The following is a 115,474-nucleotide window of genomic DNA, read 5'->3' as shown; positions in this document are numbered from 1 at the left end:
CTCTTTTAGTCTAATCCTCAGGTCACCCTGGCTGGATGTCTCCTCAGGAATCCATCCTGCACTTTTGACTCTTCCTCAGTGAGGGGAGAGCAGGCAGATGGAGTTCAAGTGCAACCACTGTGCTGCTGCCTAGCACTCTCCTGCTTAAAGAGGCTGGGCCTGAAACAGCTTCAAAATATAAATCAAAATATATGAAGAAATAGGGTCCTGTATGCTACCTATCAAACTAAGTACTCATCCTCAACAGATCTGAATATGAGGATTCTGGTTTTGTCTGAAGAAAAAGTATCGCAAGTGAATGGTTCGAAAACCTAAGAGCCTTTAAAAAGTCCTAAGTTACTTTAGAAGGAGGCAAGAGCAAATAGCACCTGCATATGTGGCAAACAGAATAAAAAACTCAGTCTCAGAGTTAGAAAAAATAAAAATACCATAGAACTAGTGGCGCTGTGTGGTGGGTAAAGGGCTATTACTAGTTAGCATCTGAACAAAAAGATCTTTAAAGAGAGAAATAAATGGAAGCAGCAGCAAAATTCCACACAAAATTATGAGGCATCAGTCTGACACGTGTTTGGCACTCACCTAACTTTGTCTGCACATTTTTTTCCTTTCCCTGTTTAAATTCTATTTTGAATATAGGGTTCCTGCCAAGGAACTTGTTAAAAATGTTTATAATGAGCACAGCGTGGTTTTTGGGTTCTGTAAACAAATACCTCTTTAAAGTTGTACATCACTTCAGAGACTTAAGATTCACTCGTCAAGGAAACCCAGTGTTTTCTTCACTGAAACTTTGCTAGTTAGACTTTTCTAAAGAGGGCATACCAACTTTGATCTATAAGCTGTAAAAAGCTGAATTTAAGAGTAGGAAGATGATAAAACACTTTCCAGAATTTGAGTGTCAAAAATATTCTTGAGGGGGATGTATGTGTTTTTGTGCGTTTTTGTGCGTGATAAGTAATTTTCTAGTTATATTGAATAATCTTAGTCCACAAACATGGTTCTAGGGCAGATGTCTTAACATTTTGATGCTGCCTTGCCCAGGGGCCACTGCTAAGAGGCTTGTTGCAGCCTAACGAGGTGCTGCAACATTCTTTCAGCCATGGGTCCCAACATCGCTGCAACATATTGTCAAATAGGGAGATTGTGGCGCACCACGTTGACGGTACCCAAGCTACGCCAAAGCTACCCGTGGCCCAGCAAGGAGCTGGGTGCTGCCGCTGACCCCCATCTCAAGGCGTAGGAAGGACAACTCAGTACCACGCGGTTCTTGCAAGTCTTCACAGCCCAGACCTACTTTCAAGGCGCACGTAGCCGCGGGTGCAGCAGGTGCCAGCACAGCAGGAATGACACAGGAAAACACCACACCTGCTCACCAGCTACACACCCGAGACACCACGGGGAGCCGCAACCCCGGGCGGCGGCCACGCACCCACAGCCCACAGGGCCGTGCACGAAGCACCGCACACCCTGCTCAGTCAGGGGCCCCCGGGGCGACACGTGTTGGACCAGAACCGGCCCAAGGGAGCAGCACTCCCCGCACGGCGACAGGCGGGACCGAGGGTACTGCCGCCCACCACCCTGGTGTAGCAAAGCCGGCGGGCGGCAGTCCCCGACCTCGCCAGGTACCGGCACCCCCGCGACAGCGACCCCCACCACGGCGACCCCCGCACATCCGGGGCAGCGGCGGGGCGGAGCGGGGCCGAGCGGGGCGGTCACCGCCCCTTCCCTGGTCCCGCCTCCCCGCGCCGCCGCCGCCGCTGCCGCCGGTGATGGAGACGCGGCGCTGAGCGGGTCGGGCGGCAGCGGTGGTGCGCGGGAGAGCGGGCGGGGGCGCCGCCGTCGGCGGCAGCAGCGGGAGCGGCGGAGCGCGGGGCATGCGGGGCGGGCGCCGCCGGGGGGCTGCAGCTGCGGGCTCCGAGGCGCCGAGGGAGGCGGCGGCAGCGGCTCCTCCGCGGGGCTCCGTGTGACCGCGCCGCTGCGCCCGGAGCGCGGCTCCCGGCAGCCGCAGGAAGAGGGGGGCCGAGGCGGCGGCGGTGCGGCGCTGCTTCCCCGGCCGAGGGGCGAGGCGGCGAGCGGAGGCGCCGGCTCCCCGTGGCCGTAGCGGCCGCCGCCGGCAGCGCAGCGGCAGCGGCGGCCGCGCCTCAACTTGGTGCGAGGCAGCGGCCGCCGCGACGAGCGGGCGGAGCGCGGCTGGTCCCCGTCCCCGCCGCCGCCCGAAGGATTTACCCCGCTGGACTCTGTTCCTCGGGCGCCCGGTGACAGGCGGGGTCGGCGGAGCCCTTCGCCTCTCCCCGACGCCCGCCCTGCAGCGACGGAGAGGAGGGCCGAGGTGAGTGTGGGCTCCGGGCGCCTCGGGTTCCGCTTCCCCCCGCGCTGGGGCTCGGGGGAAGGGAAGCGCCAAGTTTAGGCAGCGCCGGGCTTCTTCCCTCTCGGTGAGTCCGCGGGGGAGCCGCCGCCTGGGCCGATCGCGGTTCCTCCGAGCGGAGTGGCCCCGCCGGTGCTGCCCCGGGGGCAGCCGCCGGGGAGGACGGGCACACACAGCCCGCGGCTGCCTTCCGGCGGCTCCCCGAGGTGCTCCATGGTCGGGGGAGCTGGGGACGTCCTGTTGCTGCGTCCAGGGGTCGGGAGCTGCTGTGTGTCAGCAGCCTCCGGCAGCGTGCCTCTGTGTGTGTGTGTGTGTGTGTGTGTACGTGTGTTTGTGCAGGGGGGGACTACCAGGGCAGCATCCCCGACTCTACCTCTGCACCGCTGTCATATCAAGTTCGTTCAGTTAATGTTTATTATGTAACATGTGACTAATATTTTAGACTTTCTCTTATCTGCTGGAATCCGGATCAGCCTTATTTTATTTCCTTTTAATTCATAAAGCTGAAGAAGGTCGGGGAAGCTAAGACTCTAATTCCGAGTGGTTGCCTACAGGAACTTAGTTTTCATGTGACTTTCCCCGTGTTAACAGAGGGTTACTACCTCCTTCCACTTCAAGAAAGCAGAAGTGTGTGTCATCTGCCTTCTCCACCTCCACTCCCCTTTTATTATTAAGTCCGGGCAAGTTTCTTTAGGTCCTACTTGGTTTCAGCAAACTCTAGGACCTGCTACTTTGTAAACTTACTGGGTGAGATACTGAAATAGAAACTGATTTTTGTGCAGCAGCTGCTCAGAGAAATAACTTTTACAGCTATGAACAGGAGTGAAACAGTCTCTTCTGTTTATATAAATGATGTTGGCACTACATGAACTGTAAATGAACATAGCCAACAGCTGTGCAAACCAAAACTATGTAGCTAACCATGTATTATTATACACTGCTGATCTCAACTTCGCTTCTTTGCAAAGGCATTCAAGATCATGCTACTCTGAACACTTGGAACACCACAGAAGTTGTTTTTCTTGTAAATACAAAGGATTGCTTATATTGGGAGAGCACTTTACTTTCTAGTGCCAGCTTCATCATTTTCTGTGACTTGGAATTTTGTCTCTGTCCTCCTGTGATACTAGCCTGTTTTTTGAGTGGTATTACTAGCACTCTGAGTTTGATTTTGTTGCATTTTATTAGCCTTACCTGTGAAACATGAATGCACATCAGAGGCAAATATTGTCAAATAGGGAGATTGTGGCAGCATGGTCATCTTAAGAAAAATGATACAAATGGTACCTGGCAAGGACACCACTCACAAGCCACCCTTGAGATCAAGGTGATAATGACAACACATGGACTATTACTGGATGCTGTCTGTCTGTTCAGAACTGTAAGCTGCATGAATGAGTATACCTTATTCCTCATATACCTTGTTCCTTTAGGAATAGGGCTATTCAAAGACACTAATTAAAGTCATGGAAATGCTTTAAAAATACCATGTGACAGTCATTGCATAGCCTAGTGGTGAGGTGGTACTGTTACACTTTTATACAAAGATTTATTCCTCCCCCCTCATCATCTCATATTGGATTTTTTCAAATAAGTTCAGGAATAAGCTATACAGAAAAAGAATGGAGGTAGTTTAGAATAAATTTCATTGCCAAAATGCTGCTTTAGTGAATAGTACCCTGCTGTCTTTGTTGCACGTGTCGATAACCTATATGTTAGCTATAAACTTGTTAAATATTTTTCTTTTTTTCTCTCACAGAAAGAGCATAATATTTGGGCTGAGAAGAAAATGTAGCTCAAGGGACACTCATCCCAATATAGGGTACTTCCAAATACTTAAATTCTTTGAATGCAATTGACATTATGTTTAGTTCAAGAGGCAAGAGATTATTGACAGATTTTGCCTTTTATATTTGTACTGATTTTTTTAATTTTTATTTTAGGGCACATAAGTGTCAGATTATCCACCTAGCAGAGAAGTTTGATTCACAGGACCAAAATGGTATGGTCTTTGGCTCTGCAGTCTTACCCAGCCTGTGTCTTTAAGTGGCTTCTATGTGGAAGTGCAGGAAACACCTCTAGATGCAAGTTGACCTGTATTGGGAACTGTCAATACTTGTAAGGAAAAGGAATAGCCTACAAATTTAAATAGAAATATTTGTTTTGTGTGTGTGTGTGTAAGATGCATTAAAATACCTTTTAGCAGTTATTGTGGTGCTGTTTCATACCTAATCAATCACTTTATCAAGAATTTTGGAGTTCTTTTATCCATCTTAAATTATAATCAAAATCTGGAAGTATGTAGTGCTGTCCTTCGGGCCATGTTATAGTGCATGTTTTTTCATTCCAGCGTTACTCTTCAGGATCTTGATTTTTAAAGTTTGTTTGGAAGGTAGTGTTTTTGGTGCCCCCCTCCTCCCTTGCATGGTCAGCATGGTGCTTTTAGTATTGCAATTGTGGCACTGGGGTTTATCTGGAATTCATCTGGATGAATAGCTCATGACAGATAGAAGTGTTAAAGGAGGCAAATGTTGAATGTTTCTTTTATGGTATGGGTCTTGCACCAGAGCTTAATAAAACTAGGCTTGGATCCTTAAATGGGATGTTCCTCATCTCAGTCCATTTTTTTGTCTTCCTTTGAATATTGACTGATTGTTTATAATAAAGATGCACTAGAGATAACTTTGAATATTTAATTATGCATTGTATCAAAATAGCATACCTTTGAACTCTATACTTCCCCCTTTCACTGAGCAGCATCCTTATTTCTGAGGATTAAGCTATTTCCCTTTTGCTTACATTGTTTAGTCTTTTTGTAACTGTGGTTTTTCATATTTTGCTTTGTGAATCTTTGATTTCTAATTCTTCACCTGATCTTACACTGCAGCAGCCTTTTTCAGGTAACAATAAAGAATGAAGCATTAGTTTTATTAGAAGATACCACAGTTTTGCTAATGCTTGCCACTGCTGCTTTTGAATCTTGATATTCTTAATTTTCTACTGCAATGTTCTCATGTTGAGCAGAGATCTTTCCTGAGTTCCACAGGGATGCTTGTAATCCTCTTGTTTATACTAGGCCTACTTAATTTGGTAGGTTGCTGACTATACTAATAATTATTTAAGTTGCAGTGACACTTCTGCATTTATTAACATGGAATTTTGTCTGCCACTGTATTATCTGTACATCATGGTTGATTAGCTTCCAATTGATTACAGTTTTGGTCTTATATACTTGACTAACCTATACAAGTATTAAGTTTTCTACTTTCTTTTTCAGCTCATTAATTAATACCTTTAAATGTTGCTTGCTTTATGGATCCTTGAAGCATCCTGTTGTTAACCTTTTGCCGTGTTGACGTTTGATTACGTATTCATAGTCCAAGCTTCCTGTTTCTTAGGTAGGAATAAAATATTTAAAGCAAAATGTAACTGGAATCTGCAAAATATATCTGCAGTGTTGAAATCATGGCTTTTACTCAGCTGTTAGCATCAGGTCTATTCTTGACAGAGGTATTCTAAATTTAGCATTCCAAAATAAAATGTTTTAACTGTATGCTTGTCACAAAAGCACTTTGACACCATCTTCCACTGACTCTGGCAAAGCATTTTTTCCCATTTATGGCCTTTCTAGCGAGCTTAATCCATTATGTGAAATCAGCCCATTGTAAAAATCAATGGAATTGATATACTTTTAGCTAATGTATTAAAGAGCTGGCTAACTGCACTATTATTCACTTTCTGATTGCTTAAATACGGTTTTGCACTATGAAATATGAAGGTTCTTAAGCGGCATTTACTTTCGGCTAAATTGGAATCTTGTGACTTTGAGCACTGCATAAATATCTCACGCATGTGCTGTTGTAGTAACTCCCAACTCATTGAGGCATTCTTACCATTGGGTTCACATAAAGGTCTTTTTATAATCCACGAGAGAGAATTAACTTGAATTCTGAAGACCTGGACTATTCACATTACTGGATAATGGTTTGTAGTTTCTTGTAGGAGATAAGATTTTGATTCCTTGTGTCTTTGTTTGAAGGGCCAATGGAACTGTGCAGTCAACGTTGAAAGATGTGTCTAGTTGATAACCTCAGTTGTCACTGAAAGCAAATGTACTTGGAGACCTGGTTAGTTAATAAAAGGTACCCTTGGCAAGATAGTCTCCCAAGATTGTCCCTTGACAGAATTTACCACCCTCGCTTTTGTGATCGAGTGTTTTATTTTCAATTATTAAAAAAACCCCACATAACTTTTTTTTTCCTTTCACTTCTTCTGCCTTTAAGTAGTAGGTAATTGTGGTATGGAACTTGATTTGGAAATAGCTTCAAAACTTTTTTTTTTTGCCAAGGTATTTGGTTTTGACACTAGAGTAGTCAGTTTTGTTTCTTTGGAATTAAAAAGTTTTCCTCAACAATCAGAGCTTTGTAATGGTGCCTTTTCACTGGAATCTGTGTTTAATGACCACAGCAACTCTCATTGATAGTTTCAGCTCATGTGTTTTTCCTTTTTTATCAGATGTTTTCCAGCATTTAAAAGAAATATACAGGTAGGGATATTGAACAGTGGGTTGTGTTGCTATTCTGTGTAATCTCATGGTGCTCAAGACATTTCTTCTTGTTTTCCTATGAGAAGTTACTGCTAGTGAAGAACAGTATAAAGCAGCAGCAATTTGCTGCTGTGGAAGTTCAGCTCTGGGACCAGCTGATGTACAGCTGCTGTGAAATTCATTCCTAATTAAGGAGGGAAGTGTTTTCATAATTTTTTTTTTCCTGGTGCCATGCTGGTATCAACTTTCAGAAACTTATACTCTGTTAGAAAACTTATCCAAAAGATAAGCCAGTTCAGTGTTTTGTTGTCTAGCTGAAAGAGCATTAGCATCCTTTGTAGGCAGAATGTATGAACTGCTCTTTTATTCTATAATTCTCATATTACTTTGTAAGACTTTGTCCTGTAAATTGTAAGCCAGTGTAATATCGTAAATGTTTTGGTAAGTCTACTTTGTTTTCAGTAGTACTAGTATTGGTTAAGCTGTACAAGTGTTAGAATCTCTAGGAATTATACTTTCGGTGGAATTTCTTACGGTAGGCAAACTCTTAGCATTTTTTGTAGAAATAGTATTTCTTTGAAATGGGATGCAGTACCATTTTCATGCTGAATACCAATATATCTTCATATAAGGGAGTTCCTGTTGTGTAAATGAAGTCATACAACAAACTTTGTCATCCTGGTTAAGTGGAACAATTGAGTCAGGATGATATTCAACATCCAAGTTGCTTGTGAAAACTTGTTAAAGGCAAGCAAGAGGGTATGACATGTTCCTTGACTTTTTATTTTTATAGTGCATTAGAATAGACTCCAGAGTTTCAGCTGGTGCTTCCTGTCAGCAACAGGAATGATGATAATAACACAGTGCATAAATATCTCACAGTAAGTAGTTCTACAGAAGGCAGGAATACTAGCCTCATTTTGTAGGCACAACATGACAACATTTATAGGTTGGACTTGATGATCTCAGAGGTCTTTTCCAACCTAGCTGATCCTGTGATTCTATGACAAAGGCCAACAGAACCTGAAGAACTTGAATCCCAATCTGTTTTCTTTTCCGTAGCCACAGGTCATTGTTATCTTACCTTTTTTCATACCTTTTAAGCTTGTGCTCTGTATACTAGCAATACTTTAGTGCAAATTGTGGATGATAATTAGAATTATGCTGAAAATTAAAAGGAAATTGATAATGCCAGATTATTCCAGGGAGAGGGAAACAAATTTTGGGGTTTGGGGCTTGTTTTTTTTTTTTTTTTTTTTGTCATTTGTGAGGAACAAACCAGGGGATGTAAGGAAAAAACCAGGGGATGTAAGGAACAAACCAGGGGATGGGAATACTGGTAACAGGTCGGAATCACTTGTCAGTATGTCGAGAGAGATTTGGGAGTGCTCATTACATATCTGAATTAAGTAGCGGACTGAAAAGCAGAATGAGAAATTGAAAAAATGACCATGGACGTCTGTAAAGAGAAAAAGATATTTAGTGCTGGTCTTAATCAGATGTCTCCACTACAGTGTTTTAAAATGGGTTTAACTACTGTGGCCAGGATGAGCAAGGACTAAGATCAAGCATAAAGATGTCTCTCACCTCAATCAAAAGTGGATAACAAACAGATGTAATTTCATGTGATCAGTTCTTAACTTTGCTAGGTGATAAATTTTTTTAAAACAAAAAACCTAAACCAAATGTACATCTGAATCTTCAGATGGTCCAAATGCATATTAGTTGTAGGGGAAAAAATAGGACTGATCAGAGTTGTGTTTTCACTCGGTGACATTTATCAGTTTGATTACCATCATGAATAATTTAGCATTAAGAACAGCCCAGGCTCTTATGTGCATATCCTGTTCATTATGTTTCTGCATTAAATACATTCAAGAGAACATTCACTGGTGGGGCATTTTTAAAGTATCTTTAAGGACTCATTTAAGTTAAAATTAAACTAATGGATTTATTTAATTTTCAGTTCATTATGTACTCAAGGTAATTGGGATTGATACACTTTTCAAACACAGAAGCTGAATCATAATTCTAGATGCAAAAATCAGCCATAACTATTATTTCCAGACAATACTTCTGTAAGGAATTACTTCAGTTTCTGCTGATTAGAGTACTACCTTGAAGGTGCAGTTGGTGAGTTTGCCATAAGGAAGTTAAGGATGCATTTTCACAGAACTTTTTTTTTTTTAAGACAAGTTTGTGGTTTTAAACTCTATTGTCTATACTGTCATGTGAATGAAATAAATGTCTGCTGTCTTTATCTTTGAAAAATGGTTAAAGACAGCATACCAGAGCAGTCCTGTTTCAAAGAGATAACAGGTCTATTTAGAATAGCTAAGAAAACCCCTACCCCTGCTAGCAGCGTGTAACTTCGTTCATCCCTTTTCCAACATACTCTTGCAATTTTTTCTTCAGTACTCTCTGTTCAGAAGTTTAAGAAATATAGGTACTTAAATTAGTAACAGTTTAGTAAACCTGTTTTGTTTTCAGTCTTCGAATTCTGGAGCTAGTGCGGACATGTACACACAGCACACAACAAATCCTAAGCTTCCTAAAGCACACCAGAGGTACTATGATTTAAATACATTTATTTTAAATTTATATTTCAAGAAAAATAAAACTTGCCTCATAAGGCTCTCTGCCTGCAAGAATGGTTATAAAATTGAAGTATTTTTTTATGCTAACATTCCTAAATATTTGATTTTGTGGTTTATTTTTGTGAAATGAAAGTCTCAGAAGTGGCTCGAAAAATACAAAGTTGTTCAGTAACTTTAGGGAGTACAAAAGGACAGTACCACTTCCAGGAGCCTTAATATATGTCAAAAAATATACATTCTTTGTACCTTCTTACAATCTTTGAAAGGCATTCAGGTTCTTACCATGATCTGCTCCTTGCTCCAGTGCTGTTTGTGTATAGAAAGGGTTACAGATAGGATAGGAAAGTCCAGTAAGTTAAACTTGGGTTTGCTTGAGACTTAACTTTAATGTAATTATCTGTCCTCTTTAAAGAACAGCCTGGTAACCATTTAGAAATGTGGTCTGAGATAGCTGTGGGGAAAAAACTCCAAGCTACTCAGTGGTCCCTTTGCTTCAACTTCTGCTGTGGTTTATTTGGGTGCTGAAGTGAATAGGGAGAATAATGTGACAGGAAGGATGCCCACGAATTTTTCATTCTTTATAAAAGCTCAAGTTCCCTGCTAAAGCAGAACAGTGGGGCAGCTGCTGCTATGTTAGATGGCATACTCATCAGAAGTGTTTTAGTTTGGGGCTTTTTTTCAGCTTCAAATTCATTTTAACATATGGTATCACAGGTTTTATGAACATTGGACTAAAGTAGTTTCAAACTGTATAGATGACCATCATCTTTAAGGACAGCTTAGGCTGCACAGAATTAAATGGTTGATAATCTAGCCTTCAAAATAACCAATGTACTGAGAGCTTAAAAGTATTGTTAGTATAGCTTTAGAAAAAATAGTGTTCATTATAGGTTTTTTGTGCTCTAAAATCCGTGTTTGATGTTTGGCTGTGAATAAATTCATTGAATTGCTGGGAGCTGCATTAATATTTTATCAAGTCTAAAATAAGTTGTATGTTGGTAGTTAAAATACTACTTGGTTGTACAAAATGTTAAAGAATGAGAAAAAAATTGGTACCATAATTGTCCAATAACACTAACAGACTCATGCAGAAAATATTAAACAATTCATCAAGTCTTGTGAAAGTGTAGTTGGAAGATAGATACCTAAATATAGTACATCAGAATCAGAGTTACTGTGACAAGAGCATCTGAAAAAAGTCTTAACTTGGATGCTTACATATTCAAAAGGCATATTGTACAGTTTTAATTTTTTTCCCTTTTTTTTTTGTATTACAAATTCAAGTGCTTTTTATTCACAGAAATCTGCTATAGTGTCATCTCATCAAATGAAAAAGGGTGTTTAAAAACATGAACAATTCTAGGAGTCTAGTGAGAAACTAGATCTGGTTAAAATATTTTAATACAATGAGCAGATTGTGTATGCAGAATCAGCACAAAACTTTTTTTCTCTAGCAAAATATACTTGTCAGGCTCTATATCTAATTTTGCACTGCACTTCTAAATCATAAAATCTTTATATCTGCAGCAGTTAATTTAAAAAAAATTAAGGTAACCAATTCCCCAAAAGAAACAAAGTAACCTTGTATATTGAATTTGTTAAATCTTTAAAAAACTAACTCTGTAAAACCCAGAAAACCAAGCCCCTTGTTTACTAGGCATTATTTTCATTCTTTCCTTCCTCATGTTTCTCTTTTAGTTGCTTTTGGATATTGCAGAGTTCTCAAATCATATATTTTTATTTTGTCTTTCCATGTCCAGGAAAACTAATCACTTTTCTGCAAGCAGCTAATGCTTGAAATCTGCTGCGCGTAAAAAACCAATTGACCCAATCTCAGCTGTGATCTGATTCACAGAAGTACAACAATATGTAATTTGCTTCCTTTGGATCATATCAAAGCTTTCTTATGCAGTTTTAGACTATCGTGACTATTCATTTTTTCCCCCCAAAATTGTGCTTTCTCAAACACAGCAAGAACTTCTAAGAGCTGAAACAATAGTTCCTCTTTATTTCACGAGTGTTATGTATATTTGAAAGGCATCTAACAACTCCTTTTCTAACCACATTTTCCTTTTTGTTGAAAACTTCATAAAACATCTTGGCTTCTGCCAGAAAAACAATGCCTTTTATTTTATTTTTTTTTATGGAATACCTCATGTTGCAGTAGAGTTCAATAGCAATGAGTTGCAGTCACTAATTTCCACTAGCCCAATAGTTTGGATCACTAGCACTTTTAAACAAAGAATCCACAATGGAATGGTTTTTAAGATGAACAGGCTTTCTTTATTATCACTTCTATGCAGAAGAGTTAAATAGCATGCAAGTCAGGCACTGATTTCCAAGTCAGTTTCCAAGACCTTGCAATCTTCATAGCTAAATTTTCAACTCCACAACTGTAAAAATATTTGATACCAACTTTCTTGTAATAAAATCATCTTTTATTGCAGATGCTAATGAAATTATGATTCATTACTGCTTCCATCTGCAGGGATGAGCGGTACAGTATATTTCTATGGAGCAAACCCAAGAAGAATTTCCCATTATTCTAAGAGACTGCTTCTTTATCTATCACTTGTAAAATGTTTGCTAATTGTTAGTTTGAAACAGTTCGTATCAATTACTGTTGTAGCTTACCATCTTAAGTTTTCCATAATTTGTGATTTCTCCATTTCTGCCATTTGTTTGGGTGTAACATTAATTTTTATTCAGAAGGATGTGGTAATGATTCAAGAATGAGAGTGGAGAAATGTATATGAAAGAAATCAAAATAATAGAAATTGCTAATAATTTGGGTTCTTTGATACATAGTTTCACATGTCTTAGAGACCTGGGTTCTGAAAATGAAGTTCAGTGTTTTTAGAACATCATCACTTTTAGTGTAACTCAAGTATTTCCAAAAAAAAAAAAAAAAGGAAGGAAATTACCTCAAAGTTAGCTGTTAGTTAGTGTTTTTCTTTGCATGCCAGTTTTTGTTTGCATGCCAATTATTTAACATAATTTAATTTACTAGAGATATTTCAATGTATTTTGAATAATGTAGAGTTTCTTTGTGTTTTAACAATGTATCAAACTGTTACATAAAAAGGTAAACTAGAATATGCCAGGGGAGAGAGACAAGACTTCTTTAAGAGAAAAGTAATGACTCATTTTTGAAGTAAATTGAAATCTATTTATGGTCAGACATATTGAAGAGGAAATGATCACAATGGCCCAAGTGACAAACTCTAAGTTTAAAATTTCCATATCCAAGTCTTAGGTTTGGAGGAAAAGGAGATTAGTTTCGCTCTTTGGTGGTGTCTGGAACTGCTAATACTCTTGACATCATGAAATTTGTAATGCGCTAAGCAGTCACTTTCAGACACAAAAAGGAGAAATTTAGACAGTCTTATGCAAACTTGTTGAAGAATTATTTTCCTTTTCCAAAAGGGATTTATTTCAGATGGAGGGGTAAAAATTATAAAGTATTTGTAAAATCTTGAGTGTTTATGGAGGAACATAACTGGAAAACTAGGGAAATTTTAAGACACTTCTATCTTAAAACTGTGTATATATCTGAAAATCTTTGTATCCACTGTAAATGAAGGTTTACTGTTTTCTGTTTAGCTTCAAAAAGAATGTTTAAGATTTTTATTTTTTTTTCCATGCATACTTCAGGAGAGAGGAAAGTTAAAGACAAAACTTTAATACACAAAAAGTGAATACACAGAACTTGAAAGCATTTGGCTTTGATTGCATCTGTATGGATCAAATGTCCAGTCTTCAAGTGATGGGAGGGGCATTTCCCTGACTGTACCAGCACTGGCTTGGGTTCTGTTCTCTGCCTGCAGTTTGTCTGTTTTCTAGTCGTATGTCAAATATGATGACGACATGCCCTGTGGTCGTCGTTCTTGTAAAACCTAATAGTGTTAGTAGTTGAATGCTTGCCCCAGTCAAGGCAACAGAAATTGCTTTGGCTGGAGAGAAAAAGTTGCCTTTTTGAGACAGTTTGATCTCCTGCTCTGTTTATCCTCAGCCCTCCATCATGCTTACTTTGTGCTACCCTTCTCCTCCAATTTTTAGACTGCTTGTAGTAATACTTAATGGGCAAAAATCCCTAAAATATTAAATTGGCACAGGTTTGGAGAAAATTGATCCTAAGGAAGAAAGGCAACTCAACATTTACCAATTCTTTTCTATCCTGCCAGTTCACCGGTGAGCCGAGCTTTTCTCTGAGCAGATGGCAAACCTAAACCTTGGAACAAACCCTGGCTTGTGATGCCTCTTACTGATTTAGTAATTAAGAGACACAGGGAAGAGATCATAGTACTGTGTGGGGAATGGACATTTTAGAGGTGGAGGAATAAAGGAGAGCTCATAAGGGGCAGCAGCAGGGTGCTGGGGTTATGGCTGTCTGTGGGAGATCAACCCCAAAGTTCCACTTTCCACAAGGAAGCATAACTTGTTTTAACAAGGGCTGTTTGCAGATAGACTGTAATTTATTTCTAAGGATCAACATAACACAGACATTTTTTTTCAGTGTGCTGCAGCTCCTACTGCAGTTGGTTCTTTTAAATTATATAAAGGTAGCCAGCTGCTGCTACAGAGTAGTTTTTTAGAAGAACATAGTGGTAAAAGTTAATCCACTTTCCTTGCATTAATGAGTAGTTTGTCAGTTCAGTATGATTTTACCGAATGTGTTATTTTCTTATTTTTTTATTTTTAATGGGAGTAGTTGAAAGCTGCTCATAGAAAATTAGCTTTTAAAGTGGCTATTTTGTAAGTGTAACATCTCTTCCTCCTCTCTTGGAAAACCAAAGAGGAGAACAGGAGAACAGACTACAGACAATTCATACATGTAAAGTATGAACAACTCTGTTGTTCGTACATGTAAAGTATGTAAGCTGATGTAATTAGGGAGAGTGATAACCTAGGTTATTTCCTTTCTGAATTGCATGAGGAAAAGGAAAGAAAGAATTGCAATTTACTGCAATTTTCAAATTGAGTTGTTGGATACTTAATTATGACCTTGTATCTTTGGTGGACGTGTTCTACGCGTTCTGGGTAGCATCACAGAAACTATTAGGAAAGACTTCTTACGTTGCAAATAATAGTATAAACATGATATTCTCTCACTTTTCTGAATGAATGCTACTAGATGATATGAGGTGATATGATTTTAAACTTGACTGTTGCTAAAGTGAAGTGTTAATGTAAGAATGGACATACTTTTAACATCATTGTCACCTACCCTGCCTCTGCTTTAAGAAGTAAACCAAAATCTGATAATGAGACATTGCTTTGAAAACTATTACAGAAGTAAATTGCCTCAAAGAGCAAATGTTTAAGAAAAATTGGGACTGGATAGCATAAGTGGTGTTACCAAGCATCTTTTAGTGAATAAAAGTAGTTGAGGGTGGGTCACAATTAGAGGCTTCAGTAGCATCTGAACAGGTTTTAAATAGGAACTCTTGTACACAATCCTTTTGATGAGATTAAAGCTGTGATCTCCAGCCTTCCCTGGACAACTGCACTGATCAATGTGATGGAAGTAATGACATCCACCTTTTCAATTTTTTAATTTATTGCAGCTGCAAACAGTATTGAAGAGTCTCCTGGTCAGTGCTTTGTCTAAAGGCGTTGGGGGGCTCAAAATGAAGGCAAACAGGAACTGGGCAACATAAAAGCTGTAGGAGAAGAGAACAGAAGAATTGGCAAGAGAGAATAAAATGTAAAAATTTTGCCATATTTAAATCGCTAAATAGTATCTCCCTATTTCTTTTGTCAAACAGTGACAGTTGTGGAGGTGTAGCAAGCAGGTTAAAGTTTTGACTAGCATGATTTGCCTGTCTAGCCAATCTCACAGATGATAAAATCAGTTTGACCTTCTTCCTTCCTGCCCCTCTTGACCCTGACAAGGGTAAAATTTTCTCTTGACATAGGATTTAGTTTCCAGGAAAATACCAGTGAGATCTTTACAAGAAATAGGATGAGTTTATATACCCCACTAAAATGTAGAATAGACACACTATCTGCTTTCATTTACAGCGTAGGGCATACCACTATAGGCCTGAGATGTGTTGGAGTAATTGTTTGGGAGGTAGATGTCGTTGATGTATTTGGATGTGATGTCCTTTGAACAAGAAGTTATGTGGTAGTCCAAACCATGGACCATATATAAAAAGTTAGGTGTACATGTCCTGTAAATACTTGTGATTTTCTTTTTTGTACATATAGTGAAGATAGCTCTGAACTATAGTCTTTTACGAACCTTTTTTGCCATATTCATTCTTGATGAGTAAGCAGAATGTTGTTGTTATGGTGTGGAAAACAAAATTGAATTTTCCATTCTGTATGTAATTTTTCCATGAATATGGAATGTTGATAAGGCTTTTGCTGAAAGGATCATATATAAGTCATCATATTTTTATTTACTTACTTTCTGGAAGTGTGTAACACTTTTGGGTGCAAATCTAAGAGCAATACTGACAAATCAGTGGTTTGAGCACACTTGGTTTGTATAACACTTCAGCTTGCAAAGCAAATAACCATTTGGTTCTCTTTTGAAGCTGATGAAACACTTGAGCTGCTACTTATAAGTTGGTTCTACTTATTTTCTTTCAACTTAATTTGAAGCTAAATGTTCATATGTCATATCATAGAAATCCAGCTCACGTATTTTGACAAATGGATCGTCTTCTCTTTTGGTGGGAGCTTCACAGGGAGGTATTTGCAAGCCCCAAGTTTTCAGTTGCTGAGGAAGGTCTTAGAAATGCTGTTTCAGCTGGTACTGCTTCTTTAGTTTGATGAATTGAATTTGAGTCTTTAAAAAACATACTACATTTCCTAACGTATACAAAAAAGTTAGTTGATACTTTCCACCTGAGGAAACGTTAAGAAGTTGTTTGCTAAGCATATGACTTTGTCAAACAGTTGAGCTGAGAGCTGAATGAGTTGAGAGGCTTTGTTTTGGCCTGTCACGAGGTGTGCAAAAGTGTTGAAAGCTCCCTGCTTGCTTTTCTGGATGACAAGTTAAGCATTTTGGATAAGTTGTTTAAGACAGTGTAGTACTTCCAAAGATTTTTCCCATAAGGAATAAAAGTAATTCAGTGTTGATTGAATAAAAGTAGTGAATTCATTTTTTTTATTCCTTCTAACTGTATTTTTAAAAGGTGCCTTCTTTCATTTTGATGCTTGCTGAGGTGTCCTCTAGTATAGTATACCTGCTATCAAATAAAATGTTCATATTTTCTTCTTCTGTAAGTCGTAGTTCTCTGTATCCTGACCTTCTTTTCAGTATAGCAAGTACCTAGCCCTCTTGTTACATTATTTTGTCTTTAGTAATTTTGGTTTTAGGGGCTGATTAGAAACCAAAACATTCTGCATGTTTTCATATTGCTGCCTAGCTTTTGATGTACGCTAGGATGAGCTTCTATATGGAAGATTACTGTTTCATCCCATTTTGGAATATTCAAATGAGAATTATTCCTCAATCCTGAATCAGTCAGGTGTTTTAGGGAAGCAAGGGTTCATATAACTGGTGTCTTTCCAGTTACTGAAAATGCTACATGGTCGAATTCATATCTGAATAACTGATAGAGATTTCCAGTAATGCAAGTTTCTCAGACCCTGAAGCATTCTGCCAGGTATCAGATTAATAATCCTTCCCACATGATGTTATGATTTAATTCACAATGTTTTCGGGCCAGCTGCTAAAGAGATGTTTAAATTGAGATGAAAAATTGATACAGAATAACTGAAAAAAACCAAAGAATTGGAGAAAATAGAAGACATAATTACCACATAGTAGTGGTAATTATGTGATTTAGTGAGATTTAGTGTAAGAACAGTGGCAACTCTCAAAGTTTAGGAATTAAGTTGTTAGCTTAGTGAGCATGCCAGTCTGCCACTGTTGCTGAAGTAAACAGTCTTTTCCTGGCCATTCTTTCCCTTCCTTAGGCATGTACTGTGAAATAGATGGCAAAATTTTCTGGAGTGCAGTATATATCTGTGCTGAATTAGCTCTAACCTGTACCCAAATGAGATGTCAGAAAGGAGCGTGGAGATAGATGCTTAGGGACTAGGGGACATTGCCATGCATTCCTTGAGCTGCAGTGCTGATTTTCAGTATTCTTGACTATTTTTTTCCTCTTATTTTAGGCATGATGTATATGTAAACTGCATACCTTGTTTCCTGCATACCAAAGTATCTTCTGGGTTCATGCTTTTAGAAAGAAAGACACTGCAAACAGCTGGCTGACTCAGCAGTTAGTAAACCAAGTGAAACAGGATATTCCTAGGAAGAAACCTTAAGGTTTGCAGCATGAATTGGGAAACTGTATGCCAGATTGCTGCTTTGCCAAAGGCTGCATTAAAACAGCAGTGCTTTTTTTAGAAAAGCTAATTCATTGGCTTATTGTCGCAGTTTCCTCATCCTTGTTATTACAGTGTTAATAGCTCTCAGTATTCTGTTTCAACTACCTGTTACTGATTTTACAGAAAGGGATAAGAAAGAAATTAGGATCCATATTACTAACTGAATCCATTGTTTTGGAAACTTGGTAACGTAACGTTTCCTGTGTTCCTTTGTGGTAAACAAAACTTCCTGAATTAAGGTCCATTATCTCACCTGAATCCAGAAGGAATTTGTCTGCTTTATTCTACTTAGAAGAATGGATTTTTTTTTTTGTTTGTTTAAAGTGATCTTCCTACTCTTGCAAGTGAGAAATGATAGTCATTTGTCAGTTCAGCCAAATTTCAGATACTGTTGCAAGTAGCAGAGCTTTGCCTGGAGGCAGATGCATGTATCCAAAACTAGAATTTCTGTGGGAGGGTTAGTATTTGTGTATGAAGACATATGTTCCGTCAAGCAGTTTGTTGGTTTGGGTACGTTTTCTCCTGGTGACACTGACAGACAGTCTTACTGAAATGCTTTAAATCTGGCAGAAGGCCGAAACCCATTCCCTCTTCATTTCCATTTATTTCCCTCACCACAAAATTTTGGTTTTAAATAGAACATTAATATTTTTAAAGGACTGAGTCCCCAGGCTAGACTTTTTCCTACGGGAGGTTCTATGTATTACTTCTGTGCCCTAGGCTAACTTCTTTCTAAAGATTTACTTTTATGTACTGTAAACTTAACTGCTCCCGTAGTTAAAGTCCTCCTAATAAACAGTGTGTTATTTTGGACTTTGGAGTTATGATATGCTTGCTCACTTTTTAAACAGCTGTGTCTAATATTTCCACTATTTACAGGGGGACTAATGTTGTAATGTGTGATAATATTGGACTTTGTAACAGCTTGTGGACAAGAATACAATTTTCTCATTTTCCTCTTTGATTAACAAGTGCTAATTACATATTGCAGGAGACTACTTCCTTTTTGATTTGTGAGCGTTTTTTATGGTTTCATTTGGTTCCTAAGTCATTAAATATATAAACAGCCTTTTTTAACTCTGTATACACCCACTAATGATTTGGTTTGGAACTCTAATATTTGTATTTCTTTTGCAATGAAGCTATAGAGCTGAATGGAAAATATTCTGTCTCTTATGCCAGAGTACTGGAAGAAATGATTTCTCAGTGTCTAAAGAGACATAATTGGATGTGTGGAGCAGTAGTTTTACCTAGGGGACTTTCTATCACTTTGCACTTTGTTTATTATCTTTGTGTGAAAATATTAATATCATTGAGGTCCTTTGTAAATGTTGAGAAGCACTGTGTAAATTTGACATTTGCTTTTACAAATTTACCAGTTGATTTATTTCAAGTACTACCTCTTGTGAATGTCAGTTCTTAGGATCTTGCTTGGGTACCTCCCCCTCCCACTTTTTTACACTTTAAGTAATGTGCTGCTTAATACTCTAGCAGTGCCTGCTATAATAATCTCTGTGTATGTGTGAACTCAAAAAATCTAAGCCTCTTATTAGAAGTAGAACATTCTGTAGTTCCCTTTCTCTGCATATAGGAGGATTGCTGTAACTTTATTATCCCACAGTGGCTTGTTACCACTTGCAAACTGAGTTCTTGGCCCATGAAAGGCAGAGGTTGTAGTCTTTTAAGCACCATTAAAGCAGCATATTTGAATGTTTGTAATTTCGAATCCCTCTGATCATATCTGAGGTAATGGGAAATATTTGTAGGTATTTCACTGTCTGTAGTTCCATTAGTAATTATCAGTGGAAATGGAGAACCTGGGTATGGCAATAAATCATGTACATTTTTTTCCCTAAACTCTGTTCTCCTGCACCATCCACCTGTAAGCTTTCCTGCTTTCTGGAGTGTTTGCATCACATCAGAGAAAGGGATGTTACAGAATATTCATTTGAGTATTAGACCTGAGAATATAGCAGACAGCTTTTCTGAAGCCTTCTGCTTGCTGTTGGAAGAAAGCATTGATCATAGGGCATGCAATTTTACAGAATGTAAAATTTATGAGGGCAGCTGTCATTGATTTTAATGTAATTATGTATTTAACTATTTTGTATTCATAATTTAATAGGATGTTTTTCCTCAGTGGGTCTGGAAACTTTTACTCTTTTCTGATGACTCAGGGAAGAGTAGAAAAGGTGAAACAGAAGGCACTATCTTCCTCAGTTGAAGGCATCCTCTGTTTGTTTGCCAGTGTTAGTGTTATGTACAATTTTTCTAGCAAAGAACAGTATTCAGAAAACAGAAAATAAACAACATTTATAAAAACTAGATGAAGAAATCCACTTTGTGTACAAAGCTGTGGACATGCACACACCTATATAGGTAGCTGGGGTTGATGCTGGTTGGCATGCAGGAGGTGCTGATACTTCTGCCTAGTTGCTACTGCTTGGTTTAAGGCTGTTGCCAATACTTGCACTTGCTGAGGAAGATGACTACATGAGCTGTTAAAGTGATAATGATCTGATTTCTCCTGAGCTTCATGTGATTTCTGGTAAAGAGTTGTCAGTGAGGTCCAAAGTCTGTGCTTTTTACACAAGAAATTTGTTGTCTGTAATGTCAGGGATATGCATCGGCTGCTGGTCCCACCTCAGTTCACATGAGCAGGGGGCAAGAGAACAAGACTGAAATTATTGCAGTATAGGAAGGTGGAAGTTTTGAGAGCGAAGTACAGCTCAGACTCTGTTTTCATAGCCTATTACAATAGAAATATTACTGAAAAACTAAACTACCCACTCTTTGTAAACAAACAATGCAAAAAAAAACTTTGGTTGACACTAAATCTTGATTTTTTGACTTCTGCGTTCCTTCATAGTAAATGTTTTGTAAACTGAAGGAGCTGAGAAGTGTCTGATGCATTTTGCACTGTGGCTCACATCCTCCATATGCACCCTTGCTGGTTGCTTTGCATACTTGTGAAACAATGAGGGTAGTGTTTCCTGGTGGCTGAAGAGAAGGTGCAGAGGGTGTCTGCCAGCTCACAGCAGTCAACACACAACTCTTTGTTGATAGTCCCACTGAAGGCAAGCGTGTCTGGATTGATGCTCCATGCTCCTACTTAAAGCTGATGTAAGTTAATGCTATCAAAATAAACTGCCTTTGCTGATTGCCTTACTAATGTTTTGCATCACAATAGTTTAAAGAATGGCAGCGGTGCTACTCGTGATTTGCAAATAATTTGGTTTTATGTCTTTCTGGAGAGCAGTTGTGAGGTTATGAAAGATAGCTTTTTTCTTTTTCGTGTTGAGCGATTCACCGTGTAGGTACGGTTTGAATTATGAAAAAGCTGTTTCTTGCAGTCCAAAGAGATTTAGTAATGATGCTGAATATGACAGTAGACACTTCACTGGTAAAAGCAGTAGACTGTCTTGTGTTTTTATTTTTTTCTCGTGCTTTCCAGCAGTGTAGTACTCTCAAGCAATGTGAAAATGAGTTTTGCAATGGTCTTGATTTGGGGGTGGGGGTTGGGGTGCATTTTACAGTTGATCTCTAAAAATCATGTTTACTTTAAAATACCTCTGTGGGTTCAGTCACTCTTGGTCCCTTTCATACACTTCTTGTGTTGCTTTGAGTCAGTGTCCCCAGAAGACAGGAGGAGCGGGAGGCCTGTGAGAAGAAGGTGCTGCTGTGTTGTTTGCATGGCTGTACTTGCCAGAATCATTGCTTGTTTGGTGAACAAGCTATTGGTCAAGGCCGAGAAAAGTAATGGCATACACTTTAGCTGTCAGTCTGATCAAAGTAAGTGTTAGCTCGTCAACTTTTTTCTGAGTTTTGGGAGATAGTATCATAGCAGTGTGTACTTTACACCTGTTAAACACATACCTGTCTTTATGGTTTTGCTGATTCTATTATAAAGGATATCTATGAATCTTTTTTCCTGACAAATTGCATGCAGGGAAAAAAACTTTGGATTGTCTCCATTAAGAATTGAATTCATTTTTTTCCTCTTGCTGTCTTTCTGTATAAGATAAAACCACGGAGACCTATGGAATAAAACTGTAGTGATTTTGTGCTGGTTTTTTTTAAATATTGTTGCTCACCTCAAGAACAACAGGTAGAAGATGTGGTTTTCTCAGTGTTATAAATCTGTTTTCTCTGGAGTTTAATGGCAGCTACTAACTTTTTTTCTCCTTTTCATGTTTTGCTGTTCACTTTCTTGCACTGATGTTTCCGACCACGTCCAGGGTCATACCACTGTACTGATGTGGTAGAAAAATAAGTTGAATCAGTGGAGTTGGCTCCATACTTTATGGCAGCTGCATGGTTTTTTGTGTGTGTGTAGGAGTGTCAGTGAATAAACAGCAGTTGATTAAAAAAGCTGGAAAGATAATGTATGAATGAAAAATCATACAGTCAATCCATATTATATTTAGGAAGAGGTGAAAGTGGTAAGTGGGGTGTTACAATTAGGAAAAGATACTGTGCAAAGATAGCTCTGCATGATTGCTGCTGTTATTAAATGTGTCAGAAGAAAGTTCTCTATATAATAGGAATGGAAATATTGAGGCTATTCAGTATAAACACTTGCTTGAATATGAGACAATTATATTTGCATTTTACAAATACTGTGACTGTGAATCTGGTCAGCATATTAGAATGACTGGCTAAAATTTGTTTAGGTTTAAATAAAAGCTCAGAATATTGGATTCTCCTGAAAAATCAAAAGCTTTTTTTTTTCAAAAAAGTTTTATTTCATTTTTAGGTTTTAGCTGGGATAGAATTAATTTTCTTTTTAGTAGCTAGTACAGAGTTGTATTTTGGATTCAGTATGAGAATAATATTGATAACACACTGTTGTTGTAGTTGTTGCTAAGTAGTGCTTACTCCAAGTCAAGGACTTTTTAGTGCCTCATGCTCTTGACAGTGAGGGGGTGCATGGCCAGGACAGCTGACCTGAACTGGCCAAAGGGATATTGCATATCATAGAATGCCATGCCCTGTATATAAACCGAGGGTGAGGAATCAGCCTGGAGTACAAATACAGGTTGGGTGGAGTATGGTTTTGTTGGTTGACAAGAAGCTCAATGTGAGCTGCAATGTGCCCTTGCAGCCCAGAAAGCCAACCATGTCCTGGACTGCAGCAAAAGTAATAGCAGGTCCAGGGAGGTGATTCTCCCCTTCTACTCTCCTCTTATGAGGCCCCACCTGGCATGCTGCAAACAGCTCTGGAGCCCCCAACATAAGAAGCATGTGCATCTGCTGCAGTGAGTCCAGAGGAGAACCACGAAGATGATCAGAGGGCTGGAACACCTCTCCTATGGAAGACAGGCTGAGGCAGTTGGGGCTTTTTTACAGGGGCATAGAGTGATAGGACAAGGGGCAGATACAGATTAGATATAAGAAAGAAATTCTTTACTGAGTGGATGGTGAGGCACTGAAACACGCTGCCCAGAGAAGTTGTGGATGCCTCTTCCTGGAAGTGTTTGAGGCCAGGTTGAATGGGGCTTTGAGCAACCTGTTCTAGTGGAATGTGTCCCTGCCCATGGCAGGGGAATTAGAACAGACCTTATAGATCATCTAGTTCCAATTCCAAACCATTCAGTGATTCTGTGAAGATTAGAAATGCATCATCAAGCCAGTATAACATCCTCTGCAACAGGAAGCTTGTGGACTGGAGAAAGCCACATGTGATACTCTTACAGAGTAAGAGGAAACATGGCCCAGATAAAAAAAGCTATTTTAGGATGTGTGTAAAATCATTAGGTTAACAGTAGCCAGAGGTTTTTTCAGTGGTTCAGTTACAGCAAGGAAAGCATATTGCATGGGGTTTTGTGTAGTTGTTTCAGCTTACTGTTCTTCTTCATGAACTGGGTAATTAGCATATGGTTATGAAATCTGAAGACAAGATGTATTTGGGAATAAATGCAGTTACACAAAGCTGGGATGGCAATTCAGGAAAGTCTTAAATTTTGGAAAGATAGCCTAAAAGAATGGGATGTGATTTACACGAATAAGTAAAATACTTTATGTTGAGGTCAAAATAAAATAAAATATGGAGAACAACTGTTTAGTTGTTCCTGCCATCCCATTCCTCACCACAGATTATAAAAGGAGAGTTAACAATGCAGAATTGTTCACAAAGAAGAGGTGTGTGTATGTATTGGTGTGACTAAATAATATAATGTGGAGGATGTGAAGTTGAACCTGTTACTCCATTCTGTATTGTGGAATTCAAGTACTTTTATCAGTTTTGGCCACTGTACTTCAAGAAAGCTGTAGGCACAGTTAATTTGCCTCAGGAGTGTAATGGTAATGACAGATGATTTAGAAAAGATGGCATGTGCAGAAGGAATGATTGAATTGGCATTTTTGTAACCCAAAGAAGAGATCAAGGGAGATCACAAGCTTTTAAGTGTGTGGAAGCTCACTACAAATAAGCAAACATCTCCCCTTGGTAGATGTGTCTTGCTTACTAACAGCAATATGGACCATTCACTGTGTGTCCTGCTCTCACTGTTTGCTTTTTAGTTTTGTGTTTTATGAGGGCTGTTTCTATTCAGTGTCTGGACAGCACTGAACAAAGAACCTGCCATCTTAGGCTCCTTTGAAAAGCTGTATGAGTTAGCAAAATTACTAAATAAGCATCTTCATCGAACCTGATAAGATGTATAGATAGATATATCAGTTAAAACTCTTGAGAAGATAGAAGAAAATTTGCTCCCAGATGCCAACCACTTAGCCAGTAACAGACTAGTTTTCCCATCTGTAAAAATGAATCATGTTGTCTGCCTCTGTACAGCACTTGAGCTTTACTGAAGAAAAGTAATACACAAAAAGCTAATTTAACATAAGCAACACTGACTTTTTTGGTGTGTGTATTGCATGTTACAGTGCAATGTGAAGAGTCTAGTCAGATATATCATGGAAGCCTGTGTTTAACCTTCATGAAGGCACCAACAAATTTGCTGTGATGAAGGTTGCTGTGATGATGTCATGATCTCTTATACTAACATATTCAGAAAGGAAACAAACATGATTTATGTTAGCTGCCCTGCTAGGTGTGTCTTGGATCATATTTTTCTGGCCATTGAAAGTTCCTTATTTTTATATGGTAAAAACTGGTATTGTTTCTGGGAGATCCTTAGCCAGTTCTTTTAAAAATCAGACTGTAAGCCACTTCTGCTTAGTATTCCTATTCTATCAGTATACTTTACCAGTATTTTGGTAATCTGTCCTCCAATGGAAATCAAAATTAGGAGTTGAGACATTTTCCCTTTCTACTTTGGTATGCAAATAAATGGGAAACTGCCAAGTACTATACTTACTTCACCTGCTTCAGTACTGGCATAATAATTTGTTTCAGAATAAGCAGTTGACAAACACCTTTTCTATCACTGCCAATCTTAGCTTTCCTTATCATGTACTTCCCCCATACTGTCATGTTGTCATAGTGTCAGCATCTTATTTTTTTTCTCCCTTGTACATAATTTTTCATCTGGACAGGTACATACAGCTAACAGTTTAAACAGGTAGAGCAATAAACTTGAATAACTAAGTAGGCTCATATATAATATGGCAAATACAAGATATAAACTCATATAATATATGGCAAATATTACCTAAGTGCTGACAAATTACAATTGCGTTAAAAATTGAACAAACCTCCTGTCTTGTCTGTTATGATATAATCTTTACTTTTCAGCTGCTTAGAATTTCCTTCAGACATTGCTGTATTAACTGGATAAAGGAAGGAATTCATTCAATATTGCTAAACAGATAAGACTTGGAAAGGCTCAGGCATCATTTTTAAGATGTCACTTTTTTTTTAGAAATGAAAAAACATTACTTCTTAAGCATCAGGTCTATGTTAGTATAATATCACAGGGTTTTTTTACAAAAGCTGTCATTATAAATGCTAATGTTTAACTTGTGGGCGAGAGATGAAAGAATGTAAAACCCCCTACATCTATAAACTTGAATATGTATGGCAAAATTTAGTCCAAAAGAATGATCGTCTGGAGAGCTGCTCATGTGAATGTGTGCTGTTGAGGAGGCTGTTTTCTAGCCTTATTGAGAACAATTCATAGTTTGTTGTGCTAAGTGTTCATGATTGGATAGAGGATGACATATATAGAACTCAAAAATAGATAACTGCTTATTTGGGAGGACAGGCAGTCCTCCCACTTAAATCATATCATCTGAAAGGCTAAAAAATGTTGATGACTTGTTCCACCTCTCCACTCTACCCTGCATATGTTGTTTTCCTCACAAGCTCAGTTCACTGCCTCTTTTTAGAAACAATCTTTGACTCCTTCTCCCTTGCGCAGGAATTTGGATTTTGAAATCTTTAATGTGAAACATTCTTCCCCTTCCACCTCAAGCTCTACCAGAGCTGAGCTAGGAACTTACATAAATTTCTGTTTTTCTTCTAGGACAGCCTTAAGACCTTGTGGTTGGAAGACCTCTTTTGCTTCTGTGTTTATGTCGGAATGTCCTAGGCCAGTCTGTTGCTCTATGGTTCCTGCCACAGGTGCTCTACAGCAATGGATTGGGATTTTGCCACCAGTGCTAGTGGACCATCCAGATGGCTGTAAACCTGCAGAGGAGGTTTGTAAAGAATGTATTGCAGGTATTTTTGATGCTTTGGTCAGATCTGTATGCTTTGTGCCTTAGAGCAAAGGGAACACTTAATGACTGCATATATACTACTGCTTTGTGATTGGATTATATTGGGTTTGTGTGGCAAGGTTTTGGTAGCAAGTTAGTTACAGAGGTGAATTCTGTGAGAAGCTGCTAAAACGAGCCCTGTGTCCAATGGAGGGACATCTCCAAGAGGGACCTGCCACTGGCAAGGCTGAGCCTATCAGTTACGGTGGTAGCATCTCTGGGATACGTGTCTAAGAAGGGAAGGAAAAACACCCTGCAGCTGAAGAGAGGAGTGAGAATATGTGAGAGAAACAGCCCCGCAGACATCGCTGTCAGTGAAGAAGGGGGAGGAGGTGCTTCAGACACAGAAGCAGAGATTCCCCTGCAGCCTGTGGTGCAGACCAGGGTGTAGGGTAGGCTGTCCCCCTGCATGCTACAGAGGCCCATGGTGGAGCAGATGTCCACCTGCAGCCCAGATGTCCCCATACTGCAGCAGGTAGATGCCCCAAGGAGGCTGTGACCCCATGGGAAGCCTACTCTGGAGCAGGCTCCTGTCAGGACCTGTGACTCCATGGAGAGACAGAAATGCAGGCTTGAACAGGTTTGCTGGCAGAACTTGTGACCTCATCGGAAGCCCACACTGGAGCAGTCTGTTCCTGAAGGACTGTACCCCCCATGGAAGGGACCCATGTTTGAGCAGTTTGTGAAGAACTGCAGCCTGTGGGAAGGACTCATGTTGCAGAAATTTATGGAGGACTGTTTCCCATGGGAACAGGGGTGAAGTGTGAGAAATCCTTTCCTTGTGGAGGAAGAAGAGGCAGAGCCAGAGTGTGATGAACTGGCTGTAAACCCCATTCCCTGTCCACCTGTGCTATTGGAGGGAGGAGGAGGTAGAGAAAATAGGGAGTGAAGGTGAACCTGAGAAGAAGAGAGAGGTGAGGGGAAGGTGTTTTTAAGATTTAGTTTTATTTCTCATTGTACCCTGATTTGATTGGTAATAAATGGAACCAATTTGCCCTCATTGAGTCTGTTTCACCTGTGATGGTACCTGGTGAGTGACCTCTCCCTGCCTTTATCTCAACCCAGGAGCCTTTTGTTATATTTTCTCTCCCCTGTCCAGCTGAGGAGGGGAGTGATACAGCACCTTTGGGCACCTGGCATTCAGCCTAGATCAATCCACCACATGCATATTCCGTACTGTACTGTTCCTTCAGGGTCCTGTTGGACCAGTTCAGTTGTCTGCAGCTATTAAACAATCCATAAGAATTCCTTTAGATCTTAGTGCACACCTAAAGTACAATATCCAAGTAGGTAAAGCACCCCATTTTTAGTTCTCCTAAATTTACCCTATCAGTATATCTTGAAAAGAATGATCTAGGCCAATGAGCTGGAATTCAGATCAACTTTCCATCCAGATGAACTAACAAAGCCTGAGTTTTATTTTCTCTCTTTCTACAGTAAACACAGTTCTCTGAAAGCATCCTTGTCAGATAAGAGATGATTTATTAAACTACCGCTGTGTAATCACTGGCTGCCCAGTGAGGTGTTTAACAACCGAATCCTTCTGAAGTCTTCTCTCTGTGTGCATCTTCCACTTTTTTTAAGCTTGATTGATACAAGATGGAGAACCAAAGTTTAATGGGACAAACAGGCAAAGATGTAGTATGACCAGTCTGTTTCCTTTGGCAGAAAAGATTAACCAATGCAGTTGTATTTAGTGCATCAGCTGGTGTCCTGCACTTGGTATCATTGGTATTGACATTTTGTGCTTATTTTTCATCTTGATTTTTTTCTTTCCTGAAACCTGTTAGCAGTTTTCGTAGATTAGTTTCCACAGACTGAGATCTGAAGAACTCTTTGGGTCCAATTCTGAAGTTCAGGTTCAGCAGGGTAAAATGGGAAAAATCTGTTTTGGGTTTGCATGGGTCCTTTTCCAGTCGACTTCAAAAGATCTAACATGTACTCTTAAATTCAGTGCTTAAAAGGTATAGTTTGAACAAGCATCAGTTTAGCAGAGAGGGAAAAATATACTCCAAATTACTACCTAATACTGTTTATTAGTAGTAGAAGCTACTAAGAAAAAAAAAAAAACTAGGGTAAAAAAAAAATAGAACAAATTTTTTACTTCTGGATTTACTGCTCAAGCTGTAGCTTCAGTGATACTGCTTTCTTGGTAGCCCAGTCACCTCTTCTGTGGTTGTTGACTCTAATGGTGAGTTTAATGAGATAACAGATTTGAGTAGAAATAACTGCTGTTGAGGGGAATACCTGATTGGTCTGGATCTGCACTGAGAGACTGATGTGGCTGACCAGACACAATTGTTCTCGGTTATTTTGCAGTTGTGTCAGTTCTCTAGTTAAGTTTCTTCACTGCTGTGTAGATTTTTGTTGGCAAAGCATAAGGCTAGCATGTTGGATTAGCAGCTACTTACACAGTAATAGTGTGTTGATGAATCCTTAACTGTGGTCTGATCATGTTGGCCTAGCTTCTCAGGCCTGTCTACTCTCTCTTCTTGTCAAGATTCTAGTATTTTCAGAGAAGTTGAAAATCTTTCAGAAAAGGTACTGAAAAGTAATTTTAAATGTTTTAGAGCACAGAATTTTAAAAGAGTCTTTAAAAAGAATCTGATCTCTGATCTGATTTAATTTAAATTTTTGAAGTGATTGTATTACACAAGTTCTGCGGTTTTCAATTAATGTATAGCTAAAACTGCAAAACAGTTCTGTCATATTCCCTTTTTTAATGTTTTCTGACAGATTAACCTTTTTATGGTGACCTGTTTCTCTCTTGGCTTCTAGTCAAGAATTAATTTTGAATTGTAAAAAAGCTTAAGTTGCTACAAGCTTTGTACCCTCAAAAGTCGTGTCAAATTAAATGCACTAGCTGTTTTTCACAAAGTGCCTGACAGTTTCTGCAAAACAATTGGTGAAGTAATAAGCACCTAAGTATTTGAAGAAACTTAAGTAATTTAGTGAAGCCTGATACATTCCTGCCATACCTAGTGTTCTGCTGATTGTTTTCTCTATGCAACTATGCAGAAAATTGTTACCATCTCTTATAGGTAACTGGGGAAACAAGTGAACTCTTCCATGAAATAATCTTTCTGCCTCAAATTACATATCACGCTCTTCGTATTTCTCTGGACTGATGCACAGCACAACAAATAACAAATTCTAAATTTTATTTACTTTTTTACCTTACTGATGCATTTCCTATATCTTGATATGGCTGTTTTATTTAGATTTTTCAAGCTTTTTTCATACTAGGATGAAAACTTACAAGTTAGGCCAGATGGAAAACCTTTTTTGGAATCACTAGCTGAAGAGTATAGTCTTGAAATTTAACATGTGAGTGAATCTATTTTCTTCTGCAATATTAAGAAATAAAACCCAGCAACATTTGAAAAGCATTTCTTACAGAAGAATGAAAATGCAATACTTTCTTTTGAGAAGGACTTTGGTTTAATAATTTCTATGATCAAAGTGAAAACTAATATTTTGCAGTTTTACTGATTTTTGTTTTTCTAGCATTTTTTTTCAAAAACAAACTCAAAACATGGTAGATTTGTTCTTATTTTTAAGAAGTGAAGATTTTTGAAACTGTTAACAAAAGATAATTGCTGTTTTCTGTAGAACTCATCTTTTCCATATTGCTGCTTTTGATAAAATGTGAAATTGAATGTCAATTCTGGTATTTTTCAATGAAGTTGAAAGTTGGGAAAAGTGTTCAGTGGTTTTGTTTAACCTTTGGAAAACCAAAAATGTACATCCAATCCTGCACAAATGCTGTGGTAACAATGACTTGATAAAGCTACCCAAGAGCTTATTTAAATTTGTATCCTCCTTTCTACAGACCTTTTTCTTTCTTGTTACATTTTGTCTCATTAATAATGGTATATTTTTTATATTGTTGTGTCCAGAGTGCAGAAGAAAGTTCATTCTGAAAAACTACAAACCCAAGATGTTTTGTCACACTGTTAAATTTAAATGTTCTTGGTCTCAATATTCATACCTTTTTTTTTTTTTTTTTTTTTTTTTTTTAGATTCAGCAAACCAAGTTTAACTAGTGGATTTTTTAAATTGTTTGGAAGTACTACTCCAGTGAATATGGAGTTGCTTAAAATATTTGCTGTAGTATTGCAGATGAGTCTAAGAGAAGCCATCAATGTAGCCAGCATTTAGTTTTTCTGGAAATACTGGCAAATGAAGTTCTGGTTTCTAAATTTTTATTTTCTTTTTTGGAGGCTATCTAATATATCTGGTTTGGGGCAGGGTGAAAGAGGACAAAGTGTAAAGTGTTTACAATGAAATTAATAGACTGGATTTCTGTAATTTTTAATCTTTGTGGGTTTTTTTCCTATATAGTCTCAGTATTGTGCAATTAAACGTGATTTAATTCTACTGGCTGGCCTTATATTGTCTTTTGGTTTTGCTTGCCATTGAACTGCCAATTTTTCATAAACTACTTGGTTGGTCATTTTGTTTTCCTTGTCTGCCAATCCACTTTGTCACTTACTCTTTTTTGTAGGGACTGCTAATGTAAAATGGTTTCATTTATTTGTATTAGGACTGGCATATGTGGATCAAACTAAGTTCTCTCCCCTCCACTTAATGGAATATTGAAGCTCCGCCAGTTAATACTTTATAGTGCTAGGCGTGTGTCCATGGTCCATTAAAATTTCTGTGATCTGGTTCATCATTTATAATTGTCTACTTTTGCACTTACAGGAAGGTATTTCATGGATAGGTGAATACTGTGTGCACCAGCTTTTTGAAACACGTGGGCTGCTTTATGTTTCTCAGATAGGTGGGTTCTTAACTTCTGCTTCTTTCTCCTTGTTTTGTTTTATGGTCTTGAGTCCACCAGCAACAGAAGATCACTTTGCCATCCTGTATCTACTTTACCTGTTATCTTTGTTTTTGTTTATATGGCAGCAAGCTAGGAGATGTACATGTAAGAGCAACGGGGAGGGAGAGTGCATCTGCTTGCATGGAACTGAATTGGTTATAGCTGCAGCCTGTCTGAGAGTTAAGGATGGTTTGCTTGTTTGAATAATAAAGGGGAAAATGCAGTGAAAAGGAAAGGAAGAGTAGACCTCTGTGTTGAGAATCTCCCAAAATGTGAATCAAGCCTTTGTTCAAAATGGACAGTACCGATACCTCTGTAAAAATTCTCTTATACTGTCAGGCATCACAGGTGCTTCAACATATAAACTCTGTAGCTCACCTGAAGTCGGAATTCTGCAGTTTAAGGTCTGTTCCTGTGGAAATACCAGTACCAGTGCTGAAGAACAAGGTGCCATAGGGAGAAAGAAAGTATCCAGGACGCTAGTGCTGAAGAAGAGCCATTGCTATATTGGTTTGTTTGCAAACTATTCTAGCAACTTCTCCCTTTCAGTTTCTTCTTTCTTTGTCCAGTCTTGCAAAATGATCCCAAGTTATAAAGGATTTACAGAACTCTGCTTTTATTATTCTGCCTTTTTTAGCTTTTTATCTGACAGTTCTTTTCTTCTTGTTCACCTATTCAAAGTAGAACCTAAAATATAGATATTGCTTACTTTAGAAAGAAAGACTTTACATGGACAAGTTTATGGGTCCTTGAAGAAAATCTTGTGGTTGTTCTTTTTATACCATCTGTACATTTGCATGGATTAGCAATTGAAACAAAGAACTTAGAATTATGATATTTCCCAAGCTTGTGCTGTCAGTGATCTCTGGGAAGACAGGATTAAGAAAAACTACATCTAAAACAAGTGAATCTAAAAACGAAAGGGAAGGATGGATGTGAAGAATCTTATCCTTAGTGAAATAGGATGTGAAGAATCTTATCCTTAGTGAAATACTGTGCGTGTTAATTAAGTACAAAACAGTCGTTAGCAGCAGAAGTTACCTGCTGAGCTTTATGATGTGAGAACCAACTTATGTGTGAATGTAGGCTTAAAAGCTTAAAAGCTGTATGGCTTTTCTGTATAAATGCTGCCTTTTGCTTTCTAGGTAGACTTTATATTTGCATATGGATATAGCAAAGGAGCACAAGTCTTTGTGAAAAACATTGCAAAAATATTATGAATGTATCACAAAATGGGATGATGCTAGCTTTCCTTTTTTTCTCCATATCTATCTGATCAGTCTCTTCTTTCTAGAGAAAGAGCAACAGGCATATGTTCTGATTTTTTTTTTTTGATGCTAGGTTTTTTTGGAAGGAGATCTGATGTTTTCTCTCTATTTCAAAAAGTGGTTAGCCCTGCAAAGCTGCTGAGTTACTTTTGATTAGAATTATGGTGTCTCCCCAGACATGGGATGGGAAGTAAAACTTGCCAACAAAACCTTTGAATTCTTTACCATTCTTCATTTTACTTGCAGTTAAATAACCCACTGTATTTTTATAATGGCCAGTCTTCGCGAGCGAAGATTTGGGAAAGGTCATTAACCCTTCGAGCCTGCACAGTGGATTTTTTTTGGTGAGACACAGTGTGCGCTGAACTGAGCCCACCCTTTAATCCTGAGGTTCATCTGCCGGGGCCGAGCAAGCTTGGACAGTGGCAGTGAGGGTCTCAGGACGTAGGTTTGTTTAGAGTGACCTTCTCTTAGATGGATTGCCTTACAGGGCTGACGAGCTCCATCTGCCCGGGGGGCTGGGAATCGAACCCGGGTCGCAGCGGTGAAAGTGCTGCACCCTAACCGTTTTAAATAATTGTCGCCCTTATTTTTTAAAATTATATTTCCTAATTCTTTAAGTCTTCACAATTAGTCACATGCATTATCCTGTCAGCAGTTTTTAACTCAATATCTGCCTGTATTTGTCAGCAAGTTCTGACTCTAGGCAGAATTAAGTCAGCTTCTCTAGGATAAGCACCCTATGGCCCCAGCATGTAACTTAAATTTTTCTTTACCTGTGGTTTTTTTTAAAGGTTTTCTTCTGAATCACAGTATTTTGAGTATTCTCTAAATATACTGAAGGCAGAGAACATGTGTTCTTCAAAGTTATTTGTATTTCTTCAAATTTCCCTTTGGATTTTTTAATTTATAGTAGAAAGTTTTCAGGATTGAAGGTTTCTACAGTTAATCACATAAGCATGATTCAATCTTTTGACTGCAATGTTTCCAGAAGTCTCCTTTGTAATAATTTTTTTCTAATTAACTGACTCTGCTTTACTTTAATTCAAATTCTTGCCCATTAGTGATTCATCCTTAATGCTGACTATTGGCCTATGTAATTTTCTGCCATCTCTAAAAGTGTTTGAAGAATTAATGAACAATTTTATTCCACTCTAGCTTTTTGCTTTGATACATACCTAAAAAATAATCAGAAGCTTTATGGAGGTTGGTTATTTTAGAACATTTGAGACTTAGCATGAAAGATTTTACAATTTCTCACAACATATGAGGAAGTTGTCAAGAATGTCTTGTATAAAGATTTATTCACTTGATTGTTCAGAGCCTGCTTAGGTCTTGGTCTCTGAAAACTGTGTAACTAGCTTAGCGATGATGAATTTTCCTGACCTTTAAGTTGTCAAAGATTTCTCCCTGAAATTTGTAATTCTTTAATGCTGATACCAGAGTTTCTAGTTTTCTTCTCTTCTAGCTTCTACCTTAATAGCAGAATAGACAGTAAATTTGAAACCCTTTTGTCTGTGTTCATCAGTGTTTTTAAGAAGAATTTGCTTATTCTCTCAAAATACTTCAAAAGCAAATGCTACCTGACATTTGTGAATGTTGACATAAGCAAACTGAAGAAAGTATCCTCTGTAGAAAATTCTGTTATTTGACATGTCTGTATGGAAAGTGACCTATTGATAAGGATAGTATTCATTTTAGTTTAACCTTAGCTAGTAAATTCTGAGTTTGCAGTTGGACATTTTAATGTACAACTTTTAAAATATTTTGGAAGTCAATTTGATTTTTTGGACCATGCAGAAACATTATAAAGGAAGATGGAAAGTATGAGCACTGAGAATATGAAACAGCTTGCTATGGTTTTACTTCCACATGGTCTAATCTAGTGCATATGATTTCTTCAAGAAGATTGCTCACAATACTAAATTTAATTTTTTTCAGAAGGAATTTTAACTTTAAAAGAAGTCCTATTATCAGCTAGCCTGTTCTACTTACAACTCATCTGGCACCTGCCAAGGTATTTAAAATAGTCTATGGAATATAAGACTTCTTGATTATTAGAAATTAGAATATGCCTTGTAAGGCCAAGTGATGCTGCTTTTGGCCAGAAGCCTTTGTGCTGCATTACATCATGTCACAAGCCTGAACATTTAAGACATGTGGAGGTGTTTACAGCTTTTTCTTGCAGACAGCAAACAGTATACTAATAGCCTAATCTCTACTCCTGTGACACCATTCCATTGCAATATAAATTCTGGGTAGTTCAGCTTTTTATTTCTTAAAGGACCATTTAGATCTGATAGGGAAGCTAAAATTACTTAGTTTTAAACTGTTTCTTCTGAGTAATGGTGAATTTGAACTGTCTGTAGCTCACATGACAAAATTGTTTTTCTTGAGGAAATGGAGGTCCTCACCTAGAACACCTGTGTTGATGTGACCTCGATTTTCCTCTAAAAGTCCTGTAGTGTTGGGGTTGAAAGACCAGCTAGCACAGCTCTTCAGGGATTTATTAAAGATTGGAGTCAGTTTATAGCTCTGGGATGCTGATCGGCAGGAGTGTTGCTGTGCTGAAAAAGCTAAGTGCTGGGTCACCATCTGTGAATCTTCAAAAAAGAAAAAAGCAAAAAAATTCCCTCTCAGCCTTCTAGGCTGCTGTGAAGGGTAGCAGAAGGCTTTAATAGGTCTTACTGATGCATCTTCAGCCATTAATTATTGCATGTCAAGGGTTTATGAGCTTGGTGTTTAGATCATCTCATTCTGCTGTTAATAACGAACGGTTTTCACTCATGAATTGCTCATTGTCTTCATGCTGCCTGTGATACTCTCTGATGAAAATACCACCTGTATTCTCTAGCTGGCTGTTACTCCTAGTTAAGCACACTCAGTAGCCCTCCCAGAGTGTACATGTGAAGTAGGTATGACTTTGAAGAGGGATGTTAGCTCTCTGTCAGCATCTGAGGTGTCAGTAGCCCATTTTAAGACTACAGTTGTTTCAGGAAAAGAAATAACTGTCTATTGGCTTATAAATCTGCTTTTCTAAAAGTATTGCCTATTTTGCAGCTGTCAGGAGAGGCAATATCTGCCATTTGGTATGAGAAGGAAAAGATTTGAATAGCAGGGTTTTGAACTTCCCTGCCAGTACTGTAATACCCAATAACTTAATGCCTGTGCAAACACTTACTGCTCTTTGCTTCAAGGTTCTATATACTGTGTATTCATTTTGTTATGTATTGCAGTTAACTTGGACTAATGATGTACTCCAAATATTTGAAGCAGTACTGTTAAAAGATGTATAGTTGTTTTTTTGTTATAGGATTTGCAATATTAAGTAATGTATACTGATTGTTCACTGGACATAATAGAAGTATATTTTAAATTTTAGAGCAGTTGAGAGAGTGGAAATGTATGAAGGATCCCTGAAGGAGATGTCTATTTTTAGATAATTTTCATTCAACCTGGAGAGCAGACAGAGAAATAAAATTATTGCCTCAGACATTTGAAAGCTACTTTAAAGTTATAGAATACACATCCAGTGACTCTCAGCTGTTTATATGACAGCAGTATTCTTTGTACTTTTATTGTATTCTTAATTTCCAAATTCTAGCTATTCTCTTGAGCTCTTGGAATATTTACAGTGATATTCTGATAGGGAACAATTCGTCTCCCTCCTGGATCAATTTATTCTTTTTCTTGTATAGCAAAAATTGTTGTAAAAAGAATGTAAATCCAAAATCTATGGATTGAATTTGACTAAAATATAGTTCATCTGGTTCTTTGAAACCTAGCCCATTCTTCCTGCAAGCAAGATAGGGCTTTCTTCGAGTCAGTCTAAAAACTATTGACTTTAAGTATGGCTGGGGAAAAACGTAATTTAAGTGATTTCAAAGGTTTTCATTTGAGGAGTTGTGGAAATAATCTTTTATTTCATTCTCAAAAATGATATTTTGAGGGATTTTGGCACACCTACAAACTCATTTGAGAAACCATTATCACTGATTTGACAAATGATATACTGTTTTCAGAAGTTCAATGATTATAGTAAAGATGTTTCTGAAAACTATAGGTACCAAAATACCAATGTATTTTCAATTAACTTCTTGCATTAACTGAAATAACTTGGTTTTAAAAGCCTGTTAACTCAGTTTAGAAATGTTATTTCCTTACTATGTATCTGTAAAAGTAATTAGAACTAATCTTAAAAGTTTAGAGTTTAAGTACAGACTATTTAGGTAAGAAGGTCCCTTCCAACTCAAAATGTTCTATGAGTCTCCAATTCTAAATAGGGAGAATCAGAAGTTTAAGTACACAGTGACTTAGTTCCATACAGTTGTAAATAGTTGGAAAAAATTGTGGAAGGAGTGCATACCTGTTGTTCTCTTTTTGGTATTACTTTCCTGTGTGATGAGATAGATTTTAATCTCACGAGAGCTTCTGCTTTTATAAGCCTAAAATACGCTCTGTTTATTTGTAGGAAAGCGCGCATGAACCAATAGGTTCTGCCTTTGGGTATGAAGTTCATCCTTGGTTTTCAACTGTAGTCAGCTACTCCTATGTTTGTTCTTCCTTCATTCCAAGGCCTGCAAGTTTTAGAAACATAATTGATATTTTTCTCAAATGTCAATTAAAACCTTGATTTATTAATTGAAAAATCTCTTCTGATTAATTAAAAATACAGTCTTCCTGCACAGAGCAAGAAGAATAGAAATTGATTTTACTGACCAACATTTCTCAGATTTTTCTAAGAATAAGATTTAATGAATTGTTTTCATACTGCTCAGACTAGTATGGTGTTTTCTTTCATCACCTCTTCAGAACTTACTTGCTGAACTGTACTGAACTAAAACCTTTCAAAATCCATCAAACGAGCATAGCCTGATGAAAAATATTTCTTTTTTATTAACTTCTGAGCAGTAGAGTAGTGGCATCCTTGAACTCATGAGTGTTATTTTTGCCTGCTGAAATTTACTGGATGCATTTGTGTTTCTGTGAAGAAGATGCAGAATACGCACATTTTCCACAGGTGATGGGTTGACCTTCTGGTTTGAATGGGGTTTTTTTACATTTGCTTTTATAGCATTGAAAGGTGGTTCTTTATTTATTGTCAAACTGACCTGTTTACTGATGATCTGATAGTAATGAGCCCTCTGCAAACAAGCACTGAAATCAATTGAACAGAGCATGGGCCAATAAAAAAGAAAAAAACCCCAAACAACACATCAGCACAGTAGCAAAAGTAGTTCTAAAACCTGATTGTAGTGTTGGCATCGCTTCTGTTTTCAAATATGGGTGTAATCAACTGGATTGGTCCATTAATAGTTCAGAGATAGGGAGTTGTAGACACTGCTCATGACAATTTACATTGCCTTCGTTTTTTAGAATTTTGCTCAAAAATCCATACATATGCCTAATATGTTACCTTAGAGTATGCCAGTCTTTTCTCCCTCATTACTAAGTAGACTGAGAAGCTGAAAATTCAATTTCATGTAGACCATCAATCTTTCCTTAGATGCTGTTCGGTTAATCATTTTCCATTTGGTTTAAATTGATATTAATAGCTTAGACATAGCAAATGTTGTGTCAGGATTTTGATGAGCCCTTACTTTGTGCCAGCTTCTGTTTATTCATATCTGAAAGTCTAGAAAACAAACTTTACATCAGCTTTGTCTGGTTACGTGACACATCCAGTGTAGAATCCTGATTTAGCTGTATAATGGCAATGAAATCCTTTGTAAAGTCTGTTACAAAGTCATATTGAAGACTGATCACTAGTATAAACAAAGATGAAGTTGATCCAAAGATAAAAATGACTGAATAGTTATGTATCATACTGAAAAAAGAGTAGGCTTTCTTTCTTGTGCCAACTGTGTTTGTAAAAGAGGTCATAAAGTGAAACAATGCTCTTTATATGAGCAGTAATTTTAAAGATGACCTTTTTCTATAGTGTCAAATGTATCACGGATTTTGTCACAGAGGAAAAAAAAAATGCACTTGACCTTCAGAAGTAACAAGACTTGAACGTACCCATTTTTCCTCTTTTCACTTTATTCTTGATAAATTACAGCCTTTGTTTTTACCCTTTCGAGGGTGTTTTTAACACTCCTTTTTCTTCCGTGGCGTAAGAGTTTTGTCATCTACTATCCAGTATTTCAAAGGAATGAAAAATACTTGGTTTTGCAAAAAAATTTCAATTTTATTACATTGCTCAGTAGGTAAATAGAATTGTTAAACCTATGTATTTGGGGATTATTTCTGTGGTTACTGGACTTGTTTATAAATTCAGTTGACTTTCTTTGCCATAAGACCACGCTGCTGATTCATGTTAAAGTTGCTATCAGGCTCCAAAGGTTTCTTTCTGCAGAGCAGCTTTCTAGCATGCTAATAGCCAGCTTCAGTACTGTGTCCAGTTCTGGGCCCCTCAGTTCAGGAAGGACACTGATGTGTTGGAGAGCATCCAAAGAAGGGCAACAAAGCTGGTGAAGGAGCTGGAGCACAGGGCCTATGAGGAGTAACGAGGGAGCTTGGGTTATTTAGCCTGGAGAAGAGGAGGTTCAGGGGAGACCTCATCACCCTCTACAACTCCCTGAAAGGAGGTTGTAGCCAGGTGTGTGTCGGTCTCTTCTCCCAGGCAACCAGAGGTAGGACAAGAGGGCACAGTCTTAAACTCTGCCAGGGGAGGTCTAGGTTAGACGTTAGAAAGAAATTCTTTACAGAGAGAGTGATCAGACATTAGAATGGGCTGTCTGGGGAGGTGGTGGTTTCACCATCCCTGGAGGAATTTAAGAAGAGGCTGGATGTGGCACTTAGTGCCGTGGTCTAGTTGACAGGATGGTGTTGGGTCATGGGTTGGACTCAATGATCTCAGAGGTCTTTTCCAACCTGGTTGATTCTGTGATATGTGGATAATAATCATAGAATCACAGAATGGTTTGGGTTGGAAGGGAAGTCAAAGATCATCTAGTTCCAATCCCCTTGCCACAGGCAGGGATGCCACCAGCTAGATCAGGTTGCTCAAGCCCCATCCAGCTTGATCTTGCATGGAATAAGGTTATTCTATGCTGCATACAGGACTTTGTACTTGCATTTATTGAACTTTTTGAGGTTTCAACCTACCTGTTTTTCTAACTCTTGGATGTCTCTTGGATCAGCCACCCTGGGCCATTCCTGCATACTGTTTAGTGGTATTGTCTGCATGCTCCACCCCAGCTAGGTGTCACCACCAACCTTGCTGAGCATGCATTCAGTCCCATCTGCCAGGTGCTCAGTAAAGACATTAAGCAGTATCAGCTCTAGTTTGGCCTCAGGCAATTATCACTGGAGATTGTCTGTCAGCTGGACTTTGTACTGTTGGTCAGAACCCATAAAGCCTGGTGGGCTAGCTAGCTGTCCACCCTGCCAGTAGGCTACTTCTTCAGGTTAAATTTCATTAAGTTCTGAAAAAATACTCTGGAAGACTGTCACAGTCCCTGTTGAAGTCAATGTAAACAGCATTCACTACTGTTCCCCTCTTTACCAAAGCACTTCTCTTCTTAAAGCAAGCTGCCAAGTTGTTCAAGTATGGTATAGTTTTTGTGTTGTGGTGATTTGTTTGGGGTTGGGTTTGTTTTGTTTTGTTGTTTGGGTTTTTTGTGGGTTTGTATGTACAATTTCTTCCATAATCTTTGCAGGGACTGGAGTGAGACTGACTAGCAGATGGTTCTCCAGATTCTCCTTCTCCTTCCTGATGATAGTTTTTTTTTTCTAATCTTGAAGCAACTCGAGATCACCATGACCTTTCAGAGATGATAGAGAATGACCGTGCAGTAAGATCAGCCTGCTCCTTCAGCAGCCTCAGATGCCGCCTATCTGGTACCATGGAATTGCACATGTCCAGGTGGCTTATGAGATCCCTGACTCAGTCTGTCTGTACTGTGTGTGAAGTTTAACTCCCTCAGGCTCTGCCATGGACTCTGATCTAGGCAAAAAAGAAACTGAATATCTCGACCTTTTTTATGCTGAGCGCTGGACCTGCATTATTCTCAGTCTTTTTTTTTTTTTTTTTTTTTTTGCCAGTGTCCTTAAGGTGCCTTTCTTGTTGCTGCTCTTGTTTCTTTTGAACTTATAGTCCAGGATTATCTGAAAACCTCTCCGTGTGCTCAGGAAATGTTTCTGTATTCCTCCAAAGTAGCTGTGCTACCACTTTCTATGTGTTTTGCAGAAGTAGAGCAAGAGTTTTCCATGATGCTGCGTGCCTCACATTGCGGTTCCTGGCCAGCAGCCGTCATTCCTCAAAGCAGGTCCTGTGGTCTTAGAAGCCTGCCTTTGAGATAACCCATGCAGCCAGGTTGTGTGCACGCTTGCCAGTATTTTGCCATCCCACTGGAGCAATTGAGGGGAGCAGTATCTGGATCCCATGCCTGCTACATTCTACTGTCACACCCTGAGCTCTGCTGTCCCTGCTCACGTGCTCAGGTTCATGTGGCACTTGGCAGTGTCATTGATTCATATCTGAATGAATAGCCAAGGGGTGCTTGTCTAAAAGCTAAACTCAGGTAGATTCATCAGTCTTTCAACAGCATCCCAGGAAGTATAACTGTTCTGGAAAGGCTCATCCACAGGCTTTCCTTCTGTTGCCACAAGTCACTAATTTCCCGTATTTGTCTCTCACTCACTCCCCATCTTAGGAGTCTCCATCCACTTATCCACTGAGTGCAATGCCTAGCTGTCTCTTCTTTCTTGCATCGTGGGGCTCAGACTTGCGGCGCTGCAAGGTCTCTTTGAAGATGCATCTACCTACTGTTCATCATTGCTTACTTTGTCCCATAGACCCTTCCACTGAAGAAGCAACACCTCAGGCAAAGCATCCATCCCATGGGTGAGGCCACCACCACTGCTTCAGCACTAGGGAGAAGAACCAGGCATATAGCCCAAGCCCTGGATGGTGGAGTCCTCTTCCCAGACCTCTGGGTCAGATTTCTAGTATGCTAAGAACACTTGCTTCATCTGAGTTTCTGGGCCCCTCTGCTTCACTGCTGTGCTGTCTGAATTCTGCTGGTAAGCAGACAGGGGGATTGCTGTCATAAAATCAGTGGTAAAATAATCATGAGATGGAAAACTGCCCAAGAGAGTGAAAGGCTTCCTCTAAAGGTACAGGGAAGGGCCTTATCAATGATAAACAGTGTGTTGAATTTCTGCATAACCATCTCTTCATGACTTTTCTGAATCCTCAAAGGATTCAAAGGGTTCACAAAGTGTCTCTTTGACATTTCACTGAACTGTCAAAGGAATTTTCTTGTGTTAGAGGCAGATATACCAGCCTATGCATTCTAAAACAACTTGATATTTTTAGTATTTTTATGGACAGAAAGTCTAGATTATTATTATGATTTTCCTGGTGTCTTGCTAATTTGAGAATCCCTAAGCACTGTGTTCCTGTGTGTTTTACACTTTCTTTTATAGCCTAATATCTCACAAGTCTGAACTTCAAGAAGTCTGAGATTATAAGAATTGATACAGTTTTCTTTCAAAACATGTGATGTTTAATTAACATTTATGTTCTTTAAGTACAAGCAGGATGATGGTATGACTTGATTCTTTACCAAGTCATTTCTACAGTGTCCTGATTTGGAGTAAAAGAAAACTATTGTATGGAGAGTTGAAGTGCAGTCATATTATGTCAGAGAAATCTTGTCAGTATACAGTATTGGTTTCTGCTAGTGGTTGATAGACATATCTAGGGAAGAGAATAGGGGAAATTGTAAGGATACTTCCTCACTGCACTCTCCTAGCATGCAGTGACTTGAGGTTCACAGTCAGGGACTGCCTGAAGTAGGGGTGAGCACTTGGTATTTAATAGCTGATGAATAGACTTGTAGCACTGGCAGTGTATTGTGACAGGCAGTTCCCCTGTGTGACTACACATTGTAGGGAATACATTCCTTTTTGTTTTTTAACCTCTTGCTGCTAAATTCACTTGATTTCTGCCAATACAAGACGGAAGAGTAAAAGGCAACAGTTGATCTCAATTTACCATCTCCATACAGCTTTTGATTTTACAGACCTGCCACTTGATTTAGGTTACATCTTTTCAGCCGGGAAAAATGCTACTTTCATCTTATAATGAAGCTGTTCTTTGTTGAATTCATCCTTTTGCACTTCTCACTTGTTCCTTCTAATCCTTCTATATCCTTTTTGAAATTACAAGACTGGATGTTCACACAGCACTCAAGATGAGAAAGCAGATACTATTTAATGGCAGAAGGTTGGTTTGGTTTCTGCTTTCTACTTAGTAGTCTGTAACAAATTATTTTTCTTTTACTGCTGCCAGTGGTTTTACAGAACTTTATAGTGTAGCTCCCAAGATCCAGAATTCAGGTCTATCCTCGTGTCTATTTAAAAAAAATAAAAAGATACCAAAAAACCCAAACAAACAAGCCCTAGGATTTTTTCTTAACATACCTCACTTAATGTTTTGTTGTGGTAATTTCATCCATTTTATCCTCAAATTGTTAATTACAGATACTTTTGCAGTTCTTAATTTGATACAGCCATCCCTGTACACTGAAACTATATAGCTGCAAACTGGGATCCCAAACAAAATTCATTCTTGGCATTTGATGTTCCCTTACGCAGGAAGCAGAGGGATATATACCCTTCTAGCACTGTACAACTGAAAGGCTTCTATGTTGCTCTGCCATCCAAACCTGTGCCAGTTCATTGTATATGGATGCATGAATGTGTCTGCTGCCAATAAGAAGAAATAAGCTGTATTTAGAAGAGGGTTGTCATCTTATTTTGCCTTCAGAAGGCCAAGGGGAAATAGGGGTCAAGTTATGACAATGAAATGCTAAAGGAAGGGCTGTCTTAAATAATACAGGCTTTTTTGTGAGGTTTTTTGCTTAGTCATGGCTGATGTGGTTTAACCCCAACTGGCAAACAAGCCCCTCACAGCCACTCACTCACTGTCTCCCCACCCTGGTAGGAAGGGGGAAAGAATTGGAAGAATAAAAATGAGAAAATTCATGGATTGAGATAAAGCAAAAGCTACACAAACAAGAAAAATAGAACAAGGAATCCATTCACTACCTCCCATGGATAGGCAGCTGTTCAGGCATTCCCAGGAAAGCAGAGCTCCATCACGTGTATCAATGACTAGGGAAGACAAGTGCCATCACTCCAAACATCCTCCACTTCTTTTTTTCTTCGCCCAGCTTTATATGCTGAGTGTGATTCCATATGGTATGAAATATCGCTTGGACCAGTCAGGGTTAGCTGTCCCAGCTGTGGCCCCTACCAGCTCCTTGTGCATCCCCAGCCTCCTCGCTGATGGGGTTGGGTGAGAGGCAGAAAGGCCTCGACTCTATGTAAGAGCTGCTCAGTGGTGACAAAAACATCCCTGTGTTATCAATGCTGTTTCCAGCACTAAGCCAAAACATGACCCCAACTAGCTGCTGTGAAGAAAATTAACTCTACCCCAGCCAAAACCAACACAATGGCTTGTGATTAAAGTTCTCCTTTTCAATAAATTCTTCAGTTTACACTGAAAGCATGTAAGGAAAACTGTGTGCATGTACCTTTTAAAATTCTAGTGTGCGTTTGAAGAGTCTTACTTTCCCTTTATTTTATAAGTTGAGAGTATCTGCAATTCTAATTTTAACTGGTAAGCTGTCCCCACTGGGAAACATTTCGGGAGCACCTTGAATTGAAATATGTCTGCAATGTCAGGAAACCTGTTAGTGTAAAAAAAAAAAAAAATTAAAAACCTCTATATTTTAGTGTAAGTCACCAGGCTCAAAGCTGTTCTTGATTCTGCACTACCAGTCGTGGAAATAGGCAGTCTTTGTAACAAAGTTCGTTTGTAATTTGAGTAAGGCAAAAGAGAATTTCAAAGGTTGGCATTCTAAAATTCTAATGTATACATGTTGAAAAATGTATAAAGGTTTGCTCTATAATCAAGTGTTGAGCTATTAAAGTCCCTGTAAGTGTCAGAATTACTAGTTGATACCTTTAGCTTTGAATACCTAGTAAGTAATCATGGTGGCTTATGGGTACTTTGTTAACCTTCCCTACTGTTTAACTTTGCCAAAGGGGATGTTTATTTTTGGTTTGCTGAAAGCAAAGCATTTGTGTTTGTGACAAATGTGTAATGTGCCATTAGACCCTATGTAAAACACAGGCATTTGTAGGCTAGTATTCCTAGTATGGGCCCAGAAAGTCAGTGTGTACTACATGGGAGGAGCATGAGAAATATAAGCCATGGGCTTCACACAGTACACATTGATACCTTGCTTCCTAGGATGTTCCTGTTTTTCATTCATTTAGGTTGTTCCGATTTCCAGAGGATCCAGAGAGTTCCAATTTCATTTGATGTGCCTACCTTCTTCTTCAGTGGCACAGGAGAGGACTCTTTTGATCACTCATTTTAACATTTCGGATAATGAATGTTGACATAGTAAAGGACTGGAGTCATGCTGCTTTAATTGACCCTGTTCCCTTAATCTCACTGGAATGCATAGAGCATTCGTTTTCTTACATACAGCATTTGGTGATTAAGTTGCTACCTTTAAAATGGAGTTAAAATTTCTGCTTTTAGCATCTATTCTCAGGTAAATTTGGTGACTTTCTTTTTCTTTTTTGTTTTTTTCCAGATATAGAACGTGGTCTCTCAAACTGGATTAAATCAACCTGTTGATATTTTTATTTATACTTTTTTATTTTTTGTATTTGACTTAAAGTGCCATGAAAAAATTTGCATATTGCAAGGTGGTCCTTGCCACCTCTTTGGTTTGGGTCCTTCTGGACATGTTTCTATTGCTGTACTTCAGTGAATGCAACAAATGTGATGAGAAAAAAGAACGAGGCCTGCCTGCTGGAGATGGTAAGTTTTCTGCCTGAGTGTTCTTTAAATTATGGTCATTTAAAATTGCACTCTTTTTAAACATTTGGGATTGTTTTTCAGCAACAATATAGCATTGTGTCAGCATTTAGGTGTTGTAGAATGTTCCATGTTTCTTTGAATGACTAGGGAATAACCACATTGCCTGAAATGTATGATGCAGGCTTAAATGCTTAAGCTGTAGCATTTTAAGCACTAATGTAAATGAAAAAAATAATAAAGCTATGCAACAAGAAGTTCAAGAATGTAAGCTATGTTAATATAATCTAAAGTATATTTTAAATTTACACCGGTGAGGAAGCAAAGGCGCTTTTATCTTCACTAGACTTGGTAGTAAAACAAACTAAACCAACAACCAAGCTTACCTGGCTGCCTGCCCCTGCAAAAAAGACCTCAACCAACTAACCAAACCAAAAAACACCCCCTGCCCCCAACCCCACCTAAGCAAAAGTTTGGACAGTGACTATAGCAACAAGGGACAATGAATATTGTAATGCAAATAAGTTTATGAAAATAAATATTATTAACTTGGTTGGAGAAGTGACAAATGAGCACATGCTTACATATGCAGCTTTTTTTAAGTGACACCTGTATTATTGCATGCTAAAGGTCTTTAGATAAGCTTTCAGTTTTGTTATTGCCATCTTTGTTTCTGAGTACCAGTTAGATGAGCTGAGTGTGGGGTTTTTCGGGTTGTTTTTTTTTTTTTTTTTGAAAGCACTACTTTTTATGTTGCTGACTTTGTTTTAAGGAGGTCAACATAGTTGATCACGTGGAAGAAAGGATTGGTGCGGGGAGATTTCTCATCCCTGAAATGTCTCAGCATATGCATTTAGAACTGCAGGCGGCTGCCGCCTCCAGTTCGTTTGTGAAACATCTACTTTTGTAGTGTGGTGTCTCTCCCACCTGAAAGGCTGTGTCTGTGTTTCACTGCTGGTATAAGAAACTTACGCAGTGATACTAGTTATTAAGTCTAATCAGCCAATTGTACTCAAGATTAATGCTTTCCATCACAAAAAACTTTTTCAACTGTTAACATCTGGTATGGACAACCTTGTCCTTCCTGGGAAATTTTCTGTAGTATTTTAAGAATAATGTTGCTCTGTTGCAGAATAACACTGGAGAGATATTTAGGAAATGTCAGGTTTGGTTTAGTTGAGTTTTTTCCCCATGATGAAAACAGGCTAATACAGAGAACAACAATGTGTAAGAATGCAGAATTTCTGTGTGCAGTGTCTCTGAACTGTTTTTTCCACAACTGCATGCAAACATTTTAGAGAGGTTCTAATTCACCTGAATTTTTGCAGAAGGAACTTAAATTTTCAGTTGCCTGCATTTAATCTTTTGGGTTTCTTTTTCAATAAGCACACGGGAAAGTGATGAGAAAATTAATTAGGCTTATGTAGAAAGTATATCTTTTATAGAAACTCAGTCTTTTTTTTGTTCTCTTTTTATTTTTTTTTCAGAAGTTGGGAAATTTTTTTGATGGTAAGATGACTGACATATTATTGTATAGGAATGGATCCACTTTTTGGATTCCCATAAAGTTTTTACCCCATGCTAAGAAGAGAATTTATGCCAGGCTTCTTTAGTGCTGTTGATTTTATTTTTTTTTTCTGTTGACAAACAACAATTAAAGTCAATATTTATCAAACTTAGTTTGATATTTTGATGATGTTGAAATTTTAGGTGACTTTTTGTATAATGTCAGTGGGGGGAACTTTCAGGTGAGGGAAAGTCTGCAGTTTTGACAGATTAGTGTTATGACGTTCCCTATGCAACACTAGCTTTACTTAGGTGAGTACAGTCTTCATTCTGACCTTTCACTAATCTGTGTGTGTTAAAATCCTTGATATCTTTTTAATATCTTATAGTTGACTGGTAAACAAACAAAAAAAAGCAAACAAAAACCCACACAAACCAAGCAAACAAAATCTTGTGTATAGTTTTGTATGGTTTTTTGGGTTCTTTTAAACAGCTGATTTGTAATAAGGTATGTGCAGAAATAGGTCTGCTAGAAACCATGGTTGTAGTTGACCCTGTGACTTCCTTTTAACCAAGTTGCATGCTTGATCATAAATATTTTTACTTGTTCCAGTAGTTTACCAGCTTGGAATCTGTAGTAGATCGATTCCTGCTAAGAATGTCTAGAATCTTCAGATAACATTGAGGATATTTTTTCTGTGAAGCTTTTATCAAAATCTGCTTTTTCACTTCACTTTCTTCACTCCTATTAATTTCCATAATTGAATTAGTTTTCTTGATTCAGCATAAATTATATAAGAGTTCTGAATTTAATAACCTCTTGTCCTTGTCACTCTGGTATATAACTTCACTTTGCAATTCATGGAAGAATTCCATAGCCTGTAATGAATCTACTTGGCATATAAGTAAGTTTTTCTGAAGAGTTTTTGTTTATTTTAGGTTGTGCTTGTCTAGTTGGAAAAATTAGTCTTTAGCTATTTCAGCAGGAGCACAGGATTTTGGGGATAATTTCGGACAGTTTGGGCTTTCATGAAGTTAGGATGTTTTCCATAGGAAATGAATCCTTCTTTACCCCTACTTAAAAGTTTCTTAAAGGTATGATTGCAAATCAACTTCCAGCTTTGGCACTTGATATGGTTTCTAAATAAACTTTCAAACTCATCCTTTTTCCCTTTTTTTTTCCTCAAGGTGCATTCCCCTTGTTTAATTATTAGAAGCGCAGGATGGTGGGGAATCTTCCAGATTTAGGATTGATATTGCAAGAGTCTTGTAGTCTCAGCTCCTTGCTATTTATGCTCTTTTCTTGGACAATGACAAAATATGGCCAGTCATTTTTGTCAAGTACCAATCAAGTCTTATGTTTTGAATTTTGAGCTCTGGTAAAGATAGAATCTCTAAATTGTGTCTTGGTTCTGAGAAATCTCACCTGCATGAAAAAAGTCCTAAGAAAAGCGCGCAATTTCAGGATATAAAACACAGGTTGAATTTTTGAAAACACAAACTGTACATCATAATTCAGTTTTGTTTTGTTAAGCCTGAGATGTGCGCAAGAGACAGAACTTCTCTGAACTTTTACCTGTCCAAACAGCTTTCTTGTAATTATGGTGATGCCTCCAAAGGTGATGATTTTGGACTGGTCGGTTTACATTGTTGTAGCCGCTAAAGACATCTCACCAGAAAAATCTACCCCTTTTTCCTGGCTTTAGGTGGTCTTAGATTTTGAAGTATCTGGCTTTCATCAGGCATATTGCCTGGTAAAAAGAAATTTGTAGTCCACAGACATAAGCAGTTCCTTATTTTTTAATGAAGATCTGGAAGAGATCAAGCCCCCTTTGAAACCAATGGTTTATCGATAAAATTAAGAGATGTCTCGGAAAACATTACTAGATTTCCCATTGGATTGGGTGATGATTAATGACTTAATTCATTTAGTTCTGAAACTTGTAGCTGTAAATTAAATTTCTGTTTTTTAGAAGTATGTCATCAGTACATGCCTACAGTCCTTCAAAGGAAATATTTTTTTTTGTATTTAGCTGACAAAAGAGCACTGTGGTTTGAATGCTTAACAATGTGTATTAGTCATTTTGGGAGAACATTGTTGGTTTGTGTTTATGTGAAATCTACATGCTTTTATGGGAAAACAGAAAACCATAAAAAAAGGCATGGTTCTCAGAAACTTCAGATGGTTAACTTTTCTTGGAAAGTCATCACCCTGTCTGTGCACCAAGTTTGACTGTCTTTGCATTTAATGAGTTGCACAAAACATCTGGATCTGGTTTGTCGTTGCTGAATTTTTCTGCAAAAGAATGGAGTACATTACTGAGGTAAAATGTGTGATGAAGTAATGTGTATTTACTAATGAAATTTAAAAATTCAACTTACGAATTTGTGGAATTTGTACACCAGGATCCAAGTCACTGGTATGCTAAACTCTCATCTAATAGCAAGGTCTGCAAATGTGAGAGATGAGTTTTCAGTTAATTTAGCTATTCAATTTGACTGGTTTAGTAAACGTTAAGGAACAACTGGAAGTGTAAATGAAACAGGAAATGATTTTTTCTTCTAAATAGGTAATTTGGTAGGATAAGACATTCACTCTTCAGAGTTCTGAAAAACATGTGAATATACCTATATTCTGATTGTTTTGGTTTAATTGTTTTAAGTATGTGGAACACTCATTGTCTAATCATTTTATGTCTAAGTTAGTTATATACTCATTGCTACACAGTTAATAAAAATTATTATGATAGTCCACGTAATAATACCAAGCTGACTATATAAAATTAAGCCCAAATAATTACCTTATCGTATACCATAATTTTGTTAATTACACCCAGAAAGGCACAAATTCTAATTTAAAAGGTTATGCAATTGCAAATCAGAAAGTTTTGATGCAGGTTCAACCATACCTTCTTAAGAGGCAGTGATGCAAAGCAAGCTGTTTGTTCAGTTTAGCCCATGGCCACAACAAACACCTAGGCCAATCTGTTCAGGATCTGCTTGAACATACTTATTCTATCAATTTTCAGCGTGTGAGTAGCTGGCTTACAACTTCTAGAATTTTATAGCTCAACTGGCAGTCGTGGGGATTTTAGTAAAAAGAAAGCATCCTTACAGTGGGAGGATTTTCTCTGCTAAATGTTACTGTGTGAATGCAACTAGTGCAATTTCTTCAGGTACTTGAAAATGAAAGTTTCTCAAGGAGCATGTTGTGTTTGTTATTGATTAGTGCTAAATGCACGCTAGCAAAAAGTCTTATTTATTAGTAATATATATTTTAAGCCTCAGTGTTTCATCAAGGATGGAAGGCTTGGGCTTTTTTTTTTTTAATTTTACTTTTATGCCTTGTGTGGCTATTTGCTCTTTAATCACACTTTGGTATCCTAAGGTACAAATTAAAGGTAATTTGAACCTAGGCTTATTTCTAAAGGAACTTGGTGCCTTTATTTTAAAATACTTCCTATTCCTCTGTTTAGATCTTAAATTACTATTTTTTTTTAATTAATATTTTTGCTGAATTTTTAAAGGGGTAATATACCTCAAATTCACTATTTTGGCATTTCTTTTCAGAAGAAAAGTGAATGGTACTTGTAAAGAGAAGTGTAACTTTTTAAAAGACATTTGTTTTCCACTTATTTTGTTTAAACCCCCAAATAATTCAGGAGTCTGGATTCCTTTTTTCCTCCCTCGCTCCCTCTTCAATTTTATCAGATAGTTGATATTTAAGATTTTGTTTGTTTAAAGATGTATAGTGTTACTGGTTTGAGTACTAACATTAAACTCCAAATGTAATTTTGTTGACTAAAAATAATGTTAGTGCAAACAGGAGAAATTATTTCTAAACTCTAAATGCCAATGTCATTCTGTCAAAATAAAAATGTGGAAATAAATATAAAGCTACACTTTAATAGAACCTTTACTGGTCTGGAACATCAGACATTTATCACAGAATCACAGGATATTTGCAGTTGGAAGGGACCCACAAGGATCACTGAAGTCCAATTCCTGGCCCTGCACAGGAAAGCCCCAAGAACCACACCATGTGCCTGAGAGCACTGTCTAAACAGTTCTTGAACTATTTCAGGCTCAGTGCTGTGACCACTTCCGTGGGGAGCCTGTTCCAGTGCCCAACCACCCTCTGAGTGAAGAACCTTTTACTAATATCCAACCTAAACCTCCTCTGATGCAACTTCAGGCCATTCCCTTGGATTCTGTCACTGGTCACCAGAGAGAAGAGATCAGTGCCTGCCCCCTCCACTTCACTTCTTGAGAAAGTTGAAGAGTACTGTGTAATCTCCCCTCATTTATATTCCACATTTTTCTTGCACATACAGACTTTCCTGGAAAAGTTGGATTTTCCTTTACAGAAACTTTAGTAAAGTCAATTATGACATAATGATGGGTAGAAATAAATTGGTATTGGGGTTTTTTTACATGAATTGTAGTGTCTAAGAATAGCACTTAACTATTTCTGTTAAACTCCCAAATGTGAAGATTTGTTTTCACTTTCAAAACCTGGTGGGGTTTAGGACTATCTTAAATATGAATGCTCCTACAGTGTAAAATAATGTATAAACAAACAAAAACAAGCCTAAAAGTAGTTAGTAATGTTTTATTTATTATTAGTTCCAGAACCCATACAAAAACCACATGAAGGACCTGGAGAGATGGGGAAGCCTGTGGTCATTCCTAAAGAGGAGCAAGAAAAAATGAAAGAAATGTTTAAAATAAATCAATTTAATTTAATGGCAAGTGAAATGATTGCACTCAACAGATCTTTACCTGATGTCAGGTTAGAAGGGTAAGTACTTTATGTTGTATCAAGAAGGTACTTTTGTTTAAATGAAGACTGTGCAAAGAGTAATCCAAAACAACAATTCAGTTCTGTAAGATATAACTTTCAAGCAAACAGTTGGATAATTTCCTATATATAAGATACTTACTGGTAAAATAAGATGGAACAGCAGAAAAACAGTTTTCTTCAGTGTTATTTAATTTTGAATCTGATTACAAGTATGAAGCCCGTTCAGAGAATAGAAATTAATTTGGTTGAAGGAAAACAAAGTTAGTTAAGACTTGACATTTCAGGAAAAAATTACTTATTTGAAAAATTCATGCACTGCTTCTAAGGAGGCAGTCTAAAATTTTGCATTATATAAAATAGAAAAGATTGGATGATGAGGAAAAGCCTTTAAAATGTTGTTACCTAATGAAATGTGCAAAGCTTCATTTAGATTGCATTATAATGTTTTCTAATATCCATCTGGTTTAATTTTGATCTTGCCTCTGAAATATTGATACTTTCAGAGCTATTTGAGTCATAAGTAATTAAAAAGAAAATTGTAACCTTGTTTTAAAGAAAACTGAGCTTCCATTACTCTCCTGGGACTCCTCTGACAGAGTAGCTGAGGACTCCCCCTTCCCCAACCTCTCTTGTTTATGAACGGGGCATTCAAGTTGAATATAGCTCATGAAACAAAATTTTCCCAATTATCTGCATTCTCATGCAAGAATCAGGTGCTATAGAAACCCTATTTCTTTAGAAGCTCTGCTTTGCTTCTATATACACAAGGCCTAGCTTCTGGATGAATTTGTTTTCATCTCCTACCTCAGAAGATTAATATTAAGAGAATGAGATGAAGCTCTCTGTGCTTTTCTTTTTTAATGGGTGTTAAAGAGCTGGTTTGTAGGTACCTTCATCTGTTGTGATGAAAGTGATTTTATGTAGTGTGTGAGTTTCTGGTAGTGCTGGTGTTCTTAATAATTGAGGCATATTTTTCAAAATACAATTTCACAATCTTGAATTAGTGTAACTTTTCAATCAATTTTCAGATATATTTTTAGTCAGATTTTTTGGTCACTGCTTGTCTGTTACTCACTGTAGTGGAAGAATGCAAATCATGAACCTGCAGGTTTTCTTTCCAATCTGACAGATGTTGTTTGGTGGGGAGAGGTATATCCTTCTCTCTTGTGTTATTGCTCTGGTCATTGTTGTAACTTGGCAATGGGATCTCTTGGATTTGTGCAAATTCATATGTAATGTCTGCCCCCTTTTTCACAATCTATAGGGTAAGAAATTGCCTCCCTGATAAGTGGTGACTTCCACTGGCAAAGAACTTGTAGTTAGGATTCTCAACTTGCTTAGCTGCAAGGAAAATCATCTGCTTCATTGGAGAATTTTGTCAAAGCTGAGATACTAATATGGGATGATTTCTGCATGTTTTTCTGGAAGAGCATAATGGAAGGAATTAACAGAAGTTTGGGGAAGCAATAGTTACAATTTTTGGTTATTTGGATGGTAAATAGAAGTAAAGTCTTCATTATGACCCTGAAGTATGAAGAAATTAAGTATCATCTTTTTTCAGCATTCATATTTGAAAACTTGCATGTATGTATTCTACCATTTCCATAATGTAAGTGAAAAGATAAGAAAATAAATTTGTGGATCTAAAAAGTTGACATAATCAACTTCAAAATTAAGCTTTGTGAGGTCTAGACTTTGAATTAGCCAAAAATGGAAAGAGAAATTGTTACAAAGTATTAAAAAAATATTGCCTAAGCATCACTCAAGCTTGCAGAAAAATGAAATTACAATTCTATAATGAAGTGTAGCTATAGGAAATTTTTGTCTTTCACACTTGGTTATGCTCTAGAATTATTGTGTTTTGCAGTAAGACATGCACTGTAAGTTTTGTAATGTTGCATTTGCTTCTCTTTTCCATTTGTCTGGATACAATACTGTCACTGTACTCTGTGTGTGAAAGCGGAATCTTAGCATAAAATTTTAGGTAAAGTCTCAGGGCACAGTTGGATTTTCTGTTCTTGTAAGTTCCTGCCAAATTTTTTAACATTTACTTTCTGTGTGCATTTTTTAGTAGATTTTGAGAGAAAAATTATTCCCAAAAATCTCCTTTGTCTTTTTTCAACGTGTACTTTATAAGGTCATTCTAATTAAGAAGCTGGGGAGTGTGTTAGCATTTCCCCAGCAAATTTGAGAACAATACTGTCTTTACAATGAAAGGATATCTTAATCTGTATGGATGGATTAGTATTACTTTTCAAGAACGCTGTAGCCATTTTCAGAATTGTTAAAACTATAAATATCCTCTGGTGTTATGTGTATGTCTTATGAAACTATCTGATTAGTCAAAATACTCAAAGGTCAGAAATGCTTTGTGCTGCATTAGTGGAATTACTTCTATTTTAGCTTGTTCTATGTCCCTGGCTATATGTAAATAGTTTATGGAGAAGGAGAATGGGTAGTTGTTAATCATTCCTTACCACATTTATGTGCCTACGGAACAGCTGCCAGTAGCACTTTCAATCAAGATTTTGAAAAAGCAGGATATGTTCAAAGGCACACTTAGCTGTTCAACCATGTAATTATTTTCTTCACAGGTTTTGTGGGTTGCTTCCTTTAATGTGATGTAGAGGGAAGATGTGATTATTTCAAGTCCTCTAATTCTCCAGCATGTCAGTTTTCCTGAAGTACAGTAGCCTGTAAAAGTTTTGCCTTACAGTTAATCACGGGAAAGCTGGTGGAATTAAGAGTGACAGGACCAATTTGCCACATGTATTTAATGGGGATGGCACGACCTGTCAGCTGGAGAGCAACTTCTGAAGTAGTCTACATTATCCTTTAATTAATTTCTAGTTCTGCCGAGCCCCCTGCCATCTGTGTGAAGACAAGGTCATTGGTGTACGTGCTTGGTCCTAGAGTTCTTGTAGGTTCATCTCTACAGATGACTCACTGTGAGCATTCTGTTTATGTTTTGGCCAAGAAATTTTGTTCCCTTACTAGAAGAATAAAAAGATGAGCTGTTTTAATAACTTCTAGGCACTTCTCCAGCTGAGGGAACTCCTCAGTACAGGGCAGGTATGGACATTGACACCTCTATTCTGCTGAGCTGTGCCCTAGTGGTATTAACAGCTTTATATTTATTTTTATTATTTGGCACAAAATTACTGATGCACATAAATGCCTTTAAAATCATTGACGTATGCCTGAATTGCTAGTCACTTTGTATCTGAAACCAGAAACATTGTTCTACTTGTTCTTCTCATTATCCCAGCTGAATGTGTGTTGTTCAACAGAAAAAGCCAAACCAGAAGTAATTTTTTTTAGCCTGGATATTTCCCTGAATCTGCACTCTGGGGCATGTTACTGTAACAAACTAATATGACAGACAGGGCTACAACCTCTGGAGGAAAGTTGTTGCTGGGGAATAAGCAGCTGGGCATACCAGATTGGTTTTAAATTGTTAATAGAATAATTCTTGTAAGCATGTCTTATTCTAGTCCATGAATCAGTCATCAAAGTGAGAGTTGATTCACAGTTGCCAGGAAAATATGCAGCTGTGGGTTTGACATGACAGCAGAGACTAAAAGATGGATGATTAGGAACACTAGAGTCTTGCCTTGATTTTGCTGAAGATGAGGGAGGCAACAAATAAAATAGGTGTCAATGACTAAAGTGCATGTTCAGTTGTGCCTGTATGTCTTAGACTGGTATTCAGGCTGGAAAGTAGGGTGGTTGAAAGCATGAAAATTGCACACGTCGTATGACTTGGTTTGGCTCTCAATACTTGTTGGAGGTGACTTTAGAAGCTGGTTTGCAAAATGAAGAATGAGTATAGTGTTCTAAGGCTGAGCTTTCCAGCCTGAATTCATTACAGAATAATTTGTGTAATATCTAAAACGTTTAAGTTGACATTTGTGTTCCCGTTGTGAGAGTTTAAACCAAATTCTGAGGTTTTTACATGTGAAAATGTGAGGGTTTAAATCAAATTCTGAGGTTTTTACATGTGCAAAGATCTTCTTAAAACACTTTTCTTTTTCAGGCACAAGCAATCAAGGCTGGAAACATCAGTGGAGACATAGCTGGAACAGAGTGATGTTGTTCATGTAAGCTCTGGTCCCCACTGGAGCTTATGATGCAGCTCTAGGAGGGTGTCATATTTTGCAGGTTGAGATTTCTTGTAAGGGGGATGGGCTTCCCTAAGCAGACCTGAAGCAAGGAGAAGTATCCACACTCCTTCCTGACACCTCAGCAACTCTTTCTCTAAGGCTGCAGATTCTATAAAATTTGGCATAAAAGATCTTCCTTGCCATTTTTCCTTAGTTGGTATAATTTTGCCAGAATCAGACATCTTATTATACCTCAGTTAGTTCTACATAACGTTTGGGATCTTTTAACTGACCTTTTCTCAAACTGTCTGTATTCAGGAAGGTAGGTGTGGTGGTGTTTTGAGTGTTGTAAGTCATGTTAGGGTATAATCAGAGTTTTTAGCCAGATGGCCCTACATATTTGAGTGAACTGGGTCTAAATCCATACAAACTATGACTTCAGCCACTTAATGGAAAAAGCAAAGTGCTTTTTCTCTGAGACCTTCAAGTGTAACTGGTACGTTAATGTTGTCAGTTTGTTATTATCGAAGGCTTTTTTTCTGAATCAAACTACCCTGCTCAGTTCCTGCTGCCAAGCTTACTTTCACAACCGGGAGGAAGTAGGCAGTTTTCTGGGTTAAAAGCCATTCTTCTGAGTTACATGTATGTTGTGGAGTTTATAGCAATTATGCTGGGCTTCTCTCTGATTAAGTCTAGTAGAATAGTAATTCTAACTAATTCTGTCATCTCTTTGATTAGAAAGAAGAGAATTTAGATTTAGGCACTGTTAATTGGATGATACAATATGATGCTTTTCTGTTATGAGACCACAATCAGGTTTTCATATCTGTGCTTTAAAAATGTAATGTTGATTTTAAGTATGAAATATGCACGTGAGAGTACACGGGAATTTGGATTTCTCAAAACAAATTTATTTACTGTATACTTTAGGATACTACAGTTGAATCATAATATAACACGTTCATAAAATTAACACAATTCCTGTGTGAAGAAAATATTTTGAGTAGATCTATTCATAGTAAAACTAGTAAAGGCACACAGGCAAGACTGTGCTTTTCGAACTCAAATGTGACATTTCACGGATTTTTTAAAATAACAGCTCTCGAGGTATTTGCTTCTATATGAGGCTTATGGAGGTGTGCTCGCTTTGCTTTTAGTTATTTTAATTCAGGAGAATAGCTAAGAGAGTAGTTTTATATTACATATAATCTGGTATAAATGTGGACTGCAGACAAAACAAGTTTCTCACTGCTTCTGTTGATAGTAATCTAATGATTATGTGACCTTTACATTCACTGACACCAAAAAGGGGAAAAAAGTATATTTTGTTGATTCAGCAAACTGAAGCAACACACACAGCAGCTGTATGACTACCAGATCTGGTGCAAAGAAGGGGATGGGACAAAACTGCAGTGGTGAAACATGGGTTTGTTGCTTTTGGCAGCAGCCCACAGTCACACCAGATTAGGTGCAATATGGTGGAAAAAAAGCTTTCCTACAGAACCTGTGTATTAAAACCCTGTAAGGCCATGGGGATTTAAAAACCCCATAAATTGTGATATGCTTTTTGAACTTTTGGTATTCATTTAGCTCAGGTAATAGTGATGTAAAGATAATAAAAAAAGGGCAAAGTTGTCAGCATAGGTGGTGGAAGACTTTAGGAGTTCATTTAACATTTTGATACATGCTAGAAATCCAGGCTCTTAATTAATGTGTCATCTATAAAGAAAATCTGCTGACCTGATTGCCAGGAATGTAACTTTCAGCAATGTCATGGAAGTCTGAAAGCATGTGAGGTATTAAAGACTTTGCTGTCCTTTCAAGCAGGAATGTTTCTTTCATCTGGCTTTTGTGGTCCATATAGCTTGTTACTGACCCCCTGTAGAATCAACGTTTGGAATTGTTCTTGGTCACGTTGATTTAGTGAATTAGCTGGAAGAAATTGCCTGTAACTCTTTTTCCTGGAGAAAGCTTAGAGGGAGAAAAAAGTCACTCTAAAAATCAGCTTGCTTCCTGTAAACTGTTTTTTTTTCTTTTTTTCTTTTTTTTTTTAATGCTGCATACACACACATGTATATATGCACAAACACTTGGCAATCTCATTCTTAGTTGCAATCTTCTTAGTTGTGCTCTGCCATATCCTGAACTTTATTCAAATTGATGGGTCAGGTATGGAAAATATTTTGTGTAGAGATCTTAAGGTTCAGTTTCAGTCTCTGAGGACAGAACTGGTTTTGCTTCTGTCAAGAGATGCTTTCCTGTGATTGCTTTCAGGATAAGGAAATAGTCAATTGCAGTTATTATTATTTTTGTGAAGTTCTGCTTGAATTCTGTAACCACAATGGTTTTAAGAACCATTTTGGATTTTGTTTTCAGGGTTTAAAGAAGATTTCTACTTGATTCATGAGATAATGCGACCTTTCTTGAGATCAGAAGAAAGGAAAGTTTCATACTCTTGATGTCAGGTAAATTATGTAATACTATTGAAGGCAGAAATGAGGCAGGCTTCACTGAAATGTTTAAATAAGAATAAGGGATTTGACTGCATTCAAGGCACCTGTTCAGAAAGATTAATTGGAGTTGTGATATGAATTGTAGAAATGAAGACCTCTTTCTAAACTGAATTATTCTGATTTAATTGGAAGAAGCAGCTTCAGGGTAGTGTGAAGTTTTGTTGCAACCTTATCTGCAGTGCTTTCTCTTTGTGCCACTGCAAGTTAAAGCTGTGGTTGTATGCAAAGTCTGTAGTGAAACGTGGTTTGACGTGTAACGACAGCCAGTGATTCCATCTTTCTCAGAAGTACTACTTTTAATCCTTTTAGCTGTTTTGCTTCTGTATGAAAATCAGATCTTTATCCAACTTGATTGTCTTCAATTTGGGAGCTTGGAGCATTCTTAAAATTTACACAGGAAGCAGATTTATTAACACCCTTGTTTAAATGATATTAGGAGGCTGCTGCTTATATCCAGGAAAGACTGAGTTAGTGTTTACCAGAAACACACCCCTTGACTTGAGTCCTGGTGATTTGTGCTGTAGTGTTTTGACACTTTTTCTGCCACCCTACTACAGGGCGTTCTCCTCTGATGGAAATGTAGGTCAGTCTCGGCAGCTTCAGGGTGACTCTCAGAGTCTTATTTCAAAACTGGTTTCACCCATGATTTAAGTAGAGAGGAGGTTGTTTGTTGGGCATAGCTGTGCCTCAGCTTTGTTACATTAACTTTATTGCGGGCTATAACTTCAGGCATATGAACAGGTAAGCAATGAAATACTGACATTTTATGGCACTGCAGTGATATTCATCAGATATCAGTAATTAAACCTGCGGTTTCATGAGAGGAGTTCAGATTTTCTGATTTTGTTTTCTATCGATCAGGAATTAACTTTAATAACCTCAAAGGACAATAAATGTGTATTTTCAAGTCAAAGGATGCTTACTTTCCAGAGACTCTCAATATATTTTAATACTGAAGTGTACGCTGCTTGTACTGCCTCTGTAATATTAAATAGATTTATTACAGGGGCTGTGCTGTGTAGTATTTCCTCAAAACTTCAGCTCTAACCTGATTTTCAGGAAGACTTGGATTATTCCTATGTGTCATTGTCAAATTTAAGATGCAGTTTATTTATAACTGCAGGTTTTATTTATAACTGTTGTTTGTAGTATTCAGGATAATTCAGCAATTAAAAGATTGTATTTGTAAGATAACTAAAGATGCTCCCCTTCCTGCCTCAATCTGTTGGTAGTACAGCTTTCAAAAACGCATTGGCACTGTGTTGTCATGATCCGTGTACAAGCACCAATCTGAGCCCCACTGGGATTTCCTAACTGAGCTACTTGGTGCACAGGAGACACTTTTACTTTCGTCACATCTCCATCCTTTATCAGAGTGCTCTGGACTGCATGCATTGGGCTAGAAAACAAGGATTGCATACGTGTTTTACTGCTGTTAATGTTTTTGAGCCACTGTAAATTAGTGCTCATGGCTTGTTTCTTTGAAAGGCTGGTGGAATCTGGGAATAAAATTGCTATCAGTTATAGCAAATCATGGCTCAGGTAGTGTCTGAGTCTATTAATTTTCATGATTAGTTAGGCATGAGTGGCCTTGTTTTGAAAAACCCATATTAAAAAAAAAAATGTTCCTATGTTAACTTGTTCTCTGATTTCTCCTCTGTGGAGAATAACATGTTGGCAGTATCAGAAGGGATAGAGATTTGTCCTGTAGTATTTAGAAATTCAGCATTTATTTCTAATGCAGGATATAATTACGGCCTCATCTTTCTAGAAAATTACCTACAATTTATTTCATGTTCTGTCTCAGTGAATGAGATTTTCCTCATTGTGTTCACTGCATAAACATTATGGTAGCATATAACTGATTTCCTACAAGACCTCTATGCTGTTTGTAGCTTTGTTAGGGGTGTGATTTTTTTTAGCTGATGAAACAAAAGTATTTAAGAGTTATGTGAATATTAAATCCTGTTTTTTTTTTTTACTTTCAGAAATGATTTAGCATGACTGAAGGGTGTGCAAACAGATCATTGCTAAGAATGTAAATATTTGTCTTTTAAGGTTTGACAATATTAAACATGTAGCACTCAATCTTGAGTTTTAGGGATAGTTTCTAAGTAAATTGATCCGTGAATACAATTTCATAATAGTGATAAAATGCCAAGTGATATTCTGTAATAAGATGGCTGCATTTTTTTAAGGTAACATTTGGGGCATTTGTCAAAGAACCAACAGTAAAGAAAGAGATGGCATGAGGATAGTGAAGGGTGATGTCCCGAGTTCCTGGCGTGTCTGCATCTTGTGTGTGCCGATGGCTAGAGTGGGTAAGCTTTATTGACCTCCAGGTTGGTCACTGAACAGAGCAGATAGGTATTAGAAGAATTTCACCTTCTGATGGGTTCAATTGAAGGATCTTGTGTGATCACCTAGATTTCTTCTGTCCCTCCAGTGGTGAAGTATGTCTTTTTTTCTCATTCCTTCACTGGCATGAGGGAAGAGAGGCTTCCAATTCTGCCAGAGTGGAAGAGGATTGAGTGTGTATGGTTGTCGTCTTGTAGAAAGTGCAAAATGAAAAGTTGTCTTCCTTCTATGCAAGATAGTGCTGAAATAGCAATTAAACTCTGAGATTTAATGACTTAATTTTATTTGGACAGAATTGCCTTACTTGTTGTCTCTTCTGGTTATTTTTGTAATGTCTCCTGTGGACTATTTGTACTCTGGGCTGAAAGAGAAAGTAGGAAAGCAGTTTATTCAGAGGCTCTTCAGGTGCATTTGAAGTAGCATCAGATAGTTTTCAAGTGGCTATACTTAATCCACTGAATAAAATTCTCTGAGGTTTTTTTTTTCTGAATGTCATCATGTAAAGCATGCAGAGCTTATATGTAAGACTCAACTAACACCTTCACAAAGAGTCACAATAATGGAGAAGCATAACAGAACTCACAGTTGTTTTTAGCCTTTCATTTTAAAAACTTATTTAATGGGTTTAAAATTTTGAAATCTGGATACAGGGTGTTAGGGACAACAACATGTATTTGTTTTGCCGTCACTTCTCTTTCAGCAGTGTTATACAGATATGTGTTAGGATCTGTCTACTTTTTTTGCTTTTAATCCATTACACTTGACTTCAATTTTTGAAGGATTCCGACCTTTTACACTGCCATGTGGTCCTGGGGAGATATGGACGTAGGAATAACTATGTAGTTATAATGAACTGGGCCAAGCTATTCTCATAGAATCATAGAATGGTTTGGGTTGGAAGGGACCTTAAAGATCTTCTAGTTCCAACCTCCCTGCCACAGGCAGGGACACCTTCCACTAGACCAGGTTGCTCAAAGCCCCATCCAATCTGGCCTTGAACACTTCCAGTGAGGGCATATCCACAACTTCTCTGGACAACCTGTTCCACTGCCTTACCACCCTCACTGTAAAGAATTTCTTCCTAATATCCAGTCTAAGCCTACTCTCTCAATTTAAAGCTGTTCTCCCTTGTTCTATCACTGCAGCACTTTTTACAAAGTCCCTCTCCAGATTTCTTGTACCCCCTTTAGGTACTGGGAGTTGCTATAAGGTCTTTCCAGACACTTCTCCAGACTGAACAATCCCAGCTCTCTCTGACTTTCTTCGTAGGAGAAGTGCTCCAGCCTTCTGATCCTATTAGTGGCCCTCCTCTGGACTCTCTCTAACAAGAGCATGTCCTTCTTACGTTGGAGGCCCCAGAGCAGAATGCAGTACTCAATATTCTAAATATATGATGCAAAATTGTAAAACGATGAAATTCTGTGAAGAATGTATAGGAGCACCTTACAGAGGTCAGAGAGGGTCATGTCTTTATAGTCCTGTGGCTTCTTCATAAAACAACTTTGAGAAGTCTAGCTTCTACACTTAATTATTTTTTCTCAGATCTAATTTTGGTGGAACATTAAAAATCTTTGACAATTTAAATTTTATTTCCTATGTAATTTTCCACTTTATTTCTGCTGTGGTTTGACCCCAGCCAGCAACTAAGCCTCATGCAGCCACTTGCTCACTCCCCCCTCAGTGGGTTGGGGAGAGAATTGGAAGGGTAAAAGTGAAAATTTGTATATTGAGATAGACAGTTTAATCAGGAAAGCAAAAGCCATGCACACAAGCAAAGCAAAACAAGGAATTCATTCAGTGCTTCCTGTGGGCAGGCAGGTGTTCAGCCATCCCCAGGAAAGCAGGGCTCTATCACATGTCACAATGACTTTGGAAGGTAAATGCCATCACTCTGAATATCTCCCTGCTTTCCTTCTTCTCCCCCCATCTTTATATACTGAGTATGACAGCATATGGTATGGGATGTCCTTCGGGTCATGTGGGGTCACCTGTCCCAGCTGTGTCCCTTCCTAGCTTCTTGTGCACCCTCAGCCTCCTGGCTGGTGGGGTAAGGTGAGTAACAGAAAAGTTCTTGACTCTGTGTAAGCACTGCTCAGCAGGGATGGAGACATCCCTGAATTATCAATGTTGCTTTCATCACAAATTCAAAACATGGCCCCTTATTATCTACTGTGGAGAAATTAACTCTACTCCAGCCAAAACCAGCACAATTTCCTAATTACATGAAAGCAAGAAATCAAATATTAGGGAATAATATAAGGCTAATGCAGCTTGAAAAGGGGGATTTCAGTGCATGAGATAGAGACGTGCTATGAAATTAAGAACATAATTGTTTTGAGCATGGTAATGTGTACATCAAGAAATGTAGACTAATTAGGATTTTTGTCTTGATCGTATTTTAACAATCTGGTCTATTCTTTTTCTGTGTCTTTAGGTAATAGGACAGTAAGTCTCTGCTTGTATTTAAAATGTCTGACATTTTGGGGGAGTTTCCACAATCTAAATAATAAATGGAGTCACATTAGCTGAGAGTTTTCATGGTGAATGCTGTAGATTAAGGAAAGGATGATGCATTCCATGCGGAGTAGATATTCTCATCTGCTGTTTGGAGTCTTCATTAAATTACCAGAGATGGTATGCCTTCCTAATATTATGCACTCAATTTTAAAACTGTTTGAGGCGTGATTCAACAAAAGGAACATAATATATTAGTAGGTCATTAAAATTCAAATTGTCCTTAATTCATAGCCTATGTGTCATACCCTTCATGGTTATATTCTGCTTCTAACGTTGCATAACTGTTGGTTGAAGCTAATGCTTTATTTTAAATTCTATAGTACTCCCTTTCTGGGGTAATTTGTTTACAAATGAAAGAGAAAAGGGATTCTTAATTTAAATGTTTGTTAATAAGAATAAAACATGAGGTTTACATGGAATGCTAATGTCTAATCACAGGCATCAAGTGTTCTATTTTATTTGTCTTATGTTCTGCAGCAATATATTCCAGAGCGGAAGGAGTTATCAGTGCTTTCAAAATTAAAAATGAGGTTTTATTTGTGTGTATTCACAACAATTTGTACAAATATAGCTAAAAGGTATATGCAGAGAGACAAGTAAAAGGAGTATTAAAACCCAGATCTCATACTCTTAATTCTTTCATTTATCCTGCCTGCATCAATGAATCTTTCCAGAATAATTTCATACCAAACACTTTAAGAAGAGCATTCGAAAATGTCAAGACAGTTTTGTTATGAAACATCCTTGTGTTATGCATGGCAGCCTTTTACATCTTGGTAAACAAGTGTCATGGTTTAAACCCAGCCAGCACCCAAGTACCAGACCGTGGTCACTCTTAGATTCTTACCCCAGAAAGCATTGATCTCTGGGGGTGAGAATGGGCAAGGAGGATGTTCACCTTCTGTAGGAAGGGCAGTAGGAATGCCTTGGAGGAGGCCAGGGTTGTCTCCAAAAAATTTTGGAAGCCTTCCTCTTGGTGCTAAAAAGTTCCCCTTCAAAGACAGATCTCAAGTGTTGTACTATATTTATACTTCAGAAAGTGTAATGGTGTATAAACGTTGTAGTCCCTGATCATGTGGCTGACATTTTTAACAGTTCATTAATTTGAGCTCGGTGAAATAAAATCTTCTGTAAAACCATGATAAAAGGCAAGGCTGGAGATGAGAGATTTCATACTTCAGTAGTGGATCCTGTGGCTACCCCAGCATGATATTCCTGGTGAATGACACATTGTTACTGCTTTTTATAGAGAACTGCTAACAGGCTTCTCTTGACTTTTTTACAACTATTCTTCCAAAAAGCAGAGGAGCAATTGGTGGATTTGTATTACTATTGTAGCTAGAGGTCTACAATCAGACACACTTATTTTCTGGTCTAGGGAGCAGTGCAGTAGAAGGAATAAACCATCTTGTTTTTAAAATAGCAAAATAGACTGAACAAGTGGCAAACATGGGGATAAAATTATTTGGCTTGTGATCGAATTTTTCATCTGAAATTGATAGCATTTTTTTGAAAAGCTATTCTATTTTTCAAGGGATACCAAAGAAATAACTTTTTCAGTTGGCATGCTTTGCTATTTTTTTTTATACGCAAAATAAATTGGGATAACACAGAGATATATGCAGATTTTCATAAAGATTTTATAATGTTCGGTTCAGTGTGATAAATAATTAAATGTGACCATAGTTGTATAATAAGTAAGTATAATATTGAAGACAGATAGTGCCTGATCCTACTGCTTCAATTGTTAGAAATGAAAAATGATTCCACAGAAGCTCTTGCAGATATTCTTTGTTTGTACCCGGGCTTACTGATCTCTTCTGAGATATCTGTGCACACTGGGCTTTTGTCACCACCTCAGAGCTGAAATGCCAATGTGCTGTGAGAGCTGCTCTCTCTGAGAAGAGCTCTGGCTAGCCAAGTTATCCAGCAAATGAAATATTCATGTTGGGAGCCTAGTTCTGGCTGACATTCACTGGTTGGCATGGTATTGGATGCTGACACCACGATCCTGTATCAGCAGGCTGATCCTTCAGTATTGTTTTTGTATGTCTAGGGTAGAGGATATGCACCGTGTACTGCTCAAGCGCTAGGACTGTGCTTGATGTTAGGATGATAGTCATGAATACTTGTTAATGTATTTTAGTAGCATTTGGATCAGGTTACATTACAGTGACCTGACTAAAAAATTTGAGATCTAATAAAAGCTTTTTTGTTGGAATGCAGCTCCACTGAATATATTTCTTCTTCTGCTTCAGTGTTTTTCCTTGTGTTTGAGATATGCATATATATCTCTTTAGCTTTGATTCTTGAAAGATTTAATACTATCAAATAATGTAAGTAATTGTGTGTGATTTTGAATGTGCAGGAGGAATAGATCTGTGCAAGGAACACTTAAATTTGTGTGGTTATCTTTTTAGAACAATTGCCTTTTTTCAGAACTGTGATCAGTACTTTGTGTACAGTGTATTGATTTTTGTAGAAGATACTGAAAATATCTCTTGTTTTAAAAAATATCATTGCAGAATGTAAAAATGTTGGCTGAATGTGGAATTACTTGGAGTGTATGTCATAGATTGTATCAATACCTTGTATATACTGTTAGCAGAGCTAGGCCTATGGTCTTCCATGCTAACTTTGGCATGTGAGCATAATTCTCTTTTAATCTGATGAATCTTTATAGCACTTAAACATTTATACAATGAAGTGGGAAAACTCTGGTTTTTATGTAATATAATCACATTAAATTATGAAATATACTTAACTCACTGGTACTGTAGGTAGTATGTGTTTAGTCTCAGCTTTTTCCAAATATCAGCTGTATCCAGAATTCTTTACCTCTTTTAGTTATTTAGTTTTGTTCATTATTTGTTCATTATTTGTTCATACCTTTATTACATTTACTTCCTAGTTTAAATTTGCCATTTTTTATCTTGTGTCTCTCTCTCCATTCCCCTTCTGTCCCAGTTACAGTTACTAGAGTTTCCCCTTTGCCCTCTGAGGAAATGCAGGCCTAAAGGAGGGGCTTGGATTAGTGTATCTGAACATACTACACAAAACGGGTAGCAGAAATAAATCATCTGTTACCATACTCTGTTAGTAGTATGGATTTCTGTTTGATCTCTAGAATTGGTTATTGAATTTTATGTTCTTCTTTTGGAGTGGTAGGTTGGAATACATAGATGTACGCATGGAAGTCATGGTGGTTGATAGGTAAAGATATGAATCTGTGCACTGTTAGCTCCTTTGCCATACTTTGCATACAGTTGATGCATAGAGGAATGCTAATATTGATACTCAGAGATAAACCTCAGACTTGCAGCTCTAACTAAAGGCTTGACCTTCACAAATGCATGCTTTATTTTTATTTATAGGTGTAAAACGAAGGTGTATGCAGACAACCTTCCCACAACAAGCGTTGTCATTGTTTTTCACAATGAAGCTTGGAGCACACTTCTACGAACCGTTCACAGTGTGATAAACCGGTCACCACGACACATGCTGGAAGAAATCGTCCTTGTCGATGATGCCAGTGAAAGAGGTAAAGATGATGTTGGTTCTTTAGCTTGCTGCTCTTTCTATTTCAAAAATCAACGCTGACTTTATATAGGCTTAGCCCTCCTCAGCAAAACACATTTGCTGGGGCAGGGGAAGGCAAAGGGAGCAACACCCATTTTTGAAATACAGATGGATCATTCTGCACTGAAAGCCAGTGTAAGTTTATCTCTCTGTTTACTTTTCTGTTGACAGTGTAGAGCTTGTGTTTGCTAGCAGGTTTATCCTATTATAGCTTTCATGTTTTGTGTTTGGAATTTTAGCACATTTATAAAGCTTGAGGGCATTTAATAGTAGAATCACCTGGTGAATAATAGCAAAGGCAACTGTTTGTTACACATATCTGAATTTACTATCACTACCACCATTAGGCTTGGCATTCAGAGGAATTAATTTTGATTATTCAGTTCATGGGAAGTGAAAATTGAGTTTCAATGCTGTTAGAGGTTCCATTTCTTAATAATAGTGCTCCAGATGAAAGCTTCATGCTACAGAATGGAACTTGCCATGTGTAATAGGCAAAACTTGAGCTGATTTTTCTTCTTAAAATGTAATATTATTTAGATTTTACTCTTCATAGTATTTTTAAATTACAGTATATTAGAAATAAAAATAATATTCTAGACAACACTACAAATTTCATTTTGTTTGATATTTGGCTTGTTCTTTGCTTAATCTTTCTTGATGTTATGGGTTATAAAGTATAACTTGGATTTTTTTTTCTTGTTTTGTAAATGAACATGAGAGGGTATTACAGTTTTTTTCGTCTAAAACATTTCTGTATTTTTATATTGAATCACCCCTTTTTCTGTATTTCTATTTTGAAAGTTTTCTACTAGGACTAATGGCTAGTAGGACACTAGTAAAAAGTCTTGATAGTCACCCATTGTAGGTTATTATCTGTATCAGAAGGAATTCCCATCTTTTAGACATGAAAGTGGTTTGCACTCAGCATGCTGACACTTCTGCCTGATGGTTCTGATTCCAGTGATACAAAATTCATATTTTGCTGCTTATGGTAATTCCAACTTCACAGTAAGATGTCTGACTGTTGTCCAAAGAGCAAGATATGCCCGAGATCTGCACGCATGAAGAGAGACACTGGATTTCAGATCATATGGTCTAAGCAGCACAATGGTACATGGATTACAGTGGCTAACAGGAGGTTTTAGGATAGTTAGGAACCATTAGAATGAATAACAGAAGGTTTTCTAGCTGAAGAGCATTAGAAGTGGATTTTTGCACTTCATCTCTAACCTGATAGAAGGTATAATGATTTACTTCTTCAGGTTACGTGTGTGTATGATGCCTTCCATGTTAACTGACCTGTTCCATACTATGTGGATCTAGAGTACAGCCACTTGTGGAGCAGCTGAGTGGACTAAAGAAAGATCATAGCAGCTCACTCTGATCAGCCTCTGACCAGTCTGTTTTCCTAAGGAAGCGCAGCTCATGCACTCAGGTTGTGTTTGCGCTTGACTGTATTCCTTTCCTCTCTTGGGCACTCTCACGTGCTTTTGCTTTTCCTTTTTTACTGATACTGACTTTAACTGCTTCAGCCAATTTCGGTGTAATTTGGAAGAAAAGACAGAGACCTTAAATACAATTACATTCAGGCAGCAGAAGAGAAAAGCCCATGCAAAGTGCAGGGCTGCAACGTAAATATGTTCAGGATTAGATGAGACGTGTGATCAACTTTTGCTTTTAGAAAGGCACAGCATCACATTTTTTGTTTTTTTGTTTTTTTTTTACTTGTGGGTAATTTATAATTATACCCCTCGATTTTGTTGTAGTTTTTCAACCTTTATATAAAAATTCCATATTTCATTTATCAAAACAGTCCTTGGCACTACTTAAAATCAGTGTTAATTATTATTTGTGACAGGTCAGCTTTCTGTATGACCTAGAAATAAAGACCAAGCTAATATTAGAGTAATGAATAATATTGCTTATGTTTTGCCTCTTCAATTTCTGTTTTAGAAAAAAATCAATTTTAGCATAGCAATAGACGTCCTCACTATGAATCGTAAAATTATAGTCCATTTGAAAAAGCATGTGGCTTTGTCTAGATAAATTTTCTGTTTCTGGGTTAGGTAATAAAAACAAAGAAACTTAGTTCTAGGCTGAAAGATAGAGTATTTCATAGGTTTTGGTGGTTATTGAACCTGTTCCAATACTTCATTTTGAAGCCTGTGATCTTCATTTCAGATCACTTAGGCATCTTTTATTTGTCATTATTTTCAACAATTACTGAAAAGGGGGTTTTTTTGTTTTGTTTTCCAAAAACTTGTTATGGTTCCATCAAGCATGGTTTTAGATTAAACAAAACAGACGGGTATGATGCCTGAAAATTTGAAGGGTTTACATATGCTACTTAAGCATTCTGTTTGTGTTGAATTAAAACAGCATACTTTTCCAGAAAAAGACAGTGTTCAGCCTGAGTGTGTATATTGAATTCTAGCATCAGAGTAATTTTAATTGGAATAAAGTAAGCATTCAGTCTGCCTGAAGCACACTTTGTACCTGTTAGTGTCATGCTCTTAGAAGAATGAATTTGCATAATATCACACATTTATTTACACTGAAAAGCTTTGGAGAAACAAGACATATCTGTATCATTGTTCTCTAGTTACTGATCAGGATTGCAACTTTAGTTTTTAATATTGATCTTTGGTAACTATTTAAAAAAAGTTGAGAGGAGAAATCAGGATTAGCCAGTACTTAAAACTAGGTCAGCACTGAATAACCAAGTGTGGTAGGCAGATTGCATTAGGATAGACTACATCCACAGAAGTTGGTGATACAGATACAGATCAAAGCAATGTAACCAAAGCTAAATTCCTGCCAATAACATCTTATAAAAATATTTACTCTTCTTAAAAAACTGTGTTGACAAGCTTGTATGTGATAAATCCTTTTTTTATTGTAGTTTAATAAAAAAAAGTTTGAAACTAAATTTTTCATTTATATTCATATCAAGGTGACACGGTAATAGAATTGGCAAGGTATTTTTCAACTAACACGCTTACTTGACTTGAACTGAATATATTTGCTTTTTTGACATTCTTTCTACTACTGCTCTTTGAACTATCCGTAGTCCTAGGTAAAATTATGCACCCTTTTGATAGAGAAAAAGGTTGAAAAAAATATCTACCACAAAGAGTTACAGTTATACCTCTGAAAATACATGAATTATTATTGTTTCCACATAGAAGTATCATGTGTATGTTTATATGTGTGGGGTTTTTAATATTATCAAACCTCACTCTGTTGGAAGTGTATGAAGCAATGCTAAAAAATACTCAGTTGTCATCCTGGGTCACTCATAGGCAACTGCCTATGTAAAGCATAGAACTTCTCATTTCAGTGTTTAATATAGAATTTAGTATAAATTAATATAGAATTTAGTATAAATAAAACCATTACAGTAAGCTTGCATAGAAAATAATTCTGCAGCTTGATCGTGATGTTTCTTTTCTTCTAGGCCAAAATGTATTACATGCACTAAAAGACTAGTCAAATACTTACTTTTTTCTTTAAGAGGAAAAAAGGTCTTACCTTACAAGATACTGTTACTGGTTTCTGGATGTATGATTAATCCAAAAAGCTAGACTTCTACTACTGGAAGAAAAGGGAGAAATTTGTGAGGGTTGTTTATTGCTTTTAGAGAGGATGTTCTGGAGGGAAAATAGCTGTTTAGATTTGAGCGTTTAACCTTAATTGCTGGTAGCAGAGGAACTTCAGAAATCTTGATGCCTGAGTTTTATTTATCATGCTTTTGTAGGGATGAGACATCAAGCTTTATCTTTTTGCTTATTTTGCTGAAATTATAGTAATATTTTAAGGGCATGGTTACTGAAGGTCTGTCATGTTGCTTTGTTTCTGGGAATAGTCCCTTCTGAAGTTTTGAACAAAGTGGTAGTCCATATGGACATGGTTAAACATGGGAGACAGGCTGTTCTTAACCTTATTCCCTCCATAGCAAAACCACTGCACACATCTGTGATTGTTTCTGAGAGCAGAGAAAGTTGAAAAGTACTTGATAAATTGACATTTTAAATACTTTACAGGGAAGATGAAGGTAGGACTTAAGATTTTTGTATGCAATATTGACCATGACTTTCTGTAATGTTAATTTGTGTTTTATATTAGTTCTTGACTGGCTGCCGTTGTATTATTGAAATCTTTCTCTCTTCCTCCTTTCAGAATTTTACCATTATGTTAATGTAACTACATTCAAGAAGCATTGTCACAGCCCAAATTCATTCATTCAGCTTTGACGTGGTTAGAACTACTTTAAAGGCTTATCAGTACTACACCTGAAATCTGCAGAGAAACATGTTGGTTTGTGTGACTTGCTCATCATATGGTTAGCACAGAGACAAATGCTGCACGCTCCTTTGTGTATATCATGGAAGCCCTATACAATATTACCATGATACTAGTTCTTTTAAATTAGTGACTTTGGAAAGCTACAATGTAAAGAGATGCTACAGACTCAGTCAGCTAAATGATCTCTGTGCTCAACCCCATAAGCCCTGCAAAATGTTCAGACATGTACACTTGGTTTGTACTAATAAACATTTTTACATTTGAGTCTCTGTTAATATGCAAAATAAGAACTAACTTGCTTTGCGTTTCTCTGGAAACAAATATTTAAGATGTATCAACCTCTTATGCACTTTTAGCACAGTTCAGCTTTCAAGATGTGTCAGAACTTATTTCTGTGGGTTTTAGTGACAGTCCAACAATGCACAGAAAAAAAATTAGGAGGCAATTGGGACTCATTCATCCGAAGCAGTGGTAAGGAGTGGTAATCACCCTCAGGTCAGCCCTGCCTCTTGAGATTTACAAAACAGCCGCTAAGAGTTCATACTGTGCTTTTTTCCCCTCCTCCAGTGTCACACTTATTCTTGTATGAGGTACTTAAAAGTACCTTATGCTTTGCACTGTTGTAGTACAACTCCTGTGTGCTTTGAGTGTATAACCTAATATATTCCGTAGCTGTTGTATAAGACGACTTTACCTTTTATACAGATTTGAAATCTGCAAAGTATTGCAGAAGTCTGTTTCTGTGACTGTCAATTGCATTCTCCCTCAACTGTTTATTCTTCCTTTGACGTTCATCATAGCACAATAGGTCTTTGCAATGCAAGTAATTTTGAGTCTCTAGGCGTATGGCAGTCAGTTATGACTGTTCTATTCTGAATAATTTGTTCCTCAGCTAAATTGAGATTTGTTGGTGTTACAGATATTGATTTATGTATACCTGATTCTAGGAGCGTTTTTTAGATGTTATAGTGATAATTTCGTAGAAAAAATGTGAACCAGAAAACCCTAGAGAAAACTTAGTTCAAAAATTATTTTGATCATGTTTTAAACTCCTGATAAAGAAATTATCTGTAAGTTACATTACTGTAACTTAGGAAGCAATTAATTATGTTCAGCTAGTCAAATCATTTCTGTATTTTCTTGGTAGAGAAGCGTTATGTCCAAGAGCACTTATGCATGTGTTTTTGAATATGAGTCACATCTTTTCGCACTGTAAAAACTTGCCTATCCCATCTGGATTTTTTATAAGCATTCTACCTTCTCTTCATTGTTGTGTTTTACATAATGAAGAAATAAAGAGGAGAAAGAACTTTCTGTGCTATCAAGTGAAGCACTTGGAAATGTGGAAGGGCATATTGGGAAGTGTAGAATAAGCACCAGAGGAAACTAGCTGAGAAAGCAGGAAAACAGTAGAAAAGAAATGAGGAAATGTCTCTTAATTCAAGTCTCTTTGTGATAAAAAAAAATTACATAACTGACAGTTTTCATGGTTTTGATCATTCTTTGCAGACTTCTTGAAAAGACCTCTGGAGAGTTATGTGAAAAAATTAAAAGTACCTGTTCATGTGATTCGAATGGAACAGCGTTCTGGATTGATTAGAGCAAGATTAAAGGGGGCTGCTGCTTCTAAAGGCCAGGTCATCACCTTCTTAGATGCTCATTGTGAATGTACAGTAGGCTGGCTTGAACCTCTGCTGGCAAGGATCAAAGCTGACAGGTAATTATCTATCTATTCACCCATGTTGGGTTTTTTCGGTTGTTAAGAAATCTTCCAAGTGTTACAAAATAGTCTACAAACAGTCTACTTTCTGAAGGGCTGAATAAATTCTCATTGGTGTAAGGAAAAAAGGCTAATACAGGTAAACTTCTTCAAAAGTAAAACTCTGTTTCAAGTGAAGTCTATATTGGAATGCATGGAATAATGTGTTAAATAGCAGGAATCCTGAGCATGAATGGAGTTGAGAAAGCAAGGGGATTTGAGGTCAGTCTGCAGCCTGGCCCATTCTTTCATGAATTTGGGTAGATATTTTTGAAGAAGAAATGGAGCCCTGATCTCATTTAACACCAACAGTGTGAGCAAGAACTGTCAGGTTTACTGTTTTCAGGTTCTCGTTGCAATTTCTTTATTTCATAATGGTTTTGATTGTGGAAATATGTGCTGTGTCTTGGTCTTCTGGGATGTATTTTTTACAGATAGAATAATTACTGAAATCATGTTCATCTACTCCCATGATTGTGTGACAGAAATTGTATTGAGGGGAACAGTGAGAGAATGGTCTGCTTTATAAAACAATCTTATATCCGAGCAGTAGCTGTAGTTGCACACTAGTCTGTTAGAAGACAGCATATTAAATAGAATAGCTATTAAGTATGGTGTTCAGATCTCTATTTAGTCCCTATGGTTATAGGTAAAAATCACTTAAAATTTGATGTTACAAAATATAGTGTTACATGATGAATAAGCTACAAGTAATGAAGAATTTTTGTTCAGCACTGTGCTAAGACAAAGTACTAACTTTAAATTATCATTAATACACTTTCTGTGAGACTAAAATATATATATGTTGTTACACTTTGTGCAAATGTCTCAAACTTAACTCCTTTAAATTCAGTTGCAACCAACCCCAGAATTTTTTTACAGAGCTTCCCATGAGAGGCCACTTTCTGTCAACTTTGATGCAGTAGTTATACTTTGTTAGCAATGACTATCATTTCTTAGTCCTGAGGGTGCATAAGAATACTTCCCCAGAGTTAATGTCCAAGTTTTAATTTCAAAACATGCAAGTTACTGTGACCACGCAACTAGAAACAAGAACCTCTTTGTTTTCTGCCCAATCACTATGGAGCAATGAGAAAGCTGGGATCAGTAATTCCATCTGAAGAAGAATGAATATTTATTGCTGATAATGATGCAAATGCAATTAAAAAAAGATCTGTCATTGCCAAAATTGTATCAGAAAAACACATTTTCCTGTATATGAATTAACTCTAATTAGCAAGACAGAATGTGAGAATGTTTCCTGGTAATAATTTATTGAGTACTGTTGTTAAGAGATGGCAAATGAAAATTTAAACCATATGCGTTAAAAACAATATTTAATAAAAAAACGAAAACCAAACCAACAACAAAACAACAAACCATCTTTTTTGACACTTTAATTAATAGGATGTGGTTCTTCCCTTTTCCTAGGAGGACAGTAGTGTGTCCCATCATTGATGTAATCAGTGATGACACCTTCGAATATATGGCAGGTTCTGACATGACCTATGGTGGGTTCAACTGGAAGTTGAATTTTCGTTGGTACCCTGTTCCTCAGAGAGAGATGGATCGACGGAAAGGGGATCGAACCCTTCCTGTTAGGTAACAAGAAATTATTCAATTGGTTAAGATTTTCATATCCTTTCTAGATTAAACTTGTAACTAAGTACTTGAGGTTATTGTACTTAGTTAAGCATTGTAGCATCTTTTTTGTCTGGCTGAAGGAACAATATAAAAGTTTTTACATGGATTGATTGTCGCTAGTTTTTGGTAGCAATAAAAGAAGCAATCAACCTGTCACTTTGAAAATATTTCTAAGTTGTATGTTAATTACTGCAGAATTACTAGCTTTAGCTAGATTTTATAATTATGCACAGGTTTTAACAAAGCTTATTTTTATTTTTTAATTGAACCTTTTATTCTAACAAAGTAAATAGTATTTTGAAAAGATACATTAATTTTTGGCATGTATGTGTTTATATTTCTGTATATGCATTCATTTATACTTGCATGTCATGTAGGTTTATGACAAAGGTAAAGAGAAAGATAACCTGTGTGTAATGTGTACCTTTTAACAGTTGCAAACATACATTTTTCTACCCTTGCTGTTTTGAAAAGTGGGCCATATTTACTTCCCATAAAGCTGAAGATATCGCCTTTACTGGTTTGTTTGTCTTTAAACCAAGAAATTGAGAGGTCTTCTCAGGATATGGCTAATTGTACTACTCCCCTCCCCCAGTTTCCTTTTTAGGAGGGGGAAAAGGCATATAAATTTTTAGTTAGATTGTGACCTATCTTTTATATTATGTATCTTTCAGAAAAAAACAAAAATGTTACAGGAAAATAGCTAGTATTATAAAATCATTTAAGCTAAAAGTGTAAATAATTGAACTACAAAGTTATGTCATCAGCCTAACATGTAATTTACTTACTGTGTATTTGTTGTCTAAAAAAGATGAAATTTGAGAGATGTTTCTAAAGCTCTGAGAAACTACTAGCACTGTTTTATTTTTTTCTACCAGTAACAAATTTGAAAGGAAAATCTGGATGTAGCCCTGACTGTACAATTTTCTTGTATGAAGCAGTAATAGTGAAAACAAGCAGGCCACTTCATAGTCTCCCATAACTTTTTCAAGCACAGTAGCCAGAATTATGATTTTCCTGTGTGAAACTGGTTTCCTTTGTGTGAGTTACCAGCAGTGGAGGCAGAAGTCTTTTTCAGGAATGACAGCAGCTTTCTAGGGGCTGTTTCTCTATCCGGACTCCAGTCTGAAGTGGGAATATAAGGACAACTGTCACTAGTTCCATCTCTGGAAAATTTTGAGCTAGCAAGTACCTCAATGATAACTGAGTTTGAATGGAAGCTTACAGAGAAGTAATATGTTAGGAACTCGGGAAATAAACATGTATTTTGTAAGTGTAAATGTGAAATGTATTTAAGTATATGTTTTCATAGTGACTGGTGCACTTTTTTTTTCCCTCCCCTAGGACACCTACAATGGCAGGAGGTCTTTTTTCAATAGACAGAGATTACTTTCAGGAAATTGGAACATATGATGCTGGAATGGATATTTGGGGTGGAGAAAACTTAGAAATTTCCTTCAGGGTAGGTAAAACTCTGCAGTGTTTTGTTACTCAGGACAGTGCATGTTGAGTTCTGTAAAATACAGATCTGCTGCCTGCATCAGTGTCCTCTTCTGCTGCAGTTAGCACTTCCCTTCCCTCCAGTGGAGATAAGCAAAGATTTTATCTGTCAGTGAAAAATGCATGGTAGAGCTTTGTGATTAAAACATTGAGATGATCATTCTGAAGAATAAATGTGTGTGTGTGTTAAAAGGAGTTCAGTTAGAAAAGCTAGGGGGGGAGCTTCAGTTAATGGTGATTCATCAGTGCAGTTTAGTGTGTCAATGAAATGTGAGCGCCTCTGTTACAAACCTGCTCTTCTTGCTCCTTAATGACTTAATGACTGCATGTGTTCGTTGTAATGTGGACCTAATCACTGTTGTTTTCATTTTTGTTCCTGCCATATAGCAGCATTTCCCTTTCGCTTTACTTATCAGCTCAGAGTATATAGGGAGAAACTTCTGAAGTACTTCAGCTTTCTGAATCTGCCATTTTTCAAGGTCCAAAACAAAACTGAAAATATTTTCAGAAACTTTCCATGAGAAGTGTATGCGTTCTTTTGCATGGAGATTCTATTTTGTAATGTACTTTTTTGGACACCTGTTAGTTCCTGTGATTCATATGAGCCTTTTCCTTCCTTTGCGGTCAGCTCGCCCAGTTCTCTAAAGTAACCTCTTGCTGATGCGTCATTGCTGTGAGGGCTGAAATACTTACTTATGCTGCCTTGCTTAGGCTTGTGTGTATCTTTAGCTATTGAGCAGGAAAAAATGTGCAGTTCTCTTCCATGAAGTATGTATTTGTTCTAGACCACAACTAATGTTGTTTTCCCAACTTGAACAGAAGCACGTGCTTAATATTTTTAAACTTTTTTTTTGACAGTTTGTAACTATGGAATAATTGTTCTATCACTTCCAGATCTGGCAGTGTGGTGGCACTTTGGAAATTGTGACTTGTTCACATGTTGGGCATGTATTCAGAAAAGCAACACCGTACACTTTTCCAGGAGGTACAGGGCAGATAATCAACAAAAATAACAGGCGCCTTGCAGAAGTCTGGATGGATGAATTCAAAAACTTTTTTTATATCATTTCCCCAGGTAAGCAGGTCTTTGGTTATGAGAAATACTTATTAAGAATTAAAATGTTACTACTGGGAAATAACATGAGCTATTTATATAAAAATGTAATTACTTTGAAGTTCTTAAGACAGAACTCACATAAGATGTACAAAAAGGAAGATCTTAATTAAAAAATAGTTTTGTTAGGCAGAGATGTGCCCTGAAGGTTTGGTTTGTTTGTTTGGTTTTATTGTCTTTTTTTCTTTTTTTTTAAACATCATGATTTATGAATGAGCTTCCTGTGCAATAGAGTTAAAGTTCAGTGGAACGTCGAAAAGCTCAACTGGAGTGCTGAAAACTAGCCATCCAAATACATATAATATGCTGAAATTTTGCCTCTGGCTTCTGTGTTGTAGACATTCCAGGTTGAATAGATCAGATGTTATTTAAGTGAAACCCATTACCAGGAGTGGCAAAAGTTAACATCTGTCCTGGTAGAATTTGCACTTCACTATCAAGAGGATAGGGACAAGTAGCCAATATACTTGATGATATTTATTATGTTTCTTAAAGTCGATTTTAACAAAACAAGAGGATATAAAATATGAGAGCAAATTTCCCATGAACTTGAAACTTTCTGAAAAAAATATCAGGAAAAGAAAGAAAGCCTATGAAATATTGAATTATTACTTTCTACTACAGGATATTTTTGTCGTATAAAACGACAAACAAACTTTGGATGGCAACAGACAACCTTTCTAAATACTTAAGACATCAGAGACATTTGACTTTAAATACTAAGTGGTAGTTCTGTATGCCACATCTGCTTTTCCAAAGAGATTTCTTTAAAGCCAGTATTTCCTTGTGAGTTGTGTATTAAACTTGCATTAGTATTGAAATTTGAAAGCTGTAATACAATGTATTATGAGTCTGAGGAATGTCAAATTTGAGATTATGGGTTTTAAGAATGCTTGTGAGAGCAAATGACTGTGGATTTAGGGTGAGTTTTTGTCTTAAAAGAATGCATTACTCAAATGAGACTGTGTAAGATTTATAATTAAAAATATCTTGCTACGACTCAAAGCTTTTGAGGTGAAATCGCAAGGTAACATCTTATGGTTACTGCTCTGTTTTGTAATTTATGCAGCATTATGAATTCAAACATGACCTGTGTAGTTATTCAGGAAAGTTGTATGTGAATAGGTGCCATCATTTTTGTTTAAGATTGCTTTATGTATCCATGTCAAACTAGATTTTAAAATGTACAAACTAGCTGGAACAACTAACTCCAAAAATACCTAATTCTTAAAAAAATGTAAATTAGTGATAAGCCATGACACAGCTTTGTTACTTTATATATAATCTCTGTAGTCCTTCCATTTCATGTGGTAAGCATAATCTACAAGAGGAGTTATACTGTTTTAATTTTATAGGATTGATTTTTTTGATAGGACTTCCATAACTTTGCAGTATTGTAGAATACGCGTGCATTGTCTAAAGACAGTAAAAATTCTGAAATGGTGGAAGTAACTTAAGCCATTATCTGTAACTGCACTGTATATTTTCTTTCCTTTCAAGAGATACATGTCCGCATAGTTCGTATGCTAGCAGCCTAAATGATTGTTGGATAGGGATGTCTTCTTACCAGGCTTCTCTTAGAGCATCTGCACCTGCTGACTGTCACATGATCTCATTTGTGTACCCATATCCGTATTGACAGTGCACTGAAAGTTAATGCTAGAATTTCCAAGTGTTTCAAGAATAGGATCATATAGTATCTGAATAAGATGGGTTATTCTGAAAGTGGTTTGTTGCCTGGGGCTGTGAGGAGAATGGTTAGTACTGTGGGTCATTCTTTAGCTATGATGAATACCTATTGTTCAGAGAATGAACACACAAATGTACTCAGTGCCACTCGTGCCTCTCACCCCCCAAATCCATGTAAGTTGCGAGAGCCAGTATATATAAACTAACAAGAATTACTATTTTAGGAAGTTCACAAACACCTTATTCTTGTTATTCTGTTATCTCCAATCTTAGCTGGGTGTTGCACACCCTGATTTTACCCATTGACAACAAATAGCATCAGTAAAAGTTTCAGTAAGTCTCTGTGGCCATTAGTTGTTTAGGAAGTCAGTGAATCTCTGCTACCTTACCTCATTTAGCCATACTCTGCTTTTCCAAATATCCTTCTAACATAGAACTTTAGATGTATAGTTCTTGCAGAATGCTGGCTTAGTAATCCTCAGGCAGAGTACTGTGTGCAGCCTGTGAAACTGTTTGCTAGTACGACGTGTGCTTTCAATATTACTGTGACAGCGTCACATGTTCTTGCAAGGACCGAAGTGAGGATTCTTAAGCTGATGCTGGTTTGCAAGCCTGGGTGCAGATGAGCAACAAAAACAGGCAATCCTCTGAACACCCAGGTTTTTTCTCATTAGTTGATGTGGGTGAGAAAATTGGATTTTGAATGAGATAATATACTGACAAGCATCATTGAGCCTAGCTAACAAGACACTTGTTTCTTCCTTTATATACTTTCTCTTCTGTTCTCCTAAGATAGTGAATCACAGAGGGATTCATCCAGGAAAGCAAACCTAAGATTCTCAAGTAGCTTTCCCATTTCATGTAATCTGTGTTGTCTGGAATAAAAAGGCTTGCTGCTTGAATGATAGGAACTCAAGAAACCTAAGATTCTCAAGTAGCTTTCCCATTTCATGTAATCTGTGTTGTCTGGAATAAAAAGGCTTGCTGCTTGAATGATAGGAACTCAAGAGACTTTTTACTATTGATGTAATGTAGTTAAATGCAAAGCTACCCTCTTGAAAAGTAAGCCAGTAATCCTTTTCTTCATTTATAAGTGTAGCCTAGTAGAAACTGATACTTATCTGTTTTAAGCTTGCATGCATTTTAGAAGCCATCTCTCTGCTTAGGAGTGTCTAGGTACAGCTGGAGGTTGGGCAGGCACGTGTTGCTGCAGCTGTGCTCAGCCAAAATCAAGCCTGTCTCATTGCACCAACAGCTATTCTCCCTGGCAGTAATTGCTCTAGCTGCAGTCCTTTCTCATTAGCCGATAGTTTTACTTGCAATCATGTGTTACAGCAGGACCCTGTTTCCCAGACTATTTCCTCTTTGGCTTCCAGAAAACAAATCCAGCATGTGCAGGTGAATAGTCTGATTCCTAGCTCCAGTCGTTCTGTTCTGTGGACTCTACCACTTCTTTATTTCTAGTGCTGGTCTTTCATCACTTTCTCCAGGCTAAAATATTAGGACTGGGTTGTCCAAGGTGAGGATTCACGAGATAGTGATGTCAATCTCACAGCTTGCTGCGGGGAGAGCGCCTTGCTTTCCACAGCAGGTGTCCTGGTTTGGCAGGCACTAGGGCTTCACCTGTCATTTTCTGATCGTTCATCTGCATCAACTGATTCTATGACTTGCTGAACTTGCTAGGATTATTTGTTCTGTGGGCTGGCTCCCCATGGGTTAAGTTAGCACGAGTGTCATCATAGAGGATACTGTAGGAATCTGAAGCTGAGCAAGGGAAAGCTGCCCCTTTCTGCAGCAGCAGCTGCAAGGCATTAGGCTGGCTTGCCCCAGCTACCTACCCTTAACCTTCTCCTAGCTAATTAATGATAAAAACTGACAGTTGTAGAATTTGTTGATATCCCTAATCTAAAGGTGAAGCATGGATACTTTCAGACTGTGGTTTTGCCATGCTACATGTGAGTCTGGGTTCCAGCCCCTACATACACTCCCCTATTCCTTGTCCAGTGTTCATCCTTGTCATTCAGCAGCCTCTTGAATCCCAGCTGGTGAGCTGAAGACATCCCCAAAAGCAGCTCCAGTGAGCTTGGGTAGAGCCTTGTCTAGCTTTTATGGAAATTAATTTTATTGTTGACCAAAAGTTTCCCCATAAGCCATCTTCTGTTGCCCAGGGGCTAAGCAGGCATACAGAAGGCCTGAAAAGACAGCATTGTGGAATTACCTGAGCAAGAGTCATCTATACAGAGACATAGGTGTGTTATCATGAAAACTGGATCAGCAGGCCTCATATCTAATCACTGTGTGCACTAGTCTCTAGCCAACCACAGTAAGCCATGGTTCAGTATGTACAGACTGAAATGGATAACATTATTTATGGTTGATAGGGAGGACAGAGAAGGAACTGAGTCCACATCTTGCATGTTCAAAGTCCATACCGAGTGATTCCATGTGGTTTTGTGTTCAGCTACTATTCCCTATCAGCATTAATTGAGAATGCAAAGAATGTAGCTATTCAAATTGGATTTAAATTATTATTGCTTCTCAAGTTTCATAATACTAAATAAAAACAAGTTATATGATTTTTATCAGAAGACTAGATTTAGATGAAACAGTTTCCATACTGTGCTTTTTAAAATGATTGAGCAATTTATAATCATGATGAAAACATCATGCGTTGTTGTTTTTTTTCGAAAGCAGTTTAGCATAAATATATTGCCACACATGGAACTTGGGCAAGCAAATCTTCAGCTGTTGAAATTTTGAGGATGGCAGAATTGTTGCAACACAGCTGATGGGAAGCTTAAATGTAAGGTACCAAAGACAATTAAACTGAAGTATTTCTCTCATAGACATCATTACGTGTGTGGATTTTTTTTTGTGAGGAAAGACCATTTTAAATTAATTAATGCCTCATCCCTGGAAGTGTTCAAGGTCAGGTGGAATGGGGCTCTGAGCAGCCCAGTTCAGTGCAAGGTGTCCCTACCCACTGCAGAGGGGTTGGAATGAGATGGTCTTTAAGATCCGTTCCAACACAAACCACTCTGTGATTCAATGATTTTTCCTAATTTTTTTTTAAACGAACCGAAGATTTGAAAGAACAAGTGGACATGGACTGTCTTCCTCATGATTTACATACCTTTAGAGACTGGCATAATTTTCTCCTGGGAGGAAGATTTGAGCTAATTCATGCTTTGTCTTTTGTTTTCGTTTTGTTTTTTTTTTAGACAAACCTTTGAAAAAAAAGTTCAAAACCACTAGAAGGTCATATGTCACTGGTGTGTGTGTGTGTGTGTATATATGCATATATATATATATCAGTTTTACTGGTTTGTGGAGGAATAATGTACTTAATTTTTGGTATGCCTTATGCTTTGCTGTAGCTTTCCTTGTTTTCTTCCATTCTTTTTTTCCCCCCCCAAAAAATTCCTCATAAGTAACTGCCACTGCACTGGGTAGAAATACTCAAGCTAGTTTTGAGTAATATAGAGAATGTACCAGAAATCTTGGAAAGTGAGTAATTCACCCTTATTAGAGGACACTCCTAAGGCAAATATGCCTGTTCTGCTCTTCAGTCTGTCTGCTAACCTGATGCTAATTGTAGTCTATATGACAATGTATGATTTGCTGCAGACCTGACTTCAGAGAGGATTTTTTAAACATCTTTCAGAATAAAAATGGTTTAATGGAATACATTGCAGCAGAGAAAAGAATCAGCTGGCACTTTCTATGTGGTGACATTTAAAACTACTTTAAGAAACAGCATGCTTGTACGCTGTTAAGTCTCACCTTACATTTAATTATTTATGGTTGTGACTGTAACTTTTATTTCCCTTCAGTGATGTGATAAAGCCTTAACAGTGATGTTTTCTGGAGGTCAGTGTAGCAAACTGAATAAGTTTGGTGTCTAAGGTTGTGAGGATGGCATGGTAACTGTTTCATCCATCAGCTGTTTTTTCATCACTGAAAAATGAGGAAGCCCATACTTGGCTGTGGTTTGAATCTTTCTGTTTTTACTTATATCATCTTTTGAGAGAGTGTTGCTTTTGATGTAGAGCAAATATTTACTTTCGTCAAGACAGGACAGCTTTCTGAGGTGGGTTTTTTTTTTTCGAATTTGTCTTGTGTATTTTGGTTTAGGGATTTCTTATGTGACTTGAATGCCCAAACAGAAATTTTCTGAAATTCTATAAAAACAGGCTTTCCTTTGCATTCGTCCCTTTACCAGTATAGTTTTCCAGCATCTTTAATAAAAAGTCTTAAACAAAAAAAAAAAAAAAAAAAGAAAAGGCCTGGACCCGTGGCTAGCATTTTTTTCTTTCTGGAATATTGAAATTACTAATGTTTTTATTGATATTTACAGACATTTAGCTGAAGTTATCCAATTATCTGTCTCAATTGAGTAGAAAGACACCATCTGCTGGCAAGTTGATTTAATACACAGTATATCAGCTTAGAAATGTCTCAAACTATGTTTCCGAAGGTCAACAGTTTAAGAGGTAACTCACAGTCCTTTAAAGTGGAGGGATTTCTGAAAAATGTATACACCTGGAGGTCTGTATTGTGGTGGCCAGTTGAGCCATATTTGTGGTCTGTTAGGGGAATTTAAATTGCTAGGGCTTGTTTTTGTTCTTTTTTTGGTTTGGGTTTTTGTTTGGTTTGGTTTTTTTTGGTTGTGTATTGCATTTGACTTGTGAGATATGGAGTGTGGTGTGGAAAATAGGAAAAGGACCTGATGCTTGAAAACTAAAAATTATCCCACTCTAATTATTGGAATATTAATTACAATAGTGCTTAATTCTGGTGAAGCAAAAATATCTACTGTTCGTGAGCACCTTCCTCAAACCATCTGCAGATGGGACTTGCACAAATTAATTTTCAGAAGGAATTAAAACAACCATTAAGGAGTGGGGAGATACAGGAAGAAGGAGCACTGTGATAAATGAGGAGCAAAGGAATAAAAAGGCAAGCAAAATACCACAAGAAAATTATAACAGTCGTAATGGTGAACATACTTCCTGCAAATGCTGCGGTTATATTGTGCAAATACTGAATTATTAAAGGTTTAAGTTCCCTGTATGAAGGCTGCTTTCTGCCTGCTTCTTTGTGCAGTTAGACAGATGATGAAGGGTCCAGCAGGTAGTATCTGGCTTACGGAAATAAATTAAAATTAAATTCTCCATGCTCCACAGAAAGAGACTGCTGTGTTAGGCTGCGTAGATATGCACCCCAGTTACTATTGGGGGTAGAATGGCAGAAGTGACTATAAAGGTTTCAGCCTTTCTCCTCTGTTAACTTAGTTAGCAACTGCATTCAAATTGTTCCACAAGCCACAGGTAAGAAATAGTCATGTACAGCCCAAACGTACTGATTCTATCTTTTGTATAATTAGGTGGAAAAAGAAGTCACAAGTCTTGATGGTTATGTCCTCTCTGAGTGTAAACAGCAAAATGCTATATTAAACAAAAACTTACTTGTACAGAGGTGGTTTTTAAAAGATAGTCTTTCCTGGAAGTAGTATATTATACTGATGATTTTTTATTTTAAGTGGTATTATATAAAATTTATTAGCAGCCATTGACTAAAACTTTCTTTGTTTCTACAGGAGTTACTAAAGTTGATTATGGAGACATATCGTCACGACTTGGACTAAGACGCAAACTCCAGTGCAAGCCTTTCTCCTGGTACCTGGAGAATGTTTATCCTGATTCCCAAATTCCACGCCATTACTTTTCTCTGGGAGAGGTAAGATTTTATCCTTTATATTTATCTTCCCTATATAAAGTATATTGGGCAGTAAGTTGTTTGTATTTTAAACTGAGTAGTCCAAGCAAGTTATCACCAGCAAAATTCAAGTATCTTGCACCTGTGTTCTGTCACCTGTAAAATGATAAATCTGACCTATCAGTGGGGCAGATAACTGAACTTCCGTATACAGTACTGTAATTTGAATGTGTTCCTTTTTTATACCACAGTACAAAATGTCATGTAGAAAGGCTTTAGAAATATTCCTTCAGAATGATGCCTCAGCCTTGCTGGGGATTTCTGGTTTTTTCTTTACCATTTTTAAGTGACTATAGAGGTAGTACAAATTATGTTGTCCTAAATAAGTAGGCACCTACCATCCCCTACAAGTCATGTTGAGCTCAATATTGAGCCTGTTGTAGGGTGATTTTGTACTGTTTGGTTTAAAACACTTTTAGCAAAATAGAGCAGGTGTTCATGCTGCTGTATGACTATCAGAAGACTTGATATTCATACCTGCTTACTATAGAGTAATACAGGGATTAATACTTCTGAAAGTTTTGGGCTGGAAACTCAATTGTGTCCATTCTATTGTAGTTGAATCTTTAAGCAAAAAGTGTTCTCAATATGGAATCCCCCAAAGAAAGCAAAGAAACAAACACAGTTCTGTAACCTGGTAGCTTGAACATTAACTTGGGACTTCGAGTCTTGGACAGTGGTGTCTCATTGTAGTGTGGTTCCTTTTATTTCACATAACCTCTGGTGTGTAGCGGAGAGAACTGGTGTCATTGTGGTTTGATGTGGACCTAGTTCTTTTCTAAAAATAGCAACCTTTGATGATGTGCTCTTTTTCACTCATAGATAAGAAATGTGGAGACAAATCAATGTCTGGATAACATGGCAAGAAAAGAAAATGAGAAAGTTGGAATCTTTAACTGCCATGGAATGGGTGGCAATCAGGTGACAGTTTTAAAAAAATAATTATTTTAATGTATTGAATTATTTGGAACATCACTTCTCATTGGGACAGTTATTCAGTATTTTCAGTCCTTATCTTCAAAATACACTTAAGTTTTAAAGTTCAGGAAACCCTCATTAAAGAAGACACCTGTAAGAGGAAATGCATGAAGATTTGGTGGTGGTTTGTACTTGTAGGTTCTTGAGGCCTGATTGCAGTACGTTTCAGAGCAACTTTAAAGTCAAAAACAAAATGAGAGGAGGAAACTGCTGTATGCTAGACTTCACCTCCTGTGGGTTTTCTGGAACTGCCTTCTGGTTAGACCTTCTGACTGGTATAGTTACTTTAAAAAAAAACATGCCTGTGCCTGAAATGGTGTTTTAATATATATATTTTTCTGGCTGTCAGTTGTGGGATTTGTTTTACATCTATTTTTTTGTTCTGCTTTGTTAATGATTCTTGATGAATTGTTTTCCAATGTACAAAGATTACCTGAGTTTGGGGATTCTCCTATTCCTACACAGAAATAAGTCTACAATTTAAACAATATGTCTATTTTGACTGAAGAGCTTGTTCACATGGTGTTTGTATTTGTTCCCTACAAAAAATAAATCTTTCTATACATGCTGGAGGGAACAGAATAGAAAAGAAAAAAATAGTGGGTATTAATGAAATAATGCACAAATGTTCCCCCTTTCCCTCGCTCTAGGAATCTTTTGGTTGAAGGGTTTTTTTTAATTCCTCTCATTCTTTTTCTGTCTAGGTTTTCTCATATACTGCCAATAAAGAAATTCGAACAGATGATTTGTGTTTAGATGTATCCAAACTTAATGGCCCGGTAACGATGCTCAAGTGCCACCACCTAAAAGGAAATCAGCTTTGGGAGTATGATCCAGTGGTAAGTCTTCTAATGACTTGTGACAGAAAAATGAGACAATTGGGCTTTTACAAAAACCTACAGAGCAACATAATCCAGTGTGGGACCACTATTTGACAGTCGAAAAAGGAAACAAAGTCAGGATTTTGTTCCCTCCGTTATTAATTCACCATGTAGTCATTTACTGGGCATGTGTATTGATTTAATTACCTGATGAGTTTTGAGGGAGCTTTTAGAAGAATATTTTGAATGTACATTTGGATCCTCTGCAGAAATATAGTCTTTTTATTATAGTGCTGTATTAGAATGAGATCAAAAATTGAAAAATATTCCAGGTATCTATTGGACCAATAAAAGGTAGCACTAACAAAGTTGTGACAAATTCAGCACCTGGTATCTTTTCTTTCACAAAGTTGAAAGGAAATACTTTTCTAACTGAAAAAAAAAAGAGCATCACAAAATTACAAAGGTGATTTTACATTTCTAATCATGGTATGTTTAAAGTATAGATGCTTAAAACAGCTTTATTTTAATAGTTCTCTTTCTTGTACATAATGTTAAAATTTACTTTGAAGTTCATATGTTGAACTGCCAGACCTGGAAATCATTGCCCATTGATCCACTCATCACTAATTTGATTTGAAGGCTCTAAAAACAATTTTATGATGGAGTAATGCAGTCAAGAACTCTAACTTCATGGCTAGCTAGAAAAACGTAGTGCCCAAGCTTGTTAATTTAAAATCAGTTATTACAAAAGACAGTTGTGAGACAACTTGGGGATGAAGAATCTTGCCAGTGTGTTTGTGATGGCTATTTTATAAGAAGAATTTTAGATATTTAGGTACTAAAAAGTCATTTCACTAATTAAAAAAAAAAGAGGTGGGTACTTCTGACTAAATATACTTGCTATAGATTTTAGTAGCTGAGGTGTTAACAAAACCTGCAGCCTTTAAGACTAAAAGCAAATATGTATGAATGATGATTTTCTGATTAGGATAGTAATTAGTGTGGAAGATGATGGATCTCTTCTAGGATTTCTGTACATTTTTAGCAACTGTTGATAGGAGACTGAAGAAAGCTGGAGACTGGTGGGATTAAATGTTAATTGAAAGGATTAAATGAGTCTCAGGAACCATTCGTTCTTGATTTTAATGTGCTTAGTTTACCTGATTTAAGTAAATAAGATGAGTAATATTACTACCCATAGTGATTCACCAAAGGGAAAGTGCTTTTTATTGTATTTCTAACTTATCAATGGTAAGAAAAATGCATCTTTAGACACCTAATGGCAACAGTCTCTCTTGCAATTATTGCCACAGACTTCCCCTGTGTTGATCCTCAGCCATAAATTTGATTGTATGTGTTTTTCTCTTTATTCTGTCAATAGAAAATCTAGGAGTAATCTTCATAACTTTACTGAAAGTTGGCTAATAATGCACAAAAATAAGTTAGAGAATACTTAAAAAGTATGCCCACCTGGTTGAGTGATTTTTTTTTTTTCTTTCTGACTCTGTTCAACTCCCTTCTTCATTCTTCATTGGCTGTATGAGTGCAGGAGATTGATGTGCTGAGGGTTTTGATTGTTTGTTGGGCGTTTTTTCCCTTTGCTGCTTGTGCACATAAGGCCAGCCCGTTCTGCCACTTTTCAGTCAGTCCAGTGTTCTGGTTGTGCTGCTGAATGAGAGAAGAAATACTGATAGTACTGCCTGTTGGTGCAATAGACAAGTTGATGCACTGATAAGTATCTGTAGTACAGTAGCAGTAAATGCAACCACCAAAAATCTCTTCTCCATGATGATAGTACTGAGGTAAACGGACTGCTCTATCGAAGATTGCATAAGTAAGATTAGTAGGTATTAGAAAAGATATTTCCACATAATTTTTATGAAATAACATACTTTTTAAAAAGAGCATAGTGCTAAAAGAAGCATAGAAGTGAAGTCAATTTTGTGTCCCCAACTAATTAAGAAAAAAATGTACTTGTGAATACATATTGTGTGTTCATTCTGATCTGATAAAAGCTATTATTATAACTAATAATTGAAGTTGTGTATCTTACCAAACTTTAATTTCTAACTCTTTGAGGATCCCTAGCTGCATAGTCCTATTTAAAGAATGGTGGATGTTGCTTGATTTAAAAGTTCAGAATGTTTTGTTTTTTCATGAAGCAATGTTTTTAGTATCTACAATGTCAAATAGCATATTTGAGTGTTCTTTATGATTGGGATCTGGAACCAGTAACCATGGGGTCTTGTCTAGTTCCTACTTGCCTGTGGAAGAGTTTTGATGGCAACTAGTAATTTTTTTATTACCTTATGCCTAGTGATTTTTTTTTAAATCCAATTTCTTTTTATTTTTTCTTCAAGAAATTAACCCTGTTGCATGTGAACAGTAACCAGTGCCTGGACAAAGCCACTGAAGAGGACAGCCAGGTACCCAGCATCAGAGACTGCACCGGCAGCCGCTCCCAGCAGTGGCTGCTCCGCAATGTCACCCTTCCAGAAATATTCTGAGAGGTTCTAAAGAAAAGCAAAGATTGACTGGGCTACCTCGGCCGATACTTTGGCTACACTGTTGAGTAGCAACAGAAGAAACTTCTGCTCGGCAGAATCTGCAGTTCGTCAGCTGTTAGAACTCCTGCAGCTTCTCGGTATCTGTGAACCAGCCTTCCTGTATAAGGATGTGAAACTACCACACATACTAGTGAAACTGTGCCCACTGATGTTTACAAGATCGAAAGAGTTTCTTCCAGCAAATAATTTAGAGACCATTTGGACAGTGGAAGCATAATCAATGAAATAGTCTCTTTGAAGAGCTCCATATCATTTTAGTTTGCTTGCACATCAGTAACCTCTGCTGAAAGTGCTGTTGTAATGAAGAAAGTTTCAAGAATTATTTTTTCCTGGTTAGCAGCGGTAACCAGACTACTAAATATAGATCCACAAATAAATGAAAGAGAGAGCTGGAAATCAGATTCAGTAACACGAAATAAGAATTCTGTGGTTTAAAAACAAAAAGTAAACAGGGTTTAATGAAACTAAATCAGAACTATGAAAAGTACAATTTGTTATAGTGAAGTATCAAATTTATATGTAGATTTTATACCTCAGTGGGGGAAAATAACCAAGTCAAAAGGCAATTGTTTCTCTTTTACAATTGTGTGATAGTCCATAAATATTTTTTTTCTGGTGAGTCTGAAATTATTTTGGGCGCAAACAAAGTGAGCATAAGAATAAACTTAGCTCTTGAATGTCAGATCAACTTTTTTTTTTTTTTAATTTCAATTTCTTGGCTGTTGGAACTGTATCTTTTTATTACTGTCTGAAAACTGGAGGTTAACATGCTGTCTAACTTTTTTTTTTCCAGACCTGCCATTTCAGTTTATACTTGGGTCAGTCAGCTTATGGACTTTTGTGGCCAAACAAAAGATTTAAGTACATTTAGAAATTAAGTTAACTTGATGGAGTAAGCTTAGCGCCCAGGACTCATACTACTGTACTACAGTTTTGTTTTCATAGCAATAAATCTTTTGTTCCTTGTTTGATTTCAGTCATCAGAAAGCCAGAAGAAAAGATACATGATTTGGGTAGCAGAAGATTGGCAAAACTGCAGGTTTTCTGGAATCCTTTTTCACTTCATATTCAGATGTGCTTCATTGTCAAGTGCATATTTAGATTAGACTCTGAATTGTAATGTTGATCTGCTGCTTTTTTCTAATAAAACCTAAAGAAAAATAGCAAAATTGGCATAGTTTTTAAAGTTAACATATCCAAAAGCAATATGACTATGTCATTACATTGGTCTGCATTTTTTAACTGAATTGCTTTGTTTTGTTAAAAAAAAAACCTGTGTGGGCTGATCTTGAAAATGAGCCACTGACCGCTTAGAGTATACATTGAATTTTCTTTTGGAAAGAAAAATGAGATTTGCTTAATGGAGAGGATATTTTTATGATAAATGTCACTGTTTGGCCAACTGTCCTGTAAAGCAAATTAAACCTAGACTCATGCAAAAGTTGTGTGGAATTATATTTGACTGTTGTGGCCATTTTAGATTTGCTATTCCTGGTTGCTGTAGTCAGTGTTATCTCCATTATTTCTGCAGCAGTACACAAGAATTTGCATACACAAAGTAGGGGAAATGTTAACAAATTGTAATATTACGTTGTTACTTTAAAAATACATGAGATGATATGGGATTAATATCAGATAGAGCATCCAAATATCTAACTAACAAATATCTTTCATTGACTCCTCTGTTTGGAACTCTTATGAGATCGAAGGGGATTTATGAAAGTAATTTTTCAAAAATATATTGAAGTGTGCCAAGATGACTTTAAAAAAAAAAAAAGGAATGAAAATGTCTATCTTAGAGGTTATGTGAGAAGACTTATTCCTTTATTATGATCAGTGAAGAGAACAGGGTGGGTGACAGTGTAATTGATGCATTTTCTTGCTCCTCAGATACTTTGTGGTCCCTCCTGCTTTTATACTGTTTCTGAAGTACGATGTGTGTTTGATAGTGTATATTAGCCACCAAAATACTGTTTTCAGTTTTCTGCTGTGTACCGGTGAATGATGACTTGGGTCATGTTTTGGATTTAATTATTTATTTTTTTTTTTTAGTTTATTTTAGCAAACTAGTACTTTTTAGGGTGCGTGTGTGTGTGATGGTGCCTAAAAGTGGGGTATCTATTACTTCAGAAACAACTTCCCAAACACAAAACACTTCCCTTTAAAAACATTGCCAGCAAAGATGCTCTAGATCAGAGTTGGGAAAGCTTTCATGAAATGAAAAGCAGGAGCATCAGAAATGCAGTGCAAAAGTCCTATAAGTTTTCAAAATTTCTTAATTTAATGCTTCAGATTTCATAGGCATAGGCCACATCACTGAACACACAAAAAGAACATATTTTCACTTTATATTTCCAACTCTTATGATTACTGTTGTGATATCCTATTAGCAAAACTGAAGTGCCATGGCTTGCAGGGTTACTAAACTTGTACGTAAGCTTTAGTGTTACTATGATTTTACCTTTCTTAGTTCAACAAGTCATTTTATATGTTGGTCACATAAAACTGCAGTAAAAATAATCGCACAACTTAAAATGCATGTATCAAGTTGTCAGATTCAGAAAGCTGAAGCAGCAGTGTGATTTCCAGCCTATATGTTACCAGTTCTTTCCTGCTGAATATGGGGGGGGAGAAGCAGCAGACCAAAGAGTGGCTGCAGCCCCAATGTGTTTGGCTCAAAACCCTGTAGCTCAGCCAGTCCCTTGGTGGGTAACTGGTGCTGGTTGAGGGGCAGTGGGCTGTGCTTAGCTTGTCCATGTCTCCACAGCATATGCTCAGCAGTTGAGCTGTGTTGGTGGACAACACAGGGTTTCTACAAAGACTCCCTGTCCCTGTAGCAATGTGCATTTCAAATAATCTGTCATATTAAGGACTTTTCAAACATGGCCACAGAACAGCTTCCCACACCTGGTTATCTTATATCTTCTCTTGCCACAAATGTGGCTATCACCAGAGCTACCTGCTGAAAGTGAGCTTCCTTAGGACTCTGTTTAGCTGTAATCTCCCAGGAGTGCTCCTCCACATAAAGGCATAGCACTTCTATATACCAACTTTGAATAGGAATACTAGTTGACTCTATCAGTTATAGACACTCTTAATTCCTTTCCATCTAATTTGTCTTCTTGTACTGAAGTTTTTAGCTGGAATTTTTAGAACCTCTGTACGTATTTTTATTTAACCTGTTCTGGAAAAAAAAAAAAAAGGCGTTGTTTTTGCCTTACTATGTAACACACCTTTGTTATGTGACATATGAATAAGTTCTAACAGAAATCCCACTCTGTTCTGCAGTGCTTCAGAACTTATAGCTGTTCAGATCAGATGTAGGAGAGGAAAAAAAAAAAAAGACCACTGTTGTCTTATTTGACATTGACAGCAAATACGTGCAGAGTAAATGGGAAAAGAACCCAGTAGTTCCATTTTGAAGACAATTGGTAAACTCTCTTTTTGACCTTTTGTCTGTCCTGTGCTCAGTATATTTAGCATAAATTTCCTATGCATGCTGTAAAGACAGTGTTCTGTTCTCCTTCGCTTCTCATTTGGCTTTGTGAAGACATTTATTGAGAAACACCAGTGCCTTTTAAATGAGTTAAAGTATATTACGTATTATGGTACAAACTTCAGATAACTACACTGTGCCAGGTCTGATTAGGTCATCTTCAGTCTGTTCAGATACTGAAAGCCGCAAAACAGTTATCTGTGTGTACATACAACTATGTTATTGTCTCAGTCAGTTTATTTTATCAGTATTAAATTAAGTTGTATTTTAGTAGCTTTATTTCTATAGTAGTTTTATATCAAGGGGCTTAGCGGTCTCTTCATTTTGAGACATGGTCCTCATCAGAGATATGCATTGTAAGAAAAAGAGAGAATCTCTGTTACAAGTTAGCAGCAAAACTAAGATAATCTTTCTAATTCTTGCTCTATTTTTTCAAGTAATGTAAAACATTCAGAGAGATGGGCAAAATCCTGGCAGATTTATTCTGTTGTACTTCCCCTTCAAGGTAAGTAAGGAGATGCAAATGTGCTTCAGAAGATTGATCGAGAAATAGTAACTCAGAGTTTTCCTTCACTGTATTAACTATTCCTCCATGCTTTTAAATGAAGAAACGTGGGAAAGCATAAGTGTTACAGAGCAGATTTTGATAGCTTTAGGACCCTTGCATCTTATCTAAGTTATAAATAGTAGAGATTTAGAGTAAGACAGGAATATCCAAAGTTAAAAACCTGCACAGTGTTAGAGTGCTGTTTGCTCCCAGGTCAGTAAGAACATTTCTTACAGTCGCCTTAAAGCAAATAGTTCTCACATTTACATCTTACTCTAGACACTAATAATTGAGAATTGTTCGGTTATGCGTAATTGTGATATGTGACGGTTGTACACATTGCGTACAGTCCTTTTTCTGTAGAAAGATTTTAATGCAGAAAACAAAATTGACCCATAACGAATAGATTATTTAAAGACCAGAAATTATGACACTGAGACGAAAACTAATTTACTCCATTGTTCACTTGTTTTCCTTTTGAATATTGGAGAATGTTTTTGTAGCATTCTGCTTGCATTTCATGCAGTGTCAACTGATCCTTACCATTTAGCTATGTGATGCTACTCCATAACAGAGACGAACTCTGAGATGAAAACAAGCTGCTGTTTCTGACAATAAACCAAGTAATTGTCACAGCACTGATTCAGGGCATAGATAGTAACCTGCCTCTGAAACAGTCATTATGGGTTTCCTTGCCTCTGAAGCAACTAGTAAGACACACAGAAGAACTTTCTTTCATTCAGTTTTAAATGCATCTTCTTTCTTTCTTTCAGTAGATGAATGTCATTAGGAGTTCTCTTATAACCCTGATGTTGTTCATGCTTTGTGTTCATCAGAAAATCTTCTTGGCCTCACCTCTTGTTAAGTCCTGTCTCATTTTTATCACCTTTCTTTGAGTCTTTTTTGTTTTATTTTCAAATATTGGATTATGGTGTTTATGATAGTGATGAGGTCATCTATATTGCCATTAGAGATGTGCATTATTTCTGTGTTATCCATTACGCATTCTAATAGTGCATTAAGTAAATGTTTTCAGAAACATTTAGCTTATAATACAGGACTGTAGAAGTGACTCTCTGTTCTATTATGCATTAAGTTGAATTTGTAGATTTTTGCTTTCTTTGAATGTATGCTGTTTAATCACCTAGCTTTGGTTGTTTTGCTGTCTTAAATAACTTGGGACTTCTTTCTCAGCACTTAATGATACTGGTTCAGTCACAAGTTTTGGACATTCCCACTTCTGCTTTTCTCTTGGGTTGGAACACACCTCTGCAGGTCATCTGGTCCAAACCTTGTAAAAGCAGGGCTGACTTCAAAGGTAGATCAAGTTGCTCAGGGTCTTCTCCAGTCAGCTTCTCAGTATCTTGAAGGATACAAACTTCTGGCCAACCTGTTTGTGTCTTACACCTCTCATGGTGGAGTGCCTCACCTTCCCCTCCATTATCTAATCAGAATTTCTTCTCCTGCAACTTGTCTGTGCCTTTCACTGTGCATTTCAAAGTTAATCATAAGTCTTTACTTGGTAGATGCTGTCTGCTATGTCATTTCCCTGTTTCTGGGAATATAACCAGTTGGCCATGTACAGTTTATATACTGCAAGTGAACTGCTAATAAGGTTCTGAACTGCTAAGGAGGTTAAACCAGTGTTTTAAGAGACTTCACCACTGCTTCCTCTAAATTCTAGAAATATGCCTTTCCTACAAACTTAACTTCGGCAAAGAGAGGCACCTATCCTGTGAAGTGGTCCAAGAAAAGCTGTTGGGTCCATGTCCAGCCCACAGGAAGTGGGAAAGAAGCCCAGCCTTTATTGCTGTGGCAACTTCAGTATTGGAAATATTCAGACCAAAGAATCTGAGAATAAGTTTTGTAGTTGCCTTGGCTGCACGATGAGTAGATATGGATTCTTTCAGAGCAGAAACCTTATTTCAAGTTCAGTGAAAACAGGAAGAATTTTCTAGCTGCTGTTTTCTATCCTGGTTTTGATGTACATGAGTTCATTAATTAGGGTATCTGAGTCTCTAATGGATCCTTTTGGTCTGAAAATGTTTTCAGGTACCTAACCAGATTAGCCAAATGGCAGCTTCAGATCTATGCCAGATAGATAGACACAGCTCAAGTGACCAATTCTGTTGGAAAGTGTTCTAGGATCCCGGGTTATAACAGCTGTCACTATAGATGATCACTGTAATATGGTAAGTGATGGCTTGTTGCATGCCAATGACCCTTTGCTTGCACTTTCCCCTGTACTCTTGAGTCAGGGAAGTGCTGGGAGTGGAAAGTGTCATTTGCATTACCCCAGAGTAAAGAACCTCTCCCCATGTGAAATGATGAAAGAAATGTATGCTTGAGGCAGTGAGATCAAGTTGCACATATAATTCCATTTAGATGTGGCTGTACTTATATGGTGAATGAACTGGAAACAAATCTCAACCCCCAAAACCTCTCTCACATTCCCAGATGCTGAAAACCATAGAAACCAGCTCTGCATTATCCATACTTAAGGCTTGTTTGAATGTAGTAGCTGTCAGAATTACCCTGTGTAGTCAAAGCCAATCATTATTCTAATTTGACCTGGGTGTTTTGTGGTCTTGAATGTAAATTACTAAAAGAAAAAGCAGGGAATTATTCAATTATAAATTGTGCATGTGTACGTATTTACGTGAAGTAGTTTAGACAAAGTGCATTAAACCACTTCAATTAGAACTGAAGCTCAACCCTGCAACAGGCTGGTTTACTCCTGTGTTATCTGTTATAGGCATGTTTAGCCCTGCCTGTCATGTTTGGTACATACCCAACCATCTCAACCCTGCTCGGTTGAGTCCCAGGTGCGATGAAACGCTGTATTGTTCTTGTTCCTTTTCAAGGCTCTGGACTGCCAGGAGGCATTGTGTGCTCTTTCCACTTTGTGTTGTGCCTTTGCCTTGGAAAGTGCATTTCAACCCTATGCAACAGTGCTGAAATACGTCTCAATGGAAATTGTATCTTCTGAGTCGTGGCTTTGGTAGAAACCAGACCCATAAGGTCTGGTTTTTTCTGGCTACAGACTTGCCAGAGGCTGGGTCTCCTGGATATGTCAAGATCAGTTGCCTAAGATTTGCTTTGTTCCTCTGACACTTCAGTCCAATTGGATCAATGATAATCCAGCCTTATGAATGCTTCAGAGGCCATTTGAGTATAATCCATTTACTCTGTTAGTTCCCGCAGTCGGATTTATAACAAATGTTGGAGTGATCTTAAATAATAACTGGCATCATTAAAAGAAATTGTTTTCTTCAGGTTCCCAAAAATCCCACCCCCAACACTTCGTCAGCAAAGAAGGGATTTTTTGCCTTTTTCAGGCCAGTTGAAGAGATGACTCTTCAACTGTGCTCAGGCATTGGCATTTTAGAGCTAGTGGCTCACCCCAGTTCAGCCACCTGCCTGTGAGCACCTCTCTGCCTCTGCCAGCATGGTGCTGTCACTGTGCAACATGGACATCATGAACAGGTCATATTATTGTGAACAGTAAACAGGCAATGCCTTTTGCATGGTGTTTCATCAGTGTCTGATGGGTTGTTACATGCAGCTGACAACATAACCACCTCGTATAATATCCACAACACAATGGAATTTTCTGTTTTAGTGTACCAGCAGTTGACCACTGCTATATTGCTGTATTGAGCCTCAGATTTTCTTCTGACTCATTTACTATATGCTCTGAATATTCTATTTCAAGTCCCCATATCTCATGTAGGAAATACCAGAGGAATGTGTAATGGACTTTCTTCCAGACATGGGGCTATTTGAGTCTGCCCGTTAACTGGGTATTTGACTTGGACATCAACAAGACACATTAATTGTTCTCATCCTGTCAGTGATGTGTGGGAAATTAAAAAATATGTCCATTAGATGTGATTCTGGCTGTAGGACTGGAAAGACTGATGTACAATTTTCTTTCATTTTTCAAAGAGATGACAGAACTAGAGTCATAGTAATGATGGTAATGTGGTAATGTAGTTTGGTGGGGACTGTGATAGCGGGAATACCTTTATCACTCTCTCAAAGCTGTTCAGTGATGCTGTCCATTCTCCCAGACCTATTGATGGAGAAATGTGGAGCACTGTGCAAAAGAGGTCTATGCTTGATCTCAGGCACGAGTGTGAAACAGCTCCTTTAGGAGCATCTCTGCTGCCTTGCAGTAGCAAAAAGGTTTACACAGCATATACCTATGTATGTTTTTTAGTGTGTTGTTCTTGCAATCCTTAATATTGCTGATTAGAGCAGTAGGAACTGGAGGAGACTGATTTTTCCTTCAGTTTTGTGGACTTCATTAATGTAAGGGGTTTTGGTTTTGTTTTGTGGGTTTAGCTTTTTTTTGTATATTGTCCTTCGCTGTGTTCACATTCCATGATGTTGCTGATGCATAAGGAAGTTAGTTGAATCCTACGCATCCCCTGACAGAACTTGTCTGAATGTGTCTGTAAGAAGGACAAATTCTGCCAGAAGCACAGAGAATATAATAGCAGTTGTGGATAGGGACTCCCCTGCCCTGCACCAGCCTTTACACAAGCTTTTTTTGAGATACGGTAGTTCAACATAAATTTCTTCCTGTAGTAATCTGAGGTCCACTCTAATTGTTACATAAAGCTACCTGTTCTTTTTCATTAAACCATGCACCTCAAAAGCTGTGCTTTGTAGTATTACCATAGACAACTTTGCATATAGTTAATGATATGAGGTTGTTTAGACAAGTCTGCCTAATGTCGTCTGTACTATTAGTTGACAAAGCCAGGGGAACAGTCACCTTGGTGTATACACCGTGTCTTCCTCCTCCATGGCAGAGTTCTTCGCTGCAGTTTTATTATTACTGGGGTTATACTGAGTTCTTACTGCCACTTCTCAAGTAGATGATGTGAGGACCTAGGGCTAAATTAGCATCAATAAGGTGTATGTGAGAAGCAACCCTCAGACAAGTAGTTATTGATGTGTTGGGCACTTCATGTTGACTCTGTAGGTGACTCCATACAGCTTTCTTTTGATAATAGAGCAGTTTAAAACCCACAACTGTAATTAATCCATATATGTGTGCTCATTTTACTTCCTCCTTTCCCATTCCGTAAGAGTCTTTACAATTTATACATAAGAAGGAACTTAGATGGTGCTAGGAACAACTGCACCCAAAATATGAGGAGTAGAAGTATCCCACCACGGATGCTAGAAATAAGGAATTGTGGTATACGTACAACCAAGATGCAAATGTTCAAGCAGACTGCAACTTGAAGAAATCCAGTTAGAGGTAATCTCACTGTATGCAAACTTTTGTATGATTTTTTTAAACTGATGAAGTGAGCTTTGACTTCTGACTGTCTTGATTATTCAGAGCATGAAGCTTATTGAAAGCTAAGCTGTTGCAAAAGGCTAATGAAGTGATTTTTCCTGTATCCTGTGGATGTAGCTTGATGACTGTAAAGTTCAGCTCAATTTTTTTAGGATGTGCCTGGACTAGGAATGTTAACTAGCTAAAATAGATTTAATACAGCTGTATATAATCACAGAGAGAAGAAATAGAAGCTCATATTCTACCTGATAGTGTTTGGATTAAAAGGCAATGGGATAAATGTGACTTGGAACAAATTTGTTCCTTGCTGGCTCAGGGAAAAAATAAAAAAGGGGGAAATAAAAAAAAAACCACACAAACAAACAAAAAAAGCCACCCACACACCAGCCCTGCTAGTCACCATACTATGTTTTAATTTTTTGCAGTTACAGGGATGATAAAAAAACCTCGATGAACAATTGAATATGTTGCTTTTTTGATTTCCTCAAATATTAATTTCTAATGCTTCTCTACTTACTGAAATCAGAATTTTTTCTCATGTGAAGTCTAAGTGAGTGTATCTTCGTAGCCAGTTTTTGCTGTCTCTGCAACCACTCTAAATGAGAAATACTTTGGGTCAGCACAGGGGCAAGTTATGCTTTCCCAGAAGCCGTTTTGTTGGGTCAACTAGTTTACAATAGATACATATAGCTGAGTCTTAGGAAAAAAAACAAATTATTTTTCTTTTAAGTTAGAAGAGCCAAATATTGTATCTGATCACTAATGGAAAAGAAGGTATCTTCACAAGTTTGAGCTAAACTTAAACCATTATTTTACAATCCTTTCTCTGAAACAAGTGACTGAGCTCAAGCTCATATGCTTCTTAACTAACTAATGTCTGTCACCTCTGTGAGGAACTTCCCGGCCAGTGAGAAAGGCCAGCTCTGCATGTTGCTACTGCAAATGCTCAGGGAACTTTTGCTTTGGGCTGCAGCTGCAGAGCACAGCCCAGGAACCTGGTCTCCTCGGTTTTGTGGTAGGCACAAAGACAAGTTATAGAGAGACAAGAGCAGAGGTCTGTTAAAACATGATGACAACTGGAGATGAACATGAAACATTGTGAACTGAAGAGGCATCATGCTGAAGATTTGCTCATCATAAATCCTTGTCACTTGCATGGCATCACTTACGTCTGCTTCACAGGAGGGATTTGTGGACATCCTGAAAGAGGTGGGTGTGCTGAGACTGGGGAAGCGTCTTTCTAATTGTCAAAGCAGCACCAGACCCAGGACTGGAATTTTGGTAACAGAGACTTTCACCGAAGCACAGGAGTGATGGTTGTGTCAGAATGGCCACTGTAGTTGCTCTGTGCCCTGTTCAATTTTCGTTCGCAAAAGGGATAGCCCACAACAGCCGTCCTCCTCTTCTCATTGGAAAGATTGTGCTTGTCTTTTTCTCTCTTTCTTCATGTGTAGAATAGGGTTATTTTTAAAGAGAAGGAAGCTTTGCTTAACAGTCAAAGGATAAACAGTGGTTAGATTCCCTTTTTGTGGAAAAGCGAGGTTGCAGGTATGGTGAAGCAGAGAATCTTTAAGATAATGTGTTTAGACTTAAATGTCTCCTGCAAATTGTACAGAAAGCTCTGCTAGTCAGGATTCTGCAGCTGTCAGCTTTGAGTATCTAGTTCACGGGAAGCAGAAAAATAATACATAAAGTAATGTTTTAAAGAAATAAAAAACCCCAACACTTCTGTGGCTGAGTATTTTGAAAGCTTTATCCTTAAGGAATGATACAGAACACATCATTTTGCAAAGAACTGGCAGAGTATTTTGATGATGACAGCTAAAAGAGCTCATTTTTTCCTTTTTGGGGGCCTATTCCCCTTTTCTTGACATTGCAATGTGTCTTCACTTTTCTTTTTCCTTTTCCCCTTGTCTTGAAGGCCAAAAATGTAACTCTCTGCTTACATCAGAGGTGTAATCCTAGGGCAGAGCAGGAGGCAAGCAGGTGTGGTGTCTTGCTGTTCTTGCGTTGATCTGTGCTTTCCTCGGTTGTAATTATTCTTGCAATTCTGCCTCCCTCTATTTCCACTGTTACAGGCAGTGACTTCATTTGGCTTTTTCCTCACCAAATCAGAGCAACCACCCATCTTTCTCTTTCTGAACTCAAACCAGGGACCAAAAACACCATCAAATTTCAAAACCTCTTCACAGAGTGTATCCCACTGACATGTCCTCTCTGCTTTCCCTCCCTGTTGCAAAAATATATATTTAGAGTCAGAGCCCCTCTGAGAGGGGAGCTCCATATACGTGGTTTCATTTAACTGCCTCTCTGACTGAATCACTGTGGCAGACACAGTTAAAGCATGGCCAGCACTGGCCCTGGGCTGCTGTGGCTGCCACTGGCCACCAGGCTCCTGCTGTCCTTGCCACCATCCTTAAGTGATGGGCTTTGCCACGGATCACTTGACTGCACGAATGGAATCTGTTGCACCTAGCCATAAGTTGCAACACTTTTCAAAGTGGCAGCTTAAAGCTGTGGCAGAGACAAAATTGATTGATGCCAGAATTGGTTCCAGATGGTTTTATAAACTGCCTGTGAGCATTTTGATTTTTGACAAGGTTTTAAAAGTGTAAAAACAAAACAGAAAAAAGGTGCTGCTTTGGTTTGGTGCTAGAAGGGTATTAGGGATCTTGCCAGTGGCTGTCAGCCATCAGCGTAGTTTTTGTCCAGCTAGTAGTACCTATGAAAAGCTAACTTAAAATCAGGGAACATGAAGCAGCCAAAATGACATCTCTTTAGATAGCAATCTCCTCACTTCTGAGTTGAATTTTGAGTTTCTCCAAAGATGTGCAGCCTTTTATTTTCCTCTAAATAATGAAAACCTTTCAGAAAATTTCTGGACACTGCAAGCAAAATCTTTTGTGTAGCAGCAAGGGATCAAGTCTTAGAGAAAACCATTAAACAATTGTTTTAGACAGATTTGAAGTGTTTGTATTGGACTACTTTTTGGCACCCCCTTTATTTTTTCTTAAAACCAGGAGCATCAGTTACTATGAGTACAACTGTGCAAGGCCACAGGCAGCTGTAAAATCATATGAAAGAAATTAAAACCTCTTTCCTGTGCCTAATAATGCTGTAAGTTCTGTGATCTGAAATTTTAGGAACTTGTAGTGTTAGCAGAAATAACCAGCTGTCCTGTCAAACTTTGTCATAGCTGGCTTAAAATGCAGGAATTACCCCTGTCCAAAATATTCCACTCTGGGGCCTTTCCAAAAGGCTGAGAAATACAAAGAATAAGAAAGCAAATCTTTCATGCTTGTATCAAACAGCTTTCCAGGTGTGACTGAAACTATTTGCAGCTGCACACGTAAACCCAACCTGCTATTGGCACCACGTTTTGATTCAGTATATAATGGTTAAAATTTTCAAGACAGTTATGCGTGATTTTTATTTAGTTTGTAGATTTGGATTTGACAGACAGCAAGTGCCCTAATTTAAGAAGCAAAGGTGGCTTCAGTTATTAATTTGCACTGCTGATAAATGATCTCTCCTGTGCGTGACTGGCTAAGTAAATTGAAAGCACCTGTCTTAGTGCTTTTCTTTTTTTCTTGTTTGTTTTTTTTCTTTGTTTTTTTTTTCAGATGAGGAAACTACAACTTTCCTGTGATTTAAAAAAACTAATCTGCTTTTTTGTTTTCAGCTTAGCTACACAGGGCTTAACTTCAGTCCTGAAGGTCAGTGTGTGTACAGGTATTGTGCTTTAACCCTCAGTCTTGTTTGCTTTAAAACTAAATAAGACATTTATAGAATCTTCTCATATTTCCACCTTGAGTTTTAGGATGAAAATAATGGTGGTTCCAGGGAATTTTCCTTTCTGTGCTTATAGTTTACTGTACTTCAAGAAAGGACCTAGAACTGAATTGAACTTTCATATCACTCAGCTGAAGAAAGCAAGTTAATTTTCATTTTTTTCCAATAAACTGAGAATGCTAAAAAGAGAGAGGAGAGAATTTGAATAAAGTAGCATGGTCTGCTTTTAACTTGGAAATAACAGTGCTGCTCTGAACCTGTAAGTGAAGGCTAAAGAAAACCCTCAGAAGAGGACATTGGTTTTCTACTGTGACATAACAGAGCTCCTTTCCTGATGCATGACTCTACCAAAGTTTCTCTGGGCTACAAATGTCATCCTCTGGCAACTGCAACATGTGCCAAAGAGTTAAGGTGGAGAAACTGCTTCAGACCACGAGTCTGACTTTTTTTAAACTTAGATCAGACATTTACGGAAAATTCCTGAGCTGAGTTTGGATGACACCAGAGTTCAAAAGAGAAAAATGAGGGGGAAGGTGCTGAGCGTGTGGCAGTGCATCAGACTCCAGCGTGTTTGGTGCTGAGCCGAGCAGCGCAGATTTTTAGTCTTCATGCTTTCACTTCCTTGACAGGGGATGTGTGAATTTAATGTGCTAGCTATGGTTTAAGTAGGTTATTTAAAATAATTACATTTCAGAGGCCATTACTCAGTATTTTTTACTCTTGTTCGTGTCATGTAATAGTCATCATCTGTTTGAAATTAAGGCTTCATGTGGAAATAATCCAGAGTGCAATGGCTGTGTTCTTATTTGGATGTATTTCTGTTATTTCTTATACATTTAGTTGTGACTAAAAAGAAGAAGAGGGGGATTACAGTAGTATGTGGGGTATTTCAGTCTCAGGAGCCTCTCATAGCATAGCTAACTTCCTCCTGAAAGCCTGACCACCTGCTACCAAATAAACTTGCTTTGTTGTTCCTCTGTTTAAGTAGCACTTTCAGTAGACTTTTCGTTCATGTATTTGCATTGTGCTGATACCAGCAGTTTGCTTCTTGTGAGCCTCCTGAGCTCTGTCAGGCAACATTTCCATCAGACCGTGGATGGTTTTGCATGAGGGGTTTGGCAGAGTGATATGTCAGTGTTGTGTCCTAATAGGCAGGATGTGTTAGCTGGCCCTTTTCTCCCTCCTTGCCCTATCTTCTGTCTTTTCTTATAAGGAAGAAAACATTGCACAACACAAAGGTAAAGCGTAAGCAAAATAATTGTCTCATGGCTTTGAAGGAGGGGTGCGTAGGCTGCTGAGTATTGTGGCCCTCACAACACATCCATCTTTTCCCAGCTAAACCCAACTTCACAGACTGCTGTGGTACAATAGGAGCTCCTAAGCTTGCACCTGGTTTTACTATTGGTGTTCACATAAATTGCAAGTTGCTTCACGTGGCTGCCTGGGCTTGCAACTGAAACATCCTTATCTGTTTATTGTAACACTCCCAAGGCACTTGTTTAATCATCTTGGGTTGTTGCCTGGGGCCTTTTTGAGGAGCAGGAGTTCTGTCCTTATCCTCTCTTGGCACCCTTCTGCCCTGAAACTGAGGGTTGCTCTTATCTCTCAATGCACATTCCTCTGAGTGGCAAGCTGGTGAGATGACTGCTGTCCTAAGTCCCTGGTGTCCCCAGCAGATGTAGGTTTGTGTTGCAGAAAGTGGAGGTGGCACTTAGAACCAAATATTGTAGAGCTTTCTATGAAGATTTATCTACCTCTTATATGTCCATAAAAAGCTATCCCCTCTTTCAGCATCACAGCCACCCGCTTTTTGACACAAAAACACTTTGTTTACCAGAAACCTGTGTTATATTGTAGATCCACTTTAAATTTAGATTTGTGCTAAACACGCTTTAGCCTAACATCCATGTCAGTTGCTGCTTCATTATTTAATCAGTTCCTGTGTTACGAAACTTGCTTTGGTTTGTGTTTGACTTTCTCCTGAGGTGTCAGTCCTCCTTGTTTATACTTCCTGATATTTTTAACCAAATCAAGCATTCATTTTAGAAGGAAAATATTTGGAGGGTGAAGCTTTGTAAGATGTAATTTTGTAGTTGTCCTAACCAGGTCTTCAGGTTTTATATATTTAAACGCCTGAGTTTTTGCTTCCATGCTGAAGCAATGAGTGATTATTCCCATCCTTTATCTAGTAAAGATAAAATACTTTTCCTAAGCACTGCTACAAATATTTTCTTCTTCATTAATATTGATGGTGGTTCAATCAGCACCATCAAGTTTCCTTTCTCCTTTTACAGGACAGGCTCTTCACAATAAACCCTGAACTCCCTGACAAAATTTCAGTGCCTAGAAGTTCTTTTTCCATTTAATACTGTTTCTGGCAACTGACTTGTAACTGTGTAATGGTGTCCAATTGAAAGTTAATAATCTCATTTGCTTTTCAGAGTGCTTTGCAGCAGGCTGTGGACAGATTGTCAGTTCCCCTTAGTTAGCAATGCTTGAGGTGATCATTTATGTCCACTGTGTGTTTGCCAAAAAATGTGGCAATCCATTGCATGCTTTTTTTTTCCCCTCCCTCTATGTATTAATATTGTCTTGACCTGTGGAGCTTAGCACAGTTTGCTTAACGGGTTTAAAGCTCAGCATGGCTTCCTGCTGCAGGATTTTGGAGGCAAACAGTCCTGACTGCAGCATCAGAGTCTGAGCTTCAGGTTGTGTGCAGTCTACAGAAATTGAATTGATTTATCCAGGTATAAGTACAGGTCTCCTCGTAGTCTCCCTAGGGCTGCTGCTTTGGGCTCCCACTGCAGTTTGGGAGTCTTCCACTGCAGATATCTTTTCCAGCCCTAACAGCGTCAGGGAGACTGGTCAAAATCATTCCTGGATCAATCACAAACTCAAAACTGTGTTGTACTGCTCGTCTCATCCTGGACCCTTCCTATTACTTTCCTCTGCCTGATGCATCTGGCAGCTGCTAATTGTACCATATACATCACTTTGCCAAATGACCAAGGTCCTCTTCTTTATCATTAGCAAGTTTTCACTTTATTGGGATTAAATATCACTTAAATATTTGCATTCCAGAGGGTCTCTATGTACTCAATACCATAACATTCAATTCTTTCATTCTTCCAGGTGTGGAGAATGTGCCATCAGTGCCTGGTGAGCTGGTCCCAGGGCACTCAAGTACCTGGAAATGCTTTTCTGCTTGATGGACCCTTTTGCTCAAATCAGGCCTTTAGCAGCCAAACCACCTGCTTGTGGACTCACACCCCCCTTCTGGCCACTGTACATGCATGGATTCAGCTGCTAATTTTTGAAAGGAATATGATGGAAACTATATTTATTTTCCAAGTTCCAAACCCATTTTCATATGCAATAAAGCATAACAAGTAGATACAGTGGAAAATAGCTGGAGAACCCTTTTTTAGTATAAGTGTCTGTATGAATATTAAATATGCCTATATGCATGTATAAAAATAATTAAAATATATTAATGTGTGTCTATATGGTATCTTTGGTGAGGTATTTTACAGAGGGATTAGGGTCACGAGGACCATGTTTTACAGTTAGAAAAAGACAACTGAATCACTGTCCATATTTATTGATGGAAATTTTATGCTGGTAAGTAAAGTTACTTTGAGGGTGTAGATAATGCCCTTCAAAATGAAACATATCTAAATAGGCGAACTGCTGTGTATTGATGTGTTTAGGTGCAGTCTTTGTTAGTCCACTTGTTCCTCTGATTTATTAGGCACCTTCATGTTAAGTTGCTGTTCCATGCACATGCACACAAGCAGGCTGAGCATAATCTCTTTGTCATTTACTTTGCTAATTTGCTGTTCATCAATGCTCTGTGTGTAGCTGATTCATCTGTAGAGTTTAGCAGTGGCATTTTATGTGTTTTAGCAAAGTGAGGTGCATTGTTTTGAAGAGCCAGCTGTCTGCTGGCCTAGCTATGACCTGCACTGTGTGCTGCAGGGTCCAGCTGGGCAGCAAGGCAGCAGCCAGGCCAGGGAGAAAACAGCCCTCTGCTTGGGGGCTGGGATGCTTTTCCTGTCAACCTCTGTCTTGCAGCACCTGAAACTCTCCCACCACGGACCTTTATCTCTGGGACTGTATTTATCCACCAAGCTTGATAGGATATTTTTGTCTGGCCAGGTAGATCTAAGTTTTTACAAGAAGATAATGGATTAATAAATTTTGGGTTATGGTACCTGAGAAATCGAAGGTAGGAACTTAATTTCTCAAAGTTTGGGTTAGGACAGTGAAATATCAGCGAGGAGCTCCAAAAGATCAACACTGTTTGGAGAGGAAGGCTGTGCCTGTATTCTACATAGAGACACTGAGGGGGAAAAAAGCTGAAGGAGATTGTTGGGTTCTCTGGGGTCTAGCAACAAGAAAGAATTCTATAGGTGAACAGTCTTGTTTGCAGCATTAAAGTCTTACTTGTGTTCCCTGAGCTTCATTTCAGGTTGTACACAACTTTCAGTAAAGGAATAGCCTTACCATGGGATAAATATGGTCTTATGGCAATCTCTCTAGGTAGTCCCTGTCAATAAAGAGTCCAAAACACCTCCTTGCTTTGATACTCTTCTCTCTGCCCTTGCTGTCCTTCTCCACACTGTGGCGTTTGCAGTTGCTAACATGCAACTGATTTGTTGGTGGGATACAAGAAGCCAAGAAGTGGGAGCATCCTGGGAAGAAGGCAGAGTCAGCAGGCCTTGCAGTTTGCTTGTCTTGGACCTCATAACACATTTTGTTTTCTCTGTTTCCGTGGCACAAATGCCAAGTCAGGAATGGTGTTAAAACTTTCTCAGAATCATAAATGATCCTTAAAAATCAGAAAAGCAAAATTCTGGATTTTGATTTGATATTTTGTTTTGATATTAGTTTCTCAGTGTTTGTTCTCTTTTTGTACGTTTTTAAGTTCAGATGTTTACTTGTTTGAACTGAAATCACACCTTTCCTTTGCTGCCTTTCTTGACTGGTTACATCAGTATCACAACCTCAGAAGTCACACTGCCTACTGAGGTAAGCACTAGACCTGGATGGCCTTTTCCTCCTTATTGTGCCCTGAAGGTCTGGAGCTACAGTTTCTTCTGGTTACATGCCAGAGGCAAGTGCACTTGTCATACATCGCATTGCTTTTTTGGGGGGGTTGTTGCCAGGGCTCAGCAAAAAGACTTCCAGCTGAAGGAACAGTTGTTGAAAGCTACTGGGGGCAAAATTAAGATGAGAAAATCACTTGGTGTCTTCAATACCGTGTGATTGCAGGAATGTGCAAAGAGGAAGAATCTTTAATTAAAAGCTTTCAGACGTTGTAATGAAATCAGGTGTCTAATCCTAGAGGTAGAGCTTCTTTTAACTAAGTAAGGCATACTGGCCTCACATGAAGAGAAAATCAGTTGAAAATCAGCTCTGGTTTCACATTGAATGAAAGTGTCCAGAGATGGAAGGGGTTTGAATACAACAACACTCAAAGTTACCAGTAGTTTTTTGAAAGTGCAGTCATATTATTAAAGCACAGTTTGGGTTATATTGCCTCCATCAAGGCAAAGTCCACGCGTAGGAGTATATGCTTGTCAATACATGTCAGCAGGTAAAGCAGGTGGTTGTCTCAAATGCACATTATCTGCTTTGTGCAGACTTGGATAGATGGATGGATGGATGTGCCCATCACTGTGCATTTCTGTTTAGCTAATGTGCAGCCCCCACATTTTCTTTCCTTTCCTCCTCACTAAGCAACCTCCATGAAACTTATTTTTGTTATTTGAATGTTAGCAACAGTAAGTTATAGGTGAAAAAAAAAAAGTTATTTCTTTGTCCACTTTTCTTTTTGTCCTGCTTTATCAGGCCTTAATCTGCAATTTGCAAATTCTTCATTCTGGCCTGGATGTTCCTTCACTTGACTGGAAATACCTGTTGCTATAGGCTGCCTAGTATTTGGGCAAGTTCTTCAGAGGGGAAAGGGTATAAAAAGGGAAAGGAAGTTTAACAAACTGGAAAAAAGTGCCTGTAGGAATAGGAAAAAAGGCAGACATATAAGGAGCAGGTATAGTGCCATACTTTGAGTTCAGTTTTGTTTAAACAGGCTAGATTTTAAGTTCACATCTTCTGAACCAGTAATGTGCAGCACACTTATCCACATATCACATGGGTATCCTCTACAGTCAATATTGCATTCATGTTTATGGATAAAAGTGACAGTTGTCATACACAAATTGGATTAGTGCATACTGGCTATTTTTTTTTCATTTGAAGTAGTTCATAACTTGGTTTGGAAGGACCACATTTCTCCAGAAGTTTTGGGTGGTGGCAGAGCACAGAAGATCACAGAGAAGCAGAGACACACCGTGCATCTTTCATGTCTGTATTCTACTGATTAGCTGTTTTTAAAACCAAACCAATAAAGGTCTGAGGTTAGGAGCAGTGTCAACTTGTGTATGTACAAGTCCTTTACTTCCTGCCTTCAACTATTAGTGGATCAGAGGAATAGACTCTATTTCTCCATTTGTGCTCCCATCTTGTAAGTGGTGTCTAATGGGGAGGCTCTATCTGTGGAAATACAGTTATCAAAAAGAGAGACTGGGAGTTCATGTGGACAGAATTGCATTAAGAGAATGTCTAACACCTAAATGCCCTGGTGTGGTGTACTTGTGAGAGAGAAAGTATAAAGTTGGCTCAATTTCATGTAGCAGAAGGAGATTTGCTCCAGAGCTGACCTTCAGTGTCACATCCAAGTCCTTGAAGGCATATGAAATCTCTTCTCTGATCAAGAAGGGAGCAGAGGTTAGAAGCAAGCAACAGACATGACCTCATATTTTTGTAGATGAAGTGGAGAGGAATAACCAAATATCTGGGAGGAGCTGATATTACAACACATGCTTCTAAAAGCAGTTGTTAAAGAGAGCTACACTGTTTAAGGAAGTAAAAAGATGAAAATACTCTTGGCTTGTGGATGGAAAATGCCTGTTACCACAGATTTAACTCTCTTTTTTAATTTAGCATTTCACACACTTCCACTCCCACCCCTCACTCCCAACAAAATCCGTGGATCAAAGGAGTAGAAAGTTGTGGATCAGCCTCCCTGCTCCTGAGGCTTTGAAACAGCGACTGGGCTTTCAGGATGTTGTAATACCCAACCACATCAAAAAGCTGTAATGATATGAACAGATTCTTTCTATCTAGCTTTCAAGGTAAGTATTTACCAGGGTTTATCTAGGATGGCATTGGGCAGCAGCCTGTTTTGACCTGTCTCTTCATTCATCTCCTAAGAAATTCCTCATAAAGTATCTTGGCTGCTGAGTAAAGGAGGAGTTTGTGTAATGTGAACCTTAGAGAGGACTTATGATATTGCTCCCTCACAAATGCATCATTGTGATAAGGAGGTGAAGTGGGGTTTAGCTAATCATTAACATTAATCTATGCAAAAAAAGAAAGTTATTGTTGCAATGAAGCAAACAGGCTTGGGTTTGTTTGGGGTTTTTGATTTTTGTTTTATTTCCAAAAGTCATGAGTTCATGTGGAGTAAAAGGTGTCTGTGTATCTTGGCAAAAGGTTATTGCTTCTGAAACTAACTGTCAATACACTTTTCCTTTGCCTAGTACCTGTTTCAGATAGCCGAGGAGGAGTAACAGTTGCCATCTCTGACTCTCCAAACTGATGCTGATCTGTAGGAATCTAAACAGACCTGATGGAACAAGATATTAGCTGAGACACACCACGGACAGGGATGATCACCTGTGTTGCAATGAGTAGCAGGTTTTGTAAGTGGATTATGCATATAATTTTAGCTCTGATTCTTGAGATATAACGCTCATGTGCTTTCCTGCAAGCCTTCTCTCAGATTTCCTTAGTGACACAGGTTGGTAGTAAATTGTAGATTGGCACACATAAATTAGACCTAGGAAATTTCTGCGACCCTCACAGTCTCTGGGATATCAAAACCAAAGCAAATACTTTCCATTTCACCTACCTGAATTAGAGAAACCTGAGTTGCCTACCAAGTGTCTGAGACAGACACCTTAATGAGCAGTGTAATGTAGCATGGTCCTTAGGTATGGGGTTACCAAGGAGCTCCTGGGGGGTTTACCTGCAGTGTTCTCTCCCTGCCAGACATCTCTTTTGCCATGAATAATCTGGGACTCCTGTCTCATCTGTAGTTACAAGGGTCGTTTCCCTTGTGTGTTCTCTTTTATGTTATCAGCTGATACGGGGCATGATTTAAGATCTTTACTGTGACTAGTATTACCCTTCCAACCAAGAACTGGCATAGGAAAGACCATTGTAAATAGCCCCATCCTTCAGTCTTGCCCATTCTGTTACAGACTCAGCTCAAACTAGATGAATAAGTTACCATGTGGTTTTGGCATTTTGCTGGAAGAGCTGAATATGAAGGGATTTTTATTGTAGTCTGGATTTCCTGCTGTTTAAAAATACGTGATACAAAGGCAGGGAGCTTAGGAGATAATTTGCAGATACTTATAAGTGGGAATATTGCTCTTGAGAGTGTCCCTATCTGCTCTCCCAAAGAGTTCTCTAAATCAAGAAAATGAAAAGCTCAGATAAACCTCGATGCAGCCCAATTAATTGAATCCCAGTTTGTTGGCTCTTTCCCAAATGGTATGTTTTGTCTGTCTCTATTCTAAAATTTGAAGGTCAAGGATGTCTTTAGGATGTTGACAGAAATACCTGTGACTCTACAGTATTCAGTTACAATGAAGTGCATTGGGGAGTGTTAACAACATATTTCTTGTATTTTGGTAAGCAGGATGTCGTAACGTTTGCATTCAGAGTTTGCTCAAGATCTGATGAAGTCCACTCTGTGCCATGTGTGATGGAACTAGATTATCCAGCCTGACAGTGAGCCTCCTTACCAAGCAGATTTTAATCCATCACAGCCTTTAGCTGCTGGGTTACCAACAAGTCCCATTCATGATATGCAGAAGCTTCTGCTGGTTCTATGGTATAGATTGCAAAGACGATTGCAAAATTCACATAGATTTTAGTGGCAACAGGAGGGGCCGTTCAAGGAGATTATGCAAGCCCTGCAATTTGTGTTGGTCCATGCTCTTCATAGTTCTCCAACATCCACAAACACCCTCGTAAAAATTATACAGAACACAGCTTTGTGCAGTCCTTTCAGAAATCATTTATATATTGTCTATGAATTTTTTTAATTACCTTTTTAGCTGACTAGTACTACCAACATCCACAATCTCATGCAGTAGCAAGTCACAGAAGTTCACTACTTTCTGTTTAAGGAATTATTTTCTTTCAGCTTTTTTGAACTGGTTTCCTGGCAGTTTCCTGCAGTGTTCTCTAGTTCCTGCAGTATGGGATTTGGCGAACAACTGTTTGGCACTCAGAATGGCCATCAGCTTTGATATTATGTCATGATATTGATTTGCACTGTGTGATACCCCCCAGCTCTGCCTTTTACAAATTGAAGAGTCCCACTGTGTTACAATTTCTCCTTGTTGGGCATCTGCACTGTCCTCTTAATCACTTTAGTTACCATTCTCTGTATTTTCTTTATATTTGCTATGTCCTTCTAGAGCTGCAGAGACTGAAGCCACACACCATTTTCAGGATGTAGGCCATCAACTTCATATGTGGTGGTAAAATGTTTCCTTCTGTCTTGTTCTCATTACCCTTCCTGATGACACCCAACTTGTGTTGTTTTCCTTCTTTCTGATCTCCTATATGCTGTTAGAAACTGCTGAGAGCTGTTAATGATCACTCTAAATTCTCCTTTCTTACGTGTAACTGCCTTTTCCAAGCTTCACACCGTGTGGGCACAGGTAGGCTATTTTTCTCTAGGTGTATTTCCTTGCTTAGCTTGACACCAACTCTCACTTGCCATCTTTCTGCCTGCTCGGCTCTCTTGAGGTGATAGAGTTCAGAATGGCATTTAGACCAGAGTCTGTGAACAGGAGAAACTGCTGATGAAGTGTGCAGATAAAGGAATTACAAAATGTTAGTACTGAGTGTTGACAAACATGCCAAGTGTGTCTTTGTATCAGCTGTGCTTGAGAAACAAGTGGCCTGTAAAGGACCCCAGCCCTGGTGGCTGGGTACCACACCTGGCTTGTCACAGAGGTCAAGCATTAGACAGGAGAGCAGGGATCCAAAGCCAAGGTGTACAAGATGTCCCAGGTCACATCTAGCTGTCAGCCATAAGATTAATTGGCTTCATAATGTCCCTTCAGGAAATTAAAATGATTTTTTAAATTATTGACCTAAATGCATTTGCAGTAAATCTGCAAATCTACCTGCTTCTTAAGCTTGGTCTGTTCAGGCTGCACCATTAATTTCAAAGCTAGCAGTAAACTAATGAGGTAAATTATCCAGTCAGTCTCATGTGATGTCAGGGACCACCCTGACACAGTAGCCAGCTTTTTTACTTTCCCTGGTAGCTGTACAGTAGCAGAGCTGGAAAGTCTGGCTTGTGTATCTCAGTATTGCACACAGTCTGCAATATGATGCTGTGTATATTAATGTGTCTTCAGAAAGCCGGTTGCAATTGTGATAAATCAAACAAAATCTAATTATGCAAATATGTTAGAAAACATATACTGTTTAAAGAAAAATGTTTGGTTGATACTGTGGATCAATATTGGAGGATTTGGGAGATGTATATGCTGTCTCTATGTATGCATTCTTATGCCAGGTGCTATGATGTGCTAGTGTATGAAGTTCCCTTTAAATTGTGTCTTAATAAGTAGCAGGTGATTGGGCAAGACATGTGATACGTAAAGAAGAATCAAATTTTTGTTTGCAGTTGCTGTAATGCTGAGAATCACAGAAGTGGCTGTGGCTAGAAGAGCATACAGACATCAGACTGAGATTTTCTTTGCCAAAACTTAAAATCAGTATCATGGCACATAAAGAGCACATTTCTCTCAAGGCATGTTGAAATCCCTAATTGTAAACTCCCTTTCTAAATGAAACTTTAGTGGATATTTCAGGAACCACAGGGTAGTGAGTCTGACTCTCAGCAGCAACGGGATTTTGGAGCTGATAGGACGGAATAAGAGCACTGGGCAGGTAGATATAAACAAGGCCTGTGGGAAGCAGTCAGCAGGGCTTTGGTAAAGGGAAACCTACCAGTGTATCCTTCTGGGTCCATCACCTCAAAGTGGTGGTGTCACTAAGTATATGGATAAGGAGAGCCTGGGAGGGGGTCGTACATGGATTTTAAAACAGCATGAGGCAAGGGCCCACACCAGAGGTTAGTAAAAAAACTAAGTTGCTGTGGGACTGGAGGAAAGACTTGTTTAATTTTTATTTTTTTTTTAATAGGCAGATATTTAGTTAGAGGATGAGATTCTCTCCATTCAAATTTCAGAGGCTTTGAAAATAAAATAGAGCCTGGTCCAAGCCCACAATGAAAATTCACATTTTAGCTGTCCTGTGAGACAAAATACTTAATGAACATTGTGTGGAACAGGCTTCTGGGTGAATAACCACTGTGTTCAACGTCACCAGTGATGAGAGTGTGGCCTGCTCATTCCAGGACTTAAAAGGGCATGTATAGTCAGAAGGAAATTAATGGCCTAGAGACATGCAGAAGCCAAGTACATAAAATGAATGAGTTTGGGTTGTTGGCCCATCACAACTGATGCTGATCATGCCACCCAGCCCATCTGTGAAACAGAGGGATGAGACACTGCAACTGAGCTATCAGTTAAAAAGATGTAAGGAGAATACTATTTCCTTTCTTCTATTTCTTATTCCGCTATATCCTAAAAGAGACCCCCGCCCAACCATTATCCAGACTCTAATTCCTCCAAGTAGCATTATTAAAAGTGTTTCTGAGGTTGGAAAAGGTGTGTATGAAACTTCAACCCTGAGGAAAGATGCTACTTGCAAGCGAAAATTACTTTTTGCATTGGGAATGTTTATTCAGCCTAATGGTATTCAGTGATCTCATGAAACAAAGCAGGAGAAAAAGAGCAAAACTGAGTGAATCTAAAGCAAAGTTTGCCTACAGGGGATTTTTCCCTCCTTTTATTCAGAGTTGAATTTGATCCATTTTCTTTTATTTGCTATAGAATAACAATGGTCCTCTGCTCCTCCAACAGTAAACATTGCAGCCTGTGAACATCAGGGTTCAGCAAGCAAACTTTCAAAAATCCCTTTACAGGGTAAATGTCAAGCTGTTGTTCAATTAATTATTTTTAAAAGTGAATTCACATGCAGCAGTGACCTTTAGCTGTGCTGCACACACACCGCTGCTTTTCATGATCTCATTTGGTGTTTCATGTCATGGCCTAATATGAGGGACTGGTGGTCTGAACAGCAGCAGAAGAGATGCCTGCAATGCTGGGGTGGGGGGGAGAGATGCTTCCTTCACCCTGCTAGTTTGGCAGGGTGGGGAAGGGGAATCAGTAAAAGCCTCAAAATTCAGAGAGGGAATCTGCTCTCCCTCACCATCTGAAACCTGGTGGGACCACCTTGGACTTGGTCAGAGTCACTCGGAACTGGGGAGGGAATAAAACTGGCATCCCACCTGGCATCTTGCCCCACCTGCAGAGGTGGTATCCTCTGTCAGCAGCAAATGAGACACAGCTGGGGCTTGTACATTAAAAGAGACAAAAAACTTGGGTTTAGAGTCCTGTAAATGAGACTGGGATCTCTTGACCTCTCCATCTGGCAAGGTTTGTTGCCTCACCTGGGGTCGCTTCAACATTCAAATGAGAAAATAACAATTCCTCTTCACAGGTGGACTGACAACAGCTTTCTTGATATCAGGCATGTGCATCCCAAGGGAGCAAGCAACCAGCTGGGGAGTGCTTCAGTTTTGTGATGTTTCTCACAAAAGTGGGAATTTGCTAGTCCTGAGAAAATACACTCAGAAGCAGTAAGAATATTCACCTGGGAAAAAAATCTGATGGACTGAAGTTAATGTAAAGTACCATTTGGGGTCTAAAGTAATTCCAGAGATGTTTAGAGCTCTTGCTTGCTCTGCAAGAAAATAAATAATCATCCTCACCTTGCACTACAGCTGCTATCCTGAACTTAGAAGCTTAAAGAAAACCGTGCTTCATTGGAAGGAGAAAAATAATGTTTTTTTAAACATCTGATTTTTTTTTTAACAGGTGATGACATTAAAAACATTTTGATAGATGCATGGAAGACCACCAACCAGCATGAGAAAGAGAGAGAATGATGGCAGGAACCTGGAGTGTCCTGGTGCACAGGGTGGGAAATGGTGGAGCTCTACTACAGCTACTGCTGTGCACTGGCTGGAGACACAGCACATTATTGTTTTGTTCAAATTCATTTGAGTTTTACCTAACTCAGATCCTTACT

At 37.9% G+C, this 115,474-nt stretch overlaps 1 protein-coding gene across 5 annotated transcripts; it reads left to right on the top strand.

Annotated features, from left to right (window-relative positions):
• Positions 1-2,212: 2,212 nt before the first annotated feature.
• On the top strand, positions 2,213-90,462 carry GALNT1 (polypeptide N-acetylgalactosaminyltransferase 1). Of its 5 annotated transcripts, none has more exons than XM_017814922.1 (13): positions 2,213-2,326; positions 26,284-26,458; positions 45,238-45,467; positions 51,597-51,771; positions 66,640-66,806; positions 72,662-72,869; positions 74,343-74,513; positions 75,900-76,017; positions 76,950-77,130; positions 84,458-84,597; positions 85,459-85,557; positions 86,319-86,453; positions 88,799-90,462. In XM_017814922.1, the coding sequence occupies exons 3-13, from the start codon at positions 45,329-45,331 to the stop codon at positions 88,943-88,945; spliced, it is 1,680 nt and encodes a 559-aa protein (XP_017670411.1). In that variant the 5' UTR covers positions 2,213-2,326; positions 26,284-26,458; positions 45,238-45,328; the 3' UTR covers positions 88,946-90,462. The 5 variants fall into 5 exon arrangements, with proteins under 5 accessions (XP_017670411.1, XP_017670412.1, XP_017670414.1 ...); XM_017814923.1 differs by having other exon boundaries at positions 26,284-26,480; XM_017814925.1 differs by lacking the exon at positions 26,284-26,458 and having other exon boundaries at positions 2,222-2,326.
• The last annotated feature ends 25,012 nt before the right edge of the window (positions 90,463-115,474 follow it).

The sequence above is a fragment of the Lepidothrix coronata genome, unplaced genomic scaffold (assembly GCF_001604755.1).
Source record: "Lepidothrix coronata isolate B3197 unplaced genomic scaffold, Lepidothrix_coronata-1.0 Scaffold47, whole genome shotgun sequence".
NCBI classification, from domain to species: domain Eukaryota; kingdom Metazoa; phylum Chordata; class Aves; order Passeriformes; family Pipridae; genus Lepidothrix; species Lepidothrix coronata.
The sequence above is the reverse complement of the archived record's forward strand: the minus strand, read 5'-3'. Positions and strand labels throughout refer to the sequence as shown.

Bases quoted from the DNA above. Each gene is read 5' to 3' on its own strand.
- GALNT1 (XM_017814922.1), top strand. From the start codon at position 45,329: ATGAAAAAATTTGCATATTGCAAGGTGGTCCTTGCCACCTCTTTGGTT. The intron at 72,870-74,342 runs GTAATTATCTAT...CCCTTTTCCTAG, and splicing joins GCAAGGATCAAAGCTGACAG to GAGGACAGTAGTGTGTCCCA. The intron at 84,598-85,458 runs GTAAGATTTTAT...TTTCACTCATAG, and splicing joins ATTACTTTTCTCTGGGAGAG to ATAAGAAATGTGGAGACAAA.